The 139600-nt window shown below is 43.6% G+C and overlaps 3 protein-coding genes across 5 annotated transcripts; 1 reads left to right on the plus strand and 2 right to left on the minus strand.

The window, feature by feature from the left end:
• Window positions 1-1433: 1433 nt before the first annotated feature.
• LOC123460275 lies at window positions 1434-57736 on the minus strand. The gene is made up of 5 exons (XM_045148415.1): window positions 57470-57736; window positions 18626-18781; window positions 5645-5750; window positions 4424-4649; window positions 1434-1833 (listed from the first exon to the last, which is right to left on the minus strand). Exons 1-5 carry the CDS (start codon window positions 57734-57736, stop codon window positions 1788-1790), a joined length of 801 nt encoding a protein of 266 aa, XP_045004350.1. The 3' UTR covers window positions 1434-1787.
• Window positions 18370-65571, plus strand: Ildr1 (immunoglobulin like domain containing receptor 1). Of its 3 annotated transcripts, none has more exons than XM_045147777.1 (8): window positions 18370-18597; window positions 40231-40401; window positions 42619-42768; window positions 48679-48798; window positions 49033-49179; window positions 57066-57197; window positions 57414-58252; window positions 64832-65571. In XM_045147777.1, exons 1-8 carry the CDS (start codon window positions 18543-18545, stop codon window positions 64871-64873), a joined length of 1656 nt encoding a protein of 551 aa, XP_045003712.1. In that variant the 5' UTR covers window positions 18370-18542; the 3' UTR covers window positions 64874-65571. The 3 variants fall into 3 exon arrangements, with proteins under 3 accessions (XP_045003712.1, XP_045003713.1, XP_045003714.1); XM_045147778.1 differs by having other exon boundaries at window positions 57414-58211; XM_045147779.1 differs by lacking the exon at window positions 57066-57197.
• A 19104-nt stretch (window positions 65572-84675) lies between these two features.
• Window positions 84676-128973, minus strand: Slc15a2 (solute carrier family 15 member 2). The gene is made up of 22 exons (XM_045148304.1): window positions 128729-128973; window positions 125846-125933; window positions 124454-124595; window positions 117967-118059; window positions 115259-115358; window positions 112457-112547; window positions 111822-111899; window positions 105708-105790; window positions 105064-105150; window positions 104834-104923; window positions 104696-104740; window positions 103377-103409; window positions 102311-102399; window positions 101033-101114; window positions 99837-99971; window positions 99270-99434; window positions 98840-98886; window positions 95217-95327; window positions 94027-94123; window positions 87963-88109; window positions 86823-86927; window positions 84676-86479 (listed from the first exon to the last, which is right to left on the minus strand). Exons 1-22 carry the CDS (start codon window positions 128831-128833, stop codon window positions 86303-86305), a joined length of 2190 nt encoding a protein of 729 aa, XP_045004239.1. The 5' UTR covers window positions 128834-128973; the 3' UTR covers window positions 84676-86302.
• Between the last annotated feature and the right edge of the window lie 10627 nt (window positions 128974-139600).

A 139600-nucleotide genomic window follows, 5' to 3' on the forward strand; every position in this document is an offset into this window, starting at 1 on the left:
ACTTTGTGTTTGGGAGACCGTATTACCAAGCACTCCTCCCCTACTTTTGGCTCTTACATTTTTTTCTACCATCTTTTCCGCAGTGGCTCCTGAAGCTTGGAGGGTGTGATAGAGATGCCTCACCTAGTACTGAACACTCCCCTGTCACTTCTCGGCACTTTGTTGAGTTTTGAGTGTCCTTAGTGGTCACCTCCATCTGAAGAGAAGCTTCTCTAGCCAAAACTGAGAGTAGCATTAATATATGAGCATAAACATAAGTATTTGGAGATCAGTTTGATGGGTGTAATAAATGCACTTAGTCGAGCATATGACCTAAGGCTTATGCCCTCCTCAGCCATAGGCTTTCCCTCCGCCCCTTTTTTCTTTCTTTTCTTTTCTTTTTTTTCAAGGTAGGATCTCACTGTAGCCCTGGCTGATCTGGAATTCACTATGGAGTCTCAGAGTGGCCTCGAACTCATGGTGATCCTCCTACCTCTGCCTCTCAAGTGCTGGGATCAAAGGTGTGCGCCACCACACCCAGCTCAAGCCATAGGCTTTTGATTAGGTTTTCAGTACAAGGCAGGAATTCCTTCCCATGGATTGGGCCTCAAATCCTGTCAGCATTTTGGCTACGCCCATAGTAGACATGCCACCGTTGCATCAGTTGGCATATTTGGTCTGCATGGCTAAGCAGTAAAGCTTGCAAGGAATTAAGTTATATTTTACATGGGCTCTAAGATTTCAGTCATTTTTTTTTTTATTTGAAAGCGACAGACAGAGAGAGAAAGACAGATAGAGGGAGAGAGAGAGAATGGGCGCGCCAGGGCTTCCAGCCTCTGCAAACGAACTCCAGACGCGTGCGCCCCCTTGTGCATCTGGCTAACATGGGACCTGGGGAACCGAGCCTCGAACCGGGGTCCTTAGGCTTCACAGGCAAGCGCTTAACCGCTAAGCCATCTCTCCAGCCCATCAGTCATTTTTTTTTTAAATCATTTCTATCTCTTTGCTGAAATTTGCCTTGGCTTTGTTGAATCGTCTATTCCCTCGTATCTTGTAGAATTTTTGTGATGGTTTATATTGATTGTCAACTTGACAGGACCTGTGAGAGATTATATAGAGTAGGCTAATTTAAGGTGGGAAAGTCCACCTTAACTGTGAGTGGCACCCTGGGATATGGCCACATGAAAAGGAGCAGTTAAGCAGCAATAGTCATTACTCTGCTTCCTCCTCTGTACACTGAATGTGACCAGCTGCTCCAAGCTCTTGCCACCACGCCTACCCCACCACAGTGTGCAGTGACCTCAAAGTGTAAGCTGAAATAAACTCTTCCGCCCCAAAACTGACTTTTTAATATATTTCTATTTATTTATTTATTTGTGTGTGTGTGTGTGTGTGTGTGATAGAGAGAAAGTATGGGCAGGCCAGGGCCTCCTGCTGCTGTAAATGAATTCCAGATGCATGTTTCACTGTGTGCATTTGGCTTAACATGGTTACTGGGGAATCAACCCGGGCCTTCAGGCTTTGCAAGCAAGTGCCTTTAACCACTGAGCCATTTTCCAGCCCTAGGTTTCTACTTAAATCAGACACTGTGACCCTTCTTATTGGCCACCTCCATTTGTGTTTCTGCTCCTCCCCTACCTTTAGCCTAGAATTTATTCTTCCCTTTCTTCCAAGGATAAACACTTTACTCATTTTCTTCCCTCCAGTAGCAGTGGCTTTCCAAAGTGCCGTGAAAATGTAAATATTGTTCACTGTCCTTGCGGAGGCAGCGTTCTGATGTGGAGGGAAGCAAGGTAGGTGAGTCTGGGTTAAATGGCATGGGTAGCTGCTGTTCTCCTCTTCCAGGAAGATTTTCTGGCTGGTGGAAAAAGAAAAAAAAAAACTTTCTCAGGATTCCTTCCATGTTCCTTATGAGCTTCCGCTAGGAGTCTTACAAAGTAAAACCCTGCAAGATGGCATGAACCCACAAGGACTTCACTCTATCACATAAGCCTATACTCAATCTTTAACAGTTTATTAAAAATTTCTAATTGAGGGCTGGAGAGATAGCTTAGTAGGTAAGGTACTTGCCTTCAAAGCCAAAGGACCCAGGTTCGATTCCCCAGGGCCCACATAAGCCAGATGCACAAGGTGGCGCATGTGGCTGAAGTTTGTTTGTAGTGGCTGGATGCCCTGGCACACCCCTTCTCTCTCTCTTTCTCTCTCTCAAATAAATAAATAAATAAATATTTTTAAAAATTTCTAGTTGATATTTATTTCTGGATTGGATGACATCTGGAGGAATTTGTTCCAAGTTTTCCATGTATGAGCTCATATCTTCCCAGATTTTTGATAATGTTTTTGCCCTATGACCTCAATTCTCTTAACAGTTCAAAAATCATTAGTTTGAATTTTGTCCAACATTATATAAGGGATAACTCTTTCTAGCTCTCTAGTTCTATGAGGTAAACCCAGGATTATCTCTGTAATTTTCCATATATAACTCCTAAACAGTGATAAAAAATAGTCCAGAGGCTGGAAGCCCTGGCGTGCCCATTCTCTCTCTCTCCCTCTATCTGGCTTTCTCTCTGTGTCTGTCGCTCTCAAATAAATAAATAAATAAATAAATAAATAAATAAATAAATAAAAAATAGTCCAGACACAAGAGGTTTCTATATATAAGGTCAAGATACAAAATACCCTGTTCATACAAACACAAAAATATAATGTTAACTGTTAACTAAAATAATCATAAAAACATCACTTCAGGGCTAGAGAGATGGCTTAGTGGTTAGGTGCTTGCCTGTGAAGCCTAACAACCTCGGTTTGAGGCTCGACTCCCCAGGACCCATGTTAGCCAGATGCACAAGGGGGCGCATGCATCTGGAGTTTGTTTGCAGTGGCTGGAGGCCCTGGCACGCCCATTCCCTCTCTCCCTCTCTCTATCTGCCTCTTTCTCTGTCTGTCACTCTCAAATAAATAAATAAAAATGACAAAAAAATATTTTTTAAAAAATCACTTCATCAATCAATATCAGCAAGAGCAAGATCACAAGTGAAACATGGGAGATTATCTTAGCATAACAAGGACTGTGTGATATGTTAGAAATTCCTACACATGTTAACAAGGAAAATAAAACCAAATAGAAAAAATAAGATTTCACCAATGCTTCAAGCAGATTATCTAAAACTTCAGTACTCCAATTGCCACATGAAAAAGCACTCAGCTTCTCAGCTTCAAGATTAATCAAGGAAATACAAATTAAACCACAGTGCAAGCCACTCACCTACCCAGCAGAGCTATAATTGAAGTTTCTGTTGATTCCAAATCTTGTTACGTATTCGGAACAAACAAGCAAAAAAAGATCTCAAACACAGCTGGTTTAGGGAAAGTCTACGGTATTTCCATTACGGTGGAACACATGCATGCTACATTGGTTATCCGTTGCTGGCTAATGAACTACCCATGACTTAGTGATTGAAGACAATAAACATATTTTCTCACAGATTCTGTGTGTCAGGGACTTGGGAGCATCTTGACTTTAAGGTCTCTGGCTTAGGGTCTCTCCTGAAGACTTGACCGCAGCAAGGTCATGCGCTTTCAAAATGACTCTCACTCAGGCAACAAGCAGATGGGCTGGGTTTCCCACATTTGACTCTCCATAGAATGGCATGAGTGTTTTGTGACATAACAACTGGCTTGCTTGGGGAAGCTAGAGTGCCTTTTTTGTAAAATTTATTTATTTATTTGAGAGCAACAGACACAGAGAGAAAGACAGAGAGAGAGAGAGAGAATGGGCGCGCCAGGGCTTCCAGCCTCTGCAAACGAACTCCAGACATGTGCGCCCCTTGTGCATCTGGCTAACGTGGAACCTGGGGAACTGAGCCTCGAACCGGGGTCCTTAGGCTTCACAGGCAAGCGCTTAACCGCTAAGCCATCTCTCCAGCCCTAGAGTACCTTTTTGATGTAGTATAGTCATAATACACTGACTTCTGCTATTCTGCTTATTAGAAGTGATTCATCAAGCAGAGCTCACAATGAGGGTTCTGGGTTTAGCCTGCTTTTTTTTTTTCTTGAATCAAAGATGGTTGAAGAATTTATAGACACATAAACCATCACACACACCCTGTGACTCAACAATTTTACCCTGAGCTACAGAAGCAAAAATGACCGAAAAAAAAAAAAAAAAACCCTACAAGAATGTTTGGCATCATTCATAACTGCCAAATGGTAGAAAGAAATTAAATGTTTGTCAATTATAGCATGGATATAGAAAGTTAGTCTATGCTAATAAAATGAATTGCTACTCAGAAATGAAAATAAACTATACACACAAAAGACAGATGAATCTCATTAACATATAATAGAGCAAAGAGATATACCAAAAGTGTGGGCTGCATTAATTTTTACATAAGTGGTAAGAGGCAAAACCAATTTATAACGTTAGACGTCAGAGGGTAGTTACCTTTGAGGGAGAGGGAGGAGGAGCTTCTGGAAAGGTAATCCTGTCCGACATCCTTCATCCAGTGGTGGTTGCAAAGGTGTTTCCACACTAGGGCAGTTCACGAGCCACACGTCTTTGATTCGTGTATAATAAGAATTGTCGTTTGAGCCGGGCGTGGTGGCGCATGCCTTTAATCCCAGCACTCGGGAGGCAGAGGTAGGAGTATCGCCAAGAGTTCGAGGCCACCCTGAGATTACATAGTAAATTCCAGGTCAGCCTGAGCCAGAGTGAGACCCTACCTCGAAAAACCAAAAAAAAAAAAAAAAAAGAATTGTCGTTTATCTCAACTTTCAAAACTCATGAAAAGATATTGAGGATAGGCTGGAGAGATGGTTTAGCAGTTAAGGCATTTGCCTGCGAAGCCTAAGGACCCAGGTTTGATTTGCCAGGACCCACGTCAGCCAGATGCACAAGGTGGTGCATGTGTCTGGCCTGCATTTGCAGTGGCTAGTGGCCCTAGCATGCCCATTCTCCGTCTCTCTCTCTCTGTAATAAATAAATAAATGCAACATTAGAAGAAAAAAAATATTGAGGAAACAATGAAGCACTATTGGGCATAACCAAAATTTGGTTGTGTTCTGGATTTCGCTTGAAATTGATCAGTTTGTAATATCTGATTTAGAATAGGATTGATATCATAGACTGGGCTATTCTCAAGAAAAAAAAAAGTGCTCTAAAACAGGCTTACAGAAAGTTTATTGCTCACAGTTCTGAAGGCTGGGCAACCCAAAGTCAAGGTGCTAGCAGATTAAGCATCTAGTGAGGCCTTGTGTGATGGTCCGGAGACAACCATCTTTCTGCTGAGTCCTTGCCTGGCAGAAAGAGAAAAGTAATTCTCTGGGGTCTCTCTTTAAAGCCCATTTGTAAGGGCCTCATCTTCACTACTCAATCACTTCCCAAAGACCCCATCTCCCAATACTATAACCTCAGCGATCAGGTTTCAACATACGGGTTTTATGAAGACATAACCATCCAGTCTATACCAGCTCTGCTGAACACAGAAATCTTCAGTAGCAGGCCTGAAAGCATATGGCTTGTGGTAAATGTTGATGGTGGTATCAGTCTGTTCCTGAACACTTTAGAACAATAGAGTGCTAATTCTGGAAATGACCTTCCCGATCATTTGGTCCAGTGACTCCCCCACTCCCCACCGCCCCATGAAAACCACTGATAGCTACCTACCTAGTATTTGGAGAGACTGGTGTTGTGTCAGGTTACATAGCTGAGTGATGCTAACATCTTGAGATTCATTTCCGTCTGGGTATGCGAGGAGCATGTTATTTTTGTCCTGTGGAGGAGCAAGAAAGCAGCAAAGTATTTGGCAATAGAAATCCTCCTTTTCTTTCAGCATAGGAGGTGGCAAAGTTGTTACCAATGAGAACTCAGATAAGAAATGTGCTGGCAAGTGCTCCACGGAATGCTCTATTTGCTCACAAACATGCAGGGTGTTCTCTCTCCTTCTGCTCACCTGTTAGGGATGTTCTCAACTCTGCTTGCACACCAGAAGCAATGGGAACATTTTTTAAATTCTTATTTGAGGGTGACAGAGAGAGAGAGAGAGAGAGAGAGAGAGAGAGAGAGAGAGAGAATGGACGCGCCAGGGCCTCCAGCCCCTGCAAGCAAGCTCCAGACGCGTGCGCCCCCTTGTGCATCTGGCTAACGTGGGTCCTGGGGAATCCAGCCTCGAACAGAGGTCCTTAGGCTTCACAGGCAAACGCTTAACCGCTAAGCCATCTCTCCAGCCCCACAGTAAATTCTTATCAGAGGAGCTCTGAGTCTCAGCAGATTGAGAAACAACAGCGGGGAAAAACCCCCTTTGATCTCTTGCTCCAGGGTTGAGCTCACGGATACTGGAAAGGAAACTATTCAAACCAATCTATACATGGTTGGTTTCAGTGAATGGCAGTATAATTCGACAAGGGGAATTCATGTCTACTAACCACATCTTGCATTTTGGTTCAGAAGAGAATGCGATGAAATGTCAAGGGCGGGAATTGTCAAGAGCAGAGGAGAGAAGCTGTCAGTGGAATGACATGCTTCCGTTTTCTCTCTCTCTCCTTTCGTTTCTCTCTTGAACTTCATGTTGTCACAGCTAGGCATTGCAGCCCATAAGCTCTCTGCCTCTGTGTCCGCAATCCAAGGACTCAGAACTCTTGTGTGTGGTCCAGCCTTAGTGTGCTAAGGAAGATTGCCCTTACCATAGCAAACATCTGAGAGAAATCAACTTAAACATAGGAAAAGCTGGGCTGGAGGGATGGCTTAGCAGTTAAGGCACTTGCCTGCAAAGCCAAAGGGCCGAGGTTCAATTCCCCAGGACCTATGTAAGCCAGATGCACAAGGTGGCACATGAGTCTGGAGTTCCTTTGCAGTGGCCGGGGCCCTGCAACCCATTTTCTCTCCCTGCCCCCCCCCTCAATCTCTTTTTCTCTGTCAAATAAATAACTCAATAAAATATTTTTTTAATGGAAAAGTTTACTTTGGCTGACAGGTGTTTTTTTTTTCTAAATTTTTTATTTATTTATTTGAGAGCAACAGACACAGAGAGAAGGACAGATAGAGGGAGAGAGAGAGAATGGGCGCGCCAGGGCCTCCAGCCACTGCAAACGAACTCCAGACGCGTGCGCCCCCTTGTGCATCTGGCTAACGTGGGACCTGGGGAACCGAGCCTCGAACCGGGGTCCTTAGGTTTCACAGGCAAGCGTTTAACCGCTAAGCCATCTCTCCAGCCCTTGGCTGACAGTTTTTGTGAATTCCCGTCAGGACCGACTGCTGGTTGCTTCCGGCTTTGGTGGCATCACGGCATGAACACATGGTGGAGAAAGTGGCTCACCTCATGGTGGAGAAGTGAAAGAGAAAGAAAAAACATACAGGGTCCTCCTATGTGCTAGCTCTTACGGGTTCCACCACCTCCTATACCAGTGCTCTGGGGAATCAAGCCTCTAACTAAATGCATGGGTTTCTAGGGGATGATTAATAACTAAAACTGTAACACCTAGGAACACATTTCTGGTCTCTGTCCTCATATGAAAATGTGAAACATGCCGGCGTGGTGGCGCACGCCTTTAATCCCAGCCCTCAGGAGGCAGAGGTAGGAGGATCGTGGTGAGTTCGAGGCCACCCTGAGACTCCATAGTGAATTCCAGGTCAGCCTGGGCTAGAATGAGACCCTACCTCGAAACCAACCCCCTAAAAAAAAAAAAAGAAAGAAAAAGAAAATGTAAAACAAGTCAGGTTTTTAATGTTTGCAGAACGTGGAGTCAACTTCTCTCCTTAGGACTGACTGGGCCCCAAGTCTGTTTCTGACGTGGGTCACCCACAGAGACCCTGGGATCTATCTTCCTGCTGTGAGTCTTTCTCCACTTTGAGCCATTGGATGCCAGAGGTGAAAGAGGCTAAAGAGGGTACTGTACCCAGTTCTTCACTTGATAGATAGAAACATTCTTGGAAGCTGGGCATGGTGGTTCACACCTTTAGGCCCAGCACTTGGGAGGCAGAGGAAGGGGGATTGCTGTGAGTTCAAGGCCACCCTGAGACTATGTAGTGAAATCCAGGTCAGCCTGGGCCATAGTGAGATCCTACCTTGAAAAACAAAAAACAAAAGAACATTCTTGTAGAGTGAGACCTTACCTTGAAAAAAAAAACAAAACAAACAAACAAAACAAAAGGTCTGGGGCTGGAGAAATGGCTTAGCGGTTAAGGCATTTGCCTACAAAGCCAAAGGATCCCCGTTCGATTCTCCATGACCCACGCAAGCCAGATGCACCAGGGTATCATGCATCTGGAGTTCATTTGCAGTGGCTGGAGGCCCTGGTGCACCCATTCTCTCCCTCTCTTTTTTTCTCAAATAAATAAAATATATTAAAAAAAATTCTTGGCCGGGCGTAGCGGCCTACAGCTTTAACCCCAGCACTCGGGAGGCAGAGGTAGGAGGATCGCCATGAGTTCGAGGCCACCCTGAGACTACATAGTGAATTCCAGGTCAGCCTGAGCTAGAGTGAGACCCTACCTTGAAAAAAAAAAATTCTTGGACAAAAGTGACTTAAGCAAAGTCACACAGTATGTCTATGGAAATGTAGACCCTCTATTGATTTTATACTTATTCACTTTTTTGGTTAAAATATCATTAATTACAGCATGTCCCTACAACATATAAAAGCATATAAGATAACATAGTTAAATACCAACTATTTTATGCCACCTATTTAACTGATTTTATATATTTTGTGTATTTGTTTCATATATTTTTAAAAAATAAACTGCTGAAATTTCAACTAAAGCCTCCTCCAACACATTTCCTCTCTTCTCCTTCTTCAGGAATGACAGAACTCTAGATTTCATGAATCTTGTACCTCTGAATTTTGTTTGTTTGTTTGTTTTGTTTTGAGGTAAGGTCTCACTCGAGCCCAGACTGACTTGGAATTCACACTATAATCTCAGGGTGGCCTTGAACTCACAGTGATGCACCTACAGCCCAGATAACTCTGAATATTTTTATGTTTTTTTCTATTCAGATATATATCTTCCATTAACTACATATTATCTTGTTTCTTAACATTTGATATAATACTATAGCTTTTTTGTGGGGGGGGGGGAGAATGAGGTTTATTTTGGTTTACAAGCTCAATGGGGCAGCTCCATGATGGCAGGGAAAACAATGGCATGGGCAGAGGGTGGACATCACCCCCTGGCCAACATCAGGTGGAAAATAACAACAGGAGAGTGTGCCAAACACCGGCATGGGCAAACTGGCTATAACACCCATAAGCCAGCCCCCAACAATATACTGCCTCCAAGAGCCATTAATTCCCAAATCTCCATCTAATACTATAGCTTTTTAAAATATTTTTAGTTATTTACTTGAGACAGCGAGAGACAGAGAGACATAGAGAGAATGGTGCACAAGGTCCTCCAACCACTGCAAATGAATTCCAGAAGCACAAGACACCTTGTTAGTCCTGGGGAATCAAACCTGGGTCCTTTGGCTTTGCAGGCAAGTGTCTTAACTACTAAGTCATCCCTCCAGCCTGTAACACTACAGCTTCTTAATAGCGTCTTTAGAGCTGGAGAGATGGCTTAGCGGTTAAGCACTTGCCAAGGCTCAATTCCCCAGGACCCACGTTAGCCAGATGTACAAGGGGGTGCACGCATCTGGAGTTCGTCTGCAGTGGCTGGAGGCCCTGGCGTGCCCATTCTCTCTCTCTCTATCTGCCTCTTTCTCTCTCTGTCTGTCACTCTCAAATAAATAAGTAAAAATAATAAACAAAAAAATTTGATAGCGTCTTTATTCACGAAGCATCATATTTTCAATATCCATCTATATTATAGAGCTTCTTGATTCATTTTAGCAGCTGCATATCTCCTCATTCCGTGAATAAATACTAAACTATTTATGTGTTACTTCTCTTGTGAAAAGTTGTTTAGGTTTTGCATGAATTGCTTTGCAATACATACATACATATATATATATATATATACATATATATACACATATATATACATATATATGTATATATAGACACATACATATATACGAATGAGCTCGTCTATGGAGTGCTGATCTAGAAAAAGAGGCAGAAAATCTTAGGTAGGATATATACATCTTCAGTTTTACAAGGTTTCTCCAAAGTAATGGAACTGATTTATCCTTTTCTTATTTTTACCAACACTTGGCTGGTTCATATTTTTATAATTTAACCATTTTGTTGCATATAAAAATTATTTGCTGCTTTTGGTTTTCATTATCCTGATCAGTCTCCAAGTTGAACATCATGTAATATATTTACTAGTGAGTCAGATTGTCTCTTGTGAATTGCCTGTTCATATGTCTTACCATTGGGTTACTTATCTCCAACTAGTTTTTTTTAATATTTTTTTTTACTTATTTATCTATTTGTTTAATTATTTGACAGAGAAAGAGGAAGAAAGAGAGAGAGAATGGGCGCACCAAGGCCTCCAGCCACTGCAAACGAACTCCAGATGCATGCGCCCGCTTGTGCATTTGGCTAATTGAACCTGGGTCCTTTGGCTTTGCAGGCAAACGCCTTAACCACTAAGCCATCACTCCAACCCCAACTAATTTTTTTTTAATTAATGAATTTATTGATTTATGTGAGAAAGAAAGAGGCAGAGAGAGAGAGAAAGAAAAAGAGAAAATGGGCACACCAGGACTTCTAGCCAGTGCAAACAAACTCCAGATGCATGTGCTACCTTGTATACCTGGCTTATGTGGGAACTGGGGAATCAAACCTGGGTCCTTAGGCTTTCCAGGCAAGTGTCTGAACCATTAAGCAATCTCCGCAGTTCTCCAACTAGTTTTTAAAGTGATTTTCATATTGTTTTGTTGTTGTAATTTTTTTCATTAGCTCACAAAGCACACGTATCACTTCAGAGATTCCAAGGGTTTTAGGAACTATCTGCCAGGAACATGTGTGTGTATTTGTGTACGTGCACGTGCATGTGTGTGTGTGTGTACAAATATGTATTTCTTACTGTGTACAGGGAGGGATCTAATGGATCAGCCTTGCCTAATGAATTGTAATTTTTTTTTTCAAGGTAGGGTCTCACTCTAGCCCAGTCTGAACTGGAACTCACTATATAGTCTCAGGGCCTCAAACTCATGGTGATCCTCCTACCTCTGTCTCCCGAGTGCTGGGATTAAAGGCGTGCGCCACCATGCCCAGCTTGTAATTTTTATTTCTATTTAAAATGTCATTCTTGGGCTGGGTGTGGTGGCGCACACCTTTAATCCCAGCACTCAGGAGGCAGAGGTAGGATTGCCATGAGTTCAAGGCCACTCTGAGACTACATAGTGAATTCCAGTTCACCCTGAGCTAGAGTGAGACCCTACCTTGAAAAACGAAAAAAAAAAAAAGTCATTCTTTGGGGCTGATGAGATGGCTCAGTTGGCAAAGCACTTGCTGCACAAGTGTGGAGACTTGAAAAAGCTGGATGCAGGGATGGAGGGATGGCTTAGTGGTTAAGCACTTGCCTGTGAAGCCTAAGGACCCTGGTTCAAGGCTCGATTCCCCAGGACCCACGTTAGCCAGATGCACAAGGGGTGCACGCGTCTGGAGTTCGTTTGCAGTGGCTGGAGCTCTGGCGCGCCCATTCTCCCTCTCTCTCTGTTTATCTGCCTCTTTCTCTCTCTGTCTGTCGCTCTCAAATAAATAAATAAAATACACAATTTTTTTTAAAAAAAAGCTGGATGTAATGCTAGTGCTCCTATGGCGAAGTGGGAGGCAGAGACAGGGGGCTCTGTGGAAGGTCACAGGCCAGCTTAGCTTGGCACATGCAGCAGTGAGCAAGAGACCCTGCCTCCAACAAGGCAGAAAGTGAATACCAATACCAATGCCCACAGTTGTCATCTGATCTCCACACGTGCACTGTGGCACGGGAATGGCCACACTTACATACACACGCAACGCATGCATGTACACACACACACACACACACACAATATTATTGTACTAGCCAGCTTTCATCACCATGGCAAAGCCCTGAGAAAAAGAACAACAGCTTCTGAGGTTTTTGTTTTGGAGCTGAGGCAAAGTAGAATATCATGGTTCTAAGAGTGTGGCGGAAGCGTGGCCAGGAAGTAGATAGAGCAAGAGGAGAGTATCCTTCAAAGTCCCATACCCAGTGACTCTGCTTCCTAGTAACCCATTCAGCTTTAACTCATCCATGGCTTTAATGCACTGATGAAGTTAGTGTCCTCATGGTCCAACCTCCTCACAAGGGGGCAGCCACACAGCCTTGAACACATGATCTTATTGGTGGGACACCTTATATTCAAACACTGTCCCCCTCCCCAAAAGCTCATGTTTATCTCATAATACAGAACGTATTCTGTGCATTCCCATGGAAGACTTTCCACAGTCTTAGTAGTTCCATCACTTCTCAAAAGCCCAAGTTTACAGTCACCGCTAAGAATTGAGACAAATTCTTAGCTTTCAGCCCTTGTAAAATGAAAAAGAAAATTATATAGTCCCAACATACACTGATGCACAGAGTACAAATTCGGATAACAAAAGGAAACTGTAGAAAAACAACAACGGAGGGCTGGAGAGATGGCTTAGCGGTTAAGCGCTTGCCTGTGAAGCCTAAGGACCCCGGTTCAAGGCTCGGTTCCCCAGGTCCCACGTTAGCCAGATGCACAAGGGGGCGCACGCGTCTGGAGTTCGTTTGCAGAGGCTGGAAGCCCATTCTCTCTCTCTCCCTCTACCTGTCTTTCTCTCTGTGTCTGCCGCTCTCAAATAAATAAATAAATAAATAAATATTAAAAAAAAAAAACAACAATGGAGAATGGGTCCAAAAGGAGACCAAAGTCCAGCAGGGCACACATTAAATCATGCAGTTCTATGTTAAGAATCGGAGCACATGGCAGCATGATGTGAGCTCTCGCTGAAGCTTACACAGTTCTCTTAGGCAGGCTCCACCTGCTGACTGTATCTTTCTTTGCTGGTCCGTCCATGTTCCTGGCATCTCCAACATCCTGGGCTCTCCAGTGCACTTTGGCCTCACTCTCACTTTCACATATATGGCCCTCTCTCAGGGACTTCTTGAGGGGACTGTACTGTATATAACATCCTCTTGCAGACTTTCCTGTGAAATATGGGTAGAAGCCTTCAAGACAGGGTACATTTGCTTTCTGCAACACCACTAATCCCATCAGTGACTCCAAGGCCTGCGAACAGATCAAGCAGCAGCCAGATCCAATTGGGTCATGACCGTAGTGGCCTGCAAGTGTCTGAGAAAGTGAAATGAACCATGGGAAGCTAACTTTCCCGGCATTCCTGTACTATTATCGTAGTGCAAAGGACTTGGCTTCATTATAACTGCATTAATCCCTTTAACATCCATGCCCTCCTTGGCCTCACCTTTAAGCACACTTATTTTCTGGGCAAGCTGCAAGTTTTTCACAACTTTCTGGTTTTCTAATTGCCTTGGTTTTTCACTGCAAATTTGACTAAAATCAGTTAGGCATTCCCGTGTTACAATCTGCATGCACTACCGCCTTGACATTTCCTCCACCAGGTTAATTAGTACATCACCTTTATAGCCAGCCTATCACAATGCTCAGGGCATGGAGATGTTCTCAGCTAGAATGTAACATAGATGGACAATAGTCCAATTACCAACAGCGGTTTCTATTTCATCTGAAACTTTTTTTTTTTTTGTCTGCATGCCTATTAGCAATTGTGAACTTCTGATTTCCCACCAAAATTACCCACGAAGCTCTGCCTACAACATTCTAAATCTTTTCTAGCCAACTTCTCAAGACTTTCCCAGTTTCCCACTGGAAATCAGTTTCACAGACTTCTGGCAGTCAAGAATAAGTCATAGCAACAACCCCACTCCTGGAACTAATTATCTGTACTAGTCAGTTCTCTGTTCTGTGATAAATACCTGAGAGAAAAAAATTGAAAGAGGGCTGGAGAGATGGCGTAGCGGTTAAGCGCTTGCCTGTGAAGCCTAAGGATCCCGGTTCGAGGCTCGCTTCCCCAGGACCCACGTTAGCCAGATGCACAAGGGGGCGCACGCGTCTGGAGTTCGTTTGCAGAGGCTGGAAGCCCTGGCGCGCCCATTCTCTCTCTCTCCCTCTATCTGTCTTTCTCTCTGTGTCTGTCGCTCTCAAATAAATAAATAAATAATTTAAAAAAAATTTAAAAAAAAAATTGAAAGAGAAAGAAGGGCTGGAGACATAGCTTAACGAATAAGGCACTTGCTTGTGAAGCCCAAGGACCCAGGTTCCTTTCCCCAGAACCCACATAGACCAGATGCGTATGCATCTGGAGTTTGTTTGCAGGGGCTGAAGGCCCTGGAATTCCCATTATCTCCATCTCTTTCTCTCTCATAAATAAATAAATATAAATTTAAAAACACTAGTAATCACTTTGAAAATTAAAAAGAAAGAAGATTTAGCTTAGGTCATGATTTCAGAGTTGTCAGTCTATGGACTATTGTACCATTATTTGGGGGCTTTAGAGGAGGCAGACTATCATGGCTCACGGCAGAGCTGGGCTCGCTGTGTGGTAGTTATGACGCACATTGAACAGACAGAGTAAGGATTTTACCTGGGATATGACAGTGCCTTCAAAACATGGCCTCAAGGAACTATTTCCCACAGCCAGGCTCACTTCCTAGTCCATTAAATACATCACTAGAATAATCCATTAATGAAGTTAGCACTATCAAAACACAGTCATATCCCAATAACACCAGCAGATGGCTAACTAAAGTTCCAACATAAAAACCTTTTAGTGGACATTTCATATTCAAACTATAACAAGACCGTACGCTCATTCCACCATATTTTCTTCTAAAAACCAGAACCTTTTGTTTTTAGCATTGGAATTTATTTTGCATGCAGTACAAAGAGAAGCTATCTTCTCCATCTTTTTCCTTTAGCCTAAGAAAAGCCATTTGTCCTGACACCACTTACTAAACAGTTTTGGTTCTGCCACTGGATCATAATGCGCCTCTGTTATATCTCAAGTCTCTATTCCATGGGTGTGTACTTGTAGAATCTTTTATGCTTCACTTGTCTGTTTGTCCAGGTGCTAATAACATACTGCTTTCATTGTGCAGGCTCTCTAGTTTTGAAGTCTGGTAGAGAAAATTTCCCCAGTTCCATCTTTTTCAAAATTGTGTCGGCTACATAACCATATGAAATTTGTATTCAGTTTTAGGAATAATTTGTAAAATTATTAGAAAATTTATCAGATTTTGGCTAGCAATATATAGAATATATTAATTTAGGAATAATTAGCATCTTTAGTGGCATTGAGTGTACTTATTCAAGCATATAATATATTTTGTATATATTTGCACCTTTTCAAATGTTTTCAGTAATTGTTTATAATTTTCATTAAGATATTCTACATATTCATTACATTCGTTTCTAGTTACTCTATAGATTTTTAATATTGCAAATGTATATTTTAAGATCATAGTTCCCAAATGTAGTGGCTATTGATATATTGCTCTTGTTCTAACAACCTCTGTTGTCAGCCTTTATGTGCAATGTGATATTCTATGTAGATGACCAGAAAATTGTAAGTAGCATTTTTATTCTTCATTTTCAATGCTTTTATATTTATTTGTTAATTTTATTTTTCGAGGTAGGGTCTCGCTCTGGCCCAGGCTTACGTAGAATTCACTATGTCGTCTCAGGGTGGCCTCGAACTCACGGCGATCCTCCTACCTCAGCCTCCCGAGTGCTGGGATTGAAGGCGTGCGCCACAACAGCCGGCTGGAACATCTATTTTTTAATTATTGGAATGTAACAAAACAGTTCCTTTTCAAGTATGCCTAAAATCAGAAGGTGGTGAAATCCAATAAAGGAAGTTTTGGGACATTGGGTTCATTATTACCACGCCTACTTAACATTATATTGGATAGCAACACAATAAGAAAAGAAAGGAGGATAGTTGGATGTAGAGGCGCACGCCTTCAATCCCAGCCCTCGGGAGGCTGAGGTAGGAGGATCGCCGTGAGTTCGAGGCCACCCTGAGACGACATAGTGAATTCTACGTAAGCCTGGGCCAGAGCGAGACCCTACCTCGAAAAAACAAACAAACAAACAAAAAAAGATGTTCCAGCTCCCATTGACTCACACATTCCTGCATTGCTTATGAAGCTCCTACCAACCCCATTCATATAATGTAGCTTAATTAAGGTGTCCACCCACCAATACCACTTGGGATGACTCACTGGGCGGCCTGCCTAGTGCAATACATCTGCACAATAAAAGCCTTGCCATTCTTCCTATATGTCTACTTTCTGCAAGTGCATACCATCCTGCCAGGGTTAGCAGGCAGAAACCTCTATTCTTCTGTCCATATTCGTACTAATTGATCATCGTTTTGTCAGTTCTACCTTCTAAATATCTGCTAAACTATTCTCTCCCCTTCATCTCCTCCTTTTCTTTAATTTTATTTTCAAGGTAGGGTTTCACTCTAGTCCAGGCTGACCTGGAATTCACTATGTAATCTCAGGGTGGCCTCGAACTCATAGCGATCCTCCTGCCTCTGCCTCCCGAGTGCTGGGATGAAAGGCGTGCGCCACCACGCTCAGCTTCTCCCTTTCACTTCCAACAGCAATGTTTCTTTGATTCCCATCCACCACCCCCCCGCACCCGCCCACAGAATCTCCTACCTTAACTAAGGTAACATTTTCCTAATTAGTCTCCTTACTTTATGTCTCGATTCTACACTGCCATTCTTCTCACTGCTGCCCAGTTTATCTTTCTAAAATATACTTCTTATCATGCCTCACTCAACTTAAAACACAGCACCCAGCCAGGCGTGGTGGCGCACGCCTTTCATCCCAGCACTCGGGAGGCAGAGGTAAGAGGATCGCCATGAGTTCAAGGCCACCCTGAGACCACATAGTGGATTGCAGGTTAGCCTGGGCTAGAGTGAGACCCTGCCTCGACAACCCAGCCAACCAACCAACCAAACAAACAAACAGAAAAATCCACTGCCCCCATTGTCTCCTATACACAGTCTTGGTTCTCTACCATGGTCAATCGTGGGCCTTGATGCAACTGGATGAGCTCTCTAGCTTACTCACCTAACACCAATGAACTGATGTTAGTGCAGCTCTACTGTTCCCTGGAGCTGCTATCATTTATTTATTATTTTTACCTTCTGGTGTCTATAGCAAAGTTTTATTCATATTCACACCTGGGTCAGATGTCACTTACTCCAGGAACTACAATTGGAATTAAACATATATCTACATCTATATATCTAGATATATTATATTAATATAATATAATAATTAATATAGATATTAATATTATATATTATATACTAGATATAGTAATATAGATATATCTATATATATAGTAATATATAGATATAGGAAGTACTATGGTAGGTGCTAAGCATATAAAATTGAAGGGGATAGTTTTTACTTATTGATTTGAGAGTGAGAGAGGCAGAGAGAGAGAGAGAGAGAGAGAGAGAGAGGGAGAGGGAATGGGCATGCCAGAGCCTCTAGCCACTGCAAACAAACTCCAGACACATGAGTCACTTTGTGCATCTGGCTTACATGGGTACTGGGGAATTGAACCTGGGTCCTTAAGCTTTGCAGGCAAGTGCCTTAACCATTTCTCCAGCCCTAAAGAAGTCATCTTTTAAAATCCTCCGGCATGTGTTAATTATTTCTTTTTCTATGTTTCTTGTATCCCTGATGCCTGGTGCATGATGTTACTTACATGCTGTTTTTATTTTTCCCCGTGTGGGTCCACCAAACATACTTTTTTGTATTCTTTTTTAAAAAATTATTTATTTATTTATGAGAGGGGGGGAAGTGGTAGAAAGAGAGTGAAAGAGAGAAAGAGTAAGAGAGAGAGAATGGGCACGTCAGGGCCGCCAGCCACTGCAAACGAACTCCAGATGCATGCACCTCCTTGTGCATCTGGCTTATGTGGGTCCTGGGGAATCGAACAGGGATCCTTTGGCTTTGCAGGCACATGCCTTAACGGCTAAGCCATCTTCTCCAGCCCCAATCTTCATTCTTGGTAACTATATTTCGACATGAACACATACTACATTGTTTTAAAGACAAGAAGGCATATTCAGAGTTCAGCAGCATTCAAAGACCCAGTTTCAATAAAGAATGATGTTGAGGGCACAGCCCAAAACTCTGTAGGTCTCTAGAGCCTGGGGCTCCATCCATGGTGTGGAAGCGCAGAGACGGAGAGAGAATTCGCCAGGGGAGGGGGTGAGAGTGTCACCCCAGGAAACTTTCTCCGCGCGCAGGAGGAGCGCATGCTCTGGGGTGGAGCATCACCTGGCCGCCCGCAGGGAGGGCGGTGACAGGTAGGACAGGTGCCCGAGGTCCCGAGGCTCCAGGGGGCGGAGCAGGAAACCGGGAGCTGGGGGCGGAGCGGCGGGGGAGCGACCCAAGGGCGGAGGGGCTGCGCGGGACCGGCGGGGACCCCCCCTCCCCCGGGCTGGAGAGGGGACACCCGGGACTCTTCGGAGATGGACGTCCAGGGGCGGCAGGTGATGGAGAAAGACCCGGCGCCCCGAACCCCTTGAGCCTCCCTTGAGACCCGAGTGAGGCCAGCATGGGCCGAGGGCTGCCCGCATCCTGCCTGCTTCTCCTCGGCTGGCTCCCGGCAGGTGAGCCCCGGGACCTGGGGGACCTTACCTGGGGCGCGGCGAGGCCCGGAAGCCGCTGTGGCCTGGTCTTTGCAGAGCCGCCCTGCTGGGCAGTGCCCGCCTGGGCCGCGCTCCGGTGGCTCTTGGCATCAGCACCAGGAGGTGGTGGTGGGGGTTGAGGGAGGGGGGGGAACCGCTCGAGTTTCTGGGAGAACCTGTTGTTTTCCTCTTAGTTCAGGGCCCTTCCGCCAACAGGTGCAACTGAGCAGAAACCTGAGCCTTTGACGTCCCCTCCTGCAGGCTTTGGGCACTTGATCTAAAACGGAATCGATCACCGTTCTTGAAAGTCCTCGAGGCTCTCTCTCTCTTCGCACAGGTGGTAGTTGCTTTCAGGGTTCAGCCCTGAGGTTAACCGTTTTTGGCCCAGAGATGCATTTGTTTTCATTCCGGGGAGGTTACAATGCGTCTTGAAGATTTGAAGGAATGCTCAGCATAGTTGAGTTTATTCTACGGGACCCCCAACAAATGCCTCTTTCTTCAAAAAAAAAAAAAAAACTTTATTTTTATTTATTTATTTGAGAGAGAGAGAGAGGGAGGGAGGGAGGGAGGGAGGGAGGGAGGGAGGGAGGGAGGGAGGGAGGGAGGGAGGGAGGGAGGGAGAGAGGGAGAGAGAATGGGTGCGCCAGGGCCTCCAGCCACTGCAAACGAACTCCAGATGCATCTGGCTTATGTGGGTCCTGGAGAGTCCAACTGGGATCCTTTGGCTTTGCAGGCAAACGCCTTAAGGGCTAAGCCATCTCTCCAGCCCCAAATGCCTCTTTCTTTCTTTCTTCCTCCTTCCTCCTTCCTCTCTCCCTCCCTCTCTCCCTTCCTTCCCTCCTTCCTTCCTTCCTTCCTTCCTTCCTTCCTTCCTTCCTTCCTTCCTTCCTTCCTTCCTTCCTTCCTTCCTTCCTTCCTTCCTTCCTTCCTTCCTTCCTTCCTTCCTTCCTTCCTGTCTCTCGCTCTCTCCTCTTTCTCAAAGTGTCCACCCACCATCCTAACTTTACTCCTAGCTCATTATCTTCCCCTCTAGGTGCCCAGCTGTCCACTGTGTCTCGGTTTCATCTTTTTAACTTCAGACAGCAGGGTCTTGTGTGTCTCGGGGTGTCCTGGGAATAGGACCTAGGCTGTGCCTGTGTGAGTGAGCCAGGTGGGAAGGGCTGGCCAGGGGCTGGAATGCGCAGGCTCTCTCTGCCCTTTTACAAATTAGGGTGCAGCCTGGGCTCTGCATACCCGAATGGTCCATTGCCCTGGGAGTTCCGCCACGTTTCACTTCATCTTACCCTTCCTTTCTTCCCCTTTAGGAGTAGCTGTCCTCTTGCCCCTAGAATGGCAGTGGGGCTTCCTATCAGAGTTGACTCACACACCTGTTTGAACTTTATATGTCTTTTATGAGAAAAGATAATACAAAGAGGAGGAAGGCAGAATTTTCTGTCATGCAGCTAGATAGGGTGAGAGAACTCCTCAGATGGAACCAAATCTTGTTCAGACAGGACTCTACGATAACTTCAGCTTAATGGAGAAAATAAAAGGGCTGCGAAAGAGCAGGAAAACTAGAAAATTAGTATCCTCGAGGTCCACCGGCTTGCAAGGTTTTCTGCCGTAGACAGGTCTTAGCAATCGTCTGAAGCTAACAAGAGGTTGCACAATGCAGGAGGAAGTGGACTCCACCTCACCTATATTTAAATACCCCAGATGCCACCAGCCTAGACTGTGATTGAAGACATAAAAATCCAAGAATCCCACAGCCTGACACAATCCTTCTTCTGCTGGTTGCATATTCTTCTCCCAGTCCGTGGCAACGGGGGCCTTCTGAGGCTATTTGAGGCATCTTTTTAGGACAGCAGAGGGCTGCTTCCACCTCTGCCTCTTTGTCCCCAGTCCTCCAAATTACGACTCCAGACATAGCAGTCCTCTGGGTTAATAGCAGAAGAAAAGGAAGCCTTACAGATGAAAATCTCATTAGGGCACAAGCTCTGGTCATCAAGTCCTTAAATCACCAGCATTTTTAAAAAGTTATCCATTTTTAAAATATTTTTATTTGTTTATTTGTAAGCCGACGAATAGCTATAGATAGATAGATGATAGATAGATCGAAAGACAGACAGACAGATAGGGAGCATGGGTGTGCACCAGGGCCTCTAGCCACTGCAAATGGACTCTAGATGCTTACACCACTTTGTGCATCTGGCTTACTGGGGACTTGAACCCAGGTCATAGGGATTTGCAGGCAAGTGCCTTAACTGCTGAGCCATCTCTCCAGCCCAGTTACCCATTTTAAAAATATTCTTATTTTTATTTATTTATTCGATGGAGAAAGGGGGGAGGAGAGAATGGGCACACCAGGGCCTCCAGCCACTGCAAAGGAACTCCAGGTGTGTGCGCCCCCTTGCGCATCTGGCTAATGTAGGTCCAGGGGAAATTGAACCTGGGTCCTTTGGCTTTGCAGGCAAATGCCTTATTGGCTAAGCCATCCCTCTAGCCCCCAGTTATCTATTTTTAATGAAGAATATTGCATACTGAACATTTTTTTTCAAATACAGTTACTGTGACCAGAGAATGTATTGTATATAGGAAACTTCTAAATGGATGGAGACTTTGGGAAGCCTAGCTCCAAGTCTCGGAGCCAGCCATATGTTTTGGTAGCTAGGACCTCAGACAGTACATGAGTGCAGACTGTGGGATCTTCCTAGCATTCCTTCAGTAAAAGCTGGTCCACTTTAGAACAGAGTACTGACATTGAGATTTTGACTGGTTGGCTCCAGCATAATGAGAGGAAATAGCTACTTTAATAGACGTTTCCTTCAGTGTGCATAGGGATGTAAACCATACTGCATTCAGCCATTTAATATGGGTGTGTGTGGATGGAGGATGTTTTTGTGAATGGAGAATTTACTGAACCGATCAAAGCCTCTGGCAAATTCGGATGATCGCTGTAAACATTTCACAAACTTTTCTAAGGGTTAACTAAAATGAAGGTTTTTTTTTTTTAATGTTTTTGCTTTTATTTTTTTATTTGAGAGTGACAGAGAGGGAGAGAGAGAGAGAGAATGGGCGTGCCAGGGCCTTCAGCCACTGCAAACGAACTCCAGACACGTGCGCTCCCTTGTGCATCTGGCTAACGTGGGTCCTGGGGAATCAAGCCTCGAACTGGGGTCCTTAGGCTTCACAGGCAAGCGCTTAAACACTAAGCCATCTCTGCAGCCCTAAAATTAAGGTTTTAAAGCACTTTATAAGCTTCCCACACACAGTAAAGGAGGGCTTGATAAGTATTAGCATGGTGTTAGAGTTAGACATGATTTGGACCCAAGTAGGTTTGTTTAAAGTTAACTTAAAAGCATTCCTCTTCCCCTCGCGGCTGAGAAACTGAAGGATTGGTGAGGTGACAGTCAGAGTTCTGTTACTGTAACAAAATAAATGAGATAACCAACTTAAAATGGCAATGTTTTGTTTTGGCTCATAAAAGTTTGGGAGTTTTGGGGCCTATTGCTCTTGGGCCTGTGGCCGGGAAGTTCACCATAATGGGAGCATATGGGAGAAGAAATTGCTCACCTCAACGTGTCCAGGAATGGAGAAAGAGAAGTTCGAAGGGACCAGAGGCTCCACATCCCCTTCACTGACCTGAGACTTCTCTTCAGGGCCCGCTTTTGAGCGATTCCAGCGCCTCCCAATGGCGCCACGTTGTGGACCAAGCCTTTAACACACGGGCCATTGGAGGCACTTTGGATCCAAACTTTAATAATAACTGTTCGGTTAAAATTCGGAATCAGGGCTGGAGAAATGGCTTAGCGGTTAAGCGCTTGCCTGTGAAGCCTAAGGACCCCGGTTCGAGGCTCGGTTCCCCAGGTCCCACATTAGCCAGATGCACAAGGGGGCGCACGCGTCTGGAGTTCGTTTGCAGAGGCTGGAAGCCCTGGCGCGCCCATTCTCTCTCTCTCCCTCTGTCTGTCTTTCTCTCTGTGTCTGTCGCTCTCAAATAAATAAATAAATAATTTTAAAAAATATTAAAAAAAAAATTCGGAATCAACCTCTTAATAGCCACAACTTGGGATGAATTACTTCAGTTTCTTTCATTTAGAAAACAGGTAAAATCCCTGCCAAACCTCTTCCCACTACTGCTGCCTCATGCACCCAGCAAAGCCAGCTCGCGCACATTGGCTATGGCATGGTGTTCCCTGTGAAAGAGTCCTTCCCACTGCTCTAACCTCCTTCTTTATCTTTTTAAAACTTATTTATTTATTTATTTATTTATTTATTTATTTATTTGGGAGGGTCAGAGAGAGGGAGAGAGAGAGAGAGAAAGATAGGTGTGCCAGGGCCTCCTTTAGCCACTGCAAACAAACTCCAGACGTGTGCTTCACCCTGTGCATCTGGCTTACATGGGTCCTGGGGAATCAAACCAAGGTCCTTTGGCTTCTCAGGCAAAGCTGTCTCTCCAGCCCCTCTTTCTTTATTTTTAATCAAGCATCCTAAATGTCTCTTCAGATCAACCTGAAAATCAAGCTCCCTTTCTTGTTCCCTATTCCCTTGTTTGTATCTCCCCAAAACAACCCTTTTCAACCCACCTCCCACCCCCAATTCCCAGGTAGCGAATAGAGTTTACAACGTGACATATATGTATGGTCTATAAAATAGAAGCAACGGTTCACAAAATCTGTTAGCATGTCAGATAAGATGATAATATCAAAGGTTACTGATGTCTAAACTGATAGAAAATATTCTCGTACTTACATTATTAAATAGAAACCTGTGGTGCTTTAGTTTGTGCAGGAAGTATATGAAGTGCTTTAAAACTTTCATTTTAGTTAACCTGTACGAAACTTTATGAACTGTTTATAGTGATCATCTGTGTTCACTGGCAGCTTTGAGCAGATCAGTTCATTCTTATTAGAGACAGACACAGAGAGAGAGAGAGAGAGAGGAAGGGAGAGAATGGGCCTGCCAGGGCCTCTAGCCACTGCAAAAAAACTCCAGATGCATGCACCACCTTGTGTATATGGCTTATGTGGGACCTGGAGAATCAAAGTTGGATCCTTAGTCTTTGCAGGCCTTAACCACTAAGCTATCTCTCTAGCGCCCCCCTTTTAAAATAATTTTTAAAAATATTTTATTTATGTATTTGAGAGAGAGAGAGAAAATGGGTGCACCAGGTCATCCAGCCACTGCAAACAAACTCCAGACACGTGTCACCTTGTGCATCTGGCTTACATGGGTCCTGGGGAATCGAACCTGGGTCCTTTGGCTTTACAGAGAAGTGCCTTAACCACTAAGCCATCTCTCGAGCCCCCCTTGATGTTGTTGTTTTTGAGGTAGGGTCTCACTTAAACCCAGGCTGACCTATAATGCACTAGGTAGTCTCAGACTGGCCTCAAACTCACAGTCCTCCTACCTCTACCTTGAGAAAGAGCTGGGATTAAAGGCGTGCGCCACCATGCCCAGATGTAAGAAAGAAATTTTTATCACACAAATTATACCTGAACATCCCTTAATGCAGAATACTAAGGACAAGTAAGTCCTTCTAGCACTTTGCATGACTTCCTAATAGCTTTGGTAGCCTTTATTCAACATTAGAGTTCTTAGAATGGAAGTTTAATTCCCCCCCCAAAAGTATAAAAGGTCATGTGTTCTTTGTGCTTTTATAAAAATTTCTCTAACATAGTAAAGTTGGTGTTACCTTATAGAAACCCTAGCTATCGGCCTATATTATTACTCCTTGGGAATTTAGATAGTGGATCCCTAAGGGATGAGATCCTTAGAGACAGCATCATAATTGCTCCTTGGCTAGCTGGGCGTGGTGGCGCACGCCTTTAATCTCAGCACTCGGGAGGCAGAGAGAGGTAGGAGGATCACCATGTGTTCAAGGCCACCCTGAGACTACAGAGTTAATTCCAGGTCAGCCTGGACCAGAGTGAGACCCTACCTCAAAAAACCAAAAAAAATAAAATAAAATAATTGCTCCTTGGTGGTGGGGTGGGATGGGGCATTCTTAGGCTTAGTGGACTGAGTGAAATCTGATAACAACTCGCAATATGGTATGTAGTGAAGCGGAGGCTCTCAGGGCGAGGGAGTTATAGGTGGCAAGGCAATGCTGACTCACGATCTTCCTTGTCCTCTCGAGGGCTCCTGAGGTTCCTGTCAGAATTCCAGTGCCATGTTAAAAGCACGGTCAGGGGCTGGAGAGATGGCTTAGCTGTTAAGCGCTCGCCTGTGAAGCCTAAGGACCCCGGTTCGAGGCTCAGTTCCCCAGGTCCCACGTTAGCCAGATGCACAAGGGGGCGCACGCGTCTGGAGTTCGTTTGCAGAGGCTGGAAGCCCTGGCACGCCCATTCTCTCTCTCTCCCTCTATCTGTCTTTCTCTCTGTGTCTGTCACTCTCAAATAAATAAATAAAATATTAAAAAAAAAAAAGGTGTGCGCCACCACGCCTGGCAGAAAGTTTAAAAAAAAAAAAGCACAGTCAGAAATCACTGGATTTCCTATATTCCCTTCCAAGAGGCTTTTACAGATAAGGCGATCTGGGCTCACGGGAGGCCTGTGTCTCAGATGGGCACAGTGCCAATAGCTTGAGGGCCGAGGCCACACACAACCCTGACACACTCACTCTTTATCCATTGCTCTCTCTCCTATAAAAGAACAGGTTGGTTGGGTTTAATTGAATTCCTGATACACAGAACGGGAACTAGGCGACTCCTCCCTCGGTGCCGATTAAACATCGGGCCCCAGCAAGAATGCAGTGACATGAGATGTTGAGCGATTAATGTACAGTCTACCTGAGTTTCCTTTAGCGGAATAATTTGTCTTGTTGTTTGAAATCCTTGGGAAAAAGGAATAGTGTGTCTTCTGAATTATAAAAATTCCCTCCATGTCTTGCCGGGTGTGGTGGTGCACACCTTTAATCCCAGCACTCAGGAGGCAGAGGTAGGAGGATTGCCATGAGTTTGAGGCCACCCTGAGACGACATAGTGAATTTCAGGTCAGCCTGGACTAGAGTGAAACCCTACCTTGAAAAACCAAAAGAAAATTAAAAAAAAAAAAAATTCCCTCCATGTCTTGTCTCTCCCCTGATCTTCACTTCTAGATATCCATCTTGCAAATTTAGGGTAAGGGGGAGTCACAGGTAGCCTGTTTGATAACTTCCTTCATTTTCCTTCTCAGATAATCCCCAAGTTTTGTTGCTTAGTCTCAGATTCTGTTTCTTATTTCCCATCCAGGTGTCAGTCCCCACGTTAGCCTCCTCTAAGCACCCAAGCCTGGGTTTGCTGTCTTTCGTACGATGCTAGGTTAACCTCTCCGAGTTGATCTTTTTCACCTTCCCTTGAAGCCTTCATCCACGAACCTTCCCACAGCTTATAAGCTTTGTGTGCAATTCAAGTCTCACTGATTTTGGGGCTCACTAACTTGAGACAGCTTTGTCCCTACTGATGGCTTCATGGATTCCACTACATACTGTTATTCCTTGATTTTGTCCAGTCATATTACAAGTGGTTAACATTTACCATGATTTTATGAATTTACTTTTATTTTTATTTTCTTAATTTATTTTTAAAATTTATTTATTTATTTGAGAGAGAAAGAAAGATAGGGAATGGGTGCCCCAGGGCCTCCAGCCACAGCAGACAAACTCCAGACACACGAGGCACCTCATGCATCTGGCTTATGTGGGTCCTGGGGAATCGAACCCTGGGTCCTTTGGCTTTGCAGGCAAGCACCTTAGCCACTCAGCAATCTCTGCAGCCCACTTTTGTTGTTGTTGTTGTTGTTTTTGAGGTAGGGTCTCACTCTGGCTCAGGCTGACCTGGAATTCACTGTGTAGTCTCAGAGTAGCCTTGAACTCACGGTGATCCTCCTACCTCTGCCTCCTGAGTGCTGAGATTAAAGGCGTGCGCCACCACACCGGGCTTTCCAGCTCACCATTTTAAAGAGTGTTTAAAATGTATTCCAAGCAGTCTAGCCTACCATTCATTCTCTCATTCACCGAGTGCTTAATGAAACACTGTTAAGGCACTGTGTGGCAGACAGAAACAGTCATGGCCCTGACCCCACGATGCTTACACTCTGAGGAGGATACAGATAAATGTAGAAATAAAACTGATGGGGCTATGAAAGACAGGCTTAGGGCACCACGAGAGTGCATCATACTTTTTTGTCCACTCAGGAGGTCCTTGTTGAAGACATAATGTGGGGAGCTGAGGAATGATCATTTGAAAACAAAGGAGTCACAAGCACAAGACCATTGGGAAGGAGCTCAGGATGTGAGGCAGGAAGGCTGACGCAGGGAGCTATGGCGAATGAGGAAGAGACGAGGATGTGCAGGGTCTGTGTGATTTCCTGGATCGTGGTGGGAGGGTCTGTGTTTCTCTTGAGAGCCATGGGCAGATGTTGGAGGAAGCTTGCTTTGGAAGGCGAACACCATGGGAGGATCCATAACGAAGAGAACTCGGTGAGCACGTGATAGTTAAGCTAAGGCAATACGCAGGCATGGTGATGGCAGCTCGTACGTAGATGGCTGTGAAGATGGACGGAGATCCCAGAGATATTTAGGAGGTGAATAAGCTTCATTTGATGATGGGTTGTGTGTGAAGAGTAAGGGAGAGTGGTATCATCATGGATGGTTCCTGGTTGTTGGTCTTGTCCAGTCTCTAAAAGGGGAACGTGGCGGAGCCCAGGTTTGTATGCCAGCGTGATAATTTAGTTTGTAACCCCAAAGGAGAGCTATCAGAACCTAGGAATTAGTGTCCAAGCTCTAGTAATAAGACTTGCCTGTTACAGAAATTATTTTACCCACTGTTTGCTTGCTTATTATTATTATTATTATTATTATTATTATTATTATTTTAAGATTTTTTAATTTTTATTTATTCATTTATTAAGGAGAGAGAGAGAGGGAAAGAATGGGCACGCCAGGGCCTCTAGCCACTGCAAATGAACTCCAGACACACGCGCCACCATGTGCTTCTGGCTTACAAGGGACCTGGAGAATCGAACCAGGGTCCTTAGGCTTCACAGGCATGCGCCTTAACTGCTAAGCCATCTCTCCAGCCCCTACTTGTTTTATTATTGACTCTCCACCAAGCGCACGCGTTTCAAGCGTGCAGTGACCTTGTTTCTCGCATCTGCTACTTCCTCCCTGTCATCTGAGTCCGTGCCTGGCCCAGAGTAGGTACTCAAAAATAAATGCACGTGTGCGTTCTGGTGGGGCTTACATTTGCATTCCCTCTGAGATTAGTGCATGGGACATGAATCACCAACTTGGGCAAATGACTCTGGGAAACCCCAAGCGTTTGCCTCCACAAAGAGGTCTTGTCCTCTACCAAAGGAATAGCAAGTTCAAATCATCTGAGTGTTTTTTTTTTCTCTCCCACTTAATAGTTTAGTAATTTTTAAAAAGATTTTTTTAATATTTGAAAGAGAAAGAGTGCGTGTGTGTGTGTGTGTGTGTGTGTGAGAGAGAGAGAGAGAGAGAGAGAGAGAGAGAGGGAGAGAGAGAGAGAGGGAGAATGGGTGCTCCAGAGCCTCCAGCCACTGCAAATTCCAAATGCATGTTCCACCCTGTGCATCTGGCTTAAATGAGTCCTGGAGAATTGAACCAGGATCCTTTGGCTTTGCAGGCAGATGCCTTAACCGCTAAGCCATTTCTCTTGCTCCAGTGTATTGATTTTTTTTTTCTAAGATAGAAAGATTTTTGAAAGGTTGTGATAAAGTAATGCCATTCACTGTTCATGGAAATGAAAGTTTGCTTTCTGAAGAACTTAATAACATATAAGAGGTTTATTCCTTTTGACTCAGCAAGCTCACTTTCAGAAACATAATCTATGGAATAAAAGTATGCATATGAGGGCTGGAGAGATGGCTTAGCGGTTAAGCGCTTGCCTGTGAAACCTAAGGACCCCGGTTCGAGGCTCGGTTCCCCAGGTCCCACGTTAGCCAGATGCACAAGGGGGCGCACGCGTCTGGAGTTCGTTTGCAGAGGCTGGAAGCCCTGGCGCGCCCATTCTCTCTCTCTCCCTCTATCTGTCTTTCTCTCTGTGCCTGTTGCTCTCAAATAAATAAATAAATAATTTTTTAAAAAGTATGCATATAAAGAGATAATCCTATCAAAATATTCATTTCAGAAATTCACGTTAGTATTATTTGTAATAGTGAAAGGTGAAGAGCAGCTTTAATTCTTGTTGTTGGAAAATTTGTAAATACAATTAATTATACTTAATTCATAGAGTGAATTTCCATGCAGCCACTAAAAATGTGCATCTATGTGTACTGATAGAGAATATGTATTTATTTTGAAGGGAAAACAAAGTTGTAGATTGATGTGCAAAATAGGATCCAGTTTAAAAACTGAGGAAGGGGCTGGGAAGATGCTTATTTGCACCTGCCAGCTTTTTTTTTTTTTTTTTTTTTTTTTTTTTTTTTTTTTTTTTTTTGGTTATTTTTATTTATTTATTTGAGTGAGAGACAGAGAAAGAAGGAGACAGAGGGAGAGAGAATGGGCGCGCCAGGGCTTCCAGCCTCTGCAAACGAACTCCAGACGCGTGCGCCCCCTTGTGCATCTGGCTAACGTGGGACCTGGGGAACCGAGCCTCGAACCGGGGTCCTTAGGCTTCACAGGCAAGCGCTTAACCGCTAAGCCATCTCTCCAGCCCACCTGCCAGCTTTTTGAGGGTTGAATTCCTCAGTGGCCATGTAAAGCCAGATGTACAAAGTGTCACATGCATCTGGAGTTTGTTTGCAGTGACAGAAGTGCCTGGCATGCCCATTCTCATATTTCCTCTCTGTCTTCCTCCCTCCTCTCCTCTCACAAATACATAAGTAAAAATAAAATGTGCATTAAAAAAAAAAAAAAACAAGAAAAAGAGGCTGGAGAGATGGCTTAGTGGTTAAGCGCTTGCCTGTGAAGCCTAAGGACCCCGGTTCAAGGCTCGATTCCCCAGTACCCATGTAAGCCAGATGCACAAGGGGACGCACGCATCTGGAGTTCGTTTGCAGTGGCTGGAGGCCCTGGCGCACCCATTCTGTCTCTATCTGCCTCTTTCTCTCTCTGTCTGTCACTCACAAATAAATAAATAAAAATAACAAAAATAAAACAAAAACAAAAACAAGGAAAAGGTATGGATGAATATACACCAAATTGCCAACAATGATACGTCTACAGTAAAATTCATGGCAAGCAAATAGGAAACTATTTTGCTTTTACCCTTATATATTGTTTGAAGTTTCGTCTTTATATTAACAAAAGGGGGGAAAAAGAGTGTTTCTGTGAAAAATGGTTGGCATAAATTTATGAGCATCCCTTCAATTAGCAAGTATTCCCTGAAGGGTTAAATCTTGACCATTCTGAAAACTTACCTGGAAGATAGGGTGGTGTAGAAGTGTATAGTTTGGATTTTTTTAAAGTGTTATTTATTTCAGAGAGTCAGGGAGAGAGAGCGAGAGAATGGGCGCGCCAGGGCTCCAGCCGCTGCAAATGAACTCCAGACGTGTGCGCCCCCTTGTGCATCTGACTTACATGTGTCCTGGGGAATCGAACCAGGGTCCTTTGGCTTTGCAGGCAAATGCCTTCACCACTAAGCCATCTCTCCAGCCCTGTAGTTTGGAATATTAAGAGGTATAACTTACATAGAAAGTTAGCTCATCCCTTTAAGGATTTTCTTCACCGGTGAAATTGAGAGAGGAAAGAAACCTGATCTGCATTTTTTTTTTTTTTTTTTTTGCAAAGATTGAAGGAGATAATGTATAGTGAAACACTCGGTGTCACGTCTAACAACACTGTAACTGCTCAGTCTGTGTCACTGTCTTCAGGGTAACCACGTACTTAGATCTCTTTCCCCCAACCTAGCATTGCAAAGTGACACAGGCTTGGCCTTCTTTAAGCACATGTTTCTTGGACCTAATTTCTCCCCCATCCACGTTGTTCATCGACATTTCTTCTCACCCAATGTTCTCTTCTTTTACCTCTTGTCCAGTACTCATTGTTTATCCCCTTATTTTTAGGAGGAGTGTCGGTTTGAGGTAAAGTCTCACTCTAGCTCCAGCTGACCTGAAACTCACTCTGTAGTCCCAGGCTGGCCTCGAACTCATGGCGATCTTCCTACCTCTGCCTCCCGAGTGCTAGGATTAAAGGCGTGCGCCACCACGCCCGGCTTCTTATCCCTTTTCTTTTGGGTCCTTTCATATTTGCACTGTTATCGCAGGAAATGTAGTAAGGACTGATGGCAAATATACTTGGGGCGATAGCTTGCTCAGACATAAATTCTGATAGGAGCGAACCTGTGTGCTTTTTGTTAATCAGCTGAGCGGAGCTGAGATGCCTGTGTATTTTGAAAACTCAGAATCAGAACTCCCATGGGCGGGGCACACCTCCCACTCCCCAGGAGATACCCCATACTCTCTTCCCTGTCTAGAGTCCTGTGCCCTGTTAACTGTGCATTTTCTGTAACAATATACCTGCATGAGCTCAGGACAAAGGAAGATTTGTTGTGGAGATTGCAGCCCATGATTGCTTTGGGGCCCAGCATAAGGTGTTGCCTTGTGGCTAGAGCAATGGAGAGGAGCAAAGGAACTAAACCTCGCAGCGGCTGGGAGGTGCAGAAAGAGCAGAATTCCTCTTTGAGAGTTGGTCCCAGAGGTAGAAAAACTTCCCGTTCTGTTCTCCCCTCTAGAAGGTTCCACCACCTCTCAATAACATCACTGACTGGGGACAAAGCCTTTAACACATAGGCCTTTGGGGGACATTCCAGGTGCAAACTATAGCACACCTCCTTCTAAGAAGATTCCCCTTATATGGAATGAATGGGGAAACACCATCCAAGATTTTTTTTTTTTAAATGGCACCTTTATCTCTATGCTGTGTGGACGGTACTTCTAGAAACTATAACATCTTGGCCCATCTGGTACTACCCAAGGGACACAAATTGAATAAACAAGTATACTGGGTTTGGTGTGTGCGTGTGGCATTTAGTTGGTTAAATACTGTGTTCTTGCTCGCTCGTTTTCTTTCTATTTTAAGGTAGGATGGTAGTCCCCACTTGGCACAGACTGTAGTCCTGGAAAGTACCTGATGATGGGAAACTGAGAATCCCCTTCTCCTTCCCTCCTTCCCATGAGTTCTAGTATCTCGCGGTGAAGTTTCCTTTCCACCCTTAAAAGACAAGCTCTCCCTCGCTTCCTCTTTCTTTCACAGAAGAAGCAAACTGTGAATGGGCTTGCTGAGGTGCAGAGTTTGAATCCAGTAACTGCTTTTGCTAAGGGAAGACTCACAATAGTTGCATAATTCATTCAGAAGTTCATTCAGAAGGCATCCTTGTTATGTGCTGGTGGTAACCGATCTCAATCTCTTAGTGTAGATGCAGTAACTATAAATGATACAGCAGATGACTAAGTTTATTGAATGCCTACCATATGTTCCAGGCTCTTTGCTAAATGGGGAACATGACCTGCACAGGGTACTATGGGCTTGGTAGACCTCAGGAGGGAATCTGAATGAGTTTAGCATGCTTATAACCCGTGGTGAGCTGGAGTACTTTCAAGCCACGCAATGGCTCTGTGAGTAGGGTACTTGCCACACAACCATGAGGACCTGAGTTTGATTCTCCTGAGCCCATGTAAAATGCTAAACCTGCTGGGCGTGGTGGCGCATGCCTTTAATCCCAGGACTCGGGAGGCGGAGGTAGGAGGATCGCTGTGAGTTCAAGGCCACCCTGAGACTACAGTGTGATTTCCAGGGCAGCCTGAGCTAGAGTGAGACCCTACCTCAAAAAAAGCAAAAAATAAAAATAAAATAAAATGCTAAGCATGGTGGTACACACCTATAATCCCAGCACTGGGGAGGCAGAGACAAGCAACTTGTAGGGTTCACTGCCGAGCTAGTCTAACCAAATTAGTTCAGCAAAAGACCCTGTTTCAAATGATCAGGTAGAAGATGGAAAGCGATTGAGGAAAACACCTGCTGTTGACCTCTGGCCAGCACATGACTATGCGCTACATGTTTGCACGCATGTGTGCGCAGCCACACACACGTGCATTCCCACACTCAGGAACGTGCATGCACACATGCACACAAAGAAGGGATTCACAGAAAGTCTGAGATAGTAGATAGGATGAATCCCCAGCAGCAAAAGCCAGCTCTGACGTTGATAAGGTGAGTTGGTCACCCCAGCTCTGGGTTGCCTATAATAAAGGCATTCATGTAGAGGAGCTGAGTTTGCATTTGGTCATCACAGTAATCACTCTCGTCCCCGTTCCCTTGCCTCACAGGGATCAGAGTCAGCGATCTTCAAAGCTCCCCAAAGCACCTTCTGGCTCCAGCCAGATTCCCTTTCCAGACCCCTCAGGTCACCAACTCCCAGATGCTCAGCGCTGCATGAGAAAAATTGACTCGAGTCTGAAGAAAGCTATTCCTATCAAATTACTCTTCAAACAGAGAACAATGGTTTCAACGATTGTTTTTACAGCCCAGCTCCAAGCTGCAGTTATTTGAAAACTTATGAATCCCAGTCATCATCCTTTATTTAAGGGAGAGCCAGGCAGGGTGACAAGAACAGAGACCTGACATTGCCGCCCCCCCCCAACTTCAGAAAAAGAATAGCCATCAACCAATCTCTTAACTTTTTTTTAAAGTATTATTTATTCACGTATTTATTTGAGAGCGACAGACACAGAGAGAAAGACAGAAAGAGGGAGAGAGAGAGAGTGGGCGCACCAGGGCTTCCAGCCTCTGCAAATGAACTCCAGACGCGTGCGCCCCATTGTGCATCTGGCTAATGTGGGACCTGGGGAACTGAGCCTTGAACCGGGGTCCTTAGGCTTCACAGGCAAGTGCTTAACCGCTAAGCCATCTCTCCAGCCCTCTTAACTTTTCTAAGTACACAGAAGGTGACATTGCTTGTCTCCTCCAGGGTCACATGTAGTGTGCAAAAGAAAATTTGGAAGTGTTCATGTGAAGCGAAGATTTTGTTCAATGTCAACTTGACTGAATTTGAAACCATTTAGGAGATGCAGTTGCAGGTGTGTTTTGGAGAGGATTAACTTAAGAGAGAGATGGGTGGTGCCATCTCGTGGTCTGGGGTACTGGGCTAAATAAAATGGAGAACCAGTATTCACCCTTCTCTGTTTCCTGGTCAGAGATGTGAGGAATTCTTTCTGCAAGTTCCCTGTGCCATGTAACCTGCCCCCACCATGATAGATTCTACCCTCAACCTGTGAACCAAAAGAGACCTGTCTTTTTAAGTTATTTCTTTTTATTTATTTTTTATTTTAGAGAGAGAGAGAATTGGCGTGCCAGGGCCTCAGCCACTGAAATCAAACTCCAGATGCTTGCGCCACCTAGTGGGCATGTGCGACCCTGAGCTTGCCTCACCTTTGTGTGTCTGGCTTTTGTGGAACCTGGAGAGTCCAACATGGGTCCTTAGGCTTCACAGGCAAGCACCTTAACCACTAAGCCATCTCTCCAGCCCTAAGTTATTTTTGTCAGGTATTTTGTCACAGCAGTGGTAAAATATTATGTGTCATTGAACAAAGTAAGCCAGTACTGACAACCACGGTCCGTCCATGATCAGAAATCTGTTCTGTAGCTACTTCTGCTGTTGTTTTCAGGCTGCTGTGGGTGAAAGTTCCAAGGACTATTTCAGTTCAGTTATCGGGGACGGGGAAAAGCAAACAGAAGAAGACAGTGAAGGGTGGATATAGTAGTCGCTCTTTTCATTGCTCTGACCAAATACCTGGCAGGGTGCAACTTAAAGGAGGAAGGACTTATTTTGGCTCACAGTTTAAGAAGGGATAGAAGCTGAGTGTGGTGGTGCATGCCAGGAGTCCCAGCACTCGAGAGGCAGAGGTAGGAGGATTGCCATCAGCTTGAGGCCACCCTGAGACTACATAGTGAATTACAGGTCAGCAAAACCCTACACCTCATAAAAAAAACTAAACCAGAAAAAAAACAAAGAAGAAGAAGAAGAAGAGGAGGAAGAAGGAGATAGATCCATAGCAGCACAGGCATAAAGCAGTTGGTCACATTGCATCTACTGTCAGGAAGCAGAGAGGGGACAGGAAGTGGTACAATAAAACCTTAGGTTTGTCCCTCTAATGACCCACTTCCTCCAGGAGGGTTCTACCTCCTAAAGGTTCCACAGACTTTCTGAACGGCACCACCAGCTGGAGACCAGGTATTTAAACACATGAGTCTATGGGGGACGTTTCCCATTCAGACCACACCAGTGAGGGAGAAGGAGCAAGGATAAAATGATCATATTGTGGGCTGGAGAGATGGCTTAACGGTTAAGTGCTTGCCTGTGAAGCCTAAGGACCCTGGGTTCCAGGCTCGGTTCCCTAGACCCATGTTAGCCAGATGCACAAGGGGGCGCACGCGTCTGGAGTTCGTTTGCAGAGGCTGGAAGCCCTGGCGTGCCCATTCTCTCTCTCTCCCTCTATCTGTCTTTCTCTCTGTGTCTGTCGCTCTCAAATAAATAAATAAATAATTTTTAAAAAAATGATCATATTGTGAAGTCCTTGATGTAAGGCTTAAAGTGTGGGCCACGTGGCCCTTTCCTTCTTCTCGGCCTGAGTTCTGAGACTTCTGCAGCTGGTGAAGACAGCCGCTCTTTCCCACCAAACCCTCTAATGTGTACCCTGGCAATAATGTTCTTTTTCCATTCACAGTTGAATAAGGAAGTCCTCCATTTTCCTAAGCACACCACTTTCACTTGGTGCTCTTCAGAAAAACCTCCACTCATTAGCCTTGAACTAGAAGTAGACGATAGATTGCAGCTTTACCTTTCGGCCCGTATCACAGCCCTCCACTCAATCATTACCAGCCCTGTCTTAACTACCTCTGCCTCCCTCCTAGATTGCCTCCTTCCAGCTACATCGGTTCCATCCAGGCTCTCTAAATAACATCCCTTTCCTGAAGCAAGAGTTTGTTCATTCCTTTTCTTCCTCCCAGTGAGCCTTAGGTCGAGCTGGAGAGATGGCTTAGTGCTTAAGCGCTCGCCTGTGAAGCCTAAGGACCCCGGTTCAAGGCTCGATTCCCCAGGACCCATGTTAGCCGGATGCACAAGGGGGCGCATGTGTCTGGAGTTCGTTTGCAGTGGCTGGAGGCCCTGGCATGCCAATTCTCAATCTCTCTCTCTCTCTCTCTCTGCCTCTCTCTTTCTCTCTCTGTCGCTCTTAAATAAATAAATAAATAAATAAAAGTTAAAAAATCATACAAATACAATTTAAGAAAGAAAAAAAGAAAGCTTAGGTCGGGCTGGAGAGATGGCTTAGCAGCACTTGCTTGTGAAGCCTACGGACCCTGGTTCAAGGCTTGATTCCCCAGTACCCACGTTAGCCAGATGCACAAGGGGGTGCATGCATCTGGAGTTACGTCCATTCTCTCTCTCTCTCTCTCTCTCTCTCTCTGCCACTTTGTCTCTCTGTCCATCACTTTCAAATAAATAAAAAATAAACCATAAAAAGAAAACTACCAAAAAAAAAAAAAAAAAAGAAAAGAAAGCTTACATCATAAGCTTTTGAGGCCTAAGGCAGAAGGTGAGGTAGGACCCACCGTCATGTGGCTCTAGCTGTTAAGATACGCCCACCCACCTAGTTTGCTCAGTGAGAAGCTGAACCAGTCAAAAGGTAAGTGGCTCCACTTAGGAACTCTTCTGGGGCAAAACTCAGCTTGCATCCCTTTTTCTGGCTTTCATAGTGACAGAAAAGGAAGGAAGCAGAAGAGTGACTTCTCTCGCTGCATCCCTGCAGAGACCTGATGAAGTCAGTACAGGCTGAGGCTCACTTACCCAAAGTGCTTGGGACCCGAAGAGTTTCAAATCGAGTTTCTCAAATTTTGGCATACTTGCAGAGGCTCTACCAGTTAAACACCTCTAGCCTGTGAAATGTGAAACTTGAGGCAGCCTAAAATCAGAAATGTTTTGAGTGTCGTATTGGCACTAAAAAAAAGTTGCAGGTTTTAGAGCATTTCAGATTTTGGGTTGTTCAGATTAAGGATGCCCAGTCTGTAGTATTACCAGTATTCCCACGAAGAGACAGCAAATAGCTTGTCTAGTGTTCAAGCAAATGAAAAGGGGATATTGGAGCCTGGTTGTGCTAGCAATGTAATTCAGTGATAGATTGCTTGCCTCAGGTGAGCAGGGTATGCTGGGTTTGATCCTCAACAACTGCGAAGGGAAAAACAGAACTTTCTTTTTTTTTTTTTTTTTTTTTCCAAGGGAGGATCTCACTCTAGCTCAGGCTGACCTGGAATTCACTATGGAGTCTCAGGGTGGCCCCGAACTCACGGCGATCCTCCTACCTCTGCCTCCCAAGTGCTGGGATTAAAAGTGTGCGCCACCATGCCCAGCGGAAAACAGAACTTTGAAAACTATGTATTACATGAATGAAAGCTGAAACCTGTTGTAGGTATCTCAGTCCAAAGTCTGTTGATTTTATTTTTTTTAGACTCTAGTTCACACTAGTGGTTTTCAAAGTATGGTTCCCCAGAGCAATAACATTTAACTTGTCCTGGAACTTTATTCCTGCCTTTCCCTTTTCTCTTTCTTCCTTATTCTGCTAGAAATTTCAGTTCTCAGACCTCGCCTGAGTCCTGCTGAATCAGAACCTCCTGGCATAAGGCCCGATGGTCTGGCCTGTCACAGATCCTCCTAGTGACACATTGCTTGCCTGTCTGTTGTAAGACTTCCTCCCTACTGCTACTGTGGAAGCATGCCAACATGCCAGTTAAGCTTACACTCATGCCACACATGGTACCATCAGTGTTACTGTTCTCCTCACAAGGACACCTGGAGCTTTAAGTATGCCTAAGCACTGTATAGAGTTCTAAGAGCAAGGTTTTTTTTTTTTTCTTTTCAAAACAAAATTTTTTATTAACAACTTCCATGATTATAAAAATTATCCCATGGGCCAGACATGGTGTCGCACGCCTTTAATCCCAGCACTCGGGAGGCAGAGGTAGGACGATTGCCGTGAGTTCGAGGCCACCCTGAGACTCCAAAGGGAATTCCAGGTCAGCCTGGGCTGGAGCGAGACCCTACCTGGAAAAAAAAAAAGTCCCATGGTAATGCCCTCCTTCGCCCCACTTTCCCCTTGGAAACTCCATTCTTCATCATATCCCCTCCTAAGAGCAAGTTTCACAAAAGAAAGAAAAACCCTTAATTTCTTCATTTTTTTAATGTGCTTTTTTGTTTGTTTGTTTAATTTCTCTGTGCTTGTGTTAGCTGCCTGTGTAGCCAAATGTCCACTGGGTACTAATGCTTTTGGCCATGCATCCAGTGAGCATAGAAAAATGGTGTTTGTGTTTGAACAGTGAGAGGCAAACTCAGTCTACACAGTGCCTTCAGTGGACAGCCCATCAGTAAGAAATGGTAATGTGGCTGGGGATTCACTGGAACACATGTCTAGCATGTGCAAGGTCTAGATTCAATTCCCAGCTCCACCAAAACCAATTAAAAACAAAAATAAAGTTAGGAGTTAGTGAAGGGACTCGGTCCATCCCAGCCCCCAGAAGGCTTCACTAAAAATAAGTGAACTGGGGCTGGAGAAATGGCTTAGCAGGGCTTCCAGCCTCTGCAAACGAACTCCAGACGCGTGCGCCCCCTTGTGCATCTGGCTAACATGGGACCTGGGGAACCGAGCCTCGAACCGGGGTCCTTAGGCTTCACAGGCAAGTGCTTAACCGCTAAGCCATCTCTCCAGCCCGCCTCTCTAGTTCTTGACTCAGAGGTACTCAGCCTCCGGCTGGAACTCTATTCTAGATCAGGCACTGTCACTCCACAGTCTTCTCTGGGATCTTCAGATGACCCCTCATCTCAGGCGTCCTGTGAGGCCTAAGGACACAGGTCCAACTCTCTAGGTTCTGCATAAGCCTGACACACAAGGTGGAGCAAGCATGCAAGATCGCACATTCACGCAAAGGTGGCGCACATATCTGGAGTTTGATTGCAGTGGCTGAAGGCCCTGGAGTACTAATTCCCTCTCTCTCACTCTCTCTCTCACGTGCTTTCTCTCTCTCTCATGCTCTCGCTTTCACATTAAAAAAAAAAAAAAATTACAAGGAGCTGGGCATGGTGGCACACACCTTTAATCACAGCACTCGGGAGGCTGAGGTAGGAGGATCACCATGAGTTCGAGGCTACTCTGAGACTACATAGTGAATTCCAGGTCAGCCTGGGCTAGAGTGAGACAAAACAAAATACAACAAACACACAAAAATAAATTACAAAGACTGGAGAGATGGCTTAGTGATTAAGGTGTTTGCTTGCACAGCCAAAGGACCTAGGTTCAAATCCCCGGGACCCACATCATCCAGATGTACAAGGTGATGCACGTGTCTGGAGTTTGTTTACAGTGATTGAAGGTCCTGGCATGCCCATTCTCTCTCCTCTCTCTCTCTCCCTTCTTTCTCTCTATCAAATAAATAAAATAAATAAAGTTTTAAAAATAAAAATTTTTTTAAAAAATGAAGGCAAGGACGTTGTGGTACCACAGGGAGGTCCTCCTCTCAGCCTTGCTGCCAGCGAGGACGCCTGAGATGAGGGGTCATCTGAAGATCCCAGAGAAGACTGTGGAGTGACAGTGCCTGATCTAGAATAGAGTTCCAGCCGGAGGCTGAGTACCTCTGAGTCAAGAACTAGAGAGGCGGGCTGGAGAGATGGCTTAGTGGTTAAGCACTTGCCTGTGAAGCCTAAGGACCCCGGTTCGAGGCTCCGTTCCCCAGGTCCCACGTTAGCCAGATGCACAAGGGGGCGCACGCGTCTGGAGTTCGTTTGCAGAGGCTGGAAGCCCTGGCGCGCCCATTCTCTCTCTCTCTCACTCTATCTGTCTTTCTCTCTGTGTCTGTCGCTCTCAAATAAATAAATAATTAATTATATAAAAAAAAAAAAGAACTAGAGAGGCGTCTTAAACCCAGTGTGGGGAACATGGTCCAGAGTGGCTGGAACCTGCGTGAGGTGGGGTAAAAGAGCGATAAGGAAGCAGGGAAAGGCATGGTCACTCAGCGGGCCTCAGAGACCCGGCGATGGACTTTGAACTTCAGGGAATTGGGGAAATCCACTTTATTTATTTATTTTATTTATTTATTTATTTATTTATTTGAGAGCGACAGACACAGAGAGAAAGACAGACAGAGGGAGAGAGAGAGACTGGGCGTGCCAGGGCTTCCAGCCTCTGCAAACGAACTCCAGACGCGGGCGCCCCCTTGTGCATCTGGCTAACGTGGGTCCTGGGGAATCGAGCCCCGAACCGGGGTCCTTAGGCTTCACAGGCAAGCGCTTAAGCGCTAAGCCATCTCTCCAGCCCGGGGAAATGCACTTTAATGAAGAAGGGACAGGGCAAAGCAAGATCACTCCACTGTAGATAATAGCCATCGAGTTTTCTTTTATTGTTGTTCAGCGTATTGGGTGTATGTTTCTCGGGCGTGTTAACGGGCTGTGTTCTGGGAAGTTATACTCACTCCTGTCTTTCCTGTCCCTCCCCCGGTGTGCCAAGGACCCTGTCTACCCAGCAAGAGCTCCAGCTGGCCTGAGCTTCCAGGCAGAGGCAGGCAGTGTGCCGTAGCTCATTTGCATGGCTTTTATTACCCCAGGAACCAAAGTGGGTCACCTTCAGCATTGTCTGCTGCTCTTGCCCTCAGGGTGCCTGTCCTTGCTGGTCACCGTCCAGGACACGGAGCGCTATGTGACCCTGTTTGCCTCTGTCACCCTCAAATGTGATTACACCACCTCTGCTCAGCTCCAGGACGTGGTGGTGACGTGGCGCTTCAAGTCCTTCTGCAAGGACCCCATCTTTGACTACTTCTCTGCCTGTGAGTACCCCCCAATTCTTGTTCTGCATAGGGCACCTCTGTGGGTACTGTCATTAGGGTCTAGGAATCGGTGCAGATCCCAGACCCTCAGAATGAGAAGTCGCAACAGCACAGTCCGTTCATTTTATAAACAAACAGCCCATGTTTAAAAAAAAAATTATTCGCTAGATGTGGTGGCACATGCCTTTCATCCCAGCACTCGGGAGGCAGAGGTAGGAGGATCGCCATGAGTTCAAGGCCACCCTGAGACTACATAGTGAATTCCAGGTCAGCCTGGGCTATACTGAAACCCTACCTCGAAAAACCAAAATAAATTTATTCAAGGTCACATGCTAGTTAATGTTTTGTGTGTGTGTGTGTGTGTGTGTGTGTGTGTGTGTGTAAACCCCCACATTGTTCTAGAACTATTTAAGGCAGCTCAGGCATAAAGCAAAAGGCAGAGCAAGTCTGTATCCTTGTCCATTCCTGGGTCAAGTCAGCCCTGGGCTAATGGTCCAAACCCTCCTGAGGGTGGGCGACCTGGGTGATCATTTTTCAGGGAAGACTCTCACCCACTCCCACATTCCCAGGCCCCGCCAGCCTTCCTGGAGGAAAGTCGTTCCGGGGCTGACTGAGCGGAAATGTCGCGGAAGAGCTGTTTGCCTGCACGTGGTCCTTTAGCCCAGGGCATCTCAGTTCTGTACTGCTTCTCTTCTCTTAAGCCACTTCCCACCTCTCAGTGACAAAGCGACAACTGCCCTGCTCGCTCGTGTCAGCTGCCATTCCTGCCCTCCCCCCAGAAACAGAGGCACCCCGATCCCCGCGGTCAGTCTGTAGCCATTTAGAAATGTGGAAAGTGGAGACGCGCTCTCTACTCCCCGGGGAGGAAGGAAGTGAGCATTCACGCACACTCGCACAGCTGTTCTTCTCATTGCCCTGGGGCCAGCGTCCCCCAGTAGGATTGGCAGAAGCTCAGAAACCCATCACTGAGCCTGACGTTGTTCCCAGAGTAAATCTCCTACATTGAGACATTATTTCTTATGGGTTATTTATTTATTTATTATTTATTATTATTATTTTTTTTATTTTTCAAGCTAGGGTCTCACTCTAGCCCAGGCTGACCTGGAATTCACTATGTAGTCCCGGGGTGGCCTCGAACTCACGGCCCATCGTCCTACCTCTGCCTCCCAAGTGCTGGGATTAAAGTCGTGTGCCACCACGCCCGGCTCTTCCTATGGGTTATTTTTTTTTAATTATTTTAGAAGTTTATTTGCAAGAGAGAGAGAGACAGATTGGGCATGCCAGGGCCTTCAGCCACTGCAAACGAACTCCAGACACATGTGCCTCCTTGTGCGTCTGGCTTACCTGAGTTCTGAGGAATTGAACCTGGGTCCTTTGGCTTCACAGACAAGCGCCCTAACCACTAAACCATCTCTCCAGCCCCTTTTTAATTATTTTTATTTATTTATTTGAGAGAGAGAATGGGCATGCCAGGGCCTCCAGCCACTACAAACGAACTTCAGACACATGTACCACCTTGTGCATCTGGCCTGTGTGGGTCTTTGGGAATTAAACCTGGGTACTATGGCTTTGTAGGCAAACAATCTTAACCACTAAGCCATCTCTCCAAGCCCCTATGGGTTATTTTTTTTAAACATTTTATTTATCTATTCTGTTTATTTATTTGAGACAGAGAGAAGAGGAGAGAGAGTGAGAATGGGCACTCCAGGGCCTCCAGCCACTGCAAACGAACTCCAGATGCATGAGCCACCATGTGCATCTGGCTTACGTAGGGCCTGGAGAGTCAAACCTGGGCTCTTAGGCTTCGCAGGCATGTGCATTAACCGCTAAGCCATCTCTCCAGCTCCCTATGGGTTATTTTTCAAAGCCCAGGTTAAAGGGGGAAGGAAGGAGATTAGTGGAGTAGGCAGTGGACGCCAGGAGGTTTAGTGACTCAGAAGCTCTGTATTGTAAGGGCAGGTGGGTGAACCCCATCAGAGGAAAGCTGGTGGGTGAGCTTTGTGAATGAAACAAGGGAATTTAAGAAGAGAGGTGACGGCCTTTCAGGGGCTCTGAAGTCTTATTGCCGAAAACGAGGTTCCTGGGATCACCTGCCTTCAGTTTGCGTCATCTGGGAGCTTATTGGGAATCGGAAGTTCACCCCCCCGCCCAATTCCCATCCTTCAGAATCCTTTTGAGCATCACCATCACTGACTGTGACCTTGACCTGTCTCCCAGCGTACCAGGCAGCTCTATCCCTGGGCCAGGACCCCTCCAATGACTGCAATGACAACCAGAGGGAAGTTCGCATCGTGGCCCAGCGGCGGGGGCAGAACGAGCCAGTGCTGGGGGTGGATTACCGGCAGCGAAAGATCACCATCCAGAACCGTGAGTGTGGGGGCGGCTGGTGTAGGGGAGAGGTGGCAGGAGGAGGGGGGGGAACCAGGGTGGGGGAGGCCAGACAGGCCCAGCAGGCTGAGTCAGCGTGGGATTTCCCATTTGCTTCTGCTGCCTGACGATGTACTGGGTCACTGTGTTTGAGGAAAGTGCCAGATTCCTAGAATGGGCTGCGTTGTCTGAAGACACTTCCCTGGAACTTGCTCTTGTGGACCCGAGGATGTTCCTCAGCCTTGCCTAAAGGTCAGGGTGTGAGTGGGTTCTGTGGCCTTCCTGAGATCCAGTGCTGAGATGTGGATCTGGTCCTTCTCGGCTTGGTACAAATACCTCTCAGGGCCTACCCAAAATGACAGGTTCCTGAGTTCCCTTCTGGCCACTCCTGGTGCCCATACCAAAGGAAACAGCAGCTTGGAGCTCAGTGGGCACTTTGAGACCACTGTCCTCCATTGACAGAGGATCAGCACTGGCTTTGGAATACAGAGCCCACAGCGAGGCTCAGAGCGCTTCTACTCACAAGTACCACAAGCATCAGGTCAGCCAACCTCCCTGCCTCATGTTTCCTCCTCTGAGAAATGGGTACAATGTCTATTTGTCCCCTCTGGAAGTTAATGGAATAGCAAATGTAATGTCTGGGAGCTTGGTGATCACAGCTCTGGACCTATATCCAGATTTGGGTGTGGTGACCATTCTATGCCCACAGGGAATGGGCACTGGGACACACAAGCCCCTTCAAGTTCTTCCAGCCTCCATTTCTATAAGATGGGACTTAACGTGGTACCCATCTCCCAGAGAATTGTGAGCCAGTGTGTGAAAAATCGCTTAGCAAACGCAGTGAGCCTCTGTCATCCAGTCCGAGGTTTCTTTATAGTTTCTGAAGGATGAAAGTCCCCATGGGTGATAGGTTCTGCTCCTCTGCGTTTAGCTGATTTTGAAAAGCACCTTTCACTACCTCTTATTTCCAACCACCTTTGGGTCAAACTCTGTCTTGTTCTCACTCCTACAGAAAAGCATTATTTCCCCTTGGGGTTTATTTTTTTTATTTTTATTTTTTATTTTTTATTTTTTTTTTACTTCCAGGCTCATTGTGACTTTCTGGAACCCTTGTTTTCTCACACATTCCTGTCTGCATTTATGCCATTTGAGATGACCCAGCCAAATCTAGTCATGGGTTCATCCAAACCACTTGCATATCTAAACACCCTCAGGCTGACATCCTGTAATGCCTCACGGTGGCTCCAACGAAAGCTGGGACGCACTTCGTCAGGCACCTTCATTATTTTTCCAAGTTGAAAGATGAGCTTGTTCATGGGCATGGTGGTGGTGGTGGTTCGGAAAAAACCACAGTCAGGAGAACGACAGCAAGGGTGATGTAACAGAAGGAAGCAAGTCAGAGTTTGCCGCCGGTGTTGCGTGACCTCGCGTGTCTGTTTCGTTTCCTCAATAAATACTTCTTGACAGATAGATCATGAAGACTTACAGATATGCCCACTGGCTGAACAAGAGCAAGTCTGTCCGCTGAGGTCTTTAGTCCACGGGTGCTTTGTGAGAGTGAGGCCCCCTGGGAAGTGGAGGCCACTTTGTTGCCTCTCCCTGGCTTTAGACCTGCCAGGACAGGAAAGGTCTAGTCCCTCTGGCGTCTCCCTTAGAACCTCACTTAGTGCTTGACCCCTTAGGTTCATGGTGAATATTGGTCAAATCTGCTAAACTTAAATATGCATGTTAATTCTTCATCTATCTTAATATTCTAGAATAGCAGAATATTCACTGCCAACAAAAATTGAAATGATTTTCTTGGGTAAATTGTATTTATTTATTTATTTTATTTTTCAAGGTAGTGTCTCACTCTAGCCCAGGCTGACCTGGAATTCACTCTGTCGTCTCAGGGTGGCCTCGAACTCATGGCGATCCTCCTACCTCTGCCTCCCGAGTGCTTGGATTAAAGGCGTGCGCCACCACGCCTGGCCTTAATTTGTATTCTTGACATCCTGGCATTTCATCTGTAGTAATGTCATGGCCGGAGTGTGTATGTAAGAGGCATGGATCATAGGTAGAGACAGGAGGCCAGGAGGGAGCAGAGAAAAGAGAAAGCCATCCTTTTATTTATATGTATCTTTTTCAAGGTAGGGTCTCACTCTAGCACAGGCTGACCTGGAACTCGGTCTCAGGGTGTCCTCGAACTCACTTTGATCCTCCTACCTGTGCCTCCCGAGTGCTGGGATTAAAGGCATGCACCACCATGCCCAGCTCATTCATATACATACATACATACATACATACATACATACATACACACACACACACACACACACACACACACACACACACACACACATACATATAACAACCCACTCTGATGAGAACTAACTGGGATGCTGTAAGAATGACTTTAAGTTCTTCTCAGGTTAGCATTCCCAAATGACCTGGCTACTGTTCTAAGCCCTGCCTCTTAAAGGGTCCAACAGCTCCTTCCTAAGAAGTCCACGCCGAGGACCAGGCTTCCTTACATTGAAATTCGGGGGTCTAAACTCAAACCACATCCAGAGCAATGCCCCGGGAGTGGAGCAAAGAGATGAAGCAGAAAAAAAGAATGTTCACAAGCTGTGACACTCTTCTGATATTCTGTCCATCAGAGCTGAGTCACTTGTCTGTCCACCTTCATTTAAAAAGAGGACAGGGGGCTGGAGACATGGCTTAGCAGTTAAGGCACTTGCCTGCAAAACCAAATGACCCAATTTCAATTCCCTAGGACACATGGAAGTCAAATGCACAAGGTGGCACATGTGTCTGGAGTTCATTTGCAGTGGCTGGAGGCCCTGACACATACCATTCTCTCTGTCTCATAAATACATAAATAAATATCTAAAGAGAGGATAGGAAATATGGTCTTTATACTGGATAGCGCCTATCTTAGACCATTTTCTGCTACTATAACAAAATGGGTGAGAATGGGTAATTTATAATAAGCAGAACTATAATGGCTGTGGTTCTAGAGGCTGATAAGTCCAGACAGGGACTGATTGCTGGAGAGAGAGCAAGAGGATACCGAATGCATCCTTTTAAAATGGATTTTTAAAAATTTTTTGTTTATTTTTATTTATTTATTTGAGAGCAACAGAGATTGAAAGAGGGGGAGAGAGAGAGAGAGAGAGAGAGATTGAGAGAATGGCTGTGCCAGGGCCTCCAGCCACTGCAATGAACTCCAGACACATGCGCCCCCTTGTGCATCTGGCTAACGTGGGTCCTGGGGAATCGAGCCTTGAACCAGGGGTCCTCAGGCTTCACAGGCAAGCGCTTAACCACTAAGCCATCTCTCCAGCCCTTAAAATGGATTTTTTTAAAAATTTATTTATTTGAGAGCAACAGACACAGAGAGAAAGACAGATAGAGGGAGAAAGAGAGAATGGGTGCGCCAGGGCTTCCAGCCTCTGCAAACGAACTCCAGACGCGTGCGCCCCCTTGTGCATCTGGCTAACATGGGACCTGGGGAACCGAGCCTCGAACCGGGGGCCTTAGGCTTCACAGGCAAGCGCTTAACCACTAAGCCATCTCTCCAGCCCTTAAAATGGATTTTTAAAGCTTTTTTATTGACAGTTTTTACGTGTATAAATCGTCTATTCTGATCATAAGCCCCTCTCATTACCTTCTTGTCCCGGCCCGTCCTTCTTCCACTGAACTCGCCCCTCTTCTATTTTGATGCTCCCCCACCCTGTGTGTGTGTGTGTGTGTGTGTGTGTGTGTGTGTCCCTGAGTTGAGTTAGGGCTGCCCGCACGAGCCTGGGTGGAGGGTTACTTACCAGAGCACATGCAGTTACCAACGGCAGCTCCAGCGGAGAAAGTTTCTCTCACAGCAGCTATTAACTGCCAATAACTCCTGCGGGAGGGACGGTGGGGGCCCCATGTCCTCCTCCATCATCCACGACAGAATGTTGATGGGCCCATGTGGTGCAGGTCTGTGATGATCGTAGCTGTGAGGTCCTGAGTGGAGCTGCGATGCCATGTCTGGAAGACAGCATTCCAGAGCATTCCTCCCCATCCTTGGGCTCTCACATTCTTTGTGCTCCCTTTTCCACAATGTTTCCTGAGCCTTGAAGGGAGTGAAATAAAATGTCCCATTTAGTGCTGAGCATTCCAAACTCATTCATTCCTTTTTTTTTTTTGGCACTGTAATTTTGTAATTAAGATAATCATTGAAGCACTTGGGAGGCAGAGGTAGAAGGATCACCATGAGTTCAAGGCCACCCTGAGACTACAGAGTGAATTCCAGGTCAGCCTGGACTAGAGTGAGACCCTACCTCAACCCCCCCCCGCCAAAAAATAATAATAATCGTTGGGCTGGAGAGATGGCTTAGCAGTTAAGGCACTTGCCTACAAAGCCTAAGGACCCAGGTTCAGTTCCCCAGGACCCATGCAAGCCAGATGCACAAGGTGGTGCATGCACCTGGAATTCATTTGCAGTGGCTGGAAGCCCTGGTATACCCATTCTCTCTATCTGCCTCTTTCTCTCTCAAATAAATAAAATATATTAAAAACGGAATACACTGCATTGTCAAAATTTTCAACTCTGTTTTTACACATTAAAAAAAAAATTTTTTTGAGGCAACCCCAACAAACTGGCCTTTTTTTTATGTGACAGAGAGAGGGGAGGGTGAGTGAGTAGAATTGGTATGCCAGGGCCTCTAGCCACTGTAATTGAACTCCAGAGGCTTGCACCGCCTAGTATGCATGTGCAACTTTGTGCAATTGCATCACCTTGCGTGTCTGGCTTACGTGGGACCTGGAGAACAGAACATGAGTCCTTAGGCGTGGCAGGAAAGCACCTTAACCTCTAAGCTATCTCTCCAGCCCTGTTTTTACAAATATTTTTTTTTAATTTTTTTTTGGTTCATTTTTTATTTATTTATTTGAGAGCGACAGACACAGAGAGAAAGACAGATAGAGGGAGAGAGAGAGAATGGGCGCGCCAGGGCTTCCAGCCTCTGCAAATGAACCCCAGACGCGTGCGCCCCCTTGTGCTTCTGGCTAACGTGGGACCTGGGGAACCGAGCCTCGAACCGGGGTCCTTAGGCTTCACAGGCAAGCGCTTAACCGCTAAGCCATCTCTCCAGCCCTACAAATATTTTAATAAAGGTTTTTCTGCCAAGTTGACTGTAGAAAGCTTGTTTTAGATGGATCTCAAATTAGTTGAAACAACACAAATACTAGAAATATAATTCAACCCAAACTCATTCTTTTTAAAGGTACCAGTCCTTCCCAGGAGGATGGAGCCTTCATGGCTCAGCCTGCCCTTTGCTGATACAATAATAACTAAAATTCAGCATGTTTTTATTTATTATTTTAGAGAGAGAGAGAGAATTGGTGCTCCAGGGCCTCAGTCACTGAAATCAAACTCCAGACGTGTGCACCACCTAGTGGGCATGTGCAACCTTGCGCTCGCCTCAGCTTTGTGTGTCTGGCTTATGTGGAATTTAGACAGTCAAACATGGGTCCTTAGGCTTTGTAGGCAAACTCCTTAACCACTAAGCCATCTCTCCGGCCCTCAGCATGAGTTTTTAAGGAGACAGACATTCAAACCATAGCAGCTACATACATAGCAACAATTCCATGATCCTGGGAGAAGGGGACAATATCACTTGGGAGATGGATGGGAATGCCTGCCACATCTCCATCTGAGGTTGTGGTGGGACAGTGTGTCCAGAGTCCTTATAGATTGCGCAGTGCAGAGGGACTCAGTGCCATCATTATGCTGTTTGGAGACAGAAGAGGGCCTGGGGCTTTTTGCTCACCCCCCACAGGCCCTCTTAGGATGTGGAAGAATAACTCTAGCGTCTTGAAGCTGCCATGAGGGAGAGACCAACGCCCTGGCCTCTGCCAACTGGAACCTTTTCCCTCCTTCCTGCGCAGGAGCTGACCTTGTGATTAATGAAGTGATGTGGTGGGACCATGGAGTCTACTACTGCACCATTGAGGCTCCAGGGGACACATCAGGAGACCCAGATAAGGAGGTGAAGCTCATTGTCCTACGTAAGTGATCCTGGAGTTTTCTACCGGGCTCCCACACGCCTTTTGCATGCAGGAATACAACCCCAGCACAACCAGAACTGACCAGGCCTGTGTTACTATCTTGGGACTATGAACCCCTGAGGTTCCCTTACCAGAGATAAATGTTTTCACCAGGGTGTTGTTCAAAGTTCACCTGCAGCCCACCCCCTGGAAGACTTGGCTCACCCCTGCCTGACTCTTCCCTCCCTGCTATAGACTGGCTGACGGTCATCTTCATCCTCATGGGAGCTCTCCTGCTGCTGCTGCTGATTGGAGTGTGTTGGTGTCAATGCTGTCCTCAGTACTGTTGCTGCTACATCCGCTGTCCCTGCTGTCCCACCCATTGCTGCTGTCCCGAGCAAGGTGAGAGGTCACAGACCAGCAATAGGAGAAGGTCAGAGGGTCCTAGCACCCAGTAACCCCCCCCGCCCCAAAGAAGATGGGGTTGCCGCGTCCAGATTAAAAGCCCTGGGCTCTTCTACTTTCTCCTCCATGCCCCCTCTCCCCACTGTGCCAGGCCTGAAAACGTTAGCTCTCGTCCCATGAAACGATGCCCAGGAAAGCCACCGAGCCACAAGGAAGGTGGCTGAGAACAGGATTTCTGCCTGTCCATCTTCCAGGCTGTCTGAAGCCTCTCGGATAGAGCTCTGCCTCCTGACCTTTTTCCTCAGCAACCCCGACTTACCTCGGCCACAGTCCTCGTTCCTAACACTGGTGTGTGTTTGGACGTAAGGTGGCTGGAGGGAGTGGTCTGAATGAAGCAGTGAGAGAGAAGGCCACTTGTAAAGGGGAAAAAAAAAAAAACAAAATAGCCCTCAACATTGCTGACACCAGATGTGTGTCCAGCCACCGTTCTCTAGTACACACCAGTTGGATTCTGGGAGATGTGTGTCAGCAACCAGAGACAAAGGCAGAATATAAACAAAATGTTCTATAATATATGTCATATAGTATATATATCTATTATAAATATATACTATTTTATTTACGATTTATTTATTTATTTATTTATTTATTTATTTTGGTTTTTCGAGGTAGGGTCTCACTGTAGCCCAGGCTGACCTGGAATTCACTATGGAGTCTCAGGGTGGTCTCGAACTCACAGCAATCCTCCTACCTCTGCCTCCCAGGTGCTGGGATTAAAGGCATGCGCCACCATGCCTGGCTTTATTTACTATTTATTTGTAAGCATGGAGGAAGAGAAAGATAGAGGCAGAGAAAATGAATGAATGAATGAGTGCCCCAGGGCCTCTTACCACAGCAATGAACTCCAGATGCGTGTACCGCTTTGTAAACTCGGCTTTACCTGGGTACTGGGGAATCAAACCAGGTCAGCCAGGCTTTGCAGGCAAGTGCCTTTAACCCACTGAGACCTCGTATCTATTTCTTATTCCAAATGATGTCTTATTCTCCCCTGACTTCCGACACTGTCTGCCTGGAGGCAGCAACAGACCCTGCGGTGGGATGGGGTCAGTTCTGTAAGGCTGTCCCATGTCACAAGTAGCAGATTGTCACCTAATCTTCTGACCACGTGGCTATAGGTTGGTGGGAACGGGGAAGGGTCCTGCAACTCTCTCCTTGGGTTCTAAAAGTCAAGAGAAACACTTGGCTTACATTTTTTCTCTTTTTTTCTTTTTCAACAAGTGGATATTTTAAGGGACACAGATGAAATGCTAAGTGAGAAGTTATAAGTGGAAAGGGATGTGGCACTCCCAATCCCTCTGTAGCACCTCCCCATTCAGGAGCTCTCTGAATCCAGTCTTTTTATTTACTATTTATTTATTTTATCTGTGAGGGAAGGAGGAGAGAGAGCATGAGACTGTGTGTGTGTGTATATGGGCGTGCCAGGGCCTCATACTACTTGCTGCAAATGAGCTCAAGATATATGTGCTATGGGCTGGAGAGATGGCTTAGCGGTTAAGCGCTTGCCTGTGAAGCCTAAGGACCCCAGTTCGAGGCTCGATTCCCCAGGACCCACGTTAGCCAGATGCACAAGGGGGAGCACATGTCTGGAGTTTGTTTGCAGTAGCTGGAGGCTCTGGCGTGCCCATTCTCTCTCTCTCTCTCTTAAAAAAGAAAAAAGATATACATGCTATTTTGTGCATGTGGCTGTACCGTGGGTATTGGGGGATTGAACCTAGGTCAGCAGGCTTTGCAAGCAAGCACTTTTAATCACCAAGCCATCTCCCCAGCCCATGAATCCAGTCCTTTGAACGCAGGCTTCACGACATGGGCACAATCACTGGTGTTGGTGAGCAACTCAATTTTCAGCCCCTTTCCTCTCCCAAGAGGTCTGGGAGTGAAGCTCAGAGTTCCAGTGTCTTGACCTTTCTGGTGGCCTGTCCTCATTCTGATGCCGTCTAGGGACCCTGGCCTCCAGCCATCTGTTAGCACCAGAAGACACTGTCATCACTTTGGAGATTCCAAGAATTTTAGGAGCCATGTCAAGAACCAGGGAAGCAGCCAAATATATATATATGTTTTATTAAAATGTCACATCACTTCTTTTTTTTTTAATTTTTATTTATTTATTTATTTGAGAGCGACAGACACAGAGAGAAAGACAGGTAGAGGGAGAGAGAGAGAATGGGCGCGCCAGGGCTTCCAGCCTCTGCAAACGAACTCCAGACGCGTGCGCCCCCTTGTGCATCTGGCTAACGTGGGACCTGGGGAACCAAGCCTCGAACTGGGGTCCTTAGGCTTCACAGGCAAGCGCTCAACCGCTAAGCCATCTCTCCAGCCCAAAAATGTCACATCACTTCTTGGAGAAGAGTTGGAAAGACTAGACCAGAAGAGAAAGGTATTAGAACAGTGATTCTCAAACTGGAGTTTGTGTTAGAATTATGTGGAGGGCTTGGTCAAAATTAACTGCTGCCCCTACCTTCACAGTTTCAGACTCAGTGGGTCTGGGGGAATGTGTGTTTCTCAGACATTCATGGGTGATGTGAGGCTGCTGGTATGGACTCTCCATTTCCCCTTGTGTTAGGGGAAGGTGATGGGGAACTGAAGCTCTCGTTCTTAATGTGAGCTTTCTTTGGACTGAAATCTGATCCTTTAAAACAAAACCATAGGGTCCAGTGTGGTGGTGCACGCCTTTAATCCCAGCACTCAGGAGGCAGAGGTAGGAACATTGAAGTGAGTTCAAAGCCAGCCTGAGTGAGTACCAGGTAAGCCTGGGCTAAAATGATACCCTACCAAAAAAAGAAAAGAAAAGAAACTATAGAAGGCTGGGGAAATGGCTTGGTGATTAAAACATGAACGGGGCAAGCATAAGGAGAGAGGAGCTCCAATGCACAGATGCCTAGTGGGTCCAGCAGCCGATTGTCGCCCAATTCTTGGGAGGTTGAAACAGGAGATCTCTGAGCCAAGCTGCCACTAGCTTCATTTGGGAGCTCTGGGCTCAAGTGAGAGAGACCCGACCTCAGTAAATAGAGGACAGTGGTCAAGGAAGACCCCCAACTTCAACCTCTGACTTTTCTATATGCAAGCACACACACACACACACACATATACACACACACGTGCACTGTAAGCATACAAACACACAAACATACCCATGCATACCACACACACACACACACCAAAAAGAAAACAGAGGGCTGGAGGGATGGCTTGGCGGTTAAGCGCTTGCCTGTGAAGCCTAAGGACCCCGGTTCGAGGCTCAATTCCCCAGGTCCCACGTTAGCCAGATGCACAAGGGGGCGCACGCATCTGGAGTTCGTTTGCAGTGGCTGGAAGCCCTGGCGCGCCCATTCTCTCTCTCTTGTCTCCCTATCTGCCTCTTTCTCTGTCTGTCACTATCAAATAAATAAAAATAAAACAAAACAAAACAATAAAAAAAGAAAACAGAACTATGCCATGCTCTAGAACTTTTGGATGAAGAGTATATAGTGAAAGCAAAAGAATGGCTTCATTTATTTATTTATTTATGGTTGCTCTTGTCGCTTGATTTAAATAAAACCTTCCTTTCCCAGTGATACAAATGAAGTATGATGTTGTAGAAAAATTTGAGAAATTCCGGAAAATGGAGGCTAATCCAGTTACTCCGAACCAACCACTCTTGTCTTTGTGGTCCATTTGAAAGAAGGAAAAACTTGCGGAATTGCCCTTAAAGATAGAAACCTGAGGGCTGGAGAGATGGTTTAATGGTTAAGCGCTTGCCTGTGAAGCCTGAGGACCCCGGTTTGAGGCTTGATTCCCCAGGACCCACATAAGCCAGATGCACAAGGGAGCCCATGTGGCTGGAGTTTGTTTGAAGTGACTGGAGGCCCTGGTATGCCCATTCTCTCTCTTTCTCTCTCCCTATCTATCTATCTGTCTGTCTGTCTGTCTGTCTGTCTGTCTGTCTGTCTGTCTCTATCTCTACCTGCCTCTTTCTCTGTCTGCTGCTCTCAAATAAATAACCGACAACAAAAAAAGATAGAAACCTGACCTAATCTCTAGTGTCAAGGGCAGCACTGTGAGTCTGGTTTCAGGCCTGTGTCCCAAGGTTACCATCATACAGGAAGAGAGGAATGACTCTTGGGGATGCATGTGTGCTGTGTGCGCCCTTTGTATCTGTCTCCTCGTGCTCAACAACTGTAGAAGGCAGATGCATTACATTCATTCAGCAGGCCTGGGGACCAGAGGTCAGGGGAGTCAGGTAGTCATGGCAGCAGTGTTTAAGTCCGGGCACCCCTGGTAAGTGAGTATGTCCCATGGAGGAACTGCCACAGCTTATAAGAACTCTGGGATTGGCTGAAATAATCTGTAGTCGCTAGAGAGAGAGAGAAAAAAAAACAGCAGAGGAGTCATTATGGAGCCACGAGGCTTCTGACCTTTCAGCACCCTTCAGGGGAGAAGACATGGAGAAATCACTGTTGCTGGAATAGGTGAGATGAGGAAGCCTTCTCGGGGTGTCTTTCTAGAATCCCTAGGTCCACAGGACACACACGCACACGCACACGCACACGCAGCTAGAAAGACTAGGGTAAAGCTAGCCTAGGTGATGGATGCATGCAGCCAGTGAGCTGAAAAGAGTAAAGTTTGTCCAAAGAATTGGTAAAATGAAGAAAAGCAGCTCAAGCCGGGCGTGGTGGCGCACGCCTTTAATCCCAGCACTCGGAGGCAGAGGTAGGAGGATCGCCGTGAGTTCGAGGCCACCCTGAGACTCCATAGTGAATTCCAGGTCAGCCTGGGCTACAGTGAGACCCTACCTCGAAAAACAAAAAAAAATAAATAAATTAAAAAAAAAAAAAAAGAAAAGCAGCTCATCAGTGAAAACCCTCAGACTTGGACGGATGGGATCCCATGCCAACACTTCTGGCAGATTTGGTAACAAAAAAGAATTGCACCAAAGGACAGGTTTTTTTCTTTGTTTCTTTGTTTCTTTTTAAAGCTCTCTGATTAGGGGCAAGATGGATTTCTGGTTATTTTAAGACTGAGCTTACCCTAAGCATTTTTAAAAAATTATTTTAGAGATAGAGGGGGAGGGATAGAGGGAGAGAGAAAATTGACGTACCAGGGCCTCAGCCACTGAAATCGAACTCCAGGCGTTTGCGCCACCTAGTGGGCATGTGTGACCTTGCGCTTGCCTCACCTTTGTGCATCTGGCTTACGTGGGATCTGGAGATTCGAACATGGGCCCTTAAGCTTTGCAACCAAGCACCCTAACTGCTAAGCCATCTCTCCAGCTCCATTAAGGATGTTTATAAGCAAAAAACCAAAAGGGAATAAAGTGAAGCCTCACCTAAGAAGTGAGGTGATCACTGATAAGTAGTGGGCATGACACCAAGCCCATCAAGAAAGAACTAGCCTTCAAAAAAGGAGGGCAGGCAGCCTGACCTCTGAGAGAGAAGTCACTGCGTGTGAAGCATGGTTAATGTGCAAGGGAGAAGGCTGAGGAAGTTCAGGCCAACCTGTCTTGATTTCTGCAAATAAAAAGACCAGGACTAAGGATGTAGTTAAAGTGGTAGAGCCCTGCTCTAGCATGAATGAGGCCTTGTTCAAACTGAGGTACAATAAATAAATGTGCTAGATGCAGAAGGGGCCCTCTTGAGGGAGGTCCAAGAGTCTTGAACTTACCTCACTAAAGGCTATCTCCCCATCTTGCCCCTCCTTCTCACAGGAGTTAACAGGGCCTTAACACAGCAAAAGTGACAGCAGATTTTAGTAACTCTTGCTAATTCACTTACTCTTAATGAACCAGCTCATAGGACTTTCAGGTTTAGAAAGGTTTAGAAATCGAATCTGAGGTGGTGGTGTCCTTTCCCATGAGAAACATGGAGAAACTGCTCTCATCTCTGAGTTTACTGGCCCCTTCCTTCCTGGAGAGCCATTAGGATACCCTGCAGTAACCACAGGCCACACACTGAGAACGTGTCTGTCCATCACTGGGGACAGTGAGGCCTGGAGCGACACAGACCGTGGCTCTGAACTCCCTTGCCCTTAACAACGATGATGTCATCAGCCAAAAGTTCATGGGCAGGGGAAGACCCGAGCTGTGAGGAGTGTTTTACTGCTGCGGTGGGTGGAGAAGGGAAAGTGTGTTTAATTTAAAAAAAAAAAAAGGTCCCTTCAGGAAAACCCTTTCAGGAGAAGGGCTATTCCAAATCAGTTGTTTGATTGAAGCTGGGAAGCATCCTGCTGGTTGGTTTCCCAAGGCTAAAATGGCAAGAGTTCAGAGGGGTACAGCATTCCCAGAGCTCCTGGGGGATATGGCTAAGGTGGGGGGCAGGGGAGTGCAGGGTCAGTGAAAACAGACAGACAGACAAGGATGTCAAAGAACAAGCACTTACGATTGGAGATTCGGATGTCCCCCGTAGACTTGTGTGTTCTGAAGGCTTGGTTCCCCAGTTGGTGGCAGTTTGAGAGGAGGTAGGTGTTATTGGAAGCAGGGCCCTAGGGCTGTCATGGCCAGCTTCCCTTTGCCAGAGCTCAGCTCGCTCTCCTGCTGCTGTCTTCCACGTGCTGTGGCAAAGGTGATGTCAGCGCCGTATGCTCAGGGGACCAGAATAAGACAGAGAGGTGTGATGCTGAAGAGGGCTTCGAAAGCCGGGCGTGGTGGCACACACCTTTAATCCCAGCACTCGGCAGGCAGAGGTAGGAGGATCGCCGTGAGTTCGAGGCCACCCTGAGACTCCATAATGAATTCCAGGTCAGCCTGGGCTAGAGTGAGACCCTACCTCAAAAAACCAAAAGAAAAACAAATAAAAATAAAAATAAAAAGAGTGCTTCGAGCTAGAACACCGGCCCTGGGTGGGAGAAAAGTCAATAGCAGGAAGGCAGGGCAACATGAAAAGCTGAAGTGGGCTCCAAGCGCATGCTCTCATATATCTGCCTACGTACTTTACATGGGACAGAGTGGAGCTGACCCGGAAAGGGGGTGGGCTGAGGAAATATTTTTATTTATTTATTTGCAAGCAGAGAAAGACAGAAAGGAGAGACACAGACAGAGAGAATGGGTACGCCAGGGCCTCCAGCCACTGTAAATGAACTCCAGATACATGCGTCGCTTTGGGCATCTGGCTTTACGTGGGTGCTGGGGAATTGAACTCAGGTCATTAGGCTTTGCAGGCAAGCACCTTGACTGCTAAGCCATCTCGCCAACCTTTTCTGGGGGGTGGGGGATTTTCTGAAGAGAGTCTCACTCTAAACCAGGCTGACCTGGGATTCACTATGTGGTCTCAGGTTGGCCTTGAACTCACAGTGATCCTCCTGCCTTGGCCTCTCAAGTGCTGGAATTAAAGGTGTGTGCCACCAAAACTTAAGGAAATATTTTTGAGGCTAGTAAGTTAAAGTTTCTTTTTAATTAAAAAAAAAAAATTTTTTTTTGAGAGAGAGAGACAAGGAAAGCAGATAAAGAGAGAATGGATGTGCCAGGGCTGTCAGCCACTGTAAACAAACACCAGATGCCTGCACCACTTTGTGCATCTGGCTTATGTGGGTCCTGGGGAATCGAACGTAGGTCCGTTGGCTTTGCAGGCAAGTGCCTTAACCACTAAGCCATCTCTCCAGGCCAAGCTCAAGTTTTAAGAGTATAATTTCCTGGGGTGTGAGCATTGTAGTCTTATTTATAGGGAACTTTTTTATTCTCACCAGCATGTCAGAGACAGAGTTGAGTCACTGTTTCCTTACCACATATTCCCATGCAAGACAGTTAATGGACTTGGAGGAGAGAGGCTGGCCTGGTGGCAAACCTGTTAGGTGAAATGGGAGGTGTGCGGCTCGCCCTGGCTCAGGGTCTGCATTTTTTCCTTCTTCCCCTGCAGCCCTGGCCCGCCACCGCTACCTGAAGGAGGCTCAGGCCCTAGGTCCTCAGATGGTGGACAAACCCCTGTTCTGGGGGGCGGACAGGAGCTCACAGGTTTCATCTTTTGCAATGAACCCACTGCTTCAGCAAGGTAAACCTTGCCAGATCCCGGGGAGGAGGAGGGCAGGATCTGTCACCATACAGGACCTATGTGACCAGCAAGGGCCCAGGGAGGGTTGGCTGTCAGTGACTGAGGATGTGGAGGGAGAAGAGCTGAGCTGAGAAACAGGACATTTTGATGACCTGTTTCCCAGGAGCATGTCTGGGCTCAGCTGTTCTGCATGTCCTTATCCTTGTTTCCATTCAGGTTCGTCCTTCGGGTCCAGCCTTCCACAAATGCCATTGACTCAGGCAGCTGCTCACCCTCCCGTAGCCAACGGCGTTCTGGAATATTTGGAGAAAGAGCTTCGAAACCTCAACCCAGCCCAGCCTCTGCCCCACGACCTCAAAGCCCGGTCGGGCCATCCGTGCAGCGTGCTGTCCTCCCTGGGCTCCGAGGTGATAGAACGCAGGGTCATCCACCTGCCCCCGCTGATCAGAGACCCAGGGTCGTCCAGGGCCAGCGACTCCTCCCAACAGCGGTGGTCCTCCAGAGCCTGGGATGTGAGCCAGGGCAGGAGGCAGCGCCATCCCTCCAATCTCCCCCTGGATTTCCAGAACCGGGGCCCTAGACCCCGGTCCCCGGGGAGAAGGGAGCTGGACCCACGGTGGAGAGGGAGGCACCACAGCTCTAGGCCCCATGGGTCTCCCACGCCCTGGTCAGACTGGGACAGCCTCAGCGAAGGCCCCTCATCCAGTGAGTCCAGAGGGCGCCCCAGCCGCCCAGCTCCCCAGAGCCACCACGGGCACCATGGTCAGGGGCACCATGGTCAGAGGCCCCGCAGGCCTGGCCCCAGGGATCCCCCTGCCCAGAGGCAGGGCAGAGGCCGGCCTCGCAGCTACTCCCCTCCGCTGCCCTCTGGCCCAAGCTCCTGGAGCTCCGAGGACGAGAATGAGAAGCTACCCAGAGGCTGGGAGGTGCCCAGGCGGGGACATCGCCATTCACACTCCCCGAGCTGGCCAGAGGAAAAGCCACCCAGCTACTGCTCCCTGGATGTCACTTCAGGCAAGAATGGCAGGAAAAAAGGGAATGTGGAGAGGCGCTCGGTGAGCCTGGAGCATCTGGTTGCCTAAGGGGATAAAAGGGCTTGGGCAGAGGTCCCTCGGCCAGCAGACCTGGTCACAGCTGATGGGCCTGGTTTTGCACAAACTTGCCCACACATACACCGTGACACCATCTTTTCTTGGAGCTCAGGGGCCTGGTGAATGTCAGAAGCTTAGCAGGCTGGGTGTGTGCAAAAGGACTTGTCATGTCACTGTCACTCGGGGGCAGGGGGTCCTTACAGGCCTGGGTTCAGGTGGACTTCTGCTGTACGCAGGCACAGAATGCTGATGTCCTGGTGGTAAGGACCTGAATGCAGTCCTTCTGGCTGGCTCAAGGCCTTATCTCCTGTCCTAGCTGCATTTTGTTGTGGTGGTGGTTTTTACTTTCCAACCTTATTTTCATACCCCAAATTCAAACAGGCAGGATCTGGGTTGTTAAGTCAACACACAGCCATGTGGTATGTGAAGGTGAGGTACTCTCTGATGCCCCTGAAAAGGATCATCAAACTGATTTAAGCAACTATAACAAACAAACAAACAAACAAACAAAATCAACAACTGGGGCTGGAGAGAGGGCTCAGCAGGTAAAGGTACTTGTTTGCAAAACCTGAGAGCCTGGGTTCTAGTCCCCAGGACCCACGTAAAGCCAGATGCACAAAGTGGTGCATGCGTCTGGAGTTTATTCACAGGGGCAAGAGGCCCTGGTGTGCCTTTCTCTCTCTCGTCTCCCTTTCTGTCCCTCTCTCTCTCTCTCTCTTTCTTTCCCTCTCTCTCTCTCTCTCTCTCTCTCCTTATAAATAAACAGAACTGTAGGATTCTGTGAGCAGGCACGGTGTCAGTCATAGCTTAGCAGCATGAAAGTGGAACACAGAAGGACGTGGACTTAGCAGGTACCTCTGCCTTTCTTCTTTGTTAAAGACATGACTCTTAAACTGGGCGTGGTGGCTCATGGCTTTAATCCTAGCATTCTGGAGAGTGAGGAGGCCAACGCAGGACTATCATGAGTTCAAGGCCAGCCTGAACTAAATAGTTTAAGGTCAGCCTGATCCATCCTATGAGACCCTTCCTCAAAAAAAAAAAAAAAAAAGATTTAGTAGGGTATGGTGACATATGCCTTTAGTCTCAGCACTCAGGAGGCTGAGGTAGATGGATCACCATGAGTTCAAGGTCAATCTGGCGCTACAGATAAGTTTCAACCTGAGACCCTGCCTCAAAAAAAAAAAAAAAAGGGCTGGAGAGATGGCTTAGCGGTTAAGTTCTTGCCTGTGAAGACTAAGGACCCCGGTTCAAGGCTCGGTTCCCCAGGTCCCACGTTAGCCAGATGCACAAGGGGGCACACGCATCTGGAGTTCGTTTGCAGAGGCTGGAAGCCCTGGCGCGCCCATTCTCTCTCTCTCCCTCTATCTGTCTTTCTCTCTGTGTCTGTCGCTCTCAAATAAATAAATAAATAAATTTTAAAAAAAATTTTTAAAAAGAAGAAAAAGAAAGAAAGAAATAAAAAATGTGAGTTAACAAATCATTTTATAATTAATCTACCCAATGACAATGTTCCTTTCATGTTGTTACATTGTGCAAGAGTTTCACCATGGCTCCGAAATAACACAGAGCCAATTTATAAGCTACTCATGAACGTCTTTTCTCTAGTTGATCAGAGACTTTTCTTCATTTGCATCTCTTGACACAGTCAGATCAGAGGCCTGAAGGAGGCTCTGAGGGAGGAGGTCTGGGGGCGGGGGGGGGGGGGCACGCTGTAAGAATTGTAGTCTCATGGGCCTTGAAGGGTACGCTGTCATGTGAAAGCATGTGCTCCGTGAGTATTTTGAAAACTAAAACCAGGCGCACAGCTGGTGTGTTCCAGGGTGCCTGCCCTTTCCAGGACATGCCTTGAGAGCGCTCCTGAGGACCCGCAGGAGTTCTGATGTCATCAGTGGCAATTGTGTCACTTGCTCACAGTTGTCCTGCGGGGGGCAGAGGTCAACCACAGTGTGCAGAGCTGCCCCTGGCCAAGGGTACTGAGCTGTGGATGTGAGCACGTGTCATTTAGTGGCCACAGCAGCCCTATACTATGAGGCCCTGGGACATGAAGATTCAACTTGGTAACAGCTCAGGGTACACAGCCCTTTGACTGTCCCAGCAGAGGCAGAGTATTGCTCTCATCTAGCAGGGCATGGTGGCTTATGCCACAATCCCAGCGCTTGGAGAAGCTGACGTAGCAGGATTGTGGCCCCGGGCTACAAAATGAGTTCCAGATCAGCCTGGGCTGTAGTTGAGATCCTGCCTCAGAATAAAGAAATGAATAACAAGAGAGGGCTGGAGAGATGGCTTAGCAGTTAAGGTACTTGCCTGCGAAGCCTAAAGACTCAGGTTCAATTCTCCAGGCCCCACGTAAGCCAGATGCACATGGTGGCGCATGAGTCTGGAGTTCATTCGCAGAGGTTAGAGGCTCTGGTATGCCCATTTTCTCTTTCTTTCTCTCCCTCTGTCTGCCTCAAATAATTTAAAAAGAAAGAAAAGAATAGAGGGAGGGAGAGAAAGAAAGGAGAAGCCGGGTGCGGTGGTGCATGCTGTTAATCTCAACACTTGGGAGGCAGAGGTAGGAGGATCACCGTGGAGGCCACCTTGAGACTACATAGTGAATTCTAAGGTCAGCCTGGGCTAGAGTGAGACCCTACCTTGAAAAAACAGAAAACAAAACAAAAACACAAATAAAGAAGGGAGGGAGAGAGAGAGAGAGGAAGAAATAGCTTGGTTGTCCTGTCAATGAGTAATACACTAGAGAATTTAGTTCGTGTATAAACTCAGTCCTCCGGTTCTCCATGTTTTCATTAACAACATTACATTCTGAAGGAAAACACAGAAGTTGTCAAGCTGGGACAACACAACGGCCATTGTGAAGCTAGCTTTCCTCATACAGAGACTAGGCATGGCTCTTCAATAGAAAAACATAATTTTAAAAAAAATTTGAGGGCTGGAGAGATGGCTTAGTGGTTAAGCGCTTGCCTGTGAAGCCTAAGGGCCCCGGTTCGAGGCTCGAGTCCCCAGGACCCACGTTAGCCAGATGCACAAGGGGGCACACGCATCTGGAGTTCATTTGCAGTGGCTGGAAGCCCTGGCGCGCCCATTCTCCCCCCCCCCCTCCCCTCCTCCTCCTCTCTGTCACTCTCAAATAAATAAATAAAAATAAACAAAAAAAATTTGAGCCAGGCATGGCGGTGCACACCTTTAATCTCAGCACTTGGGAGGCAGAGATAGGAGGATCGCTGAGAGTTCGAGGCCACCCTAAGACTACATAGCAAATTCCAGGTCAGCCTGGACTAGCGTGAGACCCTATCTCAAAACATAAAAAAAAAAAAAAAAAAAAATTGGCCCAAGATCTATGTTCTTCTAAGTTACATTTTTCTTTCCTTTATTTTTCTCTAGGTTAAATTGTGTGGCTCCTTGTGAGGGAAGGGTACAAGGACCTTTTGTTCCAGACACTAGGACAGGTCCTTACTAATGTCCTCATTTTGTTAATCCTCACAACCATGTGAGACTTAGTTAAGCTGAGTAACATGTCCAAAGCCACGCAGCCAATAGAAAAAGAAACTCAGGTTTGCACCCAGCGCTCTGATCTCAAGCCTGTGCCTTCAGTGTGTCGTCCTGTCTCCCGGAAGAACGCCACCTAGAATCAGCGGTATTTCCTAGTGACATTGCTTCCTCATTTTTGAAAGTATCATAGCTTCCTTTAGCATTAAGATGTACGCAACAATAATTCTCCCACGAGTGAAACATATCTTTGATTACAAAGTCACTCTTGAAAGACAAAGGTTCTGTCCAAGATCATTTAAAATATATTACTTAAATATTTTATTTTAATTAATTTATTTGTTTGATAGAGGGGAAAAGGGAGAAAGAAAAAGAAAGAGAGAATGGGCATGCCAGGGCTTCCAGCCCCTGCAAACGAACTCCAGATGCATGCGCCACCTTGTGCATCTGGCTTACGTGGGTCCTGGGGAATCGAACTGAGGTTCTTTGACTTTGCAGGCAAGCGTCTTAACCGCCAAGCCATCTCTCCAGCCCTAAGATCATTTTCAAAACCTTTATTGCCTGGGATCTCCGAGCTTTTCTTCCAGAGCCATCACTGGGCCACAATCAACCTGCTGCTCATCCCGACAGTGGCCATGGACTCGGGACTAAAGCTTAATTTGGCAGGTGGATTTGTTTGAAGAGCACAGAGTCCATTTTATTTATAGATTTAATTTTGAATGCTTTTGCGGAGGCAAGGAGTCTTTAGGACCAAAGTCTGTCTTCTCTCTTCTCTCTGATGGAGCTGGAAGCTTCCTTCACAGGTTTCCTTCCCAGCCTCTGTAGGCGTGGAATGAACCACTTTTCAGCTGTTGTATCCACTTAGGCCACTAGATGGGGACCTTTGATTGCGGTCACTTGAAGTTTTGGTTTCCCTATGTCAAAAAAAAACCCATGTTCCTGTAAATCAAATCAGGCTTCACCCATCAGGTTTTACAAAATATTCACTGAAACATTTTTTGAAGTGATTGGATCAATAGGAATTAAGCTCAGTATTTTTTAGCCTCCTAGCTCAAGGGTAATGTTTCACAAACACAAGCAGGGAGTTCTGTGCATTTGAAAACTTAAAAGTAGGTAAGAACTGCTCTCTTCACGCTTCCGAGGGAAACCCAAAAGTAGCATTGAGGGGTCTTCCACCCCACTCGAGTCTCACTTCAGCCCGTTCACTACAGCAGGATGGCGGTCCCAAAAATATAGGAAGCAGAAACTCAAACTTGTCCCCCCAACAGTTTCAGACTGAATCTTCCCTGTGTTTCTGATAATCAAACTGACTTTCTGTCTTGACTATATTTTGCCCTAATTTAAAAAAAGAAATTCCCAAGGCATTTCTGGCTTCTTCTGCACTTGGCCATACACATCTGTTCTAACAGGAGAGAGACACTGTGCTTCCCTTCAGGCTAAACTGATATTCTAGAAAAGAATCCAGTGTTTTACCTTTTCTGCTTTGAATTCTTTATTTAATAAGACAATTAGAATTTTCAATCTTCTACTTATTAAATTTTATTTATTTATTATATATTTGAGAGAGGGAGACAGAGAGAATGGGCACGTCAAGGCCTCCAGCCACTGCAAATGAACTCCAGGTGCATGCGCCACCTTGTGCATCTGGAGTACGTGGGTCCTGGAGAATCAAACTGGGATCCTTTTGCTTTGCAGGCAAATGCCTTAACTGCTAAGCCCTAAATCTCTCCAGCCCTAAATCTTCTATTTTTAATACTCCTTGATCATACCAAGGTCTTTCTGAACAAGTCTATTTTGCCCCTTTTCATTGTTATGGAGAACATTCTTTTCATTGGAAACCATGTCCCTCAAATCTCAGTTTCCTAATAAATTAGAAATTCATTTTTGAGATACACATGTATATGGTGTGTGGGTGTAATGCCTTTAGAACAGCTCATTGTTATAGATAGTTTATCTTCCTGTTCCAAATAAGATGAAGATGGTCACATCCATGGACCCCTAAATGTTTTCAACCTGAAACAAAACAGTCACAATATGTACAGAAGTCTGAGAAATGTAAATCATACTTCTTACCCTTGTCTATGAAATAGAAAAGACCAGCTGGCCTTTGAGGAAAAGCCACTGAGTTTGACCAGGAAGAAATAACTAATAATGCTTGAAAAATAACTTCAGAGGAATATGAAGGTGTATGAAGACTGCTGAGTGAAAGAGTTAGAAAGGAATGGTTCAGGAGACTGTAAACAGGAACATTTGAGCTGTCTCCATGAAAATGACAGAGAGATGGACAGCTGGATGAACAAGAAAAAATTGTTGTTTAGTCTACAAGAGACTTGCTTTTTGAAAAAAAAATATAAGAAAGCTGGGTGTGTCCCTGGAGCATCCATTCTCTCTCTCTGCAGAGTGTGGTGGCACACACCTTTAATCCCAGCACTTGGGAGGCAGAGATAGGAGGATCACGAATTCAATGCCACCCTGAGACTACATAGTGAATTCCAGGTCAGACTGGGCTAGAGCAAGATCCTACCTAAAAAGAAGAAGAAGAGGGCTGGAGAAATGACTTAGCGGTTAAGGCATTTGCCTGTGAAGCCAAAGGGCCCAGGTTCAATTCCCTAGGACCCACATAAGCCAGATGCCCAAGGGGCACATGCATCTGGAGTTCATTTGCAGTGGCTAGAGACCCTGGTGTGCCCATTCTCTCTGTGTCTCTCTTCTCTCTCTCTCTCTCTCTCTCTCTTTGTGCTTGTAAATAAATAAAATTTTTTAAAAAAAGAAAGAAGGGGAGGGGAGGAGGAGAAGAAAGAAAAGGCAGAGTGACATGATAAGAACTTTCCAGAAATTCAAGTTGCTTGAGAAAGGCCTTTGAGAAGGAGGAAAGAGGAGAAAGCTAAGGCTGGGGAGAATGGTCCCAATGAAAGGGCAGGACTTACTTATTAGGTTCATATCTGTTATCACTGCGGCCACCATTTATGTGGGGCTTGTGCTTGCATGTCTATGTATTATATGCATGGACTGGATGACCCAGCTAACCCAACTTTGTCGTGTGTTTTTATTCTTCAGGAGAGAGACAGCTCCCATAGCGGGAGGAGTGTGGTGATTTAGTCTCCGGGCGCGACACTACTTCCGTAGCTAACTTCTCAGCTCCCGTGTGTCACCTGCAGCCTCCCCTGCATTTCCAGATGCCTTGGGAAGGATGCTGCACATCTGCATGTCACAGCGTGGGCTAGATTCTGAGACTCACACAGAAGACTAGTGGAAGCAAGTCCCCGCGGGATTCCCGACTAGCTTCAGCTGAGGTTCACGCCCTTGCCATGGTTCTATAATCTCTCACTTGTAAGGGATCCTAGCTGGCATGGGATCCCTCAGGATCATGGGAGCTGAGTCTTCAAAGAGGTTACAGTGTTCAAGATTGTGGCACTCTGGCACTCTCTGAGTGAGAAGTCGGGAAGGTTTAAGAAGAAATTGTCCTGTTTCCCAGAAGCAAGAAATCTATGGAGTATTATGGGGAAATTTCCATGGGAATTTGTCTCCGTCTGTTGCAAAGCTTGAGGGTCTTTCCATGTTAGGAGTCTAGCCTGGTGTCCCAGTTCAAAGCACTCCCGAATTTCCAGTCAGACCCAGCCAGCAGTTTCATACCTCTTTGCCCTTTCACAAGGTATTTACTGTAACTGTAGGAAAATCACAGGGAAACAGTCTTGCAACTACCTTATTTCTGGATTTTTGTTTGTTTGTTTTCTTGCTCGTTTTTCCCTTCTACATCTAAATTATATTTACTTATATATTATGTGTCCATTGAAATTATTTTAAATGTTGCTAGGCAATTATACAATATAAATAAAATAAATATAATGGCTGGAGATTCTGTCCCAATTATCTGTTGTTTTTTTTTTTTTTTTCTTTTTTTACTCTGATCCACTTGACTGAAGCATTCTTCCTCACCACAGCCCAGAGAACCACGGATAGTTCTGTTTTTATTTTATTTTATGTTTTCCGAGGTACGGTCTCACTGTAGCTCAGGCTAACCTAGAATTCACTATATAGTCTCAGGCTGGTCTCAAACTTAAGCAATCCTCGTACCTCTGCCTCCCAGGTACTGGGAAATTAAAGGTGTGCACCACCATGCCTGGCAAAAGTTAAAATCTGAAAAGTGCTTATTCTATTTGGACAATTTTTGGTCAGCATAAGTGGGAGGATTCATTGCTGTAAGTATAGCCCTTTTTCTTTAGATTTGTGAACACCATCACAGCCGTGCATGAAGATGTTCTGTCTCCTACCATGACCAGGAAGATCACAATATAAAATAACTTCTTTCTCCATCCACTTGTTCAGGAAAGCTTTTATATTTTTTGACATTTAAGCTAAATAGGGATGGAGAATTCTTAAAATCATCTAGGACAGTGCTATGCACGTAATAAGTACTCACCTATTTGTTAAAAATTGAGTGCCCAAGGACTTGGTGCTGAAACCAATTAGTAGTTAATTCTTGGTTTAGTATGAAAACTAAGTATCATTTGGAGAAAACAAAATAGTATTAAAATTTGGATGCATTATTTTCTAATAAGTTTCTGATAAATAAAATGTTGTATTCGTGTGAATGCAAATTTTAGTTTTAAAATGTTTTGCCTCAAGTACAAGAAAAGGAAATTGAAGTAACACTGGAGGACCTGATGAAGTTCAGGTTTCATATCAAGAGATTTTATTTGTGAAAAGAGCCTGTCCAGTTTACGACAGACAAAAGAAAATGCTGAGCGAGGTGGGTCACTGTGCTAAGAAGCTTTAGGTTTCAAATGGACTTCCTGGTATAAAAATGGTAATGCTGGAAGGCTTGTACTTTCTTTAATATTATAACCCTCACTTCACAACTTAGTTTTGTTAAATAAAACCTTCAGTTTATTGTAGAGAACCTACAAAAGATCGTACTTATACAAGGTTATTTTCCAATTCCTATAGAAGGAAACAAAGAATTCTGCTACTCAACAGCTTCTGATCTTGTCTAATTCTACAGAAAAAAAAAAAAATTCTACACATCAAGACATGAACTCACCATTCTTTTGGATTTCTTTTAATTATCTCAAGCATATTTCACAACTTTTAGCAAGCATATTGGTTTATATCTGAGATGTCATTAGGAATTTGGCAGCAGAAGAGTCTTAATTACTTCACTTGTTTGTAATGAAAGTAAGCAAAGAAATAGCACATAAAGATATTGTATAGTCAAGTTTTATATTACTAGAAACCATATCTGTACATGAATAAGCTAGTAAATAAAATCCTTCTTTATATAGCCAGGACAAATCCTGGCTATAAAGCTCCTGCCTATATAAAATGTTCCCTAGATCCTATTATCAGAAAAATAAAAGCAATTTACACATAGCGACTGAATGAAAAAAATCACTGTAAGTACCTGTTGTTGATTTTTGTTCTTTCTTCTTTTAATTTGATCCTCTTCTTAGAGATTTAAATTTTGGCTTACATTTTTTTTTTCTTTTTGTTTTGTTTTGTTTTGGTTTGGTTTTTCAAGGGTCTCACTCTAGGCCAGGCTGACCTGGAATTCACAATGGAGTCTCAGGGTGGCCTCGAACTCACGGTGACCCTACCTCTGCCTCCCCAGTGCTGGGATTAAAGGCGTGAGCCTCCACACCTGGCTACATTTTTATTTCTTACACACAAAACATATCATCCTATTTACATATATATGCTATTTTATTAAATTTTCTAATATTTACAATTTTATACTCACAGCTTTTGCATTTATTCAGTACTGTCATGAAGACAATGTTCCCTGAGATTTTGTACATTTTAAAAGTCAGTATTCCTGAAACTTCAAGGACATCAGTGTAACTTTTCCGATATTATACACTTGCTCAATTCTCTTTTTAAAAATATATTTATTTATATATGTATTTATTTATTTGAGAGAGAGAGAGAGAACATGAGAGAGTGAGAGAGAGAACGGGTGCACCAGGGCCTCCAACTGCTGGAAACAAACTCTATATGCATGTGCTACCTTGTGCATCTGGCTATGTGGATCCTGGGGAATCAAATCTGGGTCCTTAGGCTTTGTAGTCAAGTACCTTCACTGCTAAGCCATCTCTCCAGCCCTCGATTTTCTTTTGGTACTGGATATTTCTGTGGAGAAAAAGACCAAGGAGAGTCAATAGGGATTTTTTTTTGTTTTAGCTTATGAGTATTGTTTCATATTTTTTTAAAAGTTTTGAGATAGAATCTCATATTGTCCAGGCTGGCTTCAAACTTGCTATGTAGCTAAGGATGACTTTGAACTCCTGATCTTGAAGGACAATAGCTGCCTTACATGAGCTTGGTGTTGGTTCCTGAGTCTGGCACACCATCAGCAGTCAGCCATGTGTACACTTTATTTAGGATTAGGCTTGAGCAGATCTTAAAGCTAAATTGGAAGAGCCAGTGGCTGTCACTTCTGGGGCACCTTCTCATTTCACATTGTCATCCTGCCCTCATTCATACTTAAGTTTCATAGAGTGATCTCTAAAATCAGCTGGATGACTGGAAAGATATGAGACTATTTGATCATTTTGTCTTGTGCAATTACTCACCAAATGGCTTTTACTGCAGAGAAAGTCTATTATAATTTTTTTGCTGTTGGTGGTGGTGGTGGCTGGGATCAAATCCAGGGCCTCTCACAAGCTAAGCAAGAGCTCAACTTCTGAGCTACACCTTCAGAGAGCTTTCTTTACCTGGGTTAATATGATAGCCCTCCTATTCCAGTATTAAGGACCCATGATCCATATCAAAAATGCTTGTATGTTGGGCTAGAGAGATGGCATAGCGGTTAAGCACTTGCCTATGAAGCCTAAGGACCCTGGTTCGAGGCTCGATTCCCTAGCACCCACGTTAGTCAGACGCACAAGGGGGCCCACGCATCTGGAGTTCATTTGCAGTGGCTGGAGGCCCTGATGCACCCATTCTCTCTCTTGCTCTCTATCTGCCTCTTACTCTGTCAGTCTCAAATAAATAAATTTTAAAAAAATCTTTAAAAAAATGCTTGTATGTCAAACCATTATGATGACGTATTAAAATAATCAGTCCAAGCTGTCTCTGATAACTAAGTCCTGCTCCTTAACATTTATGTCACCCTCAGATACTATCTTTATTGAAATTATAGAAGGTTTTCAGACGTTCTCCCTGTCTCCTCTGCCTTACAAAGGACAGGCACCAAGGTACTTTTCAAACAAGTTGATAACCCCATTAACATATGTTCAAGGATCTTTTAGCACATTTATCATTTGCGCTTGGGTGTAACACCTAACAACTCCATTCTGATATTCTCATCTTCTTAGATCTTCTACCTCATTATCTACTAGGAATCTATGGACTTTCAACCTCGCCTAAGCCATAAGTGAATCTAGTTTTCAGCCTGTCCGCAACAACAAAAGAAAACAGAGCTTGAACATGTGTTTGCATTACTGGAAGCAGAATCTCCGATATGCGTGCCTACGGTTCTGGCCATGCGCAGTGTAGGGTTTCTATACTTTATCCTTTGCTGCTAGAAATCTTTGTGTCAGTTCTTTGCTCTGCAAATCCCTTGCCCAAGTTGGACTTTGTACTTGTTCCCTTGAACATCTTAGGATCTGCCTCCTAGTTGTAGATGGGGAGCAGTGAGAGACAGCTGGGTAGGGCATGAGGAGAATTGGCAGGCAATTGCCAAATGATCATGTAAGTGGGAGATCTTCAAGCAAGATACGTCACCACCAGGGTGGCATTGCAGGCACTGTTTCTGCTGGTTACAGGCCCGGTGGTATTTGTGGTAACAGATATGAGTCCTAGGTCCATCGTTCCAGTTCATGGGTTTCATACTTTCCTCCGTGAAGTCCTGTCTGCTTATCTTCCTCAGCCCCTGGCTCCCCTCACTTTATATACTCCCATCTTTTATGGGGGTCGCTGTGACTTTTTAATTATTATTATTTGACAGAGAAAGAGGGAGAGAGAGAGAAAATGGGCACGCCAGGGCCTCTAGCCACTGTAAATGTACTCCAGACTCATGTGCCACCTTGTGTATCTGGGAATCGAACTTGGGTCCTTTGGCTTTTGCAGGCAAATGCCTTAACCACTAAGCCATCCCTCCATCCCACTGTGGCTCTTTTTTATCTCTCTCAAATTACATGTCCTCACAGCTCAACTCCCTCCACATCTTTTCTCCTTCTTCCTCTTTCTCTTCTTCTTCTCCTCCTTCTCTTCCTCCTCTTCCTCCTTTCCTTCTTCCTCTTATTTTTCTGTATTTGTTCATCTGTGCTCTCTGCTGCCATCTCATCTTTTTCTAATTTCAGTAAATAGTTCTAATTTCACTCCTGCATAACTTTTGCTCCTACAGATATTATCATGGTGCCAACACACCCTGCACTCACTAGTTGGAATTTTCCATATCACATAATTGATTCTCCTTATCTGTGTCTTAATTATAAGCTATTAAGAGAGTGAATTGTCTGCTTGAGCTAATGTCAACCTGTGGTTGAAACTCTAAGAAATGCAGGGTTACTTAGTACCTAAGGATTCCCTTCTTCTGGGCTGTGACTGGAGAGTTTCTCACAGAGAAATACTTGGGGAGGGAGTATCCTGTGAAGAATGCAAAAGAAATGCACCATGTGATCTTTGTCATTAGGGAATAACACCACCAACTCAGATCCTGATGTACCTGAGTATTATACTTCTGGCTCCTCTTGAGTTTCTATAACTGAACATTATGGGATTATAGATGTAAAATGCCAGGGTAAGTTACATCAGTAGAGTGCTAACTTACTGAAGAGCTGAACTTTCTTCTCTGCTTATTACGCTTAACGAGGTAGATTACACTATTCTGGAACACTTGCTGTCTACACAATGCTTTGCAAATATTATCTCAGTAGCTTTAATAGGCAGGCTACCATCATTTTTTTAATTTTTATTTTATTTATTTGTGAGAAATAATGGGCACACCGGGGCCTCTAGCCACTGTAAACGAACTTTAAACTCATGTGCCACCATGTGCATCTGGCTTATGTGGGTTCTGGGGAATCAAACGCAGGTCCTTAGGCTTTGCAGGCAAGCACCTTAACTGCTAAGCCATCTCTCCAGCCCTATTATCATCTTTTGACCAGAGACTCAGAGGTGTTGAGAATCTTTGCAAAGACGTGCACAGTAGTAGAAAGCAGAAAAGGTCCAAACTGTAGCCTGCCGCTCCAGAATCGATGTTTTCTGAAGAAAAACGGCAAAGCTGCCTCCCTGACCAGAGCAATAGGAGCTATCCTTTAGGAGAGATTAATGGCTGGGATGGTATTGTAAAAGGAACCAGAACAGTGAAGACATCGGACCTGTTGCAGGTGGGTCGGGCTGGCTGGCTTTGCTGGCTTGGATCTAGCCTAGGAAACTGCTTGTACACCCCTAGTCAGGATACCCACTACAGCACAGTGTGTGTCCCAGTGTATATGCCTCATAGTTTCATAAGGACAACAAAAGACCTTATACTCCTTCCCCTGTTGCCTTCTCAAGTGTTAATCTCACTCGTTTATTTGTGTGTGTGTGTGTGTGTGTGTGTGTGTGTGTGTGTGTGTGTATGTCTATGTATATGTGTATTTGTGTGGAGGGGTACCTGTTTGTGAGACAGAGGTTGATGCCAGGTGTTTCCCGCAATTGCTTCTCCAGAGCTCTGGGATTACAATTGCATGTAGACAGGCCCAGCATTTATTTTCCTGGTTCCGAAGGTCTGAACTCATATCCTCACACTTATGTGGCAAGTGCCTTACAAACTGAGCCACCTCCCAGCCTTATTAATGTCATCCTTAAAGAGGCCTATCCTGTAGTCCAGGGAAGAAAAAGAAAAGGTAAAGAAGACAGGATAAAAATTATGCATGAGCCAGATGTGGTGGCGCACGCCTTTAATCCCAGCACTCGGGAGGCAGAGGTAGGAGGATCACTGTGAGTTCGAGGCCACCCTGAGACGACATAGTGAATTCCAGGTCAACCTGGGCTAGAGAAAGACCCTACCTCAGAAAACAAAAGAAAAAAAAAAAAAATCATGCATGAGTCAGGCATAGTGGCACATGCCTTTAATCCCAGTATTTGGGAGGCAGAGGTAGGAGGATTGCTGTGAGTTCTAGGCCAGCCTGGGACTACAGAGTGAGTTCCAGATCAGCCTGAGCTACAGTGAGACTCAAAAACAAACAAACAAACAAACAAACAAACCTAAAACCATACATGTTTGAACTTTTAGAAAGCGTGTTGTAAGGAAAAGTTTTTCTCTTTTCACACTGCAATTAACAGAAAAGACCTCAGCAACCTCACCAGGTATGAGGCTACCTCCCCAGCAACGAGCAAAATATGGAGCCAACACTGACTAAGTATCTCATAATCCCGTGTTCTGACACTATTTGGACGATCCTGTCCTTGGTGTTTTCTTGGAAACTTCACTCTCCATCTGATCGAATAGACTGAGGAAACCCAACCCGGCCGGTTGTCTCAGATTCCCCTGACTGCCCCTGCAGCATTCCTTTTTCCCAGGCCTCTATCAGATAAGGGAGGTAAGAAGAGTTTCTGTGACTTGCCTTAGGGGAGGAAAACTCCTGTTTCAATGGCTTGCCTCATGGGGAAGGAATTATGATCCAAGAACCATACACAAAACCCAGAATGTATATATCATGATGTCACAGAAGATAAACTTTCTAATTAAAAAAAAAAGTCTGAGGGGCTAGAGAGATGGCTCAGCAGTTAAAACGTTTGCCTGCAAAGCCAAGGGACCTCAGTTCGATGCCCCAGGACCCACGTTAGCCAGATGCACAAGCGGGCACATGCGTCTGGAGTTCATTTGCAATGGTGGGAGGCTCTGGCGTGCCCATTCTCTCTCTCTCTCTCTCTCTCTCTCTCTCTCTCTCACACACACACACACACACACACACACACACACACACACACATAAATAAAAAATAAAGCTGAAAGATCTGAGACAAGAAGAATATGCATGTAGATGGTACCATACTACTTGATAATCAAGTATTATACTAAGTGAGGTAACCCAGACCCAGAAAGCCAAGCGCCACATGTTCTCTCTCATATGTGGATCCTAGCTACAGATGACTGGGCTTCTGCATGAGAATGAAAATACTTAGTAGCAGAAGCCAGTAAGTTAAAAAGGAGACATAAAGGGTAGAGAAAGGAAGGGAGGAGGATACTTAATAGGTTGATATTGTATATATGTAATTACAATGATTGTAATGGGAAGGTAATATGATGGAGAACGGAATTTCAAATGGGAAAGTGTGGGGGTGGGGAGGGAGGGAATTACCATGGGATATATTTTATAATCATGGAAAATGTTAATAAAAATTTAAAAAAAAAGAAAAAATAAAAAAAAAAGCTGAAAGATCTGAGGCAAGAAGAATATGCATGTAGATGGTACCATACTACTTGATAATCAACCAAATTAAGGAGTCAAATCATCCCAGCAAACAAAAATAGGAATTTTGAGATCCTGCAACTAAGATAAAATGGTCATTTATTTTCCTAATAAAGTTACTGCTCTTATATAAAAAATAATAATAATAATAAAGTTTTTTTTTTAACTCTGGAGATGGAGGGATGGTTTAGTGGTTAAGGTGTTTTCCTGAAAAGCCAAAAGGCCCAGGTTTGATTCCCCAGGACCCATGTCAGCCAGATGCACAAGGTGGAACATGTGTCTGGAGTTCATTTGCAGTGGCTGGAGGCCCTGGCGTGCCCATTCTCTCTTTCTCTCTCTCAAATAAACAAAAATTAAAAATATTTTTTATAAAGTCAGCTACATGGAAGATGGACCATGGAAAACTGTCATGTCCCCTTTAGGATAGCTTAATTCTAGCTTTAGCCAGGATGGAGTCTCCCTGGCCTTCGAGGCCTCTCTATAGCTAAAGCAAAACAAACAACTCTGGTCATAGTAAACAAGAAGAGGGTCTCAAGATGGGAAGCAGGTGGACTGCTTCGGGACCTTGGACTAATGCACGGTGGTCAATTCCCTGCAGTTTCTTCTTGGCCTCCCTCACATCCTACGTAGGATGCCGGAGAAGCCTGCAAGTGGAAACTGGAAACCACATGCTGCCAAAATGTTCTCCACGTGTGCATTTATCAGATTTCTTTGCATTGTGCCTGGCTTGTTAAGTTACTAGGAAACTGCTCAATCCTGTAGGAGTTGACGTGTATATGTCCCAAGCATATATCTAGAACAGTATTTGACCTACGTCTAATGACCCTCACTGCTCCAGTTCAAATGTTCGACACCACCCAGAGCCTGGTGAATTTTTTAAAGTTCCAATTTGGTGGGCTGGAAAATGCACTGTTCCTTGTCTTGAGTGAGTCCCAGGCATGGGGCCCTTGTATCATTTCAAGTAATTCTCTATGCATGTCCTTAGTATTCTTCAGAACAATCAAGGACCACCTTGTCCAGCTCTCGGGGATCCTCTCTTCGCTCTGATACTCTGTCCTGTGAATTCTAGATGACCTACTCCCCCCGACCCCCTACCTCAGTGAGCTGGCTAGCTAATTAAGTCCCTCTTCTTGTCTCTTCTAAGGCAGTAGGGCCCACGGAATTGTCTGGCTCATTACTCTCCTTGTTGCCTGGTAACCAGTGTCTTTAAAACCAGTTTCATGCATGTTTGTCTGGTTTGTTTGTTGGAACAGGATGGTAAATTCGATCTCTGTTCGTCCATCTTGGACAGAATGCAAAGACTCTGCTTACTTTTGAAACCACATCCTGGGAACTATCATCCTTGTACTAACTAATGAGTCTGGAATTGAAGTGTTGGCTACTAAACCCATTTTCAAAGAATCTCTAGTCCAGACAGAAGAATACCATTTAAGATCACTTACAAACAATAACGCAACCCAGGAAGAGCAATAAGAAAATGTATGGAGGGGTTTATGGAAGGTATTATGAAGCCTTATTGTAATATACTAAAAAGATCTAAATACACACAGAAATATACTATGTGTATTAGTTGAGATACTCATCCTAAGATGTTGATTTTTTTTTTCCCAAAGTAGCCTATAATTTCATGTATATCCTTATCTAGTTCATGCAACTTTTGGCATTTCATCTTAAATACTTGTTTGTATGTTACAATTCACTGTAAGGTAAATTCTATGAGGGATTTTTTTGTTTTGTTATTTTTGTTATTGTTGTTTTTTTTGTTTCTCAACTCTATCACGTTTGGGGTCAGATAATTCTTTGTCATTGTAGCAGACAGCTTCAGGTTCACTGAGATGAACTTTCAGACCAGGCACAGTTATGGAGGAAGGGATTTATTAAAGCTTACAGAACCAAGGGACGTTCCACAATGGCAGAAGAAGCTGGCCTGCCTTCACAGGCCCAAGCAGACAGAGAGAGAGAGAGGCACAAGCCAAAAGCCAAAGGCTACACAGCACACTTCAGGAATGCCAGCTAGGAACACTTTGCATTTCTTTATATTGAAATCTGAAACCCACCCCCACACCTTAAGATCACCCAGTGACACTGCCTCTAGCAGGTGGCTACAGATGCAAACTACAAACAAATAACTGAATATATTGGGGGCCATCTATTCAAACCACCACAGTCGTACAAAAAGGGGTTGTCCTCTCCATGGCTGGATGATCGCGAGTGTCCCAGGTCTCTAACTACTACACACCAAAAACACCTCCAGTTATGAGAAGCAAAATATCTCCAGATATCACAAAGTCATTCTGTTGATAATTGGCTGGTACAGTCCTTGATCCCTCCACCACGCATGGCTGTTCCAACAGCTGAAACGCTCTCATAGGCTTCTCTGTTATAGTCAACAGCTGCCTCCTTTCTAAGCCCAGGTAAGCACTGACCTGGTCTTTCACCCTTAGAGTTCTGCCTTTCCAAACCTGTCCTAAGAATGGAGCCACACAACATACAGCCTCTGGGTATAGTTTCCTCCACATAGCAAAGCATGTCTGCTATCCACCAGTTATAAATGCTGACCTGTGATGAAAATCAGGACTTTGTTTCATTTATTTGGTCCATCGCATGAACGTTTCCACAGTTAATCGGTTCAACTGCTGGAGGACATCTTGGTTTCTTCCAGCCTTTTGGCATGTCTAATAAAAGCTGCCGTAAGCATCTATGTAAAGGCTTTAGCCTGGCCATAATTTTTCAGTGCTCTTGAGTAAATATGTAGGTAATGTATGAGTTATATGAAGTCTATGTTATGCATATACTAAACTTACCTATGAAGTTTAACTTTATTAAAAACAAAAAAAAAAGAACCGGGCATGGTGGCACACACCTTTAATCACAGCGCTCAGGAGGCAGAGGTAGGAGGATTGCTGTGAGTTTGAAGCCACCCTGAGACAACATAGTGAAATCCAGGTCAGCCTGAGCTAGAGTGAGACCCTACCTGGAAAAACCACTCACACAAAAACAGCTATCAAAGCTGGCATGGTGGCACATGCCTTTATTCCCAGCTTTCTGAGACTCTGAGAGTACATAGTGAATTCCAGGTCAGCCTGGGCCAGAGTAAGACCCTAGCTTGAAAAACAAAAAAAAAAAAACAAAAAAAAAAACCGGGCTGTAGAGATGGCTTAGCGGTTAAGCGCTTGCCTGTGAAGCCTAAGGACCCCGGTTCGAGGCTCGGTTCCCCAGGTCCCACGTTAGCCAGATGCACAAGGGGGCGCACGTGTCTGGAGTTCGTTTGCAGAGGCTGGAGGCCCTGGCGCGCCCATTCTCTCTCTCTCCCTCTGTCTGTCTTTCTCTCTGTGTCTGTTGCTCTCAAATAAATAAATTAAAAAAAAAACAAAAAAACCTATCAAACTATTTTCAAAACTAGGTATACTATTTTACATTTCCACAAGAAATTAATGAGAATTCTTGTTGTTCCTCCTCAGCATCTGATACTGCTTTTTGTGGTTTTTAAATGCTCTAATTGGGGTTGAAGAGATGGCTTTATAGTTAAGGCACGTGCCTGTGAAGCCTAAGGAACCAGGTTTGATTCCCCAGAACCCATGTAAGCCAAAGGCACAAGGTGGCGCATGCATCTGGAAATAATCTGCAGTGTTTGGAGGCCCTGGCGCACCCATTCTCTCCCACTCTCTCAGTCTCTCTGATAAATAAATAATAAACAAATAATGTTTAAATGCTCTAATACATGTGTAGTTGCAGCAGTTGCCTTCCTGTTGCTGCAACAAAACACCTGACCTGAAGCAGCTTATGGAAGGAAAGGGTTTGTTTTGGGTTTATGGTTTCAAGAAGTTTCGTCATGGCAGAGAAAACATGGCAGGAAACAACAGCTGGGCATCACACCTCCACACATCAGCAGGGAGGAAGGAGAGAGAGAGTGGATTAGCTTGCCGGCACTGGCAAGTGGGACTATACTTATCCCAAGCCCCGCCCCCAGGGACACATCTTCTCCAGTGAGGCTCCACCTCCCAAAAGCCCCACCAGTTGAGGATTAAATATGAGGATTAACCACAAATGAGCAGATGAAGGGCATTTTTCTACTCAAACCAGATTACTTCATTTAGCTTCTTCTTGTTAGGACAAAACATCCAAGCCAGAAGCAGCTTATGAAAGGAAAGAGTTTATCTTGGGCTGACAGTCTCAAGCGGGGGCAAAGTTTCATTATGTCTGGGAAAGCAGAGTAGGAACAGCCAGCCAGCGGGAAGGAAGTATTGGGCAACACTGCCCGATGCCACTGTAAGTGTGCCCACTTCTCATTCCCCTGTCTCATGAGAAGACACTCTAACTGCTGTTAGAGGACAGGGGATGATGATGTCAGATCTTGAACCACTTCTGGATGAATGGGAGTACAGACATATGGCAGAAAGGAACTATTCTGAAGGACCCCCACAAGTGTATTAATGGAGGGCAGGAAGATAGTCTTGGAAGAAAATGTTGGGGAGAAAGAAGAAAAGTAAGGAGTTAATGAGAAGTGAGCATAAGTTGTCCTCCTTGTGGACGCCAAAGCCTTAGGGAGTATTCGTGGGAAGCCAGGTAGACAGAATTGGATTGTCTCAGGACCATCTGAGCATGCGTTGGCTGAGGTTTTTCTCCTGGAACTGTCCATCGAATGGCACAGTAGTCTCTGATGGGGTCTCAATCTGTTTTTATATGACTTGTAAAACAGAAGACATATTAGCAGAGTTATCAGAAATATATACACGGGCTGGAGAGATGGCTTAGCGGTTAAGCGCTTGCCTGTGAAGCCTAAGGACCCCGGTTCGAGGCTCGGTTCCCCAGGTCCCACGTTAGCCAGATGCACAAGGGGGCGCATGCGTCTGGAGTTCGTTTGCAGAGGCTGGAAGCCCTGGCGCGCCCATTCTCTCTCTCTCCCTCTATCTGTCTTTCTTTCTGTGTCTGTCACTCTCAAATAAATAAAAATAAAAAATTTAAAAAAAAGAAATATATACACAACACTTAACCTTGATAATGACAAATAAGCCATATTTAATATGCTAGACTTCTAGAGTGTATTTTTTTTAAATATTTATTTATTTGAGAGAGAGAAAGAGGTAGAAAGAGAGAGAGAGAGAGAGAGAGAGAGAGAAGAAGTGAGGGAGAGAATAGGTATGCCAGGGCCTCCAGTCACTGCAAATAAACTCCAGATGCATGTGCCCCCTTGTGTATCTAGCTTACGTGAGTCCTAGAGAGCCAAACCAGATCCTTTGGCTTTGCAGGCAAATGCCTTAACCACTAAGCAATCTCTCCAGCCCCAGAGTGTATCTTTTTAAAATTTGTCCTGGAGGTAGCCAGGGCCAAAGGTTGGTACCATAGAGCCACTGGGTGCCAGTAGGGGCTGTACAATATATTGTTGGCCTCAGGACTTATTTATTGATGTCCTGGCACAAGTTAGAAGGGACTAACCATTGTTTTCAGTATATGGAAATCTTTTTAAATTAAGTGAACCTGGGTCAGAGTCATCAATATATATTTCAGATTTGAAAATAACCATTTTAACATCTGTGGTTTGTCCTTATTGTAGAATTAGAGCTATTAGAGAGGGGGCCAATATGCCTTAAGGCCTTGTTTGTTTCCTCTTTTGGAAAGCTCTTAGGTTACTTAATAGGCCATTCATATAATATTTGAGGTCTCCCTTTATCTTTGGTTATACATTTCTGAGTGTTTAAGGCCAAACAGATAGTAAAATTTAATCAAGGATTAATTTTGGAGGTCACTAATGGCCCTCCAAAGGAGATTTTAGGAACCCAGGAGTAGCCCAATAGCTTACTGGTGTTTCCTGTCTTTTAGGAGGAGTCAGGGCCATGCTGGCCAAGTAGTTTTCCCTTCTTTGGGAAGCCAGGAGGATTGATCTCTTCTCTGTTGTGACTTTCCTGTTTCAGACTGTACACTGATTTTTGTTGTCATTGTTGTTGTTTCTTGGTATCCATATCATCCCTGACCAGGAAATCAGGTGACTTACCAGGGGACCAGTACAGAAAAAAAATTTATTTATTTATTTATTTTTTATTTTGGGGGGTTAATTTTTATCTATTTATTTGAAAGTGACAGAAAGAAAGAGGCAGAAAGAGAAAGAGAGAGAATGGGCATGCCAGGGCCTCCAGCCACTGCAAACGAACTCCAGACGCGTGTGCCCCCTTGTGCATCTGGCTAACGTAGGTCCTGGAGAATCGAGCCTTGAACTGGGGTCCTTAGGCTTCACAGGCAAGCACTTAACCACTAAGCCATCTCTCCAGCCCAAGAAAAAATAATATTTTTTAAAATATATACTTTTTACCCAGAGAGATAGCCTGGTGTATCTGGCTTTATATAGGTAATCGGGAATTGAACTCTGGGCCAGCAAGTTTTGCAAAGAAGTGCCTTTAACCACTGGGCCATCTCCTCAGCCCTGGAAACTGTACTTTTCTTATGTTTGCTTTTATTTATTTATTTGAGAGCAACAGACAGAGAGAGAAAGAGATAAGTAGATAGAGAACAGGTGCACCAGGGCCTCCAGCCACTGCAAACGAACTCCAGATGCATGCACCCCCTTGTGCATCTGGCTAATGTGGGTCCTGGGGAACCGAACCTCGAACCGGGGTCCTTAGGCTTCACAGGCAAGCGCTTAACCTTTAAGCCATCTCTCCAGCCCGGAGGTTGTACTTTTTAGAGAATATGGTTGAACTCTGGCTTTTCATTACTGTATCCACATCGTTTTCTTGTTTGTTAGAGGCTTTCCTAGGCCAATGCTACAGAGCCTGCGTTCCCTGCAGTAGCTGCCACGAACACCTCTGCTTGTTAAAAAGTATATATATCATTTAGACTCTTGGGTCTGTCTTCCCAGGGATTTCCTCTGCATCTGTATCCTCCTACCTCAGCCTCCCATGTGCTGGGATTAAAGGCATGAACCATGATACCTGGCTGTGAAAGATTTTCTTCAATGACTTGCATTAATGCAACATTTTCACTTTATCGAAGTGACAAGGCATACGTCTTCAAGGCTCAGGCAGCTAACAAGTCTGCCTCTGGCTTCACTTCATGCTTCCCTGGGTCTCAAGGCCAGTCAGAACTGAATAAATAAGTAGGGTTCTAGGTAGTATTTCCTGATCCTACATGCCCCTCAACGAACTTGACCATGTCTCCCCAAATGAGCTTATCCAAGATTTTTATTCTTTCCTTTTAATAAAACATAACAGTTATGCATGGATTCAGTACGAGTTTGATACATGTATACAATGAATAATGTGATATCAATATCATATCAGGTAATATGTAATTAGCACTTTGATTTCCTTGTCATTCCTCTGCTTTCAAATTCTTTTCTATCCTTTACAAAATATGCAGCAGGTATAGTAGACCAGTCAAAGCCTTGAGAGAGTTTATCAAAGCTCCCTTGTAGCTCACTTGCAACTTGGATTTCTCTATTTTTTTCTTTTTTCTGATCTCTTATGGTCATAGTCCAAGAAACATCCAGTGAGGGATAGTCTGGACTACATAGTGTGCTCCAGACCAGCCTGAGCCACAAAGTAAGACCTTGTCTCAAAAAACAGCAAAAAAAAAGTAGGACATTACTGAGGTTGACAGGTAGGGGTTAGTTTGTATCTGAGAGGTGGATCGTGAAAGGCCTATAAAAGTAAAGAAATTCAGTTGGGAGTTTAGAGGGAAAAGTGCTGGAAATGTGCAACTTTAGAATGTAGGTAGCTATGTAAAAGGAACAAGCCTAGGGCTGGAGAGATGGCTTAGCGGTTAAGCGCTTGCCTGTGAAGCCTAAGGACCCCGGTTCGAGGCTCGGTTCCCCAGGTCCCACGTTAGCCAGATGCACAAGGGGGCGCATGCATCTGGAGTTCGTTTGCAGAGGCTGGAAGCCCTGGCACGCCCATTCTCTCTCTCCCTCTATCTGTCTTTCTCTCTGTGTCTGTCGCTCTCAAATAAATAAATAAATAAATAATTTAAAAAAAAAGGAACAAGCCTAATAGGTTGCAATATAAATTGTCAATAGAGAGAAAATATGAAGATTTTTAAAAATTTATAGTTTAGGAGCCAAGCGTGGTGGTGCACGCCTTTAATCCCAGCACTCGGGAGGCAGAGGTAGGAGGATCGCCATGAGTTCGAGGCCACCCTGAGACTACATAGTGAATTTCAGGTCAGCCTGAGCTACAGTGAAACTCCTACCTCAAAAAACAAACCAAAACAAAAAAGTCTAAATGTGTATATTTTTAAGACTACATGATGAAAAAACAATAATTAAATATATATCCCAAGAAATTAGATAGAGAAGAGCAAATTAAACCAAAGGGAAGGGAATAAAGAATGATAGTGAAGATGTGGAAAAATTTTGCCAAATCTCAACCCAAACAATAGATGTAACGCAATCTGATTATCTCCAGAAGATCGGTGTGCATATGCAGCGATGTGTCGGATGTAAATTGACAAGAGCCGATGTCCATGGTGAGACAGATTGGGAAGGGGACAGATAAGACAAAGCGTTGCTGACCTCCCTGATGGCAAGTACTATATTTGCCTTTTTGTGTACAGAACATCTGAAACATCGCAAATACTCAATACCTGTACTCTCTTTCTCAGCAATGTATATTCATACGTCCCATGCTCCATGGCTATTTCAAAGTGAAAGATCAGGGAAGGAAAACATGACCTAAGTCCAATGTGGTGGTGCATGCCTTTAATCCCAGCACTTGGGAGGCAGAGGTAGGAGGATCATCGTGAGTTCGAGGCTACCCTGAGACTGCATAGTGAATTCCAAGACAGCCTTAGCTGGAGTGAAACCCTACCTCAAAAAAAGCAAAAGAAAATATGACCTAAAAACTAAAGACAAAAACAGCCAGCCAAGGTCAGGCGAAAGTATACTCCAGCTAGTGCAAAGATTCTGTCCTTGAGCATGGATGACAGGCAAGTTGACTAAGATTTTGTAGCTTAGTGAGAATGCTAAACCCGAGGTTAGGCAAAAGCCAAGCAACACACACACACACACACACATGCACACATATGCACATAGCACACACAAACACACTACGCATCACACACACATGCACACAAACGTACACACATATATCTTGGATTTCATTCTTATTGATAACAAATCATGAAGAGTCAAAGGTTGGGTCTGGACCTTTGGGTCCATTGCATTAACATACTAACCTTTATCTTCTTCTGTTGCCTGTTTCACATCATTGCCCACGACTCCTGTTACTAATTTCCCCAATCACAGTCATGTTTTCCTGTTCCTTACTTCATGTTCAAATTTTACTCATCTTCAAAATCAAGCAGAAACTGCTAGTTCATGAATCTCTCCTAATTTCTATGGATAGAAACAATCTCTTCTTCATATATATAACTTCCACAACACTTAGTAAATTCTCCTGGCTTAGGTCACATTCTACCTTCATTAAACAGGATTGAGGTAATGCATATGACAAGTACTTTCCTGAACAAATAAAAATAGATTACTCTTATGTAAATGGCATTTATATGCAAGTCTTATTTTACTTAAGATGCTTTATTTATAACCATTTATTTATCTCATAGGAACCAACACAGGGATTTGCAAGAAGAAAGAGACAGGGCTGGAGAGATGGCTTAGAGGTTAAGCGCTTGCCTGTGAAGCCTAAGGACCCCGGTTCAAGGCTCGATTCCCCAGGACCCATGTTAGCCAGATGCACAAGGGGGCGCATGTGTCTGAAGTTCATTTGCAATGGCTGGAGACCCTGGCATACCCATCCTCTCTCTCTCTCTGTATGTGTGTGTGTCAAATAAATAAATAAATAAAAATATAAAATATTTTTTTAGTTTTTTAATTGTGAGCCAGGCGTGGTGGCTCACACCTTTAGCCCCAGCACTCAGGAGGCAGAGGTAGGAGGAGCGCCATGAGTTCAAGGCCAGCCTGAGACTACATGGTGAATTCCAGGTCAGCCTGGGCTAGAGCAACACCCTATCTCGAAAAAGGAAAAAAAAAAATGCATTGTGGCTCATTCTTGTTTATTTTTATTTATTTATTTGAGAGCAGCAGAGAGAGAAAGAGAGAGAGAGAGAATGAGCACACCAGGGCCTCCAGCCACTGCAAACGAACTCCAGATTTGTGCGTCCCTTTGTGCATCTCTGGTTAATGTGGGTCCTGGGGAATCAAGCCTCAAACCAGGGTCCTTAAGCTTCACAGGCAAACACTTAACCACTAAGCCATCTCTCCAGCCTACTGTGACTCATTCTTATTATTGACAAAACAAATCTAGGAGTCACTGTCCATGTTAAGCCACATATTCAAACCACAATCATATTGTGACAGGTCTACCTTAAAGTTTTGTTTCAAGTCAAACCATTTCTATCCAGCTCCTCCCACCTTCATCAAGTCATGATCATCATTTTCTTGGGTTATTGCAAAAGTTTCTGCCTCCTGCTCTTACCCCTTCCTGTCTATAGACAATCCTCTACGCAGCAATTATCTTTAACAGGGAAGCAGGTTAATTAGTCCTTTCTTCTAAATCTCCAGTGGTTTTATATCTCATTTAGAATAACCTCAATATATGGTTACAAGGCTCCACCGAATCTGATCCCTAGCTTCTTTAGACTGTATCTTACACCTCATTGTGTCTTACTCTTTCTTATTGTATTATTGCTCTTCCATATTACATCATTACTTCTCCCAAAAACCATCTCCCTGGGATCATCAGTGTCACAATACAAAAGGCAATTCTGAGAAGAGACACAGTTGATCATTCATCTTTTATCTCTGCAACAGCTAACACAATGCCTGGCATATCATAGAACTCAAAATCTATATAAATAAGTAGGAGCCTTCTTAAAAACTTTTGGAGTAGACCTATGCTGTGATGTGGTTTTCAAAAGCATCTAATGTTACCTTACTTGGTTTAACAAAAGCACTTTGTTTAGAGGAAGATCAGGTTTTAGCTCTTATGGTCAGACAATTTCTGGAATGTTGTATTTGGCTCCAGGTGTCATAAATGTGTGTGTGTGTGTGTGTGTGTGTGTGTGTGTATTAATTGCTATATTGTAGATAAAGGTTTTTTAGAAGAGAGAAAATACACAGTGAAAGGACTGAGCTGTGCCTTGTGAGGAACTGTAAGAACTGAGAATTTCTAGCTTGATAAGCACTAAAGGAATTCATATTAAAGGAACATAGTCCATAAATAGCTAATAGTACACTATCTGAAAGAGGAAGTTATAGTTATTCTTGTTTTTCAATAAAAGAAGTAACCAATAGTAAAAGAGTTTTGGGTTTCATGTACTTGTGGTGTTTCGGATTGAACCCAGGGCCTTGGCATGCAAGGCAGATACTTTACCACTGGACTATGTCCTCAGCCCAATACGAAGATGTTTTAGATAGAAGCTTTTAGTCAGCATAAGGAAGAATTGCATAATGGTATATTGCCTAAATGAAGTGCATCGTGACTTTTCTACAGGATGTTAGTGTTCTTAACTTGCAACTATGTTGAAGAGAATAGTATGTTTCATTTCCCAAACGTATTTGTCCACAGGCATTTTTATTCACAGATCCATGTTAACATCTCTTGAAACAAAATTCATAAAGTAGTCTGAGTTAAAGGTGCTTAAAAAATGAGCATACTAAAGGAGTATGAACTGGGTGGTGTTCACAACACTTATGAACTGCTAAAAATCTTAGTCAAAATCTCTCAAGAACCTGTTACATTATTAATAATGTGAGACGACATGGTTCAAGATTTTTTTTAAAAAAAAAGGAGTAAATAAATGGAAATGAGGTCTCTAGTACAGGAGTTCTGAAAATATTCTCCTAGCAACACATTACACGGTCATGATATTCCCAAGTACCCTATTCATTCATCATATGTGAGGTAATATTTCTCAAGTTTTTTTTCATTCATACACTCAAGCAGAAACACTATATACACTAGGTACCATATGAGTTCTGATAGCATCCTCGTGTCGGAACATGCCCACTTATTACATATTGTAAGTTAAGACCTTAAACCTAGAAATTACTATTACCTCTTCTTCAATAAATGGGACATTTCCAAAAGCAAAGGAAGAAATGGTACATAAAATTGAAGCGAAAGTAAATCAGGAAAAAAAATCCAAACAAAGAAACCAAATGCAAAAAAAAAAAAAAAAGCACAATGTTTAAAAAGGAAGTTGGACTTAAAAACATTTTGTTATTGAAAATGTGTTGTAGTAAGCAAAATAAGATGGCACATTAAGATAAAGCTGACCGAGCAAACTCCTAAAAAGGCTAGAGTGCAAAACTACAGTTACTTTCTTAAGTAGCTGTCCACAAAAGGACACATTCCAGGGCCAAAACATTGCTATTCCTCAGAGCAATGTGCAATAAAGAAGAATGAATTACTCACCAGCAGTACTATAATTTATTCTTGTTCCTGCCCCCGTGACAGTGTCCCCTAATGCTTTCTATCTTTTTAGCGTGGTCTCCAGGATCTGTCAAGTGCTCAAAAATGAGTGTTTGGGTAAGTAGATCACATACCATGGCCATCAGAAAGATCTGTCTTCCATGTGTCAATAAAATGGCATTGCAGACCCTTGCCATCTAAGCTCTTACCTAACTTGGACAGTTGACAAGCCAGCTCCTGGACTAATTATACCATACATACCATTGTTGACATCTTTTTGAATAGTACAATTACATTGCTTATTTAAAAAAAAAAAAACACACATCTAGTAGTCTACATTTTTGCCCCTGAACCAACACCCCAAAACACGAAGTTATCAGCTCTAAATGACAAGTAGCTGATAAAGGAATCTCCCACATTTTGCACACCCATAGGCCCATCTCAATTATACATTTGTATTTTCGTGGCCATTTGGAGATACCAGGCCAGTGTGAGTGAGGGACTCTACACGGTGTTTACTGAGTTCGCTGGAGGACAGAATCTTGGGTCCCTGTTTAAGGACATACTGGAAAAACCAGTCTAAGTCTACCACGGCTAAAAAAAAAAAAAAAAAAAAAAAGTGGAGGAGATCAACTCAAATAGAATGCTCCCTCCCTCTCCTAACTTAGTAGGAGAGAGAGAGAAAAACAAACAAACAAACAAAAAAAATGCTTGATAATAAATGAGGCCAAAACCAGGGCCAGGAACTGGTGTCAGTCCAGGGAGTCATCAGAGCTTCGTACTCTTGGTCTCCAGGTTGATCATGTTTCCTTGGATAGGAGCCATCTGTTTATCTGCTGGCCCGTGAACCTCTTCTGAGTTGACAGGAACATAGTAGTAACCCATGATGGAGAAGATCAGGCAGACCACTAGCAAGAGGCAGGCAAACAAGATGAATTCAGCCCACTGTAGAGAGAGAGAAAACAAAAACAAAAACAAAAAACAGAAGAGAAGACTATGTAGAAACCAAGGTTGAAGTTACCTGTGGAAAATAGGGACTGGGAAGAAAACTAACTAATATATATATTTTTTTTTTCTGAGCAGAATACCGGGGTCACTGTCCCCTTCTCCCCCAGGTCTGCAGTGCTCCTTATTACCGCACACATATACATGGCTATTTCCTGGCAATGTCTGTTCTGTTGTCGAACCCATCTCCTGGGGAAATGGAGTAGAGAAATGGGGGAAGGGAGAAGAAGTTAGGGGGAAGACCTTGGGTAGACATGAGCCTCTGTTTCCCTCAGATCCATACCTGTACCAAGCCACTGAACTGAGCAACAATGAGCACAATGATGTTCCCAACTGCCACGGTCAGCAGCCAGGCCGCCTGGAGGACAGATTTCATGCTGGCTGGCGCCTGAGGAGGACACGGGTTGTAAGCAAACAAACTCCATGTGCCACCCTCCTGCCCATGAGCTTATCCGGGACACTTCTCCCAGCAAAGCTTGGAGGTTCCAACTTTCCTCACTAAGTTCAGTTACCATGTGATTCGTGGAATGGCAATTGTAATAATAATAATAATAATAATAATAAAGAACTTTGAAATTTAATATTTTGATTCCTCCTACCGTATAATTTTTTTTACCTTTAAGATAGCATTTTATTATTATTATTATTTTTAATTTGAGAGCGACAGACACAGAGAGAAAGACAGATAGAGGGAGAGAGAGAGAATGGGCGCGCCAGGGCTTCCAGCCTCTGCAAACGAACTCCAGATGCGTGCGCCCCGTTGTGCATCTGGCTAACGTGGGACCTGGGGAACCGAGCCTCGAACTGGGGTCCTTAGGCTTCACAGGCAAGCGCTTAACCGCTAAGCCATCTCTCCAGTCCCATGTTATTATTTTTCTTAAAAAATAAGCATTAAACTTTCATCTATATGTAGCTTAGCTATACTGTATTGGTTTCAGACACATGAAATTAAGTATATTTACCTAAGATTTTGGGGGTCATACATAATTTTGAGCATCTACCATATAATTTTTATGACCCTAAGAGATAAGTTCTATCGGTCTACTTACAATATAAGAAAATAGGCTAGATAAAAAGAAAGACAGCATTAAAGACATGATAATTTCACATGTTTCAGGTTACACAATAGATTAAGCAGCCAATATCTATACATAGGTGGCCTGATTCCACAGCCCTTAGTCTTCATCTTTAAATGTTTTTAATTTTATTTTTATTTTTTGTTTTCCCTAAGAGCCCGAACAGCATTGACTCCTGTCCTAACCTGTCATGATTCTGGCAACAAAGTTGACTATTCGGGGCCATACCAAGGAGGTGATGTCTTCACGAAGATGACATGCATGTTAAAGTAGTATTAAAACAAAAATTAAACCCACTATCCCTTAAGCAGGGTCTCCATTTCTAACTCCCACTTGCAAAATCTCACCTGGGAATAAGAAAACTCAAGTCCAGTGACAGAAAACATGACCTCTGCGGCTGTAACCAGGCCATACTGCGGGAGCTGCCACGCAATGGACAGTTCATTGGCTGGGACGTCTTCTGTCTTCCAGGCCTGAATGCCCTGACTGCTGATCTTAGTGAGAGAAGAAGGAAATGGGCTTCTCAGTAATGTTAAGGAAATGCACATGCTATGATCTCTACCGATCCCTTCTTTTTATTCTCATTTTCCCACTACCTTAAAGAGAGTGAACACTTCCATACAATTCCAACATACTGAAATTTGTTTTGGTAACACTATGTTCACTTGACTGACTATAGTCAGTGGCAGTCAAAAGTTCTTGATATTAAATCACTTCTATCTCCAAATACCCTTGATCCACTGAATTAAAAGGATGTTAAATTCAAAATAGTAAAGTAAAGGCATCCTGTTTCACTTTAGTTGAGAGTTAAACAATATCTAGGCATCCATTTGTGTAACTTATTCATGTTTCTTTAATATTTTATTTTTTATTTATTAGAGTGAGAGATAGAATGGGTGTGTCAGGGCCTCTAGCTACTGCAAAGGAAATCCAGACGCATGTGCCATCATGTGTATGTGGCTTACATGGGATCTGGAGACTCGAACCTGGATCCTTAGGCTTTGCAGGCAAGCTCCTTAACCGCTAAGCCATCCCTCCAGCTCTATTCATTTTTTTTTTCAAACAGAAAGAATGGGCATGCCAGGGCCTCCAGTCACTCCAAACGAACTCCAGGTGCATGTGCCACTTCGTGCATCTGGCTTTACATGGATACTGGGAAATCAAACCCAGATTATTAGGCTTTGCAGGCAAATACCTTAACCACTGAGAAATCTCTCCAGCCTGGCCACAGCTTTTAAGTCAAGGTCAGATACTTGTATATTCAAAGGCAGACAAATAAGTAAGTGAAACACATTGAATGGGAATGGTAAGGACTGTGGTGAACTGGATAGCACAGGTTCTGTCTAAAGCAGGGCACAGAAGTCACAGGATAGCTATGAATGTGACCTACACATTTGTAGATGGCAATATCACATTGCAATGTCAAAAGGTTGAACACCCTGATATAAAGGGCAGAGTCACCACAACACCAGCCATTTGACATGACTATCAACTCTTCTGACATTATTCCCAATCATACAAATAATCCAAAATCTCTTTGATTAAGGTAAAATCTCAAATATTGGCTAATGATAGCTTATTATTTTCCAACACTGTGCAAGCCAAACAAGATAGGACTATGGAAGGAATCAGCTTTCTAGGCTCCCCCCAATTTGTGACTTTGACTTCGGGTGCCTATTAGAAAATTGGCATTCAGATACATCCATGCTACAACTTGGGACGCATATGAGAGACAGAACAAGCGGAAAATGGAATGATTATCAGGAATATAGCAATTACAGGTCAAATTGTGGCACTAAAGATTCATATGAAAGTTCTAATACCCAGAACTTCAGAATGTAAACTTATATGGAAATAGACTACCTACAGAGACAATTAATCAAGTTAAAAATGTGGTCATTAGGACAGGCTACTCCATATGACAGGCATTCTTGTATATAAAGGGGGAAATTTGGACAGACGGGCACGTAAGATAAACAACATGTGCAGTGTTTTGAATCAGGTGTCCCCCCCTAAAATCGTGTGTTCTAAATGCCTGGTTCCCAGCTGATGACAGCTTGAGAGGTGGAGCTTGCTGGAGGAGGTGTGCCGTTGGGGGGCGGGCTTAGAGTGTTATAGTCCTTGCTAGAATTCAGCTCACTCTCCCGTTGCAGTTTTCCAGATTGTGATGTCTAGCCTCTGTTCACACCAAGCTTTCCCCTATCATCATGAAACTTCCCCTTAAGACTGTAACCTGAAATAAATCAGTGAACTGGCATGCCAAGGGCATCCAGCTACTGTAATTGAACTCTAGACGTGTGTGCCACCTTGCGCACATGCGTGACCCTGTGTGCTTGCATAACCTTGTGCATCTGGCTTACGTGGGATCTGGAGAGTCGAACATGAGGTCTTTGGCTTCACAGTCAAATGGCTTAACTGCTAAGCCGTCTCTCCAGCCCAGTAACCAATTTTGTTATAGCAGACCAATAAAACAAATGGACCTAAGTTGGTTTGTTATTTGAAATTTAGTTAATCTTATATATCCTGACAAAAGGATAAAGGACAAAACTCATATTGTCATCTAAATAAATGAAAGACAGGAATTTGACAAAATGTAGTCCCATGTAAACGGTATAAAATGAGCAAGCAAAGAAACAACCCAGACAAAGCCTCAAAAAGCTAACAGTGTAAATAAAATTTTTATACAAAGGGGAGAGCTGGAGAAATGGCTTAGTGGTTAAGGTGTTTGCCTGTGAAGCCACAGGACCCAGGATTGATTCCCCAGGACCCATGTAAGCCAGATGCACAAGGGGCACGTGCATCTGGAGTTTATGTGCAGTAGCTGGAGGCCCTGGTGTGCCCATTCTTTTTTTTGTTTGTTTGTTTTGTTTTGTTTTGTTTTTTTGAGGTAGGGTCTCACTCTGGTCCAGGCTGACCTGGAATTAACTCTGTAGTTTCAGGGTGGCCTTGAACTCACGGCGATCCTCCTACCTCTGCCTCCCGAGTGCTAGGATTAAAGGCGTGCGCCACCACGCCCGGCCATGCCCATTCTTTCTCTGTGTCTGTCTCTCTTCTCTCTCTCTCTCTCTGCTTACAAATAAATAAATGAAATTTTTTAACAAAGGCTAACAGTTGACAGAAATACCCTTAAGCTGATAGAGGGCATCTGCAAGTAACCTGCTTAATGATAAAAGAGTGAATGCCCCCTCCCTTTAAGGATGTCTTCTTTTATCACTTCTGCTCAAAATTGTGCCTGGGTAATTAGGCAGGGAAAAGATGTAACAGCATTTGGACTGAAAGTGAAGCTGTATCTATTAGCAGATGACATGGTGAGTTCAATGAGGTTTCAGGATAATGTATAAAGATTAATATGCAAATCAATTACATTTATATAACAATATGACCGATCTGAAAAAAAATGAAACTGAGACAACTATTCCAGAGCTGGAGAGATGGGTTAGTGGTTAAAGGCACTTGCTTGTAAAGACTGCCCACCCAGGTTCAGTTCTGCCAGCTGGGGTTTAATTTTCCTGACTGGGGTTAATTCTCCAGCACTCCGATGTAGGCAGAAATGCTTAGCAAGAGATCCCAGTACACACACACACACACACACACATACACAAAAGGAATAAGAAAAAAGAATTTAAAAAAAAAAGAAAAATTTCATCACTAACAAAAAATAATAAAATTTTGGGGAATAAATTTAACAAAGTAAGTTAGAGGTGAAAACTTTCAGCAAAATATGCACATGCAAAACTTAACTGAAAATAGATTAAGTACTTAAACATAAGAGCTAAACTATATGGCTCTTAAAAGAAGCCATCAGCATCATTCGTTCTGATCTTGATTAGGCAATGGCTTCTTAGACAGGACAGCAAAACCAGATGCACAAGGGAGTATATGCGTCTGGAGTTCCTTTGCAGTGGTTACAGATCCTGGTGTGCCCATTCCCTTTCTCTCCCTCTGTCTCTCTCATAAATAAAATATTTTAAAAAACACAACCAAAGAAAAAGTAGATAAGCTGAACTTCTTCAGAGTTAAAACATTTTTGTTTCAATAGACACCAATAAGAAAGTTAAAAGACAGCCAGTCTACTGTACAGGGGAATTTTTTTTGTAATATCAATTTTTTTTGTTTTTTGTTGTTGTTGTTCATTTTTTATTTATTTATTTGAGAGCGACAGACACAGGGAGAAAGACAGATAGAGACAGAGAGAGAGAATGGGCACGCCAGGGTTTCCAGCCACTGCAAACGAACTCCAGACGCATGCACCCCCTTGTGCATCTGGCTAACGTGGGACCTGGGGAACCGAGCCTCGAACCAGGGTCCTTAGGCTTCACAGGCAAGTGCTTAACCGCTAAGCCATCTCTCCAGCCCTGTACAGGGGAATTTTAAGTGATCTAACTGATAATAAATATATTTAAAATGTGCAAAAAAAATGTTTAGCAGCTGGGTGTGGTGGTGTGTGCCTTTAATCCCAGCGCTCAGGAGGCAGAGGTAGGAGGATCACCATGAGTTCAAGGCCATCCTGAGACTACACAGTGAATTCCAGGTCAGCCTGAACCAGAGTGAACCCCCACCTAGAAAAATCAAAAAAAAAAAAAAAGTTTAGAACTTCATCAAAAAAAAATCTAACCTAATGGAACTTGGACAAAAGATTTGAATGGCATTTCTTCAAAGAAAACATTCAAATGGCCAGAAAGTTATACATAAAGATGCTCAATGTCTTTAGCTACCAGGGAAATGCAAATCCAAAATAGGTGAAACATCTTTTGCATCCACTAAGACCACTACAATAAAAAAGCAAACCAGCATTGATGAAGATGTAGAGCAATTACAATACTATGGGTGGGAAGATAAAAAAATCACACAGTCACTATGGAAAAGTCTGGCAATTCTTCAAATGTTTGAATATAGAACTGCTATGTGCCCAGAAATTTACTCCGTGGCATAAACCAAAAAGAAATGAAAGTATGTATTCACATAATTTGTGTACTAAGAATCTTAGCGGCATGATTTGTAAGAGCCAAAATCCCAAATTCACATCAACTGATGAATGAATGAATAAATAAATAAAATGTGTTACATCCATACACTAGAACATTATTTGGCAATAAAAAGAAATGAAATAAACCAGGCGTGGTGGCGCATGCCTTTAATCCCAGCACTCGGGAGGCAGAGGTAGGAGGATCGCCGTGAGTTCGAGGCCACCCTGAGACTCCATAGCGAATTCCAGGTCAGCCTGGATCAGAGTGAAACCCTACCTCAGAAAATTAAAAAAAAAAAACAGAGAGAGAGAGAGAGAGAGAAATGAAATGAAATATATACATAGTACATGGAAGAAAACAGATACACAAGATCATATATTACATGACTTGATTTACATGAAATCTTCAAGATGGGAAAGTTTATACAGTGGAAATAAAGTAATGGTTGCCTAGAACTAATAGTTTAGGAGGAAGTAATGAGTGACTGGCGGAAAGTGTGAGGCTCTTTTTAAAAATTTATGTTATTTAGTTGAGAGAATAAGAGAGAGAGATTGTGTGTGAGAATGGGCACGCCAGGGCCTTCAGCCACTGCAAACAAACTCCAGACACATGTGCCACCACGTGCACCTGGCTTATGTGGGTTCTGGGGTATTGAACCTGGGTCCTTTGCTTTGTAGGCAAGTGCCTTAACCACTAAGCCATTTCTCCATCCTGAGGTTTCTTTTTGAAGTGATGAATAACGTCCCAAGTTGCGGAGTAAGACGTGTGTCTATTAGGAACCACTGAATATATAATATTGAATTTGTAACTCAGATAGTATGCACAAAGTCCTGTGGCACAAAGCCTATGAACCGATCACTTGGGAAGTAGAGGTGGAGGTTCCAAAGGCCAAGGTCATCCTCATCTACATATCAAGTCAAGGCTAGTCTGGAATACAAGAACCAAAAATAAATAAACCAAGCCGGGCGTGGTGGTGCACGCCTTTAATCCCAGCATTCGGGAGGCAGAGGTAGGAGGATCACAGCAAGTTTGAGGCCACCTGGAGACTACACAGTGAATTCCAGGTCAGCCTGTGCTACAGTGAGACTCTACCTTGAAAAACCAAATAAATAAATAAAAATAAAATAAATAAATAAAATATGTTAAAATCAACCACAGACTAAAACCTCAGAAACCATGAACCAAGATAATTTTTTCCCATTTTTTAAACTGCTCTGCTGAGATATTTGACACAGTGCTGAAAACCCTAACACAAGGACCTGATCTGTTACACTAGAACTAAGAAGCGTGGAATTCTGTTCTGCCATAGAGTCTTTTCTTTTGTACTAGATCCCTGCCAAGAATATTCCAGAATATTTGTTTGTGCAAGTGCTTGTAAAGAGAGAGAAAGTGGGAGAGACAGACAGACAGACCAAGGGAAGGAAGGTGGGTGTGAGTTACTTACATTTGTAATGACAAACAGATAGGACGCACCAAAGTCAAGGAGGCCCAGATTCAGAAAAAAGTCTTCATCTTCCGTTTTACAGTGCACTGAAGGATAGCTGGAGCAAGATGAGATCAGGGTTAAAAGAAGCAGCAGGGTTTGGAGAAATCTCAACTCTCCACCTATAGAAAGGAAAGTCATCAAGCTTCCCTTTCTCTGGATGCTTCTAGGCAAGAGTTTTGTGGGGTTTTTTTGTTGTTGTTGTTGTTGCTTGTTTGTTTTTGTTTTTTTTTGAGAGAGAGAAAGAGGCAGATAGAGAATGACACACCTCCAGCCACTGCAAATGAACTGCAGATGCATGCGCCCCTCTCGTGGGTACTGGGGAATCTAACCTGGGTCCTTAGGCTTCGCAGGCAAACACCTTAACCGCTAAGGAATCTCTCCAGCTCTGAGAGTTATTTTTATGTCACGTCTCTACCCCTGATCAGATCTATTTATTACTTATTTAATCCTACACCTGAACAAGGGCAGTAGAGATGACCCTTCTCTGGTAGATTTCAGGCCCATGAACTGTCTTCATGAAAATCTTATGACTTCACGAAACAGTATAATAAATACAGTAAACCTGAAGGGGTAAGTTCTAGATAATGAGCTGCCAATGGGAGGCACCGAAAAGCTGGACCCCCAACCCAAAATGAACTCTTTGAGCTTCACAGAGCTGGGTTGCATTAACTATACAGCATACCTATCGTCAAGGCAGAGATCTCAGTCAATGTATGCAGAAACACGAGGAGACTGAGAGAAAGAGGCAAGCATTCAAAAGCAGAGTCTAGGGCTGGAGAGATGGCTTAGTGGTTAAGCGCTTGCCTATGAAGCCTAAGGACCCTGGTTCGAGGCTCCACTCCCCAGGACCCACGTTAGCCAGATGCACAAGGAGGCGCATACATCTGGAATTCGTTTGCAGTGGCTGGACGCCCTGATGCACCCATTCTCTCTCCCTCTCTCACTGTAACTCTCAAAGAAATAAAAGTAAACCAAAAAAAAAAAAAAAAAGCAGAGCCTACTTAGACTCAATATTAGTCCCAATATACTTAAGTTCTCCACCTACATACAAAGATTAGTATTAAAAAAAAGAATTGTTGAAAAATTTGGAAAGAGGAAAAAGAAAGAATTGTTGAGAAAGCAAACTGTTCAAGGGTCAATGCTCTTACTCTCCTCTTGGCACAGTTCTGTACGCAGACACGCCATAGTCTTGACCAACACTGAAGGGACCATCTGAGCCCAGGGAAATGTTGACATCTTTATGCAAAGTATTAATAAACCTGAGGACAGACAAATTATTGATGTATCAGAAAAAAATGCATCAGACAGGGACACCTGATAAAAAAAGAGTGGGATCCTTTTCTGTGTTGCTTATCACTATCCCCAGTGCTTAAGATACTGGCTGGGGGCTGGAGAGATGGCTTAGTGGTTAAGGTGCTTGCCTGCAAAGTCAAAGGACCCAGGTTTGATTCCCCAGGACCCACGTAAACCAGATGCACAAGGGGGCGCATGTATCTGGAGTTTGTTTACATTGGCTAAAGGCTCTGGTATGCTCATTCTCTCTCTCTCTCTCTCTCTTTTTCTCTCTCTCTCTCTCTTTTTCTCTCTCTGTCTCCCTCATAAATAAATAAGTAAAATATTTTTTAAAAAATACTGGCTGGTACTTAAAAGTACAATAGATAGATGATAGATCATTTTAAAGAAGACTTTTTAAAGATTTTATTTTCATTTACTTATTAGAGACAGAGAGAGAGGGAAACAGAGAGAGAGAGAAAGAGAGAGTGAGAGAATGAGAATGGACACACCAGGGCCTCTAGACACTGCAAACGAACTCCAAATGCCTTATGCATCTGGCTTATGTGGGACCTGGAGAATTGAACCTGGGTCCTTGGGCTTTGTACCTTAACCATTAAGCCATCTCTCCAGCCTGATGATGGATCATTTTAGAGACAGGGTGCCACGTATCCCAGGATGGCTTTGAATTTACTGTGTAGCCAAGGATGACCTTGAACTTCTGATCCTCCTGTATCTACCTCCCAAATACTGAAATGACAGTCATATGCCACCATGTCCAGTTTTATGTTGTGCTGGGGATAGAATCCAAGGTTTCATGCATACAAGGCAAGCACTCTGCCAACTTAATGACATATCCAAACCATGATACATATTATTAACTGGACAAATAAAGTCACATGTAGCTGTAACTTTCTCCAAATGCCTTTTATTTTGCTGGAGTATTAAGCTGCTGCCTGTCTCATCCTCAGCTGGATAGACACTGCCATGATCACTATGGCAACCTGACTTTCCTTTCTAATCCAGCTGGGGAACATCCACTTTCTTTAACTTCAAATAGTAGAATTCACCAACATAGAAGGTTTTACTCAGAAAAACAATATAATTATGTATATATAAAGGTATAACATTATATACATTATATACATAAAGCCCTTATCTTCTTATAAATGAAATTCAATTAAACTCATTCAAAAAGTTAAAGTCACCCATAATAGGTGGTTATCATTGCATCTCAGTTTTCAGAAATCTTGGACTCTTCCAGAACTAGTTTTCTAAACATAAATCCTTAAGTTACCACCTAAAGGTGGGTTTTTGTTATACATTTTGCTGTCCGAGTAGTAATATTTTTGTTTTCTGCCTTTAAAAATTATTATTATTAGTTGGGCATGGTGGCGCATGCCTTTAATCCCAGCACTTGGGAGGCAGAAGTAGGAGAATCACCGTGAGTTTGAGGCCACCCTGAGACTACAGAGTGAATTCTAGGACATCCTGAGCTAGAGTGTGAGACCCTGCCTTGAAAAAAACATTATTATTATTATTTTACAAAGGAATAACCTTATATAGTTTTATATCCCCTCTCCCCATTTGTAGTTTTGTTGGAGTTTACTGTTGGATCATTGAGGCCTCAGTCAGTCTTGGGGGGGGGGGTGCTGTACCTCAGGATATTTCTACCCACTCTGTGGCTCTTACAATCTTCCCACCTCCTCTTCCACAGTGGTCCCTGAGCCTTAGTCCATTAGCAGTCTGGTTTCTTGATGATTTCTGCATAGCCTCAAAGTTTCTGGTTTGATGTGTTTTCATTGACCACAGTGTCTGTCGTCTTTCCCCTGGAGCTGGTTGTCAGGCTAGTACTGGGAGCTGTACCTGTCTTGCCACTTCCTCTGCAATTTCTCATGGATGCCAGCATAGGTGATAGAGATGGCACATCTTATGGTAGGTGGGTGAGTTTCCATACTGTAGTGGTTATCACATTTGCCTCACATTTATATTTTGATAGGTTTAGTTTAGGTCTCTAAGTTTTGGAGATAAGGAGGGAAATTCCCTCTAGCAACCCAAATGTTGATTCCCAGGATTTATGTCACACTGGTGTAGAAAGCACCTCTTCCCAAGACCTATGACCTGCTATCTTCCTTCTTGTCTTACTTGTTTTGAGCAGTTAATATTTTCCAAAGTATTCCAAGGCAGGTTCTTATTGTGACTACTCTACTCTCCAGTAAATTCCAAATTACCTTTAAAAGTTTGCTAATATGCTATTCTCAATAATAACTATTTGATTTTAGTAGCCATGGGTGTGTGTATTTGTCTACTTCACGTCAAATGAAATAGACATGTCTAATGCCACTGAAGAAGTGACCTTTATGGTACCTCATCTCTGAATCGATCCTGTACCATCTAATAAGACCTTCAGTCTTTCTTTTTTTTTATAACTTTTTTTAAAAATTTATTTATTTATTTATTTGAGAGTGACAGACAGAGAAAGACAGATAGAGGGAGAGAGAGAGAATGGGCGCGCCAGGGCTTCCAGCCTCTGCAAACGAACTCCAGACGCGTGCGCCCCCTTGTGCATCTGGCTAATGTGGGACCTGGAGAACCGAGCCTCAAACCAGGGTCCTTAGGCTTCACAGGCAAGCACTTAACCGCTAAGCCATCTCTCCAGCCCCAGTCTTTCTTTTTTAATGAGAGAGAGAAAGAGAATTAGTGTGCCAGAGCCTCCAGCCACTGCAATTGAACTCCAGATGTGTACACCCCCTTGTGCATATGTGCAACCTTGTGTATTGTGTCACTGTGTGTCTGGCTTACATGGGACCTGAGGAGTCAAATATGAGTCCTTAGACTTTGCAGGCAAGCACTTTCACCGCTAAGCTATCTCTCCAGCCTGACCTTCAGTCTTTGGATGCCCAATGTCAACTACAGCATGATACCTCTATTTATTTCTAATACAAACTGTGCTTTAAAAGAAAGATATTGCATGGGCATAGCGGCACACACCTTTAATCCCAACTCTCAGCAGGCAGAAGCAGAAGGATCACTGTGACTTCAAGGCCAGCCTGAGACTACACTACAGAGTGAGTTCTAGGTCAGCTTAGGACCCTACCTCAAAAGAAGAAGAAGAAGAAAAAAAACAGATAGATATCAAACTATGAATAATACATGGAGGTATATTCGCTCACTTCTAAATTTCTGTCTGCTGAGCACAAAACTGTGCTCAGTGATTTTCCTGAGAGCAAGATAAGTGGATAAGATTAGGGCAGCAGAGCACAGAAGGCATCCACAGATACAGGGTCACCTCTGAGTCCTGTAAGAGAAAGCAAGCCATTCAGCTCCTCACTATCCTGGACCATGCCCCCCGATACCACTGCCCCTGACATGGCCAGCAAGATAAATTCCTATTCAGAAAAAGTAGAATGTGAACTCTCTTCATCTAAAGTCCCAAAGATCAATAGAGAACCAAGATTCAAGAGAAAGGAGTCCCGAGGGGCCCTCCTTGGCATCAAACCTGACAGCTGTCATCCCATTGGTGGTTTTGCTTCCCGCATCCTTTACCTACAATACAGAAAGTAAAAATCAGTAAAAAGGAAAAAAAAAAAGCTGACAAGAAACCTATAACCAGAACACTTAATCTTCACATGGATCCTTGATAAGACATCAATGAGCCAGTCATCCTCAAAATGACAACTTAGGGGCTAAAGGGATGGCTTAGTGGTTAAGATGCTTGCATGCAAAGCCAAAAGACCCAGGTTTGATTCCCCCAGGACCCACATTAGCCAGCTGCGCAGGTAGCACATGCATCTGGAGTTTGTTTGCAGTGGCTAGAGCCCCTGACATGCCCATTTGCTCTGTCTCTCTTTCTCAAGTAAGTAAATAAAAGTTTAAAAATACTTTTTTCTTAAAAAAAAATTTAGAACGCAAGTAATTCCTCAACTTACCATCATGCTGTAAATACTTTTCCCATCCTCATGAATGATCAAACTGTACCAGTGCTTCTCCTCCACAGGATGCTCGTTGTGGACAGACAAATTGTGGTATTTCAGGTAGACGTGGAAGCCCTGGAACTTCGTTTTCAGGTGTAGTTTAGAATAGTGCGTTGGTTTCTGTAGAACGAAATTACCCATTACGCTCACTTCCTTATCCCAGCTTGACATCGTAATCTCCAGGCATTTCAGGGCAAGTGACCTTCATCAGATACTAGCAGTTTCTTTCTGTAAACGAGCTGTTTCATGGCTAGTACCTTACAGTAGGAAATAGAGACATGCATCCATATTTATGGGTATGTAAGATATTCATTACAGGATTATGTATGACAACAAAAATGGTGAATACCGATATGAAAATGCTTGAGTAAATGGTATTTCTAGGGTGGACTATTGGGTACCTGTTAAAACCATGTTATCAGAGATCATCTAAGGAGTAGGAGGACCTGACAGAGGGTGAAGAAAACAGTCAAGGCCACCACGGCAAATAACATCTCTGATTCACTCAGGCCCATACCTCACCTGAAAGGCTTTGACGGGCTCCACCAGCAGAGAACTGTTGCCATTTCCCGTCACCATCACTTGCACTTCATTATCTGCCAGGTTCAAGACTTGTAGGAAAATTTCCTGAGAGCCTGGCTGGGTTGGGGTCATCCCCTGAATGACAGATAAATCCCCCTTCAGATATAAGAACAAATATCCCAGTCCCGTCTTTTATAACCAACCCTTCTAGCCAAGGGGACATAATTTTCTCCCTCTGAAGAGCACTTGGGTTAGAAAGCTATAAAAGCAGTTTGGAGGGAGAAACTCCAGCAAACAAACCCCATCCTTTATAGTTCTGTTGGAAGCCTTATGCTTCATTCCCTAATAGTGGCTTTTTGATTGACAGAAAGGAATTTACCTGAGTATTTGTTTGCCGAGGCATCATATGAGCCTACGCATGTTCTCCAAACATATGGCCAGGTATCTTGGATATGAGTGTTTTGGAATTCTATGAAAATGAGCCGAATAGCTCAGGGGACGGTGGGCCCTGCCGCACATTGCTGCTTTACTCATCACAGATATTTACAATGCACCTATGCAGAGCAGATACTGCTTTGGTCTGAATCAGATGTCCCCCCTCGGCTCATGTGCTCTGAATGCTTACTCCCCAGTTGCCGTCAACTGGAGAGCTGGAGCCCCGGCAGGAGGAGGTGTGCCACTAGGGGTGGACCTTGATGCTTATTAGTCCCTAGCTTACAGCGTAACTTTGGTTCACTCTCTTGCTGCTGTTTTCTACCTACTATGGCAGAAGGGATGTCCAAGCCAGGCGTGGTGGCGCACGCCTTTAATCCCAGCACTCAGGAGGCAGAGGTAGGAGGATCGCCGTGAGTTCGAGGCCACCCTGAGACTACATAGTGAATTCCAGGTCAGCCTGGGCTAGAGTGAAACCCTACCACCCCCCCCCCCAAAAAAAACCCATAAAGAGGTAATGTCCAGCCTCTGCTTATGCCACGTTTTTCCCTGCCACAGTGCAGTTTCCCCTTGAGGCCATAAGCCAAAACAAATCCGCTCCTCCTTTCAGCTGCATTTGGTTGGGTGCTTGGTCCCAGCAGTGAGAAGGTAACTACAACAGGTACTAATGTTAAGTCCCAGGGATTCAAGATGTAACAAATCAGAAGAGTAATTAGGCAGATAGGGTCCTGCACTCCTGGAGCTTAGGACTTTCTTGAACTCACATCTATTTTTATCTCTACAACGGCTGCAACAGCGAATGCCAGGCATGCTAGAATCATACCAACAGCCATTTTCCTAAGTGATCTGCAGGGAAAATAAAAAAAGAGAGGCCGTTATGTCTATCCCTTAGTTGAATGTACAAACCCCAGACTACTTAACCTACTTGAATGTCCTCTTCTAATTCCTTCTGTTTCTTTTATTTTTCTAAAATTCCCTTTCATACGTCCCTTTTCCTCCTCTTACCCTTCACGTTAAACTACTCTTCTTTGTAATATATCACTTTTCTCGCTTGTACTTGTGATGATGATGATTTTGAGCCATGATGTATTAGCAGCAAAAATAATGGCAATATGATCATATCTGTTGAATAGTTAGTACAGATTGAATGCTACGTATTCTTAAATTCGATTTTCTCTTCAGAAGCCTTTGTTGGCCCTCTTTGTAAGGAAGACTCTTTCCCTCTCTGTACTTCCCTGGCATTTCGATCTTCCCCTCCCCGGTTACTTAACATGTTCCCTGTGGTCTACCTCCCTCGATAACCAGTGAGCTCCTTCAGGAACTTTTTCATGGTACTTCATCCCTAATATCTGCTTACTGAGTAATATGAATGTGCTTAAAGGAGTCATCAATCCACTGTCACGACTAAATTTCTATTGAATTAGAGATGGAAGGAGTCTTGAAACACGCCCCCCCCCCCCGCCCTGCCAAATGTTACAAATGATAGTTTCCACTTAGGATGGGAGTGGTGAGTAGTAACTGAAAACAACTTTACATGGCTCCCCTTTATTGCCACGGGACAGCGGGAGACATAAAGCAATTGGTTTTCATCCAAAGCCTTGGACTTCTTTGAAGAGACAGCAAGGAGAAATGCAGCACATTAGTTTAGGGGCAACCCTGACATGAAGCCCAAAGCTACCCCTTCAAACAAGGCACACTGAGTTAAATACACAGCCTTGCCATCGATACTCATTAATTAGCTAGCCTCTCCACTTGCCCACATTAATGGGCACTTAGCCCAACATTCGATATAGAAATAGAAAAGTGAGCCGGGCGTGGTGGCGCACACCTTTGATCCCAGCACTCGGGAGGCATAGGTAGGAAGATCGCCGTGAGTTCGAGGCCACCCTGAGACTACGTAGTGAGTTCCAGGTCAGCCCAGACCAGAGTGAGACCCTACCTTGAACCCCCCCCCCCAAAATAAAAGAAATAGAAAAGTGAAAAATCAAAATATGTCATAATTTAAGTATAAATATAATAAATTTTGAATAACGAGCACTTACGAGAAGTTAATTCCACACTTGGCGATCAGACGATAAATGACAAGATCAAACAGTGGGATGAAGATAAGAACCAAAAAGGGATTTAGTACCTGGAATACCATGGTAAAAAGGATCAGTCCAAGCGCTCTCTGATGAATGTGAGCTCATTCTCTCCTCTGCTTGCATTCCCTCACATCCATGCACACAGAATGAGTCAGTCCACTTTTCTCAGTCCTTCACACCCAACTCTTTTTTTTTTTCTTCTTGGTTTTTCAAGGTAGGGTTTCACTCTAGCCCAGGCTGACCTGGAATTCACTCTGTAGTTGCAGGGTGGCCTCGAACTTACAGCAATCCTCCTACCTCTGCCTCCCGAGTGCTGGGATTAAAGACATGCGCCACCATGCCCAACTCACACCCAACTCTTTATTCCACTTGCATAGCACTTTGGCTTCCACATATCTCAAAGGACTAGTTTGGGTTTTTTTGGGTTTTTTTGTTTGTTTGTTTTTTCTTCTGAGCTTGTTTTTCTCAGTCGTTAGGAATTCTTCATTCCTATTTTCCTTATATTCTCCAGTTTTACAGCCCATGGCCAGGAAAGGGGGGGGGAATTGAGAATTAAACAAGGGGCTAAAAAAAAAAGAAGACCTGACAGTCACCAGTTAGCAGAGATTATGACTGTTTTGTTGCTCACAAAACAAAAGTTTACTCTTTCTTTGACAATATTCCCAATTAGACTATTTTGCCATAAAAAGATGATTCAACACCCATGGACTTGAACACACTCTCCTTGGAGATGGGCAGGAGTGACATCCTTAGCAAGGGAGACTATATCTATATCTATATCTATATCTATATCTATATCTATATCTATATCTATATCTATATCTATATCTATCTATCCACACACACATACATACATACACACATATATGACATGTAAGGTTTAAAGAAAATGTTTTCATCTCTGCTTGGCTCTCTTCATCACACAATGAGAAGTTATTCAGAGGATGACATGACGGTTGACCCAAACAAGCCATAGATGATGTAAGAAATTCATGCCCACACCCACAGAGAAGTCTCCTCCTACCTGCATCTGGTCTGGCTGGAGCACAAAAAAACCCTGAAACATTATATAGGTTATAGTTAGATGCCAGCAGAAGATAAAAAAAGAATGGACAATGATCAAGTAAGAAGTATATAAAAGGCAACTCATCAGGTCTTTAGGTCAGGGCCCCTGTTTTGCTGGAAAGGGTATTTGGAGCTAAGAATAGACTTGAAATGGCTTCTGGATATATTTTCTGAGGACAGATTGGTCTGAGAAAAAATATTCTTTTCTGGGTACAGGTTAAGTATGCCTGATCTAAAATGCTAGAAATTAGGATCATTTGTGTAATGCTTAATGTGCATTATGTGCATAAAGAGAATTTGGGGTGATGAGACTGATGTTTAAACCTGAAATTATTTTCTGTTTTACATAGCCTGAAAGTCATTTATCTAGTAATTGGCAATAATTTTATACATGAAGCAAAGTTTCCTGGTGTGGAATTTTCTACAGGTGGCATCACGTTAGTGTTCAAGAGGTTTGGATTTTGGAGCAATCAGGATTACAGATTTTTGGGTCATGACTGCTCAGTCTGTAGTATGCTCCTTGACTAGAGAGCAAATGGAGTTCGTGTATGGTTATTAATCTCTTCAGTTATGTTTGGTAATAATGGAAGGATACTCTGTTATGGTTAGGGAAAAGACTCCCATTGACATAGTACTTCCAAAGATGCTCTCCAGAGGGTCAACATCGTGATAAATTCTGAACAACTGGAGGAAGGGAGAGGTAAAACTATTTGGTAGGCATCTTATTTCACTCTGCCCTGTATTCTTCAGAATATAATAGAACAATTAGGAAGTGAAACAATTAAGAACAGAGTGGATCAAAGAATGAACGCTGGAAACAAGAGAAGAGAATATTCGCAACCTACCAATTCTTCCCATATCCATATAAAAAATACTCCATTTCCCAAAGGTCCCTTGGGTCCCTACTTGATACTGCCTGAGAGATGGGTTGAGCTGTGTGGTAACACCAATTAGACCTATTCTCGTCATGACCTAGATGGGCTTAGACAGGAGAAATTACCATCACAGTCCATGTTACTTCATCTTCCCTTCTCTCAAGACATCCTTGACAGAACCTCAACACTTCCCATCCTTTATGTTCTTGATTTCAGAAGGCAAGATTCTGGTTCTCATTTCTAGCCTAACTTTGTGTTTCGCTTTGTTTTCTACTTGGTCCTTTAGGCTGAACGAACAGGCCTGGGATCTTGAGTTTTCAGGTGAGATCATGAATGAGTTAATTTTTCTTCAATATGGATGATGAGGGATGCAATAGACTTTTCTGGAATCTCTTTTACTCACCAGATCCCCGTTCATTTTGGTGGCTTGCAGTGTCCATCGTGAGCCCTAGGGGTAGACAATTACTATTAGGAGCAATTCCATTCCTTCGAGAGGTAAGTGACTGAAGAAGGAAAGGGTGTCTTTCAAATGAACAATTACCTGCTGGTCCAAAAGAGCCCAGAACATGGGCAGTGGGATGTAGAGGAAAAGGATTCTGGTCAGTGCCTTCACATCTAGAATGAGCTGCTTCTGCAGGGGAAGACAGAGCAGGCAGGGTTGCGAGAAGTTCCAAATGCAGTCTTTGGGTTTCGAATAAAAATGATCAGAATCAGTAAGATAAGAGGTTCTAATGAGCCAAGAGTCTGAAAGGTTTTGCAATTTCAACTTACTGGGTATTTCTCGACTGCCCAATCTAGCCAGTGATGTCGCTTTGAAATGTCCCTAGAACGGTTCTTGAAGCGGTTGGAAACAGCAAACTAGGGCAGAGCACAAGTATCAGGGAAAGACAGAGAAAACGCTTCCCCTTGTTTCCCAATCCATTCTCCTTTCCCTTAAACACACACGCTTTTAGTGACTTACTCCACTCAGACATTGAATCTCAATGATCTCAACAGACATTGAACTTTAGAGTATTCAAAATATCATTTTACTTTTTTTTTTTTTTTTTTTTTTTTGGTTTTTGAGGTAGGGTCTCACTCTAACTCAGGCTGACCTGGAATTCACTAGGTAGTCTCAGGGTGGCCTCGAACTCATGGTGATCCTTCTACCTCTGCCTCCCGAGTGCTGGGATTAAAGGCGTGCGCCACCATGCCCGGTTCATTTTACCTTTTCTTATTTCCCGATAGAACCATCTATAATGATAGAGAGGCATTCTTTCCAATTTAAAATAAAGTGACTATCTTTTTACTTAAAGGCATGCACATGCAATAGGTCATTGGGAAAACGTATGCCCGTGTGTGCAGAACAATGTGTTCAGCATAGCACCTCTTTCCCTCTGAATTGAAAAGGACAGGCAAGCAATGCCCAAACTTACCCAGATGCATTTGAGAACTTGGGCCACTATGTTTCCTTCAGGAGGTGGTTTTTTGTACATCTTGCTTCCCATTGCAAACACAACTGAGGGGGCACACAGGCAGGGCTCTTAGATTCGCATTTACAAGATTTAGTATTTCAGGGCTGAGAACAGGTGGCGGAACTATGCAAGGAAGCTGACAAATACTATCTCATTGCAGAAGAGCCAGAGGATAAATAGTCGATTGATAGACATCTCCTCACATATTCTAGGCATCTGAGATGCAAGTCATATTTTGATTCAAAGCCATTATCCATCTCCACATTCTTATGTTGCCAACTGTGATTCTCTTTCACACTCCTATTACATCACCTCAGCTGCTCCTTGTTCTTCACTGCACGGCCCATCTCCTCCTCCTATTACATCACCTCAGCTCCTCCCTTGTTCTTCACTGCACTGCGCATCTCCTCCTCCTATTAAATCACCTCAGCTGCTCCCTTGTTCTTCACTGCACTGCCCATCTCCTCCTCCTATTACATCACCTCAGCTGCTCCCTTGTTCTTCACTGCACTGCCCATCTCCTCCTCCTATTACATCACCTCAGCTGCTCCCTTGTTCTTCACTGCACTGCCCATCTCCTCCTCCTATTACATCACCTCAGCTGCTCCCTTGTTCTTCACTGCACTGCGCATCTCCTCCTCCTATTAAATCACCTCAGCTGCTCCCTTGTTCTTCACTGCACTGCGCATCTCCTCCTCCTATTAAATCACCTCAGCTGCTCCCTTGTTCTTCACTGCACTGCCCATCTCATCCTCCTATTACATCACCTCAGCTCCTCCCTTGTTCTTCACGGCACTGCCCATCTTCTCTTCCTATTACATCACCTCAGCTGCTCCCTTGTTCTTCACTGCACTGCGCATCTCCTCCTCCTGTTACATCACCTCAGCTGCTCCCTTGTTCTTCACTGCATGGCCCATCTCCTCCTCCTATTACATCACCTCAGCTCCTCCCTTGTTCTTCACGGCACTGCCCATCTTCTCTTCCTATTACATCACCTCAGCTGCTCCCTTGTTCTCCACTGCACTGCACATCTCCTCCTCCTATTACATCACCTCTGCTGCTCCCTTGTTCTTCACTACACGGCCCATCTCCTCCTCCTATTACATCACCTCAGCTGCTCCCTTGTTCTTCACTGCACTGCGCATCTCCTCCTCCTATTACATCACCTCAGCTGCTCCCTTGTTCTTCACTGAACGGCCCATCTCCTCTTCCTATTACATCACCTCAGCTCCTCCCTTGTTCTTCACTGCACTGCCCATCTCCTCCTCCTATTACATCACCTCAGCTGCTCCCTTGTTCTTCACTGCACTGCGCATCTCCTACTCCTATTACATCACCTCAGCTGCTCCAATGTTCTTCACTGCACTGCCCAACTCCTCCTCCTATTACATCACCTCAGATCCTCCCTTGTTCTTCACTGCATGGCCCATCTCCTCCTCCTATTACATCACCTCAGCTCCTCCCTTGTTCTTCACTGCACTGCGCATCTCCTCCTCCTATTACATCACCTCAGCTCCTCCCTTGTTCTTCACTGCACTGCCCATCTCATCCTCCTATTACATCACCTCAGCTCCTCCCTTGTTCTTCACTGCACGGCCCATCTCCTCCTCCTATTACATCACCTCAGCTCCTCCCTTGTTCTTCACTGCACTGCCTATCTCCTCCTCCTATTATATCACCTCAGCTACTCCCTTGTTCTTCACTGCACTGCGCATCTCCTCCTCCTATTACATCACCTCAGCTGCTCCCTTGTTCTTCACTGCACTGCCCATCTCATCCTCCTATTACATCACCTCAGCTACTCCCTTGTTCTTCACTGCACTACCCATCTCCTCCTCCTATTACATCACCTCAGCTCCTCCCTTGTTCTTCACTGCACGGCCCATTCTGTCTCTCTCTCCCTCTCTCTCTTCCTCATAAATAAAAATCAAAATATTTTTTAAAAAATTTTAAGCCAGGAGTGTTGGCGCATGCCTTTAATCCCTGCACTCAGGAAGCAGAGGTAGGAGGATAACAGTGAGTTTGAGGCCACCCTGAGATTACAGTGAATTCCAGGTCAACCTGGGTTACAGTGAGACCCTACCTTAAAAAATTTAAGTTTACTTAATTTCCCATAACCCATATCTTCACTTCATATTTTTTCCTTTTATTTTCCAAGTAATTAGCAATGAGCTTTCTTTCCTTTCTCCCTTCTTCTTTCTTTCTCCCTTCCCTCCTTCTTTTCTTCCTTCCCTCCTCCTTCCCTCCCTCCCTCCTCCCTCTCTCCCTTCTTTTCTTTCCTTTCTGTCTCTTTCTTTCCTTCTTTCTTCCTTCCTTCCTTCCTTCCTTCCTTCCTTCCTTCCTTCCTTCCTCTCTCTCTCTCTCTCTCTCTTTCTTTCTTTCTTTCTTTCTTTCTTTCTTTCTTTCTCTCTCTGAGATAGGTTCTCTCTATGTAACCTACACTAGCCTGTAATTCACTCTGTGGCCTAGGCTGCCCTCTAACCTTTGACCCTCTCTTTGATGCCTCCTTAGGGCTAGGATCACAGGTACACTATGCATGAAGTTTCTTAGTTTTGTATGGAGACTTCTCCTTTATATTTGCCCTTTAAATGTGGGTGTGCCTTTAGGGTTTGATCCCAGTTTGGCTTCTTACCTTATTCTTTTATTTTGTTTTGTTTTTTGAGGCAGGGTGTCACTTTAGCACATGCTGACCCCTGGAATTCACTCTGTAGCCCCAGGATGGCCTAAGTCTCATGACAATTCATCTACCTTGGCCTACCTCCCAAGTCCTGGAATTAAAGATATGGGCCACCATGTTGGGTTACCTTGTTTTTGTTATCTGTGAGCTATCTGTCATCCAGGCCTGATTGCTGGCCTTATGACTCCAGAGCTATATCTATAGTCCAAATATTTTCTCTGGACTCTAAAATAGTTATTTATACATAACCATTTGGTGACTGTATTTAGGTGCTTCACAAACATCTTTAATGCAACACAGATCCATCAACATTGTCCCAAACTTGTCTCTCTTAGTATTTCAGTCTATTTTCTACCTATGGTTCATGTCAGAACCCCAGATTTAATACTGGTGTATTTTCTCCCTCACTTCACATATCTACTCATACCAAGGCTCATTAATACTACTAAGAGCAAAGATGAGGTACGCTGGGTGAAGCACTCACCTCAAGTAGGAAGTATTTGGGAAGGAGTTCACAATGCACTAAGAAAGATAAATATTATTCTTGCCTCACCTTCAATCCAATCCATCCTGCATATCATTGAAAAATAAAGATCTAAGAAGCATTTCTCCATTTACAATCTTTTTGTGTGTGTGTGTGTGTATTTCCCAAGGTACTCACAATAAAGTTCAAATTCCTTAACCACTTCAATGACTCTTTGGAATCTGGCTTCTCGCAATTTCTCTTCTTTATCTGTCACATGAGGTGATCAAATTCCCTTAATTCCTAAGTGAAACTATGTCTCACCTTGACTTATGGATACCATAATTTTTTCCATCACTTACAATCTCATCTTTGATTAACTGCTTTTCAACCTTGAGGTTTCATCCTAGAAGTCTTTTCTGTGGGAAAACCTGTACAACCCTCGGTTTTAATCACATGGCCGTTATATGAGTCTCAGTTCTCTTTATACTTCTCAATTGTGCTATTGATTGTACAATATTACAAATTCCTATTCATTTCTCTCTCTTCTTCTTTCTTTTTTTTTTTTTGTTCATATTTTATTTATTTATTTGAGAGCGACAGACACAGGGAGAAAGACAGATAGAGGGAGAGAGAGAGAATGGGCGCGCCAGGGCTTCCAGCCTCTGCAAACGAACTCCAGACGCGTGCGCCCCCTTGTGCATCTGGCTAACGTGGGACCTGGGGAACCGAGCCTCGAACCGGGGTCCTTAGGCTTCACAGGCAAGCGCTTAACCGCTAAGCCATCTCTCCAGCCCTCTTCTTTCTACTATATAAGTTCTTCAAGAGCATGAACTTTGTAGCTGTCTGAATCACCAGTGTGACTCCAATGCCTGGCACAGAATCTGTCACATAATAGGTATTACCAGCACCCATGAAATTAAGCAGTTGACTAAAGACAGATAAAGCACTTAACATTTCATAATTAGTAAAACATTTTTACTTTCACATCTCTTTTTGGCTTCATAGTTATTTTTTTCAGGAAGGTATTATAAGTCAATTTTATTCATTCTACGTAAGAATAGTGTTATAAAAGGCACCATAGTGATGAGAAGAAGTGACAGAGGAGTGCTCAACACTGAGACATCTCTATCACAACTTCCAAGGCTCAGGGTCCATTGTGGAAGAGGTAGTGGAAAGAATGTAAGAGCCAAAGGAAGGGTAGGACTCCTTACAATGCACTCTTCCAGACACAAAATGGCCTGGATATCCATGACTTCACAGTGTCTGGCACTACCTACACAAGACCAGTATAATAGGAGAAAAAGATGATGACCTCAAACTAAAAGAGAGACTGATTAAGAGGGGGAGGGGATATGATGGAGAGTGGATTTGTGAAGGGGAAAGTTGGAGGGGGGGGGAATTATCATGGCTTATTGCCTAGAATTATGGAAGTTGTCAATAATAAAAAAATCAAAAAAGAGCCGGGCGTTGTGGCGCATGCCTTTAATCCCAGCACTCAGGAGGCAGAGGTAGGAGGATCTCCGAGAGTTCGAGGCCACCCTGAGACTACATAGTGAATTCCAGGTCAGCCTGAGCCAGAGTGAGACCCTACCTCGAAAAACCAAAAAAAAAAAAAAAAAAAAAAAAAAAAAAAACCAAAAAAGAATAGTGTTGCATAAATACATAGCTATGTAAGTATTTGTAGTGTCTCCAGTACAAGAATATTATTCATAGTTACTTTAATATATAATATTTTTAGGCAATGATCCAAAGAAACAGAGATAGTACTAATCAGTGGAGAACCCAAGAAAATATTTGGGGCAATGTTTCACATTGAAGGAATTATATGATCCTAGCTCTCCCAGAAGAAGTTTCTGTGGAACTGGGAACTGTACCAGCCTCCGTGAAGGAAGTACTGGGACCAAACACTGAGTCTCTGGGCTCCCTTCCCTCTATTGAGCTCTTTATGTGCTTCAACTGGATGTGTTCCAGAGGGGTGTCACCCTGAGGCTCAGAGTGAGAACAGGTTTCCAGGTCAGCGGTTAGAAACAATCACACCCAAGTTTTCCCTCAGAGAACTTGCCTAAACTAAGCAGGCTCCCACATCCCCCCCTTCTCCAGGACAGGATTCTCAGTGGTAGAGAGAATGCCACTTGATCTACGTTGCATCACTCTCCAAGAACTTGCCAAACTCTTTGTTCAAGAGAAAACTCCTTAGGAGTTTTACAAGCATGGGGGGGAAATTAGCTAAATTTAGACGTTGCTCTCAAAGACCTAGAGAATTGAAAATGTCATCCATTTATCAGAAAAGCAAGTTCCATATGATAGATACACTGGTTTGAGAAGGGATGAATTATCTTCTTTCTTCCTGATATTTTCATAAATAGCAGTGAACCTTAACCTTGAGTATGTATTACAATCACCTGAGACACTGAATAGAGGCCAAACTCCTGATTAGTCCTGCACATGCTCCGCAGATGTTTTTAAAGCTCCTAGTAAGATTTCTTTCTTTCTCTCTTTCTTCCTTCCTTTCTTCCTTCCTTCCTTCCTTCCGTTCTCTCTCTCTTTCTTTGTTTTGTTTTGTTTTTCATGGTAGGGTCTCACTGTAGCCCAGGCTGACCTGGAATTCACTATGGAGTCTCAGGGTGGCCTCGAACTCATGGCAATCCTCCTACCTCTGCCTCCCGAGTGCTGGGATTAAAGGCGTGTGCCACCGTACCTGGCTAGCTCCTAGGAAAATCTCTATCAATTTTGCAACTGTATAATTGTTTTTAAAGGTTTCTGACTTCTTTAGTAATTTCTCACTGAAGTCGAGGGAAAACCCTTACAATAACACTTCTCTAACAGGGTTAGTATCAGGATTCAGTGAAAGAGTTTGTGTTAAGTGTTTATATTAGGCTTTCCTTGTGGCAGGCATCACTGACAGTTAATGTGCTTTCCACGCTATCCTTACCAAGGGCTACTACCATGAGCAATCCTGGAACTCCAAAGGCCAGTGCATAGCAGTCTTCCCCAAAACATTTAACATCTCCTGAAGAAAACAGGGGTAAAAGAGCAACTATGAATTTTTTTTCATTAAAAACATTTTAAGTTTATTTTAGTTAATGTTTTAAATTTTTGAATTTATTTATTTGAGAGAGAAAGACAGAAAGAAGGAGGCAGATAGAAAGTAAGAGAGAATAAGCATGCCAGCGCCTCTAGCCATTGCAAACAAACTCCAAATGAATGGGCCACCTTGTGTATCTGGCTTATGTGGGTCCTGGGGAATAGAAGCTGGGTCCTTAGGCTTCACAGGCAAGCCCCTTGACTATTAAGCCATCACTCTAGCCCTAACTATGAATTTTTAGTCCTTGACATTTTACTCTGAAAGTTTAGGTTCTTTGTATAGACAGAGCTATCCTCTTTTCTCCCACTGACTGATCCATAACCATTATTCTGGGCCAGACAAATCAAGATTCAAAGAAATTCTCACATATTCCCAAGGCCTTCTAAAAGGAGACTCAGATAGACCACAGGCAGCTCTGAACAGGGTTTTGGTTGGCCAGAGGAAAACCTTCCATGACCAGCCCCACAGGAAAGGATGCTAACCTCTCAGCATGGGTGTAATAAATGTAGAAATCAAACTTCCTGCATTGATGGACAGGTAGAAGACTGAGAAATATCTAGTCCGCTCCTCTGCCTGAAATAAACAAGGTCAGTCATCAGTGTAAGGTGCCTCCTACCTCTACCCCAGCCCCCGACCCCATGTTCACTTCAGATCATGGTATATACAATGTGATAGATTCAGATACTGCCTCCATATCTGACCACATTGCAGTTACTTAATAACACCGCTGGCTGGCCCTAGACAAACATTTATTTATCTTCTAAACTCCAGTAAAGGCAACTTTATCATCTTTTTACCCTTTTAGCTCAGCAAAAGTGAGTATCCTGCCCTCAATGCCACTCCTGGGTCTTATACAATTCTACTATAATATTTGCTTATTGTATTAAATGTCTCTCTCTGTGTTGTGATGTTCTTTAGGGCAGACTTTTTTTTTTTTTCATTAATTTCTCCTAATGCCTAGTACCTAGAACAGCATCTTGCATATATTAAAGACCCAATCAATGTTTGTTGATTATACTAATTAAGCAAACGTCTGCTTGATTTATATAACAAAGTAGCATGCAGTAATAGTAAGACAAGGTTCCAGGATAGGGCAGTAATATGCTGACCCAGCAGGATAGTTCAGCTCGTGATTAAAGGAGATCTTCCAGAGAGTATAAAATGAGCCTAGAAATGACTTGCAGAAGATTGGAGGTAGGCTTGGCCTATTAGTTGATATATCTGTGGGTCCACAAAATAAGATAACTTTCAAGTCAAGTGCTACTGAGTGATTCACTATGTACCCTTGTGCTTCCTTCTAGCACCTAGCTCCTTCCCTGACACCACAGTGCAATCATTCCATCACCATGTTCAATTTATGACGTGTTCTGCTTCCTCTTCCGGTTCCCACTCAAAACCTGTTTTACACATCCACTTTGCCTAGTTCATTGAACATAAGATCCAACTTGCCCAGAGTTTGTCATTTCTCTAATATCAGCAAATAATGATGTGGGGACTCTCAATAAGAAGAGAGTTCAAAATAATACAAATGGGGCTGGGGTGATGACTTAGCAGTTAAGGCGCTTGCCTGCGAAGCCTAAGGACCCATGTTCAACTCTCCTGATCACAGGTAAGCCAGATGCACAAAGGTGAGGCAAGCGCAAGGTAGCACATGACCATTAGGTGGCGCAAGCATCTGGTGTTTGATTTCAGATTTCAGTTACTGAGGCCATGGAGTGCCAATTCTCTCTCTCTCTAAAATAAATATTTTTTTTAAAATTGCAAATTGTCTGATAAGCCAAACACAGGAAGACAAGGCAGAGAAAGAGAAAACAGAGGCAGAAAAAAAAAAAAAAAAGCTGGGCACGGTGGCACATGCCTTTAATCCCAGTACTCAGGATCCAGAGGTAGAAGGATTACCATGAGTTTGAGGCCACCTGAGACTACAGTGAATTCTCAGCCTGTGTCAGAGTGAGACCCTACCTCGATAAAAACAAAAACAAACAAACAGAAAAAGGAATTATAGAAATTGTGTCAGAGAGGATAGGGAAGGAAAGAGCAGGGCACACAGAGAGACTGAGGAGGGAGAGGAAGAGAGAAAACAGAGTCAGGATAAACAGTTATCTAAAAAGGAACAGATACATGAAGTTTAAAAAAGAAACCCAAAGACATAACACCAAACAAAAGAGAGGAAGCCCAAAATGTTGGCTAATCTAAGAATAAATTGTTTGCTTGCCTAATTGTCACAACTTCCTCATACGGGCTGATTTTCACCTTGGTCATACTGTTCATTTTTCCATGGGGAATGGAGAGTATTTAAGGAAAGCAGAGAATGATTAGCTAGGGAAATCTTTGAAAAGCCATTTTATCTCAGTCTAACTGGTCGTTTTCCACCTTCACAAAATCACTTCCATACTACTTGACATCACCCATTTCTAAAAAGATTGCCATATTTCTTGGTTAAAAAAAAAAACCCTCAAATGAGAGTGGGATATCTACTAAGTAGCTAAATTCCTATAAGCTTCAACTTGTTGGTCTCAGATTTAAACATAGTCATAGTCCAATATTTATAAACAGCTGTGAGTACTCTCCTTGCTTGTTATCTTTAAAAAAAAAAACTGATTTATTTTTTTTATTTATGTAAAAGAAAGACGGAGAGAGAGAGAGAGAGAAAATGGACATGACAGGGCCTCTAGCCATTGCAAACGAGCCCCCGATGCATGCGCCACCTTGTGCATCTGACTTTATGTGGGTCCTGGGGAATCGAACCTGGGTCCTTTGGCTTTACTGGTACTGCTAAGCTATCCCTCCAGCCCTTCTTATCTTTTAAAAAATATTTTATTTATTAGAGAGAAAGAAAGAAATAGGTAGACAGAGAGAGAATGGACATGCCAGGGCCTCCAGGCACTGCAAACAAACTCCAGAATGTGTGCACCACCTTGTGCATCTGGCTTACATGGGTACTGGGGAATCAAACCTGGGTCCTCAGGCTTTGCAGGCAAGCACCTTGACCGCTAAGCCATCTCTCCAGCCCTCCTCCTTTCTTATCTTATTCAGACTAAAGTTCCCCACGTTCTTCAACCTTTTTGTCACATGGCATATCCATGTTCAACCTTGTTTACTTTCCTTTGCATGCCTTTCAGTTTTTCTCTCTACCGATAATTAGTATCCAGCATTGAACCAACTCCTCAGGTTGGATCTAATCAATAGAATTGCTTTAGTATTGGCTAATGACTACCTGGAAAGCGGCTCCTATTGATGCTGGCTGCACATTCTTGAAAACACAGAAATGATAGGACTCTTACATGTTTTTCTTCAAACTGGTCTCCGCCAAAAGCTGCCACGCAGGGTTTGATACCTCCTGTCCCCAAAGCTATTAGACTCAGGCCAAGCAATGATAAGACTCTGAAATGGAGAGGTGAGGATATTCACTAAGTTGAAATCACACCAACTGTAAAGACGGACTCTTTTTTTTTTTTAATTTTTATTTATTTATTTGAGAGCAACAGACACAGAGAGAAAGACAGATAGAGGGAGAGGGAGAGAATGGGCACGCCAGGGCTTTCAGCCTCTGCAAACGAACTCCAGACGCGTGCGCCCCCTTGCGCATCTGGCTAACGTGGGTCCTGGGGAACCGAGCCTCGAACAGGGGTCCTTAGGCTTCACAGGCAAGCGCTTAACCGCTAAGCCATCTCTCCAGCCCAAAGACGGACTCTTTTAAAGAGGAAGATGAGTATAGGAGGGCAATCTCTCCTTCACATTTGTACCTGGTGGCACTTTCCACTTCTCTCTACTCTCAGAAATACTCACGGGCTCTTACCACCTCCAGGAGGTTTGAGCCTTTGCTAGAAATGGCCTTCTAGTTCTATTCACTGTTTGCATGCAACATGTGGCATTAGACTCACAAGCTAACACAGTGGTTCCCACTCATACTTTAGCATATCAATGGAAAGACCATAGGGAACTCTAATTTTATATACCCTTGCTAACAACTAAAGACAACATTAAAATTTATCATAATAAATAAGAGTAGTATCAATGATTTTTTGTGGATCTCCAATAGGAAGGTGTCTAATGTTAGATTTCAAATAAAGCTCCCAAAATGTATTTTAAAAGTACATGATGAGCCGGGCATGGTGGTGCACGCCTTTAACCCCAGCACTCAGGGGGCAGAGGTAGGAGGATCGCCATGAGTTCGAAGCCACCCTGAGACTACATAGTGAATTCCAGGTCAGCTTGGACCAGAGTGAGATCCTACCTCGAAAAACAACAACAACAACAAAAAAAAAAAGTACATGAATAGGCATCTTAAAACATGAACAATTATAAATTCTTGAACAATTACAAACCTGTTTCCTAACTGAACGAAAAGATAATCAGAATCCATCAAATATTTTTGGCTCTATAGACACCAACACCTTAAGTAGACAGCTACAATGAAATGGGAATATACAGAACTGCACATACATGGAAATATTGCAAACTATGAATATGACTTCTATGATAAATTGACTGAATTAATTTTAATTTTATTTTTATTTATTTATTTTAGAGAGAGAAAAAGAGGCAGATATAGAGAAGGGGAGAGAGAATGGACATGCCAGGGTCTCTAGCCACTGCAAATGAACTCCAGATGCATGTACCACCTTATGCATCTGACTTATGTGGGTCCTTTGGCTTTGCAGACAAGTGTCTTAACCGCTAAGCCATCTCTCCAGCCCTGAATTCATTTTTTTTTTTTAATCCTTGATGATAAATGGATAGAGTAACAGGCAAGGGAATATAGAAGGTATAAAGGTTTTCTTATTATCAAGCATATGGAGTATTTTCAAGAAAAGGATGCTAACAGTCTACAAGTCTTCAAATACTTATGAACTCAGTGCAGGAAAGAATTCAAATGCTCATAAAACTTTTTTTAAAAATTTTTTTGTTTTTTTTTTTTAATTTATTTGAAAGTGACAGAGATAGAAAGAGGCAGATAGAGAGAGAGAGAAAGAATGGGCGCACCAGGGCTTCCAGCCACTGCAAACAAACTCCAGATGCGTGTGCCCCCTTGTGCATCTGGCTAACGCGGGTCCTGAGGAATTGAGCCTTGAACCAGGGTCCTTAGGCTTTGCAGGCAAGCGCTTAACTGCTAAGCCACCTCTCCAGGCCTCATAAAACTTTTTTTATCTTAACCAACACGGTAATGAAACTGTAGGTTCGAAGATAAAGCAACATTTCTGGAAATAAAATAAAATGTCATTGGGGCTAAGAGATGGCTCAATTGATAAAGCACTTGCCTCACCAGCTTGAAGACCTGAATTTAATCCCCAGGACCCACAGAAAAAGGCCAGGTGTGCAGGCACACCTCTGTGATCATAGCACTTAGGAGGCAGAGCCAGAAAAATTCCTGGGGCTTGCTGGCCAGCCAGCCTAGCCAGTGAGAAACTATCTCAAAAAAAAGCTGGACAGTGCCGGGCGTGGTGGCGCACGCCTTTAATCCCATCACTCAGGAGGCAGAGGTAGGAGGTTCACCGTGAGTTCGAGGCCACCCTGAGACTACATAGAGAATTCCAGGTCAGCCTGAATTAGAATGAGACCCTACCTTGAAAAACTAAAAAAAGAAAAAAAGAGAAGAAAAGAAAAAAAAAAAAAGGCTGGACAGTGTTCTTGAGGTTGTACTCCGGCCTCCATGCACACTTTCACACACATGTGCACCTGCACCACACATATGAACATGTACACACAAACATGGAAAACGAAAAGTCATCTGTAATGAAATCTGTAATGAAAAATCCTGAGACATACCTGTCTAATATATTTTTTTTAAATGTGGTTCAGCTGAGCGTGGTGGCGCACGCCTTTAATCCCAGCACTCGGGAGGCAGAGGTAGGAGGATCGCCGTGAGTTCGAGGCCATCCCGAAACTCCATAGTGAATTCCAGGTCAGCCTGGGCTAGAGTGAGACCCTACCTCAAAAAAAAAAAAAAAAAAAAAAAATGTGGTTCAGTGAATTCCATGATTTTACTTACGTATGTAGCATTTTTCCCCCCAGTATTGGTATGGCGCCCAAAGACTTGAGTACATGACCAAGCACGTACACCAGGGAGAGATAGATGATTGTCCTGTGGAGAGAGTTAAATCGGTAAGCCTGTGCATTATTCAGAGACTTGAGCAAGACAGACCCAGTGTTCCCATTCTCAGTAAACAGAGGAGGAGTAGGGGGTGGAGGAGGAAATACTTAACTGGGAAACACAATGAGAAACAATGATGAATGGAGTAAATAAAAGGCAGTGTGAGGCTTCATCCTGTAGTATTTACTTAGAGCTAACAGACATCTACTTCAGGTTCTCCTCTCAGATCTGCCTTCCCTTATGTCTCATATATACGCAGAGCAACCTTACTTTCAAACAGCTACATCAAGGACTGGTGGGTGGGCTGGAGAGATGGCTTAGCGGTTAAACACTTGCCTGTGAAGCCTAAAGACCCTAGTTCGAGGCTAGGACCCATGTAAGCCAGATGCGCAAAGTGGCGCACGCACCTGGAGTTTGTTTGCAGTGGCTGGAGGCCCTGGCATGCCCATTCTCTCCCTTTCTCTCTCTCTCTGTCGCTCTCAAATAAATAAATAAAAATAAACAAAAAATGGTGGGTTTGTAGCAAGCATGGTGATATGTCCTATTAGTAAAACTGGTAGAACAGGATCTTGGAGTGTTTATCTCAAGAAACATATTTGGCTCTAGAAAGCAAGAGGGGTCAGAATGAACTCTAAGTAAATAGGAGTGACTATTGCAAAGGACTTTCTCGAAACAGGCACCAAGATATACAGAGAAGCAAAGCGTTTTGAGGTTTAACATGGGTAACTTGGACTTAGGCTAAGTGGAATCCCCACACCAGTTTCTATTTGGACACTTTACCGAAGAAAAGGAAGTTCCTGGGACTTAGGCTGTGCAGTGACAAAGGTCAGGCAGGTGATATGAACTTCCTGTTGAGATGTTTCCCAAGGAAATCGAATGGTGATTAAGAAGCAGCAGAGTAAGGAATTCCAATAGGAACATACATAGAGATACATATATCGAGACTATAGTATGCACCACTTTTGGTTTGTTGTTTTTTATTTTTTTAATTTTATTATTATTTATTTATTTTTGGGTTTTCAAGATAGGGTTTCACTCTAGCCCAGGCTGACCAGGAACTTCCTATGTAGTCTCAGGGTGGCCTTGAACTCATGGTGATCCTCCTACCTCTGCCTCCCGAGTGCTGGGATTAAAGGTGTGCGCCACCACACCAGGCTCTTTTATTTGTTTATTTGAGAGAGAGAGAGATAGACAAAAAGAGACAGGTAGAAAGAGAGAATGGGTGTGTCAGGACCTGTAGCCACTGCAAACAAACTCCAGACACATGCACCACCTTGTTCATCTGGCTTACATGGGTCCTGGGGAATCAGACCTGGGTCCTTTGGCTTTGCAGGCAAGTGCCTTAACTGCTAAGTCATCCCTCCAGCCCAGTCTTGCTTTTATTTTATCTTTATTTTATTATTTATTTTATTTTGATGAAGGGTTTTGCTGTAGCCAAGGCTGACCTGGAATTCACTTTGGCCTTGAACTCAAGATGGCCCTTCTACCACTCCCTCTGGAATTAAAGGTGTGTGCTACCACACCCAGCCTCTTTGTTTTTTTAAATAATGATCAAAATAAATAAACAAATAACTTGACACTAACATCCTGGCCTCCTGTTACCCTCTCAGTAAGGTTATAGAAATAATAAGCCAATACTCCTCACTTCTTCCTAGCATAGGGATGTCTTTATACCAAAGTCAGGGATTCTGAGAGCCCATTTCTGTTAATGTAACATTGAATCTGGGATAGAAAACAGAGAAATGATTCTAGAAGTTGTTAACACATAATCTTTCTTACTTTCCTTAGCTAGTGAGGGGAAGAAGGCTACCATTTCAAATGCAAGGAAGGAAGGGAAGGAGAAGCCAGCTCCAACTTAGAAAAATCAGAAGTGTAATGGGAAGGAATAGGAAGTGTTTATATCACTGAATTGCTGTCATCAATCTATTTGCCTATGTGGGCTCACACAGGCACATATGTGGTGCATGCCTTTAATGCTGCCACTCAGAAGGCAGAGGTAAGAGGATCACTCAGTTTGAAGCCACTCTGACACTATAAAGTGAATACCAGGTGGGCTTGGGCTACAGTGAGATCCTACCTCAAAAAAACAAAAAAGGGGCTGGAGAGATGGCTTAGCAGTTAAGCGCTTGCCTGTGAAGCCTAAGGACCCCGGTTTGAGGCTCGGTTCCCCAGGTCCCACGTTAGCCAGATGCACAAGGGGGCGCACGCGTCTGGAGTTTGTTTGCAGAGGCTGGAAGCCCTGGTGCGCCCATTCTCTCTCTCTCCCTCTATCTGTCTTTCTCTCTGTGTCTGTCTCTCTCAAATAAATAAATAAATAAATTTTTTAAAAAAAAAAGGGGGGGGAAAAGTGCTTTGTAGTTAAAAAAATTTTGCAATTACAAAGTTCATAGCATTTTTTTTTTTCAGTTTAGAGGCGAAGAAGACCAAAGGCAGTAATAATTAATGGCAGCTGGATTTAGTATTAAAAAAGAGTAAATGAGGGCTGGAGAGATGGCTTAGCGGTTAAGCACTTGCCTATGAAGCCTAAGGAACCCGGTTCAAGGCTCGATCCCCTAGGACCTACATTAGCCAGATGCACAGGGGGTGCACGCATCTGGAATTTGTCTGCAGTGGCTGGAAGCCCTGGTGTGCACATTCTCTCTCTTTCTCTCTGCCTCTTTCTCTGTCTGGTGCTCTCAAATAAAATAAATAAAAATAAAACCAAAAAAAAAATTAAAAAAAAGAGTAAATGTGAGTGGTATTTTATATATAGAATTAGTAGAAAATGACAGTTGATTGCATGTGGGGGAAGAGAAACCAGGATAAAAGAACCTAAATTAATATCAATATGCAGATGTAATGCATAGTAGAGTTTGAATTGAAGATACAACCATTTGAGGAGCTACCTGCATATAACTACAATAGACTAAAGGGCTGGAGAGATGGCTTAGTAGTTAAGGTGCTTGCCTACAAAGCCAAAGGATCCTGGTTCGATTCTCCAGGATCCATGTAAGCCAGATACACGAGAGGGTGCATGACGCATCTGGAGTTCATTTGCAGTGGCTGGAGGCCCTGGCATGCCCGTTCGCTCACTTTCTCTCTCTCTCTCTTTTTCTCTCTCAAATAAATAATATATTTAAAAAATAAATAAAATAGACTAAAACCTCTGGAGAAAGAAAATTAAGTGAAAATCATTACTGAGGGAAATCTTGCATTCAGGAAAGTGAAGTAAATAAAACAAGGAGGTAGATACAGAACAATCCAGAGATGGAGAAAGAGAATGAGAAAATGTAGTGTGTTAGAGAAAGCCCAGAAAATTTCAAGAACATAGAAATGACAAACAGGATGAAATGACAAAAATAAGTTCAAAATAAATAAATAAGTAAGAATTTAGAAAAGGGGCTGGAGAGATGGCTTAGTGGTTAAGCACTTGCCTGAGAAGCCTAAGGACCCCGGTTCGAGGCTTGATTCCCCAGGACCCAAGTAAGCCAGATACACAAGGGAGAGCACGCGTCTGGAGTTCATTTGCAATGGCTGATAGCCCTGGCACGTCCATTCTCTCTCTGTGTCTGTCTCTCTCTGTCTCTTTGTCCCTCTCAAATAAATCAATGAAAATAAACAAAAAGGCCAGGGGGATTTGTTAACCAGTATTCTGGAAAATCTCAGTAGGAAGAGATGATTTATACTCCGCCCATTGTACTGACCACAATTTTCTATTAAAACTATTTGAATTTGAACAGTGAGGACAGGAATCATGTATAATTCGTCTCTTTATGCCCCATGGTCTTCTGGACAGCAAATATTTTAATTGGATCAAGTTGAATTGACTTGAATTGTGTTCTTTTACATTACATGTCTGACGTGATCACGAAGAATGAGAAAGAAAGGCTACGCACAGAGATGATTCTTCTTTAAATTCAGGGGTAGTGACAGGCAGTAGGAGAAAGAAGAAGGGGGAAAACTTCCAAGATATTTGCTTCTTTGTTAAGAGAAAATTTGAAATTTCGCCAAAAGGAGTATTGAGGGTACAGAGATGCTAAATAACATGCACAAATTCATCAAGTTACACACTTAATACTTTTGGTATACTTTATGCATGTTATGCTTTATTAAAGACAAGTTTTTGAGAGGCTGGGGTTCAGCTGTGGTTTGCATGAAGTCCTAGGTTTGGTCTTAGCACCACATAAACTAAGCAGGGCGGTGCACGCCTGTAATCTCGGCACTCGGGAGATAGAGGCAGGAGGATCAGAGGTTCGAGGTCACTCTCAGTTACACAGTGCATCCAAAGCCAGCATGGTTTCATGAGGCTCTGTCTATAAATAATGAATAAATGGGCTTTAAAGTTCTTTTTTCTTGTTAAATCTCAAGCAAGATTGTTGAGAGGGCAAGTAGACTAAACTAGATTAAAACCTCTGAAACAGGAAGCTATTGCTTACTAAATCCTGAAACTGTACTTCTTCAATCTTAAAGGAAGTTATTTGAAAGATAAATAAACCTGCAATGTCAGTCTTTATCATACAAATGAATAAATAGACCACAGCTTTACTTTTTTTTTGTTGTTTGGTTCTACACATAGTGCCAATTTCCACCTGGAGAACTTGGTGATTATCATGTCATAGATAGCAAATGTAATCACCTGCCCATCATTCCTCTATATAGTTAACTGACTGGGATTGGTACTGAATTGGGTCTCTAGATATATATTAGGTATTATTAAATACTTTTGAGCATATATATGTCAAATTGAGATATAAATCAGTATTTGCAGTTAGGATTCCTTCAGACACTAGATCTACAAAATTCCCTTAGAAAATATTTCATCGTCAGACTACTTCAGAAAAACACTACCTACCTACCTTAACTTTCTCTTGGAGATTTTTACAGTGCATGCTAACTACTTAGAGACTATATGAAGTTATATAGTAGGAAAATACTTTCAGGGTTGTTCAGCCTAGAATTTTTCCAAACTTATTTGATCATGAAAGCTTTATTCTCCCACATAATCCATTATATCCTATACAATAAGGCTTGTACTTTGAGAAATGCTACTTCAGACAAATCTATGAGTACCAAAGCCATAGAAAATTAATAGATAATGGGCATCTAAGGTCATTCTCTAGCCTATAAGGGTAATGTTATTGAAGACAATGGTGACATTATACCACATCCCTTGGCACCATTTATGGGATCTTAAAAGATACTGAACGGAATGGACTACTGTTTTAAATTAACTCATGAGAATTATTATATTCTTCAGAAGGAAGCTACAGAAAGGGACTAGGAGAGAAACACAGATGGAAAAGAGCTAAAAAGAAGGACTCATGACAAGATGCTGAAGGAAGAGCCAGGCATGGTGGTGCACGCCTTTAATCCCAGCACTCGGGAGGCAGAGGTAGGAGGATCACCATGAGTTCGAGGCCACCCTAAGACTATATAGTGAATGCCAGGTCAGCCTGGGCTAGAGTGAGACTCTACCTCAAATAAATAAATAAATAAATAATTTTTTTTTTTTAAAAAAAAGATGCTGAAGGAGGTACAGGACAGGTCAACCTGGAGACGACATGGAGAAAGTGCCAGTAACCGCTTTAACGTCACTGCAATTGTAAATATGCTGGTGGGTACCAATCTTTATCCTCACTGACAATAAAAACAAGATCTGGGGCTGGAGAGATGGCTTAGCTTAGTTAAGGCATTTGTCTGCAAAGCCAAAGGACTCAGGTTCGATTCCCCAGGACCCACGTTAGCCAGATGCACAAGGGGGAGCATGCATCTAGAGTTTGTTTGCAGTGGCTGGAGGCCCTGGCTCATTCATTCACTCTGTCTCTTTCTCTCCCTCTTTCTCTGTCAAGTAAATAGTAAAATATTTTCAAAAAGCTAGATTTTGTCTTAAACTATAGGGTGAAGACTAAAATCAGATTTTAAAGGGGAACTCTTTTTTTTTTTTAGTTTATTTATTTGAGAGCGACAGACACGGAGAGAAAGACAGATAGAGGGAGAGAGAGAGAATGGGTGCGCCAGAGCTTCCAGCCTCTGCAAACGAACTCCAGACGCGTGTGCCCCCTTGTGCATCTGGCTAACATGGGACCTGGGGAACCGAGCCTCGAACCGGGGTCCTTAGGCTTCACAGGCAAGCGCTTAAGCGCTAAGCTATCTCTCCAGCCCTTAAAGGGGAACTCTTGATTGAAGAAATAAGAAACATTAGGAAAAAAACTGACATGGAAAGTAATATTTGTGTGTGTGTGTGTGTGTGTGTGTGTGTGTGTGTGTGTGTGTGTGTATGTTGTCAGCACTGGACTTATTTGCCATACATACAGGTGCCTTGTTATTCTTTGGAGGGAAGAGGTTGGAAGTGATGGCTTTCTGCACAATGACTCCGTGAAGCTTCTGGGGCCATAACCCGCCTTACTTGTATTTGCCCAGCCAGGAATCGGCGATGGCTGCTCCCAGGATGGGAGTGAAATAGCAGAGGCTGCTGAACGCGTGGTACACTGACGTGGAGGTGTCTTCATTCCAGTGCAGGAAATACAGGAAGTATAGGGTCAGCACAGCTGGGATGACACGAAACAAACAAACAAAAAAAGATAGATTCATTCCAATGACCTGTGGTGAAATGCATTTGTTCTCTGTCTGTGAAGGTAAACTTGGCCTGTATCACTTCCATGAGTGAAATTACTGAGAAGTAAGTGGCACCAGGTATACAAGTCAGGCTCATGTGGGAATTAGGAGAGTCAATGAGGCTATGCTGTGTGCACAAATGCAGTGCCCCTCCCTGCAGACCATGTATCCATAGAGAAATAATCATGTAGGCCAGTAAGGAAGTTCACATGACACTACCATTACCTCTTCCTTCTGCTTCCCAGAATCATCTAGTTCAAAGGTCGGAAGTTCCACTTTTATTCTTTTGTTTGTTTGGTTGGCTGGTTTTCAAGGTAGGGTCTCACTCTAGCCCAGGCTGACCCACTGTATAGTCTCAGGGTGACCTCAAACTCACAGCCATCCTCCTACCTCTGCCTCCCAAGTGCTGGGACCCAAGGCATGCACTGCCATAGCCAGCCTCACTTATATTCTTTTTTTTTTTTTTTTTTTTGAGGAAGCCCAACAGACTGGACTTGTTTTTTTATGTGAGAGAGCAAAAGGGAGAGTCTCAGAGAGAGAGAGAGAGAGAGAGGGAGAGAATTCTTTTTTAAAATTTTTTTTTTGTTCATTTTTATTTATTTATTTGAAAGTGACAGAGAGAGAGGGAGAGAAAGAGACAGACAGAGAGGTAATGGGCACGCCAGGGCTTCCAGCCACTGCAAACAAACTCCAGACGCATGCACCCCCTTATGCTTCTGGCTAACATGGGTCCTGGGGAATCGAGCCTTGAACTGGGGTCCTTAGGCTTCACAGGCAAGCACTTAACCGCTAAGCCATCGAGAGTGTTCTGGTTCTGTCAGGCCTTTTGTTTTTGTTTTTATTTTTTATTTTTTTATTTTTCAAGGTAGTGTCTTGCTCTAGCCCAGGCTGACCTGGAATTCACTATGCAGTCTCAGGGTGGCTTTGAACTCATGGCGATCCTCCTACCTCTACCTCCCAAGTGCTGGGATTAAAGGCTTGCACCACCACGCCAGGCTTCTGTCAGGTCTTTTTGATCTTGAGTTATTAAGGAAAAATCTTATGAGGCATTTACTCTCATGGCCAAAGGAAAGGACCAATTTGTACCAAGGCAGAAAGGATGAAAAAGGGGAAAACAAGTACATACAAGGAGACCAGGCTGCTGCACACATGCTGTTTAGAAGACTCTGAGACACGGAATTACCTTTCATGCCATAATAGGAGAAACGCTCGCAGAATTCATTCACCACAATGAAGGCAATGCTCAGGGGATATTTGGAGCCACAGATTTTCTGTGCAACAGAAAGGCAACAGTTCGAGCATGAGCAGTTTTCCCTTCCAACCACTAAGTTTTATTCCACAATAAAAGTCCACCCCTTCTCCTTCCTTCTTCCAGAAGGAGGTCTCGTGATGTTGCCAAGCTAACCTCCACTTTGCGATCCTCCTACCGCAACCTCCCAAGTAGCTCAGATTACTGGCGTGCCCCACCATGTCTCATTAAACTCACGTATTTTTAATCATTACATGTTGGTTAATATGGAACAGTGGTCGTTTCATAAAACAGCTAGTGCCACACTAAATCTGCTTCAATTGCTGATTTGGGAGTAAAAGAAACCGATCTGAATATTACCTTTTGTTATTGATTTATTTAACATGAAATTGCTCAGACATTACTTGACTCAGACCTTCTCTGTTCTCATACACCCTGCATGAAAGCCTAGGGCTCTAGGCAAAAGGATGCTCGTATTTATCACTAGGAGCAGAATGAGGAGAGGGTCTATGGAACACTTGATACAGACTGATCCCTTTTGTCTTCACCTGTCATGTACCCCACTCTGGGAGGGAACACTGGCAGTACTATAGAAATGACAGCTTCAGATTAGACTGCCAAAGGCAGACATAGAGCCCGATACAGACTGCCGAGATTCCTAAAGGAAGGTGATTGGTCATGAAATTAAGTGTCCACTAATGAGGGTCTATAACCTTCTTTTATAAAAAAAAATATTTTATTTATTTATTTGACAGAGAAAGAGGGAGAGAGAGAATGGGCGTGCCAGGGCCTCCAGCCACTGCAAACAAATTCCAGATGTGTGCGCCCCCTTGTGCATCTGGCTGACGTGGGCCCTGGAGAATTGAACCTGGGTCCTTAGGCTTCACAGGCAAACGCCTTAACCACTAAGCCATCCCTCCAGCCCTATAACCTACTTTAAATATTTTATTTGTTTATTTGAGAGAGAGGCAGACAGAGAGTGGGCCTTCAGCCACTGCAAACGAACTCCAGATGTATGTACCACCTTGCACACCTGGCTTACATGGGTTCTGGGGAATTGAACCTGGATCCTTTGGCTTTGTAGGCAAAGTGCCTTAACCGCTAATCCATCTCTCCAGCCCTTTATAACCTTCTCATTATAATCCAGGACACTAGAATAAGTATGCTATTTCATGCATCATGTAAGTCAGAATATAAAGAGAAGGTCATATTTTAGCTGGGTGCGGTGACACACACCTTTAATCCCAGCACTCAGGAGGCAGAGGCAGGAGGATTGCTATGAGTTCAAGCCATCCCGAGAGTACATAGTGAATTCCAGGTCAGCCTGGACTAGAGCGAGACTCTACCTCGAAAAACCAAAAAAAATAAATAAATAAAAGAATTTCATTTTACTTCAAATCCCTTCCCAATATAATAGCTCAGCTAACATGAGGGGATAGAGATAGTCTGTTCTTGGGGGCATTCATTCTTATCATGAGATTTATATTGCTGTACCTCGTTATTAGTATTCTTGAAAATGAGATGATTGGGCTGGAGAGATGGCTTAGTGGTTCAGGCGCTTGCCTGAAAAGACAAAGGACCCAGGTCCAATTTCCCAGGACCTACATAAGCCACATGCACAAGCTAGAGCCTGCATCTGGAGTTTGCTTACAGTGGCTGGAGATCCTGGCATGCCCATGCTCTTTCTCTCTATCTGCCTCTTTCTCTCTCTCACTTTCTCAAATAAGTAAATAAAAAAATTAAAAATGTTTAATGAAGCCAGGCAAGGTGGTGCACGCTTTTAATTCCAGCACTCGGAAGGCAGAGGTAGGAGGATCACTGAGGTTGAGGCCACCCTAAGACTACATAATGAATTCCAGGTCAGCCAATGCTAGAGTGAGACCCTACATCAGAAAAAAAAAAAAAAAAAAAGTTTAATGAGATAATTGATGAAATAGATATAATAAACGAATGTATTCATTTAACCAATATAAATATGCATAAACAACTTTCTCAAATATAAATACATGCTAACATATGATAATAATTTGCTTGCAGAGATTCAATAAACTGGCTTTGTATCTTGCCAGTTTACAACTTGAGTGCTATGCAACCTGGAATTTACTGTCATAAGCTATTCACACAGTCACCAACTGTGTTAACATAATGATGCTATTTCACTATTTGTGCCTCTGTGTCTCAGTTCTGCTATTCCAAAGAAACGAAGAACACCCCCACTTGGCTGACATAAATAGCTCAGCAAATGTAGCTATTACTATAACCTCTCAGTGTAGAAGATTTTGCTATGATATGAAGAAGCTTGAATGAGATAATACATTTGGAAGTGTTTTAACATATATAGTGCAAGACACGTCTTTCTTTCTCTATTCAATCTCCCACTGTAAAGTGGGAACACGTAGCAACAGAGAGTGACTCTATTCTCAAACTGTTGGTGTCCAAAAGAAGTACACAGGGGAAACTAAAGGCTGAGTTTTCATATTGGTAGACAGAACAATCACACACAGTTCTCCAGACAGGAATGCTTGCCAAGTTTCCCTGGACATTCAAATTGCTTTTTCTCCTCCAAGGAAACTCAGAATGTGCAACGAAAAGCTTCGAGTTCCTACTGACGACCTCTGACTACCTAAACCTACTGTTTGCTCTCTTTAAGCAAAAGAAGCTTCTGTTTTAAAGTGATTTTTCAGGTGAATTCTAATTCCAAAGAGAGAATAGTTTTTATGCCCTAACAAAGCTCAGCATGAGGTTCTAGAAGCCAAAGAGGAAAGACGAACAAATAAGGCTATGACTATCAGGTATAAGCTGAATGTAGGAACTTACCGGTGATGGCTTTTGTGGAGGGCTGGGAGGTCTAGGCAGTACCTCTTCAGTGGAAACAGGTGAAAAAAGTGTTTCTTTGGACTCATTTTTCTGGAAAGGATTCATGACTGGTTCCTTACTCTCTCTCTCTCCTCAAGCATTTGGCTTCAGTAGGCAGTTAGGACAGCTGCCAGCCCACAGTGAAAAAGGGGACTCGCGGGAGGAGGGATGACTCCAGCAGCCAGGTTTAACCCTGTGGGTGTCAATTAGTAGCTGCCTGAATCAGAGCAGATAAGGGCGCTATAGGAAAGAGAGTTGAAGTGCTAGTTCAGAAGAATGATTATGTAAAAGGTAAGGCACGGGGAAGCACGCCACAAGTCACAAGGTGGAATGAAACAATGCCAGAGAAACGATATGGTTGTCTGTTGAAAAATTATCTTTGTACGTGAGTTCAACATACATGCAAACATATACTATATACATACTAAATATATAAATATATATGTATATGCATATGCATATATGAATGATATATAATGTATATGTATATAAGAATTATATGCACATTATGTGTTATAACCTCTCTATTTATTTATTCTAATTTTTACTACTATACCTATTTTACAGAAACCATTGTCTCAAGAGGTTAAGCTATTTATCTAAAATCACATGACCAGTAAGTGGAGATCTGGAATTTTCACTATGCCCTAACAGATAGGAAAAGTAGAGATTAGTATCAGCATTAACTTTAGCTATTCTTCAGGTATGGAAGCTATGTAAGGTGGAAATGTGGAAGTGTAGGGAGGTTGAAATGCTTTGAGGGGGGAAAAGATAACACAAAACTGAACTTTGGAATAAGAGTGATGTTTATTTGCCGTTTGTTATCATAAAGGTCAGATATAAAAACCTTGTAAACAATTTGGAAGATGGGGCTAAAAATGACAGAAATGTTGCTACAGTAGTTCATCTTCTCACTTTCTGGTTAATCTGTTTTGTCATTAAAGAATGAAATTTAGGGCTGGCGAGATGGCTTAGCAGTTGATGCACTACCCTGCAAAGGCTAAAGACCCAGGTTCAAGTCCCCAGAAACCACATAAGCCTAATGCACAAGGTGGTGCATGCATCTGGAGTTCGTTTGCAGTGGCTAGAGGTTCTGGTGCGCCCATTCTCTCTTTCCATCTCTCCCCTCTCATAAATAACAAAATAAATAAATAAAGTAATATTTAAAAATTTAATATTAAAAATTGCTAACCACATATTTTCTAGGTACTGCTACAAATATTATTTTCCTTAATTTTCAATGAGTCTATTCCATTATGACTCCAGAATGTTAGATTTGACCTTTATTAGAAGAGGAACCAGAATAAACATGGTGATAAGAAATACATTTTGTATATTTTTCTCCAATGTTAGCGGCATATATTAACTTCGTAAAGGAATGGCTTCACTGGGACATTTTCATGTATGAATATGATTACATTCCCCTTTCATTGCTTCCTTTGCTATATTATTTTTGTGAATTCAAAGAGGTAAGAGAAGAACAAAAGAACTTAGTGCCCTTCCAGTTATAGGTTGAAAGAAAAGGGGAAAACATTGCCAAAGACTATAAAAGAAGTTTACTAAAGCATGAAGTTACTCCGTGAGGACTAAACTACAAAGTTAGGCAATGCCTGAATGATATGTTGTTTAGAATACAAGAGAGAAGGCAAATGGAAGGACTAGACAAGGGAGGGTGATGCAGGAGGGTAGTTTGAAAATGAATAAAGAAGCCTATTATTTTATTTATTTTTATTTTCAAAGTAGGGTCTCACTCTAGCCCAGGCTGACCTGGAATTCACTCTGTAGTCTCAGGGTGGCCTTGAACTCACTGCGATCCTCCTTGGGCTGGAGGGATGGCTTAGCAGTTAAGGTGTTTGACTGAGAAGTCAAAGGACCCAGGTTTGATGCCCCAGGACCCACATAAGCCAGATGCACAAGGTTGCACATGCATCTGGAGTTCATTTGCAGTGGCTGAAGGCCCTGGCATGCCCATTCTCTATATCTGCCTCTATCTCTCCCTGCCTCTCTTCTCCCCCCCTTCTCTCTCTCTAATAAATAAAATAAAATAAACTTTAAGAAAAGAAGCCTATTATTTTATATGCTCACTAAAGAATTAAACCTATGACACTATCTCTTGCCAAATTTTTATGTTACCTAAGCTTTAACTCGGACTTTGACCAGGTTTTCTCAGCCTCTCTATTACACTCTTCACTTGCTCTCCCTCCCCCACTCTCTCTCTCTCTCTCCCACCCACCAACATTTTTACCCAAAGAATAGCCCAGCTTTACTTTGTCTGTAGCATTAATGATTAATCTGTGGTTGTTCTTTTAGGAAATACCTGCCTTTCCTCACCTCGCTTGGGTAAAGACTCTTAACCTAACATCGTCAGAAGTTAACTAGTCAAGTTAACTAGTGGAGGCACCAGTGAAATACAGATCTAATAATGGCACTGGCTCCCCTTGCCCTGACCTTGTGCCTGTAGATGGCAAATGAAATAGCACCTGTCTGCAAGGCACCTATTCATTTGGGGCTCATAGGTAACCAAATTCTACAGTGTAAAATGTTGGTTTTCTGACATGTCTTCATTTTAGATGAAATTTGTCTTTTGACTATGGCAAAAGAATGATAGTGCTTCTGAAGCAGACCAAAAATGAACCCAACATGGCTCAGGGAAATTTTGCAGAAGAGGGGGCGGAAAGAATGTCAGAGTCACATGTTGGGTCATGATTTGCAGAAACATTTAGCATACCAATAACTGGGGACTAACTCCACAATGCACGACCCATTTACCTCAACAAGGAGGGTCTAATGGGAGGGGGTAGATCATAGATGAGCCTAAACAATGGTACCAAACTGCCTGTATTTGATGAAAAGAAAACTAATAAATCAAATTAAAAAAAAAAAAAAAGAATGATAGTGCTTTATAGCATCACACAAAACCGGAGGTGGCAAGGATCTTGGTTTTGATTCTTTTCTACATAAGCTAAACTTCCCTGATGACGAGAGTCATTCAGGATAATATCGTATTAAGGCTCCTGCTATGCCCTGTTATTTCTGTGAAGCTGACATTAGACAGAAGGGTGAAAGAGAAGAAATCAAAGAGAAAGCACCTCCTAGGGAGGATGAGTATATTCAGAGAGAAAAGACAGCAGGAGTAAATGAATCTGAATATCAGATCAAATATCAGTGACAAAAGTAAACAATATTTATGGCTTCAAGGATAATGAGATCAGAGGGTAAGGTTTTACAGGTATAAGTACAAAGGAGATTGAAGTGCCAAAATGATAACAATATGGTCAGAGAAGAAATGCAAATATGAAAATTAAATGTAAATATATGTTTAATAATGTCCCGGATATTTTATCATCATATACACGAAATTGCACTTAAATATCAGTAACAAAGAAATAGACAGCTGGCTGATGAAATGGCCTAGCATTTAAGGCACTTGCCTGCAAAGCCAAAGGACCCTGGTTCAATTCCCAAGGATCCATGTAAGCCAGATGCACAAGGTGGAACATGTGTCTGGAGTTCGTTTGCAGTGGCTGAAGGCCCTGGTGTCCCCATTCTTTCTCTATCTGCCTCTTTCTCTCTCTCAAATAAATATATAAAAATAAAAATATTTTAAAAAAAAGAAATAGAAAGGGAGGTGAGATGGCTCAAGGGTTGAAGGAACTTGCTTGCAAAGCCTGACAGCCTGGGTTAGTCCAGAGCCAATTCCCCTGTATCCATATAAAGTCAGATGCAAAAAGTGTATCTATGGGCTGGAGAGATGGCTTAGCGGTTAAGTGCTTGCCTGTGAAGCCTAAGGACCCCGGTTCGAGTCTCGGTTCCCCAGGTCCCACGTTAGCCAGATGCACAAGGGGGCGCACGTGTCTGGAGTTCGTTTGCAGTGGCTGGTGTTCTCAATCTCTCTCTCTCTCTGTCTCTTTCTTTCTCTGTCTGTCACTCTCAAATAAATAAGTAAAAAATGAACCAAAAAAAAAAGTGTGTCTATAATTCTTTTGCAGCAGCAAGAGGCCCCGGCATGCCATTTATTCATAATTCTCTCTGCAAGTAAATAAATATTTTATATAAAAAAGGAAATAGGAAGGGGAACTTAAAATAATAGCAGTTCTAATAACACAAAATACCTAGGATTAAGTGTAATGCAAGATGTTCAGAACTCAATACTACGACTATCAAAGAAAGAAAGAACTTACCAATCTAAACAAATGGAGACAAACCATGTGCATGATTCAGAAGGTTCATATTGTGAGACTGTCAATATCCCTTTTATGTTTATGGCACAAAATCACAGTCGGTTTAGCATAGAAGATGATAATTTGATTTTTGAGAATCATACAGAAATGTAAAAAGTCAAGAATAGCAACGTTGATCTTGCAGAACAGTTGTGAGTGGATTTATAGTGCCCAATCAAATACTTATTAGAAAGCTACTGTAATCAGAACATAGTTGACACAAAGTTAGATGAGGCCATAAGTGGAATAAAGCAGAATTCAGACAAAGAACTGCACATATATCGTCTTTAGTAAACGCAATGTGCTGGGGAAAGTCACAGTGCTTTCAATAAACAAGCCATCATGAAATGCATCTAGAGAAAAATATTTTGATCCTTATACTACATAAGAAAATCAATTTTACATACATTTCAGGTAAAAATATTTAAGCAAGACATTAAGTTTTTAAAAATAATGCATAAGAGATATCTTTGTAACTGTGGAGTATGCCAACATTTTTTACATTTAAAATTTTTTTTAATTTATTTGCAAGCAGAAAGAGAAAGAGACAGAAAGAGAAGGGGAGAGAGAAATGGGTGCTAAGACCTCCAGCCACTGCAAACAAACTCCAGACACATGTGCCACTTTGTGCATCCAGCTTTATGTAGGTACTAGGGAATCGAACCTGTGTTTTTAGGCTTTGCAGGCAAAGTACCTTAGCTGCTGAACCATCTCTCTAGCCCAAGAAGTGAGATTTCTGAGCCAAAGGAAATGCTTTTGCAATTTTTGGAACTCTGAATTTCCTTTGCTCATTTTCTTTTTCATGTAGTTAATGTATCTTTAATAGTATACAAAGAATTCAGTTTCGTTATGGTGCATTTCAAACAAATTTTGTGTTTTATTTCCTTTTCTCACCTCTTTATTCCTGTCCCCCCCCCACTTTGTGTGCTCCCCCAACTATAGCCTCCTTTCCTCTTTTATACTGTTTCCTTTGTTCCCCTTCCCCTTCTTAAATTTGTAGGATCTGTTTGAGTATTTTTGATACTAACTCCTTTCCATCCTCCATATTGCAAGTGTTTTTCCTATTGATTCTGTTTATGGATGTTTAAACTTAAGTGTAACTTAAAATAAGATGCCCAAATCTTAAATGCACAATTCATTAATTTTTACATATGTGTGGCCCAGGTAAGGTTAAAAAAAGAAAATTCTAGAACTTCATTACTCAAAATCCTTCAGAGACTAGTACTCGTTGCTTCCTTTCTACTTCCCAGTCACAATCCTCTCCTCCAGGACCATCACTATCCTTTCTCCATAGATTTATTTGGCTAATTCTGCAAATGGAATAATACTGTATACTTCTACATTTGATTTCTGTTATTTATTACAACATCAGCAAGATCTGTCCATGTTAATGCCTGAGGCAAGATTTCCCCACTATTGTTTGGTAGAAGCCACTATGCAAATATGTCACATTTAATTTCGCCATTCTCCTGTTGACGGACAGCGTTCTTCTTGTTGATGGACACGTGGGTGGTTTCTAGCTTTAGCACTGGCTACTGAACTTAGTTTAAACTATGGAAGCTATGCTCCCTGAAATCACCTGCGGAAGGTTCCAAGCCAGAACTTCCTTGAGATTTGCTGAGTAGAAATGAAACGGCAGGCGTTATTCCAAGTGTCAGAAACACACAGACGATGTGCTTTGCCACCTTGAGCCTCTGCTGATAGCTCTTGGTAAAGGTAGGAGAGAATGCAGTCAGTGTTCATGCCATTTCCAGGCTGGCCTGTGATTTACTCTGTAGTCTCACGCTGGCCTTGAACTCACAGCGATTCTCCTTCCTCTGCCTCCCGAGTGCTGGGATTAAAGGTGTGTGCCACCATGGCCGGCTTGTTTCCAAATATTCCCAAGCATTTTTTTTCTTCATCAAGTCCCTTTAAACGTCTGTGATATTATGATATACATAACTTGAGCTTTAACTATTGCTCCCATAACTCCTTTTATTATTTTAACTTTTTGTTCATTTTTATTTATTTATTTGAGAGTGACAGACAGAGAGAGAAAAAGAGGGGGAGAGAGAAAGAGGGAGAATGGGCACACCAGGGCCTCCAGCCACTGCAAACCAACGCTACTCATGCACCCCCTTGTGCATCTGACTAACGTGGATCCTGGGGAATCAAGTCTTGAACCGGAGTCCTTAGGCTTCACAGGCAAGTGCTTAACCGCTAAGCCATTTCTCCAGCCCAACTCCTTTTATTTTAATAGTCATAGAATAATACTGAAGAACTTCAGGCCTCCAACGTAAGGTTCAGAAAACAGTTTTACAAGGCTAAGGAAATGGTTCGGGCAGGTAAGATCACTACCCTGTGGGGGCAGAGGTGGTCAGCCAGTCTTCCCAAGTGGCAGCTCCAGGTTTTGTGAGGGACAAACAGTGAGAGATGGACAAGCAAATGAGCAATAGAGGAAGACACTCAACATTCTCCTCTCACCTCTGCATGCATGCATGCATGCACAAGAGGCACATGCATCTGCACACACATGCATGTATCACACAAACACACCACACATATTACACACATGTGCAAAAAAAAAAAAAAAAAAGCAGCCACGGTGGTATCACCATACCTGATTTTAACCTATACTACAGAGCCATAGTAACAAAAACAGCACTTAAGGCAGACATGTAGATCAATGGAACAGAATAGAAGATCCAGATGTAAGTCTGGGTAGCTATAGACACCTGATATTTGATAAAAATGCCAAAAATACTCATTGGAGAAAAGACAGCCTCTTCAGCAAATGGTGCTGGGAAAACTGAATATTTATCTGCAGAAAGATGAAAATAGGTTCTTCTGTCTCTCCATGCACAAGAATTAAATCCAAATGGATTAAAGACCTTAACATAAGACCTGAAACTCTTGAAACTGCTAGAGGAAAAAGTAGGGGAAACCCTTCAACATATTGGTCTTGGCAAAGACTTTCTGAATACAACCCCAATTGCTCAGGCAATAAAACCACAGATTAACCACAGCCACCCCCTCCATGACTTCTCCCTCTCTCTTTTCCCTTTCTTTTCATCCTTTAACCTACCATAAAGACTAGAACTTCTCTCCCATAAGAGAGATCATAGAATTTAAAATGCTCAAATCAAGCTGGAGGGATGGCGTAGCGGTTAAGGCATTTGCCTGCAAAGCCAAAGGACCCAGGTTCGATTCCCCAGGACCCACATTAGCCAGATGCACAAGGGAGCACACATGTCTGGAGTTTGTTTGCAGTGGCTGGAGGCCCTGATGCACCCATTCCCTCCATCCCCCCCCCCCACTGCTGTCAAATAATTTTTTTTAATTAAAAAATGCTCTGATCTACAGATCTAGCAGTAGGTCATTGGACTCTCCAGAATATTGTCCCTCCCCATGAATTTCTTCATTGAGTCTACATGAAATCATAGCTGTGCAATGATGTTTCCGTAAGAACTAAAGGGCATGCATTGGACAATTTCCAGCGAAGGCACTGGAAGATCCATAACCCCTCTCGGTTACACGCCCCCACCCCCATGTATCTCTTCATTTGTCTTTTTCTATTTGATTGTTTTGTTTTTCGAGGTAGGGTCTCACTCTAGCTCAGGCTGACCTGGAATTCACTATGGAGTCTCAGGGTGGCCTCGAACTCACGGCGATCCTCCTACCTCTACCTCCCAAGTGCTTGGATTAAAGGCGTGCGCCACTGCGCTCAGCTCATTTGTCTTTTATAATGAACCAGTAATTGTGTTTGACTTCTGTAACTTACTCAAGCCCGTTAACTGAACCAGAGGAAGGACAGTATAGAAGCCTCAGTTCATAGCTGGTCTGTCATAAGCACAACCACCTGGCGCTTGTCACCGACACCTAAGCGGGGGGGGGGGGGGGGGCAGTGTTAGGGACCGAGTCCTCCCCCCTTGTCATCTGATGTTGTTTCCAGGCAGACGTGTCAAAAGGGAATCGGAGGACACGCGGATGGTGTCTGCTATGGAATTGCTTGCTTACCTGTTGCTGGTACATGTTTAGAGAGCACAGGAGTCTTTTGAGTTGGTTGTTACCATGTGAGACTAGATAGTTTTATAAAAAGTGTTTGGGGGGCTGGAGAGATGGCTTAGCGGTTAAGTGCTTGCCTGTGAAGCCTAAGGACCCCGGTTCGAGGCTCGGTTCCCCAGGTCCCACATTAGCCAGATGCACAAGGGGCGCACGTGTCTGGAGTTCATTTGCAGAAGCTGGAAGCCCTGGCGCGCCCATTCTCTCTCTCTCCCTCTATCTGTCTTTCTCTCTGTGTCTGTCACTCTCAAATAAATAAATAAATAAGGAACAAAAAAATATTTAAATAAAAAAAAAAGTGTTTGGGGGCTGGAGAGATGGCTTAGCGGTTAGGCGCTTGCCTGTGAAGCCTAAGGACCCCGGTTCGAGGCTCGGTTCCCCAGGTCCCACGTTAGCCAGATGCACAAGGGGGTGCATGTGTCTGGAGTTCATTTGCAGAGGCTGGAAGCCCTGGCGCGCCCATTCTCTCTCTCTCCTCTATCTGTCTTTCTCTCTCTGTCTGTCGCTCTCAAATAAATTTTTTTAAAAAAGTGTTTGGGATTTTTTTTCTCTTCCCAATCAAGTGTACTAACCACATTCCTGCAATCTCGGGTTGGGGTGAATAGCTTGGGGGTATCTCTGGCTTCTGCTGCACAGCCTCAGCCTGAAACATGGTTGCACAAGTAGAATTGCAACCTGAAGAGAGTAAGCCTAACCTTACTTGTTTTCCCAGCCAGCATCTGAGACGTATTTCTTTCTGTTTAATGTGTTTCTGGGCATGAGTTGGTGTTTCATGCCATCCTTCAAATTGAGTGAGTCTTCAGCAGGGAATAGAGATGTCAATTCTCAAAATATTAAATTGAATTTTAAAGTTACCTTTTTTTTTTTTTTTTTGAGGCAGGGTCTCACTCTGGCCCCGGCTGACCTGGAATTCACTATGTAGTCTCAGGGTGACCTTGAACTCATGGCACTCCTCCTACCTCTGTCTCCCAGGTGCTGGGATTAAAGGTATGCACCACCACACCTGGCAAAGCTACCTTTTAAATGCCTTTCCTATTCTCGAGTTCTAAATTTTGATGCATCTCTTAATAAATAGTAAATTACCAAAATAATCATTATAGGAAAATGAGTAATGCAGCTTTCAAATTCTGACATGCCTAAGAATGCCTTCTTATCACACTATGACACTTCATGAGTTTATAATCACAGGTCACACCCATACCCTTGTGCTGATGCAATATTCCCCTTAGAGTTTTAGTAGAATGTGTTTCAAAACCCTGAGGCTTTTATTCATTTGTGGCCACTTACATTCTCTGCTTTACATGCTTACAGTATTATCACCAGTTTAATCAAGTCATTCAGAGTAGGTGAGACAGAAATGGTGTGTGCACTCAGAATCATGTTAAAAATCGGTCACCAAATGTTTCTGGTTGAGAACCTCAGATGTGAGAATTTGCCTAATGCACAAATTTCTACATTTTGCTGTCTGAAAATCGATCAGATTAGGCAACACAGAAGCACAGGAGATAATATTTCATTTATTTCTAGTTAAAACACATACACCCACTCCTTGAGTGGCATAAAGAATGATTAAGAATCCTTAAAAGTTGTCTTTAAGCTAGGTATTGTGGTACATGACTAAGCCCAGCACTTGGGAAACTGAGGCAGGCTGGCCTGGTCTTACCTAGCAAGACTCTGTTTCGAAACACCATAGAAAGTCTTTAAGAATATTTCATTTACAGGAGAGATAATGAGGGAGGAAGGTGAGTTGTCTGAGCTTAAGGAATCAAAGCTTGAGAGGACAATATATGCTAGGTAGCTCGCACTATCAGCTCATTTCTATGTACTTACTTCCCATAGGGTTAACACTAATGAAAGAAATTACAGCTTTTACTTTTAGTAAAAACCTTGGCTGGGGAGACACCTCAGAGGTTAAAGGCTTCTGCTTGCAAAGCATGTTGGTCTGGGGTTGATTCCTCAGTACCTATATAAAGCCAGATACACAAAGTGGTACATATATCTGGAGTTCATTTGTAGCGGCAAGAGACCTTCCTCTCTCTCCCTCCATTCCTCAAATAAATATAATACTTTTTTTTTTCTTTTTTAGGGAGGGTCTCACTCCAGCTCAGGCTGACCTTGAACTCACTCTGTAGTCTTAGGCTGACCTCAAACTCACAATGATTCTTGTATCTCTGCCACTGCAAGCGCTAGAATTAAAGGTGTGTGCCACCACACCCAGCTACTAAAAATATTTTTTAAAACCTTTATACTTTGTATTACTCTACAAAAATAATAAACATGTTTTACTAGCTACTTTGAGGGTATTAATTTGCTTTAGTTAAGTCATAAATGGCATTATGATGGCTCTCAGCTAGTTACTCTTGAGTTAACAAAAATGAAGACAGATTAACTGAAGGGAGGCTGGAAAGAAGAAAGAAAAAAAAAAGAAAGAAAGCATTAAAAGAGTAAATCCAAATTCTGCATTTCATAAACCATAGCTAAAGAAATTCTGATGAGATAAAGTTGCATAAATTATTTTTTTCATAACTACCAAAACTTGAAGCAAGCAAGATGTTCTTCGGTAGGTGTGGTA

The sequence above is a fragment of the Jaculus jaculus genome, chromosome 4 (genome assembly GCF_020740685.1).
Source record: "Jaculus jaculus isolate mJacJac1 chromosome 4, mJacJac1.mat.Y.cur, whole genome shotgun sequence".
Classification (NCBI taxonomy): Eukaryota; Metazoa; Chordata; class Mammalia; order Rodentia; family Dipodidae; genus Jaculus; species Jaculus jaculus.

Excerpts from the sequence above, each read along its gene's own strand:
- LOC123460275 (XM_045148415.1), bottom strand. The coding sequence starts at position 57,736 with ATGGCGCTGCCTCCTGCCCTGGCTCACATCCCAGGCTCTGGAGGACCA. Across the intron at positions 18,782-57,469 it reads ACGCCGTTGGCTACGGGAGG|AAACTCGAGCGGTTCCCCCC; the intron begins GTGAGCAGCTGC and ends AGGTTCTCCCAG. Across the intron at positions 5,751-18,625 it reads CGGGCCTCGCCGCGCCCCAG|GACAAAAATAACATGCTCCT; the intron begins GTAAGGTCCCCC and ends GCTCCTCCACAG.
- Slc15a2 (XM_045148304.1), bottom strand. The coding sequence starts at position 128,833 with ATGAATCCTTTCCAGAAAAATGAGTCCAAAGAAACACTTTTTTCACCT. Across the intron at positions 104,924-105,063 it reads GGGCAGTCGAGAAATACCCA|AAGCAGCTCATTCTAGATGT; the intron begins GTAAGTTGAAAT and ends CTTCCCCTGCAG. Across the intron at positions 88,110-94,026 it reads ATCTGTTTGTCATTACAAAT|ATCAGCAGTCAGGGCATTCA; the intron begins GTAAGTAACTCA and ends TCTCTCACTAAG.
- Ildr1 (XM_045147777.1), top strand. The coding sequence starts at position 18,543 with ATGGGCCGAGGGCTGCCCGCATCCTGCCTGCTTCTCCTCGGCTGGCTC. Across the intron at positions 40,402-42,618 it reads CTTTGACTACTTCTCTGCCT|CGTACCAGGCAGCTCTATCC; the intron begins GTGAGTACCCCC and ends CCTGTCTCCCAG. Across the intron at positions 48,799-49,032 it reads GGTGAAGCTCATTGTCCTAC|ACTGGCTGACGGTCATCTTC; the intron begins GTAAGTGATCCT and ends TCCCTGCTATAG.